A 137,424-nucleotide genomic window follows, 5' to 3' on the forward strand; every position below is an offset into this window, starting at 1 on the left:
CTGTCTCTCTCTGTCTCAAAAATAAATAAAATAAAACATTAAAAAAATTTTTTTTAAATAAAAAATAAAAAAAAAAAAGAGAGATGAATCCAATATGCAACCATAACTCAGGTAGTAAGTGATACATACCTCAAAAGTGATACAAGTTAAGTGCTGTGGAGCCCAGAGGAAGGTGAGACTTGCCACCCCAAATGTCCACACGGCCCTCCCTTCACTCCTCAGAGCCTCTGCCCCCTTGTCAGACAGGGCCTTCCCAGGCCACCGTGCTTGCCACTGGCCTCTCCCTTGCGTCACTGTTTCTATTTGTCAGTCTGTGTCTTGTCCGTCTCCCCACACTGGGGCGTGGGCTCCACGAGAGCAAAGACTGGTGAGGATAGCTGGGCCTCTCCCGAGACCCTGGCTGTGCTTCCTGGGACATGCCCAGACTTAGGAAGGTGATTCGACCACAGAGCTCAAGAGCGAAGAAAAAAAGAAAGAGAACAGCCCATGCACCCTTGGACTCAGCCAGCGCGTCCTGGGAAGGTGTACTAAGGACGCAATCTCTGTGACCCCTGCAGGTGGCAGGAAGGTGCTGTCTTCCTTCCCTCTGGCAGCTTCGCAGCTGGGAGCACTGCGAGAGCAGAGGCCAAACAGCAATTTAGGCGCAACCCCACGAGTCAGAGACTGCTCTACACCCCCAAGGGCATAGGGCCTTTTTACTCATCTAGAAGTCAGAATGTGACCCCAGGTCCTCTGACTGCAGGTGCATGCTCTGAATCCATCCAGAGGCTCTGCCTCTGAGGCACATGGGGCCTGGGACATGGGGGTGGCACATGTGAACTGTACGGATGACATGTGGACAGAAAGCATTTTGTGTCATCTAGAACAGAGGTCTAACTGCCTTCCTGGTCTCCCAGGCCTTTGGTTCAGTTCACAAAAGTGCATCAGTGAACGACCCTGTGCGAGCTTCAAATAATCATTTTCTCTTGGGAGTGGGGGCGTGATGAGGCACCGACGGACATACAGGAGGGGTACAGTACACCTTAGTTATCACAGCTTGACCACTTGTCAGCTCTGTGAGTCTGGGGAAATTACAAAGCCTCTCTGAGCCTCCACTTTCTCATGTGTTACAGTTAGCAGGAACCACATAGTAGCTGCTCAACAAACATTACTTTCCCAAGGATAACCATCATGGCATAATTTCAACTAGTAAAAACTTGTAAACAACTTGATGTCCAACAAGACAGAGATGATGCCCTTGAACCTGGTAGTCTTAGACACTGGAAGAGTCTAAAACCATTAAGTTTTTTTAATTTATGTTTATTTATTTTTGAGGGGGGGGTGGGGAGCAGGGGAGGGGCAGCGAGAGAGGGAGACACAGAATCTGAAGGGGGCTCCAGATTCTGAGCTGTCAGCACAGAGCTCAAGGTGGGGCTTGAATTCACAGACCGCAAGATCATGACCTGAGCTGAAGTCGGATGCCCAACCGACTGAGCCACCCAGGTGCCCTGAGTCTAAAACCATTAAAAAAGTATATTTAAAAATACACTAAAAAATGCAGTAAAAAAAAAAAAATTCTGAGTACAAAAACCATATGTAGACTTGATCTGAAACCTATCCTGAAGGAAATACTCCCAAATGTTAGGTGCTTCTATATGGGTGATAGAAAACCAGGATGACAAGCGTCTTCATTATACTTTTTCATATTTTCTAAATGTTCCAACAAGGAGTTTGCTTTTTTTTTTTTTTTTCACAATTAAGCAACACATTATTTACAAAGTTAGCTTCCTTTCATTTTATACCGTATTGGTTAAAGCTTTAGCACAAACAGCAGGAGCAGAAACCGAGGGATCAGAGGAAAAGGTGCTCACTTTCAGCAGCATTCATTGAGCATCTGCTAGGTTTCAGGCACTGTGTAGAGTGTTGACTGTGCCAACTGAGTTAGGTCTCAAAGAGCTGGTCCCTTCAGGGCAGACAAGTCAAGGGAATGGCATGTGCAAAGGCCCTGGGGGTGTGAAAGAGCAGGCATGTCAAACAGCAAGCAGGGCCTGTGGGGGAGAGGAAAGAATGTGGCCGAGAGATGGGCAGGCTGGAATGCCTCTGGGGTTCCTATCAGTTGGATCAAGGGGTTCAGACTGCATACTGAGGGCCCTGGGGCTCTTTTTTTTTTTTTTTCATTTAAAAAATGTTATTGATTCATGTATAGTTGTAAGGAAGAATACAGAGAGATGCCTGGTACACTTTGCCCAGTTTCCCCCAACAGTGACATTTTGCAAAACCATAGCACAATATCACAACCAGGGTATCGACATTGACCCAATGTTATTCAGATTTTCCCAGTTTTACTTGTACGTGCACGCACCTGCACTTATTAAGTTCCGTGCAATTTTATCACCTGTGTAGGTTCCTGTATCCACCACCACAGTCAAGATCCCCAACAATTCCAGCACCACAGGGACTCCTGCTGCCCTTTGATAACCACACCCAGCTCCCTCCTGCTCCCTCCTCTCCAGCCCAACAGGCCAGGGGACTGATTGGAGGAGGGGGAGGGTTAGGAGGAGGGGCCTGCAGAGACCCCATTTCTTCCAGGCAGAGCTCACAGGGGTTGGCGTGGGCTGTGAGTTAGGGACTAAGTTTGGGGGCCAGCATGCTAAGTTAGCCTGGCCACGGGAAGTGTCTAGAGGGCCAAGGAGGGGATGTCCTGGAGACCAGTGGATTTACAAATCCACAGTGAAGAGAGAGGTCGGAGCTGGAGGGGAATTTGGGAGTCACCACCTGTCACTGCTGGTGCTGTGGGTTTGCTAAGGAGGGAGGAAGGCAAGACGATTGCCACCCTTCATGTGACAGACTGCTGTAGTCTGTCCCTTCTGGGTACTGCCCGCCCAGAGGCCGAGGGACGGGTGCCTTGTTTTACAGCTGGCTGCCTCCTGTCTGGCCAAGCCTTTCTCTTGCTTAAGGAGCCCTGGGAAACCGCACAGAGGGCTCCCCCTACGTGTAGGACGCCCTCACTTTGCCCCCAGTGTGAGCCTCAGAGCCAGGCATGGAATGTCCCTCTGCAAAATATGCACCCCTTAGCTGTGTCCTGTTGGGTTCCCTGAGCGCAGAGCTTGTTAATCCTGGCCCTGCCGTGCGGGGAAGGACCTTAGAGGTCACTGAATCCAAAGCCTTTAATTACAAAGGAGAAAACCAATCCTCAGAGAGGGAGGCTTTGCAAAGGCCATAGATGTGATCTGCAGCAAGAAAGGGGGCCGTTTGTTTTCACGTTCAGAATCTGCTTCCCCATAGAGAAGAAACCCAGGCAAGATGCATGGGTTTCGGAACTCCTTTACCGACCAGTTTTTATTGAACGTCTATTATGTGCCGGGCAGCGCTGAGTTCTCTGGAAACCGTGGACCCTAAAGCTGGTGCATAAGAGCATCGAAGGGTTAAATTCCGGGAGCTGCTGAGGGTGGGGGTGGGTAGAGGAATCTCCCCGAGGAAAGGGCCCCCTCTCGAGCTGCTCAGTCTCCGGAAACCTGGGCGCGAAGAGCCTGGGAAGCGCTGCAACCTCTGGCGCGCGGCCTCCCCCGCACAGCCCGCTCGGGCCCGGGGAGGGGCCGCTCTCGAATTACAACAAAAGGGGCCGGAGGCCGGGCCTGCCGCGGTGGCCACCTCCCGGGAAGGGGGTGGGTTCGGGGAGGGGTTTGCCTTCCGACTCGCGTTAAAAGTACCGGGAAAAGCGTAAAGGAGCGACTCCGGCCCGCGGCTTCCTCAACTTGGATCCCGCTTCCTTCAGCGGCCTGAGAAGTCGGCTCGTCCCCTCTGCTCGGGAAAGGGGCGCAGCGGCGACGCGCGCGGAGAGGGGCCACCGTGGAAAGCTGGCCCCAGCCAAGCCAGCGCGGGCCCCTGTTGCCAAGTAAGAGCGCTCCCTGCTCCTCCCCTCCGCACAGCTGTAGGCAGGGAAGCGGGAGCGTCCCGGTGGGGTCCCCGGGGTCCGCTCCCTGCGGAGCTCCCTCTCGGCCGTGCTGCGGGTTCCCCGGACCTGCGTGGCGGGCACTTGGAGCGAAGGCTGCTTGCTCGGAGTGATGCTAGGACCTGCCGGCTAACGGGTGTCCCTTCCGACTCGGGCGGACCGGCCAGCCCCACCTCTCCCTGAGCCGGGCGAGGCTTTGCAGCTGGCGCGCCCCGGGGATCAGGGCGCTGTGTTCCTGGCTTGCCGGGGGCTCCTGCGACCCGGCAGGACGCAGCCCGTCGAGGCTCTGTGGGCCCTAGGTGCGGCGTGGGGCCAGGGTTACCCGGCGTTCTGGCTTTTGAGGGTATGGGGGGCGCGCGGGAGCGGGGAGTGCCCTGGGGTGTCCCCGGACTTTGGGGATACGGAGCGCACAGGGCTGGGGCAGAGCGGATGGGGGCCACCAGGGGTACGCCTGGGTGCTCTATCTCCCACTGTCTCGGAATTGGGTTTTCTCCCCAGCCTGCTACGGCTGAGCGCAGGAGTGCCCTGAGTCCTCTAGGAGGACAGACGCGGTCCGCTCCCAAGGTATTCCCTCCCACGTCGTGCTGGCTTGTCCGGGGACCGGGGAACCTCTCCCGCCGTTATCACAGAGAGACCCTGGAGTAGGAAAGAACTAGCACAAGCTAACCCGAGGGTCGTACATGCAGGGTCGCCCCAGTGGTAGAGCAAATCCTAGCCCTGTACACATCCCACAGGACTCAGTGCGTACAGTTTTACGCAGGCGCTTTGGCCACTGCGCGCTGCACACCCTCCCCCCCACTCCAAATCTGGGAGTCCTCTAACTGTAGCTGCCTGCTGGAGGTGTCGCTGTAAATCAGCGCCGAGCTAGAAATGATTGGAAGAAACAAGCGAAGACCACCAAAAACCAGCGCGGGTGGGGTGAGGGGACGCGGCGGAACTTGGTGGGGTGGGGGTGGGAAGCACTGAACTGCTCAAAATGTTAGGAAACCTCAGGTCCAGGTGAGAAGAACGATGTTCACGTAAGTCGGAACATGCCCAAAATTAATCTTGCCCCCTAAAATCTTTGAACTCCGGGGTTCTAAAAATGAGCCCGATCATTTCTTTTTGCAGAGGAGGAAAAGCTCTGAAGCCCAAGGCCAGGGAGCTAGTCAGTGGGGGCTCGAACCCCTTTCCTGTACTCCGGCTCCTCCCTTATGCCACCGCCAGCCTGTCTGTCCAGGAACCCCCAAAGCCCATTTGTCACCTTTGCTGGAACTTTTTAGTTATTTATGGTGTATTCTGTACTTAAAATGGTCAGGGATGGGGCTTAGAAGGAAGAGGGAAATGCTCATTTCCCTAGTCAGTACCCAGATGAACGACTGGCTCACTGGACCCTGCCTTAGCTAAATTATTCATCTCCCTCGCCCTCTTGTCCTGTTCCCCTTACTGGTCCCCAGTATCTGCCCCGGAATGACCATTCGCTCCCATGGCAAAGTGCATGCCCCCATTTGGCCCTGGGGTTCTTGGGGCCCCAAACAATTGAGCCTCAGTGGGGGGTGTGGGTATGCAAGCGTCTGTGTGTCCCCCTGTAACTTTGTGTTAACAAGTGACTTGGTCTAAGGTGAATAGGATACTTAGGTCTGAAGACAAAGTGTGCACTTGACTCTATAGGCTGGCTGACGTTTGGATGCATGGCAGACAGAAAATTCTGAAAGAGGCTTCCACCTGGGGTCCTGGCCTGCCTTCTCCTGGCCTTTTGCCATGTCCTTGTTCTCTGACCTCTGGATGACCAGTGTGGAAGGGTCTTGTGAAGGAAACAGATCTTCTGTGCTCTGGGGATGAACTTCAGTGAAGCTTTGTGATCCCCCACCCCCCAATTCTGCAGTGTTTACTTAAAAATTATCTTGTATTTGTGTGGGGGGGGCAGCGCCTAGGTTGCTCAGAGGTTTGAGCCTCTGACTCTTGATTTCAGCTCAGGCCATGATCCCAGGGTCGCAGGATCAAGCTCCATGCCAAGCGTGGAGCCTGCTTAAGATTCTCTCTCTCCTCCTCTGCCCCTCCCCCTCCCACTCAAGCTCTCTCTTGCTAAGATAAAAAATAATAATAATAAATTTAAAAAATTATTTTGTATTCTGAAAAATTTCATATATGCATAGTAGAGAGAAGGCCTCCATATTTTCTCCCCCAGCTTCAACAGTTATCAATATTTTGCCATATTTGCTCCTATCTATCCTTTTGCTCTTTCTTTCTAAAGCAAATTCCAGATTTCACATTTGATAATAATTCTATCCCTATGTATTTCAGTGTGATCTTGAAAAATATTAAATAACCATTATGCCATTGCTATGCCTAAGAAAATTAGCAATAATTCTTTACTATCATCTAATACCCAGCCCATATTAAAAAATTTCCCACTTTTGGGGCACCTGGGTGGCTTAGTTGGTTAAGCATCTGACTTTGGCTCAGGTCGTCATCTCACAGTTCATGAGTTTGAGCCCTACGTCGGGCTGTGTGCCGACAGCTCAGAGCCTGGAGCCCGCTTCAGATTCTGTGTCTCCCTCTCTCTCTGCCTCTCCTCCACTCATGCTCTTTCTCTCTCTGTCTTTCAAAAATAAATAAACATTAAAAAAAATTAAAACAAAACAAAGACAAAAATTTCCCACTTTCCCCCAAAATGCCTTTGTAAAGTTGAGCCGAGTTCTGCTGGTTTTTATAATCTATGTTCATACTGTATGTTATTCCTATCAAACCACTTTTCTATCCACTGTGTCGTTTGGTTATTATAACACTCCACCGAAGAGTTAGATGGGTACTGAATTCATTTTACAGCTGAGCACACTGGCAAACAGATAAGCTGTCCAGATGGCAAGGCAGGGATTGGCGAAGCCAGGACCTGACCCAGCCTCCTCTTTCCTGGGCCACAGTGGCTCTGTTTCTCAGTGCTGCTCATGGGCTGTCGGCTGTTCTCTGAAGTGTTCCTCTTGGCTCTGGCTGCATCCTGAGCTTATCACTTCCCGTACACCTGTGATTAGAAATCCGTGTGTAAATATGTAGTAACTGGCCATTTGGTGCTTGCGGTAAATCAGCTGCAAAGTCAGGAAGCCTGGGTTTATTTCCCAGCTTATTGCAGAACCGTATGAAAGTGACTTCCCTCTTGAGGACTCGGGGTGGGCCTCTGTGAACTAGGAAGCAGCATTTCCCCCTAGTCTCTGGCTCCTAGGTCTGGAAGTAGGATGAGCAAATCCGCTGTCGCTGAAATTCTTGGACAAGACCAAGGCACCAGAAGGAAATCTCACTGAGAACAATTACCCATCATTGATCATTGCCTGAGTAGTTTGGCAGCTAGTGTCTATAGTCGGAGATTCCTAAACTTCATGACAGGGAAGAGACTTCCCTCTGAAGTCCTTCAGTTATGGACAGCTTTGTTTATTCTGCCTTGGTCTGATGAGGATATAGAACACCAGAATTTTTTACTTTCAGCATTTTCATTACTTGTGCTTATTTGCTTGGAAGTGGGGTGATAAATCATTTCTACATCTTATTAGTAAGACTCATGAATTGGAATTCTTCCTTGGCTGGCCGTGTGGGAAAATGGAATCTCTTATTTCTTGACTCCTAGATTTTCTGCTCTTACATTCATTGCCCTGAAATAGACATTGAATGAACACACCTTCCATAAAACAGGCAGTCAGGGACAGAGAAACTGGTTACTCAATCCCATTATTCAAACTGTAGAAACTCAAAGGGGCAAACCATTAACCTTGAATCACCTTGTCTTCCGGCAGCCATAAATTCTCTTCCCCCTTAGCTAATAGGCTGTCTCCGTGGGAGCAGAATTTCTAGGTGATGCCACATCAGCTGTGACAGTTGCTTCTTTCCTTATAGCTTTGGGAGCATTAGGGAGTAGAGTCCCCCACTCCTGGAGCTGCTTGGATTCAGAATAGCTTGTGATTATTGTTCATTCCCCTCTGGAAAATGGTCTTAGTGATCTGTCCCCGTGGCTGTGTCACATAAACCCAGCTGCACCGTGGACCCTGAATGGGCCACGAGGCCTCAGATGAAGTGGCCGCAGGCTGCCCCGCCCCAGACCCCCCCGGAACCAGCAGAACTGGCAACCGTGGGCCAGGACTGGGAGGGCCAAGCAGATTGCACAGACATGCACCTGCAGCCATGCACGGCTTATCTTCTGCTCTCCAGCCATGTCTAGTTTCGAAGCGAGTCTTCAGACCTTCTTATTTTAGTAATTCCAGCTGTGCTCCTGCTGTTGCGCATGGCGCATGCTGGCAGGGAACCCAACCTAGCCAGGTGTGCTGGCCGCTCCTGCCCGCCACGTGTGTCTGAGAATTCTTTTGGCACAGGACCATCCCTTCAGAATAGCCACTTATTCTAGGGTGATAAGAGCGTGATGGTGACAATTTAGATAAGATTTCTGTCCGGAGTTCAAAAAAAATCTTTGGCACTTCTCTTGGCAAAAATGACATACCCAGGTAAGTGATATGTGGCAAGTTCGGGGGTGCAGTGAGAACAGACTCAACAGATAATGAGGATGTAATTAGGACCACAGTTAATCATTTCTTCTTACCCAAGGCTTTTGATGCCTTCGTGTGGAATACCTCCAACTTCATACTGTAATATCGCATGCGAATGATGAGACATTTTTCAAGTTGTTTCATTGTCAGAATCTGTTAGACAAGCAGACCCGTGGAGGTTTTGTGCAAGCTGCCATATGCCCTCCTTGATGCGTCCCCAACACAATGCTTAGAGTATCTTCTGGGAAAATGATGCTGCTTGCCTGAAAAGCATACTCCTAATGAGAACATTATGTGGATGACTTGTGAACAGCTTACTCTGCTCCGTTTCTTGTCACTGCCTTTGAACTTGAATCCATGAACTCCCCCACCCCCAGCCTTGTCCTGGAGCACCAAAGAGTAGCGGGATAAACATAGCACAGCTTTCCAGAGTGACAGTGTGATCCTAAGATCTAGTAAGAAAGATCTTTTCCTATCTTCCTAAATCAAATACAAACATAAAATTGAGTGCATTTTTAAAGTCAACTTCCTCCCCCACCCCCCACCAAGAATAGTACATGTAGGTGAAATGGCACCAATTCTAAGCATACACATGTATACGCTTTTGGTTTTGTTTTTATTGTGATAAAATATCCACAACTTGAAACTCACCATTGTAACCATTTTTAAGTGTGGGGCTCAGTGGCTTTAGGCACATTCACATTGTTGTGTGACGTCACCACCATCCACCTCTGGAACTTTTCCGTCTTCCCAAACTGAAACTCTATCCCTATTAAATACTAACCCCCTATTCCCTACCCCCCGCCCCGCCCCCACCTCCCAGCCTCCTGGAAACCATCATTCTACTTTCTGTCTCTATGAATTTGACAACTCTGGGTTCCTCATGTAAGTGGAATCATATGGTACTTGGTCTTTTGGTGACTGGCTTATTTCACTTAACATCTATGTCGTCAAGTTTCATCCATGTTGCAGCATGTCAGTTTCCTTCCTTTTTAAGGGAATAGTATTCCTTTGTATGGACATACCACATTTTGTTTACCCGTTCGTTCATCAGTGGTCACTTGAATTGCTTCTGCCTTCTGATTGTTGGGAATAGTGCTGCTGTGAGCATGGGTGTACAGCTACCTGTTCTGGATGTATTTTTACAAAATGAACATGTCCGCGTAACTACCGCCTAGACCAAGACTAGAACATTACCTGGAGCACACGGTAAAGCAAGAGGTTTCAGTTACATCTCATGCCTGCATGCGGCTGCTTTAGCTACACCTCGGGGTCTTGGGATCGGACGCTCGTTTTCTCTTCGCGAAGCAGTTTGCAAGAGATGTTTGAAAGACACAAACATCGAGATTCGTTGTGAGATTTAAGCCACTTATTTCCTTAAAATATCTGGTGAAGATAGTACAGCTTAATACAGCTGCAAAATATTGGCGTTTGCAGCTGTATTAACACATGACCACTAAGTATGGTCCCTCCAGGCTCTCCCTGGAAGAAGGGGACTCACATCCACCTGAAGAACGGCCCTTTTGTCAGCTTCTGCTGCAGCATGAGTTTTCAGCCTTGGGGGAAAATTTCGTGGCCATGTACTGCTTTCCTGTCTTATTTTCCTTCGTTCTTCCTTTCCTTCTCTTCCCACCTGGTCCTCTCTCTTCCTTCTTAACTAAAACGACTTATTAGTGGCCTTCTATGTGCCAGACACTCTGCCAGTCATTGTAGGAGACACAAAAATGAGTAAGACATGGTATTTGACACATGTATTTAAAATAAAATCGTCGGTAGGGGCGCCTGGGTGGCTCAGTCGGTTGAGCGTCCGACTTCGGCTCAGGTCATGATCTCACAGTCTGTGGGTTCGAGCCCCATGTCGGGCTCTGTGCTGACAGCTCAGAGCCTGGAGCCTGTTTCAGATTCTGTGTCTCCCTCTTTCTCTGACCCTCCCCTGTTCATGCTGTCTCTCTGTCTCAAAAATAAATAAACGTTAAAAAAAATTTTATAATATAAAATCGTCGGTCAAGAATATTCTGATGGCCAGCCGCCAACCCCTTAGTGCCCACCTAGTGCCAACGGCAGCCTTAGAGCATAGCCAAAGAATTTGTGGACCTTGGGCTTGTTGCAACACGTGAAGAGAGGAAGATTATCCACCGGGTTGCCTAGAATTGCTCTAGCATGCCCATAACCAAGTGGTAAGAATAATTTCTTTAAAACACTTTTCAGCTAGGGGTACCTGGCTGGCCGAGTCAGTAGAGCACTGACTCTTGAGTTTGAGCCCCTTGTTGGGTGTAGAGATTACTTAAAATAAAATGAAATAAAGTAAAATAAAAAACTTTAAGCTGCCTTGAATTCAGGTGCTCTGTTTGAGAGCCTTCTTCTAAAAATGATGTTTAGAAACATTTTAATAATGAGGACAAAAACACTAAAATTTACACATCAGTGAAACCCTGTGGGGTCTCTCATCCTTTCCAGAAAACCAGGCACTCTTGATTTTCTTGACTTGATATTCCCCAGCTGTTTTTCCCTCCCCACAGCTCACAAAGCCAGGCCCATCTCTCCACCCCACAACCATGCCAGTTACACCAACATCGTGACATTACCCAGCAGCGAGAGAGTTGCTCATCTCCTAATTGGCCTCCTTTCCTTTGGTCGTAACCTCCACCAAGCCCTCCTTTATGCAATAGCCACAGTGATCTTTCCAGAGCAGGGGTGGTAAACTTTTCCTCTAAGGACGGATAGCAAACATTTTGGACGTCACAGTCCATATGCCCTGTGTTGTTATTGGTCCACACTCTGTTTTAGTGGGAGAGCAGCCACAGATAGCAAGTAAAGAACTCATTATGGCTGTGTTCCAATAAAGTTTCATTTCCAGAAACGGTATTTATAGATTTGGCCCGTGGGCTGCAGTTTCCTGACTCCTGCTCTAGATCACAAATCTGCCCCCATCACCACCCCCCCCGCCCCGCCCCGCCCCTGCTTTACTGTCCATTGGCTCCTTACCCCAAAAGGAAAACTCAGCATTTCTTAGCATGACGTTCAAGTTCCCTCTCTGCCGGCCCTCTGCTTGTCATCTCTCCCACCTCTCATCATCCCCACCCCCACCCCGCAGTGCCTCTGCTTTTCATCTTGCTATCTGCACCACACACGGCTTCCAAAAGACCCTTTGTTATTTCAGACCAGCCCTACCTGCTGCCTGGGATGATCTCCCCACCCCCAACCTGTCAAATTCAAACTTGCCTCCACAACCTGCTCAGGGTCAATGTCTAAGGCTTTTCCTGTTCCTCATCCTCAGGTGTGATCACCGCCTCCTCCTTTCACTCCTGTATCTCGTTCTGTACTGTTCCTGCTTCTGTAAGTATTGTGTGCACTCCTTGAGCGCAGAACCCACGTCAAAGTCATCTTTGAATTCCCAGTGCCTAATACAGTGTTTATCATGTAGCGGCTACTTCATAAATATATACTCTTAACACAAGTGTCATTTAAGTCCATTTTTTAACAGCTTAGTTGAGATGTAATTTACATACTATATAATTCACCCATTTAAAGTGTTCGAGTCAATGGATATTAGTATATCCACAGATATGTACAACCATCACCACAGTCCATTTTAGAGCATTTCATTACCGGAAAGAGAAACTTGTGTCCCTTACCTGTCACCTCCTTCTCCTCCCCCACCCTACCCTCACTCCCCACGCCCACTCCTGCTAATCTGCTTCCTGCTTAGATGTGCCCAATTCTGGATATTTCGTATAAATGGAATCAAACATAAGGCTTCTTTCACTTTACATGTTTCCAGGCTTATTTATGTTGTGGCACGTAAGCATACTCCATACCTTATTATGGCCAAATAATATACCACTGTATGGATATGCCACATTTTGTTTATATGTTCATTGCTTTTTTTTTTTAAGTTTATTTATTTTGAGAGAGACAGAGACAGCGTGAGTGGGGGAAGGACAGAGAGAGAGGGAGAGAGAGCATCCCAAGCAAGCTCTGCACTGCCAGCTGCACAGCCCAGTGTGGGGCTCAAACCCACAAACAGCGAGATCATGGCTTGAGCCAAAACCCAGAGTCAGAGGCTCAAACGACTGAGCCACCCAGGCGCTATCTGTTCATTGTTGGGGGACATTTGGATTGTTTCCATCTTTTAGCTATTACGAATAGTGCTGCCATAAACATTTGTATACGAACTTTTGTTTGAACATCTGTTTTTAATTCTTAGGTATATAAATAGGAGTGGAATTGCTGGGTTGTATGGTAATTCTATGTTTACCTTTTTGAGGAATTGCCAAACTGTTTTTCACAACGGCTGTACCATTTTACATTACCACCAGCAATGTATGGGGGTTCCAATTTCTCTGCATCTTCACTAACACCTACCTTTTCCCCCTTAAAAGAAATGTATAGGGGCGCCTGGGTGGCTCAGTCGGTTAAGCGTCTGACTTCAGCTTAGGTCCTGACCTCTCAGTCTGTGACTTCAGCTTAGGTCCTGACCTCTCAGTCTGTGAGTTCAAGCCCCACGTCGGGCTCTGTGCTGACAACTCAGAGCCTGGAGCCGGCTTCAGATTCTGCGTCTCCTTCTCTCTCTGACCCTTCCCTCTACTCGCACTCTGTCTCTCTCTCTCTCAAAAGTAAATAAACATTAAAAAAATTTTTTTTCAAACATTGTATAGCCCTCCTAGTGTATGCAAAGTGGTATTTCATTGAGGTTGTGATTTGCTTTTTCCCTGGTGACTAATGATGTTGAGCATCTTTTCAGGTGTTCATTGGGCATTTGCATATCTTCTTTGGGGAAATTCTGTTCAAGTCCGGTGCCCATTTTTAAATTAGGTGGCTTATTCTTATTGAATTGTAGGAGTTTTTTTTAATGTTATTTATTTTCAGACAGAGAAAGTGTGTGTGTGTGTGTGTGTGTGTGTGTGTGTGTGTGAGAGAGAGAGAGAGAGAGAGAGAGAGAGAGAGAGCAGGGGAGGGGGACAGAGAGATAGAGATAAAGAGAGAGAGAGAGTCCCAAGCAGACTCCTCACTGTCAGCACAGAGCCTGATGCAGGGCTTGATTTCACAAACCATGAGATCATGACCTGAGCCAAAATCAAGAGTCAGACACTTAACTGACTGAGCCACCCAGGCACCCCAAATTGTAGGAGTTTTTATGTGTTCTTTTCAGACACTTTCAGACACTTTTCAGATCTATGATTTACAGATATTTTCTCCCATTCTGTGAATTGTCTTTTCACCTTCTTGATAGTGTCTCCTTGTTTCTCAGTTGACATCACATGTACTCAGCATTTATACTATAATGGATTCGGGGGATACAGAGATTATGTGCCCTCAAGGGGATTCACAGGTTTGAAAGGGAGATAGACATGTAAATAGTACAATAAATACTTGATCACTATGCCTTTTTTCCTGCCCATACTACTGCTGCCCTGGTTCATGAAACATCCGATAGTGCCTTTTGATGCACTTTAAATTTTGATGAAGTCCAATATACATATTTTTAATTTGTTGCCTGTGCTTTTGGTGTCATATTTGAGAAACCATTGCCAAATCCAAAGTCAGGAAGATTTACCCCTACGTTTTCTTCTATGAGTTTTGTAGTTTAGCTTTTATATGCAGATGTTTGATCCATTTTGGATTAATTTTTGTAAATAGTGTGGAGGAGGAGTCCAGCGTCTTTCTCTTATGTGTGGCTACCCAGTTATGCCAGCACCATTCTTTTTACAAAGACTGGCCTTTCCCCATTGAATTGTCTGGATACTCGTGTCCAAATCAATTACTGATAAATATATGAGTTTATTACTGGACTCTCAGTTATATTCCACTGATCTGTGTGTCTGTCCTGTGCCAGTACCACACTGTCTTAATAACTGTTGCTTTGTGTTAACCTTTTGCCCTTTTGAAATTGGAAAGTGTGAGTCTTCCCACTGGGTTCTCCTTTCTCAGAATTGTCTTGGCTATTCTGGATCCCTTACAATTCCACATAAATTTGAGAATCAATTTTTCAATTTCCATGAAAAAGTCAGTTGGGATTCTAATAGAGATTTTGATGAATTCATAGATTAATGTGTATTCTCATCTTAATGACATTAAGTCTTCCAATCCATGAACACAGGATGTTTTTCCATGTATGTAGATCTTTAATATCTTTGAAAAATGTGTAGCTTTCTGAAGATAAATTCTGCATGTCGTTTGTTAAATTTGTTTCTAAAATTATATTAAAAATTTTTTTCAACATTTATTTATTTTTGAGAGACAGAAAGAGTGAGAAAGAGAGAGAGAATGAGCAGGGGAGGGGCAGAGAGAGAAGGAGACACAGAATCTGAAGGAGGCTTCAGGCTCTGAGCTGTTAGCATTGAGCCCAATGCAGGGCTTGAACCCATGAACCACGCGATCATGACCTGAGCCAAAGTCAGATACTTAACCGACTAAGCCACCCAGGGGCCCCTAAATATTTTATTCTTTCTGATGCCATTGTAATGGAATTCGTTTTGTCATTTCCTTTTTGGATTGTTCTTTGAAAGTGAATAGCAACAGTTAACTTTTGTATATTGACCTTGTATCCTATAACCTTGCTGAACTCTTATCAGTTCTAATAGTCTTTTAGTAGATTCCTGAAGACTTTCTATATATACATGTGGGTAGATTCCTAAACATAGAGTAACAGGTGTTCAGGAGGTAGATATATGGTATCCTAGAATAAAGAACAGCAAGACCAAAGTCAGGGAAGTGTGGAAGCAGGTATCTTCTGGGGACCACATGCACTCAGGTCAGTGTGGCTAAACCTACAGTTGTGGGTTGAAGCTAGTATGTGTCATGCTAAAGAAAGTGGAGGCATCCTGTAGCCACCAGTGGGAGCCGTGCCATGGCTGGAAATGCAGTGAGAATATTAGAATCATTCTTAGGAAGCCCCGAAAAGACTTGTGATCAGCACCACTGACACTGATCAGGTCCAAAGGTAGCTGAGAAAGTCTGCCTCCCCCAGGAAGAGCAAGAACTTGTAGGTCCGTGTGTATATGCCACTACTCTGCAGATGCCATTATCTCCAGGAATGATCATCAGTGACACAGCACCAGCTGGCATTGTGCAGCTGAGCCCCGCCAGCTTTGGTGATGTGGCGGTCAGTGCCTGCTATTACTCACCGGGCTTCTGGAAGGAAGCCACTGCTTCTAATGGACAGCAGAATCCCAGATCACAGGCTCTTAACAAAGTTGAGAACGGCACTCCTACCCCCTCCTCTGTGTAGCCAGACATTTCCAGACAAGGCAAAGATGTGGCTGCTCCCTCCTTTGCTGGGCCCCCTGGGTCTAGTTCTCGTCTGAGGGGCTCAGGCCTGAAGAACTGACTGTTGACTGAGGTTTCATCACTTGGATGAGGGCTTGGCCTGGAAACTAGTGGGGACACAGAAAGTGTAGATAGCCAAAAGTGAGTCCTGCTAAGACTAGCCCTACCTGAGGCACAAGGAAAGCTAACCAGTACCTCCGTGGCCACTCTTGAGGAGGCATCTCTTTGAAAAACTGGTTTGTATACTCCCTCTAGCCCAGAATTCCCTCCACTTCCCACCCAGTATACTCCTCTTAAGAGCATGGCCAAGCCCCTCCCCACCTGTCTCTGCCTGGACCAATGCTCCATGGATTTGCATGCAGTGGGTCTCATCCCTAACTACACTTCCTGCCCTAAAAACACGACTTGTTGGCAGTGATTGGATTGCACACCCTTCTGGCTCTGGCTTCTGTTTTCCTCCCCCTAAAGTGGTGCAGAAACTCAGACGAGTTTGGCTACTGATTGTAGCTCTGGGAAACAGTGTGTTTGGGGGGTGTGTACAGAGGAAGGGAGGTGGGGGATGGTTAAAACCTGTTACCTAAGTGGTGTGTTAGGAGTGGTCAGTGGGTGAAGTGAAGCCCCTCCTTGGATTTTTCCAGGTTCTTGCTGATTTTATAATTATAATAGTTACCACTCATTGAGCATTGCTATGAGCCAGTCATTCTACTGGGCCCTTGATACTTCTTATTTTTTTTTTTTTTTGGAATTTTTTTTTTTTTTTTTTTTTTTTTACTTTTGAGAGAGATACAGAGCATGAGTGGGGGAAAGGCAAAGAGAGAGGCAGACACAGAATCCGAAACAGGTTCCAGGCTCTGAGCTGTCAGCACAGAGCCCAACGTGGGGCTTGAACCCACAAGCTGTGAGATCATGACCTGAGCCGAAGTCCAAAAGTCCAATGCTTAACCAACTGAGCCACCCAGGCGCCCTGGGCCCTTGATACTTCTTATGTGACTCACTAAGATGGTAAGACCCTTCTCTAGTTGCAGAAGCCAGATCTGAATCTTGACCACTCTCAGATGCCAACACTGTGTTCTTTCAATTATTGTAGGTTATCCTGGAGTCAGACTAGGCCTTCATTTTTTTAGGGCCACGGATTGGTTAATTTGAATCCAATGGGCATCTTTGCATCACTCTGTTCCCACCGCCATTACAATGGTATTGCCTTCAAACAGCAGCACTGATTTTTGGGTTTTCTCTGCCTTTCTTTATGGACTATGTGCTGTAGAGATAAAATGTGTCTCTTATAGACGCTATATGTATTTGGCTTTCCCTTTCTGATCCAGTCTGACAGTCTCCATTAGGCACACTTTTAAGAGTCTGAAATTGTACCTTCAGCCTCCCCAAGAAGCAGCCTGGTTAAAATGAGATTCCATCCAGAGCCAGAGATGGACTGTGGGGAACCCTAGTTGATCACAACAAATTATGCCCGACAAAGGCCTCTTTCTGAAGGCTGAAAAAAAAAAAATTCAGCTTTATATGCTTACCTTCTCACCATTTCCCGGTGCCCTGAACATTCCTGCTCTGTGGCCAGAAATAGACAGGGCTGAGGTGGAATCTTTGGCCAGGGGCCAAATGGACCAGCCCCGGCCAAGCCTGGTGTCAAAGTCTGCATTCTTGTCTGAGGTGGTTCAGAAAGGCCCCATCATCCCCCACCGCTGCCCTCATTCTCTGAGCACACCCCCCTCACCAAAGGCAGCCTTCTTCCACAAAGGAATGTGTTCCATGTGGGGCCAGAAGCAGCACCCGGACCACAGCTGGGGTAGCCTCCCCGCGGTGTGCTCTGGGCCATGAATGAGAACCATTCATCAGTCCTGCTGATCCAGCAGGAATCCCTAGCAGTGAGGGTCTGATGAAGGAGACAGCCCCCACCCCACCCCTTGACCCCATATCTGAATGCCGACATCTGGCAGAGACATTAAGCGGAGCGTTCTGTCTGGGTGAAAGAATCCCACTGGGTTCTGTGCTCCCCTGTTCAGCGAACGCTGAGCAAGTGCCCTTTGCATCGTGGGCCACTGCTCATGGCTGGGGAGTGGTGCCATTGTTTATGCGACGAAGCAGGAAGGCCCGCTACTGGGAGCTCCGGAGCACAAGATGTGGAGCAAGGGCTGCGAGGAATGAATCATTTCCCTACCTCGGAAGGGCCTAGAAATGGCAGGGCCAGTTATGGAAAGCTGGAACCCAAGGGAGGCCTGCTTGAGGAGGGCCTCAGACAGTCGTGTTGGTGGGTGGGAAGAAGGGAAATGGTTAAGAGGATCAGCTTGTAGAAGAGCAGTGCTTTTTGCTAAACGCACGCCGTGCAAACAGCAAATGGTGTTTACAGTGTGTTTTCCCCCCTCGTCTGTGCATGCCTTTGTTACTGACTAGGAATCAGCTGGGTCACGTGGGGCATTTTTTGACTGGGCGCCACGGAGTGAGGTGTCGGTGGTAAGGGGCCGTGGTCTGTCATATTGTTTAAGGCTACCCTAGGCCAGTCAATAGCCACTTTTCCGAAAATGTTTTTAGGCAGGCAGGTTCTCTAGCACAGAATGCCCCTTTCAAGGGAGGTGATGGAGTGATTCAGATGGGACCGCTTCTGGGGGAAGGAAAACGTTTGAAAGCCCCAAGGAAATCTTGAGACTCAGGGTTTCTTTTTAGAGTCGGCCTTTCATACTCTTTGCTAGGCAAAATGATTCAGCTGTTGAATAGTAGCCTAAGAAAAGGACCCTGGAAATTCCACTTTTACATTTCCTCTTTTGCCTTTTGGAGCCCTGTTGGGTTCAAGTTAGGTAAAGGATTTTCAAATATTCATCCATTATGAGAACAATGCCACTGTTGGAGTCATAGCATTGGATGACATAAACCCTATTTAAAAGTCTTATTTGCAGACACTATAGACAGACTCCCTGGAGCCCACCCTCCCATTGAACTTCGCACGATTTAGCACCCCACCTAGCTTATCCAGCACATGTGAAGACACCTATTGATTGAGGTAACTAAGCTTTTCTCCAAATCATATATTCTCTGGAGCAAATGTGTATTTCTAGTTTTCAAATAAGTTGTTCCAAGAGCTGGATCCAGGAGGAACTACCTAAGCTTATCCTTGGGAGTTCCCAGTTCCCCAGATAACACTTGGGGAAACCTGAAGATCAAAATTAAGCACAACCACTTGCATAATACAGCTTAGCATCTTGTGGTTGGCACTTGAATTGCCTGACCCAAGTCTAGCAGGCTCCACCTATTTGAACCAAAATATTTTACCTGACATTTTTGACCACCTACTGTGGATCAGGAACATAAGAAGTACGACATTTGATTTTTTTTTTTAATTTTTTTTTTAACATTTATTTATTTTCGAGACAGAGAAAGAGCAGGAACAGGGGAGGGTCAGAGAAAGAGGGAGACACAGAATCTGAAACAGGCTCCAGGCTCTGAGCTGTCAGCACAGAGCCCGACACAGGGCTCAAACCCACGGACTGCGGGATCATGACCTGAGCCGAAGTCGGACGCCTAACTGACTGAGCCACCCAGGCGCCCCCGACCTTTGATTTTTGTAACAATCCTCAAAAGCAGGTGTTTCTTGCTTTCCCTTTAAAAAGTTGCTTTTAAGTAGATACCGTTTCCATTTGACAGATGAACTACGGAGACTCAGACAATCTAAGTGTGCCTGAGGTCACAGAGCGAGTAGTGGAAATGAGATTTGAACCCAGGTCCGCGTGCCTCTAAACCGCTTCCTGACAGTAGAGAGGTGGCAGCAGGTCCAGCCTGTTCTTCATGGGGTAGGAGTGTGCGGCTGTCTGAATGGCTCACTGCTTATAGAGGGTGCTCACGGCCCTTGAAGAAGGTGAGCTGATGCTGCCTGATGTTTGTCAGGAATGCCTGGGACCTTCAATCCCAGTGATGTGAAGGAATTCTTCCCGTATCTCTCCCATATACTCCCTGGAGTATAATACCTCTTCTTGGCGTAGCTTACCCTACTATCGACCGAGTGAAAGTTGTATCCTCCAGGGGACTGAATTGAATGTGAGAATGTCCTCAACTGCTTAGCCAGGAGCCCAGCGAGGACATATTGGGAGAGATCATTTAGCACGTTCTGATAAGCCACAGTCACAGCCAGCTTTCTTCTGGCACGCACTGCCTCTCATTCATGTTAATCAAACACTGCAGTCCATGGGCATCTTGCCTTGAACCCTCTGACGATGGCCCACTCCTGAGCTAAACTGTGTGAATAATTAAGACCATCTGCTGCAGTAGTTCCCAGACTTCAGTCAGATGAGGTTTTAACAGTACTCTCCAAGGTGAGCTTTCGCCTTGTGAACTTTCCTCAGCATGCCCAGAGAGGGTCACTGAAACCCTCCTGAGCTTGCTTTTTGGTATGTGTGAACGAGCTGCAGATAGGTTCTGCTGACCCAGTTGGCTTGTGTTCAGGGTAGAAGGTGTCCCTGGAATTAAACATGGCCGTGGATGACCTGGGAGGTCTTCAAAGGTGAATGCTGAATAGATCTTCCTGTTGTCTAAAAACTCCCCCAGCTGTGGGATCAGATACTACATTTGGCCAGAGGTCTCCACCATTTTTCTGATGTCTTTAGTAGAATAAAAATCTCTGACCAAGGACTGAGAGAGCGGGTGTGAAGAGGAGGAATGTGTCTTTCATCAGTCCAAATGTCATCAAATGTCCAGAAAGGTAAAGGGAGAATTGACCATATTTTTTTATGATTAGGTGCCAGAGAAGGTAAGAGACATGGTGCTCTGCTATTTGTTTTATTCAAATTAAAATTCAAGCTTTGCTTTTATTTTTCACCATTGGGAGCCTAATACATCTTTTTAAAAAAATTTTTTTAATGTTTATTTTATTTTTGAGAGAGAATGACAGAGCACAAGTAGAGGGGGGAGCAGAGAAAGAGGGAGACACAGAATCTGAAGCAGGCTCCAGGCTCTGAGCTGTCAGCACAGAGCATGATGTGGGGCTCAAACTCGAGATCATGACCTGAGCTGAAGTTGGACACTTAACCAACTGAGCCACCCAGATGCCCAGAGCCTAGTACCTTTCTTAGGGAAGCTCAAATCCTTTAGCCCAAAGCAGTATTCTTAAGCAAATTGGTCACTGGGCAAGGCTGGGTATACCAGAGTGTGCTTTTCTCAGTCACAGGGATACGAATGACTCGTGAATAAACGTCTCAGTTCTGGTATCTGGATGCCTGGATGCAAATCCCAGCTCGATCACCTTTTAGCTATGTGACCTTAGGAAAATCACGTAGCCTTTTGTCCCTCAGTTTTTCCTCAGGGAGATAGGGATGCTTATAATACTCTCAGAGGGCTGCCTGGAGCTGTGCCGTCCAATATGGCGGCCACCATCAAGTGGGGCCACCAAGCACCTGAAATGTACATGTCCGCATTGAGATGTGCTGTGCATGTAAAGTACCCACCAGATCTCAAAGACTTAGTAGAAGAAAGGGATGTAAAGTATCTCATTAATAGTTGTATACATATATATTTTTTAAATGTTTATTTATTTTTGAGAGAGAGAGCACGAGTGGGGAGGGGCAGAGAGAGAGGGAGACACAGAATGCAAAGCAGGCTCCAGGCTCTGAGGTGTCAGCACAGAGCCCAACATGGGGCTTGAACTCATGACTGTGACATCATGACCTGAGCTGAAGTCAGATGCTTAACCGGCTGAGCCACCCAGGCGCCCCTAATAATTGTATATTGATTACATACTGGAACAATAATATTTGGGACATAAGATATAATATCATTAACATTAATTTCATCCATTTCATTTTACTTTTTTAATGTGGCTACTAGAAAAATTTAAATCCCATATGTGGCTCGCATTGTGTTTCTATTGGGAAGCTCTAGTCTAGAGAATTAAATTGGTTCATACCTGTAAAGCACTTTTTATATAGTAATAGATACAGAATGAGTACAAGAAGTAAATAAATACAGGGTTCTTTTTTTTTTAATCCAGCTTTCTCTTTAACAGAGTCTTACCTTAAAAATGCCAGCCCGTGTAGTGTCCAGGTTGCTGAATAAAAGCAGAAGTCATACTTTTGGAAGAAGGGGGGGCGGTGCAAATGAATACATAAAACAGGCAGAGAGCAAGAAAGAGTATATGTCCCCGGGTGGGGGAACTAGTGGGGAATTGCTCACCATCATCTTTGCACAACAAAATGACCCGACCCCGAAGGTAGAGCACATCTGCCTCTCGGCACCTTCCACTATAACGTTACGTTCAAGGGGAAGGCTCTGGAGCTGTCCCATAAGCCTTCACTCTGCCTTCCTTCCTGAAGCTGGCATCTATTTGGAAATGGCCTCAGAGAGGGAATGGAATGTGCGTGGCTTCCATGGCACACTCAAAGCAAGAGATGATGCCCAGCCCCCTCCAGCTTCCTGAGCATAGCTAACGGTGTTGTAGGAGGTAAGCCGAGAAGGCAGAAGTCGCTGGAGCAGGCTTCTCAGAGGAGGTGGGTCTTTTTTTTTTTTAATGTTTTTATTTATTTTTGAGACAGAGAGAGACCGAGCATGAGCAGGGGAGGGGCAGAGAGAGAGGGAGACTCAGAATCCGAAGCAGGCTCCAGGCTCTGAGCTGTCAGCACAGAGCCCGACGCGGGGCTCGAACCCACAGACTGTGAGATCATGACCTAAGCCGAAGTCGGATGCTCAACCAACTGAGCCACCCAGGCACCCCTCAGAGGAAGTGGGTCTTGAGGAGCTGCCATTCCCCATGGGTCTGCCATGGGGCCCCGCGGACACAACCGTTCTCCCCTCTGGGTGTCAGCATTGCTCACTGCCTCAGACATTCACAGGCCCTGAGCGTGTTGAGTCCAGCATGTGGGTAGGGACTCATCCTTTGAGGGCAAACAGGTGTGTACAGGGGGTTGGCACATTTCGCAGGAAATCAGATGTGATGGGTTGGTACTATGCCTTACTCTGCGTCTCTTAGAGCCCATCTTACAGCCCAAGACTTTCGTCTAGATACTAAGCATTGATTATCTGTGGGGGCGAGATTTTATTATCCCAAGGCATCTTCATCCCCCATAAATCACCCCGTCTGCCTACCACCTTCACTACACAGAGTGAACTTCAGAGGTAAGCAGGCACCTACGTCAGCTGATCTGAAAGGCACAGGAAGGTCCACCTACTCATGAAAAACCCGTTGCCCTTACTTCTAACACAGTGCAATACGTAAAATTCGACTACTGGAATTCGTATCTAGGAGTTCTTTGTTACAACGTAAAAGTCCTTAGAGCAATAATTAATTTATTCTTTAATGTGTTAAATTCCTAAATACGATCATTTCATGAGGAATGAATTTATCACCTTGCTTTTCAATGCACCTAGATCAGAAGAAAAAGGCAGTTTGGGTAGGGGTGAAGATGTGAGGAGGAATTTATAATTATTCACTCAATAACTATTTGCTGAGTACTGTAGGTACTCAAATCAAGGGGTACTGAGCTGGCAGGAAGGTAAGAAGAAAACTAATGTGCATGAGTCTATGCTGTATGCTAGGAATTTTTACATGATTTCATTTAATCCACACACACACACACACACACACACACACACACACACACACATCTCATTGCATTTTATAGATAAAAGAAATGAAGACCAAGAGTTTAATGGATTGGCCCATGGTCCATGGTTAGTAGTTGGCAGAGCCTTTTCTTGGCCTTGGGTGTCTTGGCCCATTGGGTGCCTTGGTGTCCAATTCTATCTATCTGACATGCCTTTGTCTGTCCCAGGCTCTAAATTTTGGCTCTAAGAACTTGGTTCTTAGTCAGGCTCTAAGTTCTTGGTTTTTCAGTCAGGCTCTAAGTTCTTGGCTGAGGTCAGCTTGCAGAGGATCTGGAAGCATCCTGCTGGACCCCAGGATGCAGCCAGGGACCATGACAAGACCTCAGGTTCTCAGTCTCTTCTGTAACCTGAGTCCCTGCCACCCCTAGCCTCCAGTCCCTCATCTGTGCCATGAAGAGGGTGGGCTGGGACAGGGAAGGCAAGCAGATGTCGATTTGCATGTCAGATTCAACCAGCTAATGGTGGCTATCTAGGGTGTCTGGGAGCAAGACGTAAGAGTCACGAGTGCTGGCACGGGTTTGTGATGACTGCCACAGGACGGGGCGGGAGAAGGGCGGCACGCCTGCTGGGCATTTGCCATCCTGGGCACTGGATGAATAATCTTAAGAACTTTCTGGTTCTAAGATTGTATGAATCCACTGAGGTCCCAAATGGCCTAGGCGAGAAGACAGTTGGTATGGGTTGAACTGTGTCCCTTACCTTGCTCTGGTCAGTCTTTCTGGGGGCTAATCCCTCCCTCTCTGAACCCGGATCCTGATTCTGCTGCTGAAGTGGTGCTTCCTCCCTGGATCTCTCACTATCACCAACTGATGCTCTGCTACTGAGCCCACCCCAAACACGTGTTCCACGACCCCTCCGTGTGCGCATCTACTCCGTGCCACGGCTGCTCCAGCCACATCCGCTGATCTGATCGGATGGCCATCTGATGCTTGACATGCCTCTCCGCGGTGATTTAAAAACAAGCTTTATGCTAGGATCATAGGTCAAAACGCTATTCAAGTAAAGTGGCTGGGAGGGGACCTTTGACTCCCTCATCTTCCACTGTGTAGGTCCTCTTGCCTCCCGGCAGCCCCTCCTCTCGTATCTATTGGCACCACTGGTTCCCCAGAAGGTCTGGTTGAGTATCTTGGAATCAGAACACAAAGGTCCAAACCCTGCCTTCACCGCCTCCGAGCGCTATTGATTTGGGGACGCTTTACTTTTAGAGCCTGAATTTCCACTTTTGATTATGGAAATAACCTTACTTGCTGACTCTGAATTCCCCTCCTGCTCTGAAGATCTGCCCATCCATCCTTTTCCAGCCCCTTCTAAAAACTGTGTTCGGAAGCCACCTCTTTCTGTCCCCGCACAGATTGCTTATTTCCACACCTATTGCTCTAGTCACATCATATGCTCTAGTCCAGACTACTCCACTTCCTAATTCTTCTTCCCAGCCCTGCTCAAGGCCTTCCTCCTCCCCTAGCCTCTCCTGACCTTTGTACTGAAGTGGGAGGAGTCCTGGATTTGGGAACCAGGAGATATAAATTATCCGCTGCGCTTGCTCCCTTAGCCAGGTGACCCCCGACATGGCCTTCCCCTTTCAAATGGCCCTGCATGCTCCTTTCTGGCAAAAACCTTCTCTGATTTTGTTCGAACTCACACAGACCTCTTGTATCCATACATCCATAACTCTTTTTTTAATGTTTATTTTTGAGAGAGAGAAAGAGCATGAGGCGTAGAGAGAGAAGGAGACACAAAATCCGAAGCAGGCTCCGGGCTCAGAGCTATCAGCACAGGGCCCAGCGCAGGGCTCCAACCCATGAACTGTGAGATCATGAACTCAGCTGAAAGTCGGATGCTTAACCAACTGAGCCACCCAGATGACCCCCTAAACCCATAAGTCTTAATGCTCCCATAGTCTGGGCCCAACTATTTAAAATTTGAGTACATTCTCTTCTTATAATTCTCCCATTCCAGAGAGATGGGACCAGCCCAAGAGACAATGGGAGAAAAATGAGAACAGAATTTACATTCTAGGTGGGGAGATAGGACCAATCCCACAAGAATGTGAGCACCTTCCGTTTCTTAGGTCTCTCCCACAGCAGCTAGCTCCATACTGGGTACAAAATGGGTGCTCAACACTGGGTGTTATATGCAAGCTATGGATCACGGGACTCTACCCCCCAAACCAAGAGCACACTGTATACACTGTATATTAGCCAACTTGACAATAAATTATATTTAAAAAAATAAATAGGTGCTCAGTTAAATACTCAGTAAGAATGATAGTACTTTTCATTTATACAGATTCTATGAACTGAAAGGAGCCGAATAAGGAGGTGGGGCACAGGAACTAGGAGGTCATACAGACTGTCCCTCCATTCTTGCAAGAACAGAAGGGACGGGGTGTTTTTCTGCACTCTAACTTATCGTCACCTCCTCTGAGAGGATAAATCCACAGAGGGAGCTTTACTGTACCAAAGTTCAGTCCCAAACCCTGCAATTGTTCAGTTAAAAAAAATGACATTTTCCCCTGCTCTAATGATCCTTTCTGGAAGGAGCATGTACGCAATACAAGTCATTATTTACGGTAATGGCAGAAAGTTGAGGGAGTCTTTCTTGTTTAAGGTTTGGCCGCTGTCGGTCACCCCTCCCCTCTATTCTCACAGCAGAAAATTCACACAAGGCACCTACAGCAGATGAGAGCAGTCGCTTTGTAAGAGAAAGCCAGGACTGGGGAAGGCAGCTTGGGCCACGATGGGGCTCCCACCTCCCAGGGAAAAGTGAGGATGACCTAATCCAGTTTTCCTCTGCTTTGCCCCTGTTTTCATTGGCTGAATATATTTTCTCACAGGTCCGAACGATGTATATATTTTACAGAGAGAAACACTGAAGAAGGGGAAATGGTTTGCTAGGGGTAATAGAGCACTCCCACTGTGCCAACCCAGCTATAACCTCAGACGTCTGCCCCATGGCAGGTCTGTTGTTTACAAGTAAAACTGCGACACTTACCCACCATCTGCGAGGCCTGCTGTTTGCCTGGCCTCTTCTGCACCGCCCCCCACCCCCACCCCACCTTCCAGGAATGAGGATGGGTCTACCCTGAGCCAGCTGTACCCTGTCCTTATACAAATCTTTTAAAATAAGGGACTAACGTATGCCAGGGACCGCGCTAAGCCTGGGGGCCGGGTCGAGTGCCAGATCACCCACGCGGGCGCGAGCAGAAAGGGGACACCCGCTCCCACGGAGCCTGGCACTGCCCTGCCCAATCCGTCCTCACCCGGCCTGGTTCCTGAAAAGGCCCAAGGGAGGCAACGGGGCCCGGAAGTCCAGGCCGCCGGGTCAGCGCCCGGCCCCGCCCCCCCCCCGACGCTGGACGCTGGTCCCCCGAACGCCCGCGCGCCCCGAACCCCCTGGGGCTTACCCAAGGACTTCCGCGCCCCGGGCCCCGCCCCCGCAGCTGGGTCTGGAACCTCCCCCTTTCTGGCCCTGCAGGGCGGGGCTCGGGTCTCCCTGGGTCATCAGCGTCTATGGACCGCGCAGCCTTTCAGAAACAGTGGGACCACCCTGGACAGATTCCCTGCCGGCCACCTTGCTCCAGGCAGCTGGGGCCTCCGGCCGAGGAGGGGCTGAACCCAAGCTCAAGAGCAAGGCTCTTGGGTAGAGCAGGCGAGGCCTGAACTGGGTGGCAGTGAAGCAGCGGTGAGGAGCGACCACAGGGCATTTTGCTCTCCACCCACCCAAGCTTTGCTTTGGACGTTGGTTTCCACCTGGTAGTTTTTCCCTCCTGAGGGTTGTTTGGATGCCAGGGAGAAAAATGGATTTTACAAAGCAATCATGGAAAGGAACATTCAGGAGAGAAAGCATGAAGAGATAATTTCAGAAAGGAGGGAGGGAGGGAGGGAGGGAGGAAGGGAGGAAGGAAGGAAGGAAGGAAGGAAGGAAGGAAGGAAGGAAGGAAGGAAGGAAGGAAGAAGGGAGGGAGGGAGGAAGGAAGGAAGAAGGGAGGGAGGGAGGGAGGAAGGAAGGAACGAAGAAACGAAGGAAGGAAGAAAGGAAGGAATGCAGGTGGCCAATAGCAAGGAGTGGGGGGCTCAACCTCACTAGTAACAAAAATGTTAGTTAAAACAAAATACCCTTTCCAGCTTCTCAGATACAGAAAAGTTTGAAAACATGGCCTTAGCTAGAATTTTGAATTTGTGGGGAAATCTACATACTACTGGCCGATGTGTAAATTAACAGTCTTGCCGGACGGTCTTCTAGTTTTGCAAAAGTATTGACTTTTTACCAGCTCTTTGACCCAGCGGTTTTACTTTTTGGAATTGATCCCAAGATTGTGCAAAGTTTTTGCTCCAAGGATATTCATGTCAATAATATTTATAGCAGTAAAAAATTCTGTGATAAGATTATCCAATTTTATCATGTTATAATAAAAACAATCTTGTAAAAGAATAGTCAAGGTGGCATAATATTCGCAACATACTGTTAAATGTGAAAAGCAGTTTGCAGATAAGCATGTAGAAAATTATCCCCGTGTTTGGAAAGGATATATGTATGTACAGAAAAAAAGGCTGGAGGGATATATACCCCCATGTTGATAATGTTTACCTCTGACAGTGATATTGTGAATTATTTTCTTCCTTTTACTTGTTTGCGTTACCCAGATTTTTATCATTAGCTTGTATAACATTTATAATAAGGAAGAAAAAAAAGCATAAAAGTTATTTCTAAAAGAAGAGAGAAGCATCTGGGTCTAATTCTTTACAATCCCCCAGAGTAAGAAGCAGAAGGCCCCACAGAAGAAGCAAAAAAATTCAGGAGCACTTTTCTAGGAAAGATTTAGGAGTTGAACGCTGGCCATTCCCACAGATTGGAGAATCCAAGAAGCTGGGTGGAACAGTTTATAGATATACACATCCAGAGAGTAAGATTTCTTTTTGAAAATTTCAGGGCCACATATTCTTTTCATTTCTTTCTGAGACATGAATAGGTGATCTAGGGGCACCTGAAGCTCTCCTGTGAGGGGGAGCCTGGTGGTGGGGGGTAGGGGAGACAGGCAAATCCTGGACTGGGGTGGGCTGCTAGAGGTAGTAAAGCCTGGTTGGGGGGAGGGCATAGCCTGGGTCAGTCTGTTGCCCATATTCAGAGCCTGGCTTGCACATCGTGCCATCAGTGCAACCTTGGGTGACTTGCCAAACTTCTCTGTGCATCATTTTCCTCCTGAGGATAATCATGGGGTTTACCCCATTTGAATCAGGTATGTTAGGACACACAGGTGGTTTGAAGGAAGAAGTTTATACTCATTGATTCCTAGAAACAGGAAACAAGGCACACCACGGGGGACCACATGCAGAAGCACCAGGGTCGGTCAAAGGCAGAGGGAGTGAAGGGAAACTGAGGGCTGTGACTGCCCCAGGAAGGAATGGATGAGGCTAAAGAAGCAGGCTAAGCAACTTGAGGACCAGCCGATTGAATAATATCGGCTCACTCTGGGGCATTAGGAGCTGTTTCTAGTTGTCTGGTACCTGGCACTGGGGTGATTAGGGCAGGGGGATAATGCCCCAGAGGGGATCCTAAGATCGTATGAGATTTGGGTAAGGAGGTTTTTTGGGGGGGGGGGGGGGGGGCGTGGCTCTGGATTGGTTGGTTTGCCTGGGAAAAGTGCACCTGTAAGGAATTAACTAGCCCTGGGAAGGTTAATTGTGTAAAGCACAAGCAAAATACTATTTTAAAGGAAATCAGAAGACACATTCATTCTGATTAGAGGAAGAATTTCCTGCGCCCTTTAGGGCCCTTCTAGCTGGGCACCTGACACATTGGCATCTGACAGATTAACAGGAGAAAATCAAATTTAATTTCATACATATGGGGAATCTACACAGACATGGAAATTCCAAGGACAGGCAAAAGGAGGTACATTTGTCTTCATGAAGTAAAGGAAGAGGGTAGGGGTCTGGGACTTCAAAGGGAAGAATGCAGTTCACGGGAAGATGATAAAGAGTAAATGTTTGATAAACAATGTTTGCAGGGGCGGGGCGGAGGGGGCAGGGGTGGGGGGAGCACTCAGGCCAACTCAGAAACAATGGGACACACAGGACTTTGATCAAACAGGCCTTGCTAGGTTCCTCCCTGTCTACCACACCTGGTTCACATCATAATGTAGTTCTCTATGGTGACAGCTCTCTTCCTGGAGCAGGTTCTCCATCTAAATATTTTTTAGGCAGTTAAAGGGGAGGGAAAGAGCTTTTCCTGAATCTGCTAGGTTTTGATTGCTTTGAACTCAAAAATAATCTTCATGCTAAGGTGGCCCATCTTGGAGTGGCCTGCCCTTGGCCCCCACAGGGGCATCTGGGAAGGTTCCCTTGAAGAATGGAAGGGGCTGTGACACATACTCTTTGGAGGGAAGGGGAGCGAGAGAGGATGGGGACACAGTGATGTGTAAAACTTAAACCAAGTATAGGCTGCTGTGATCGGACAGGTGACATGTGAAAGTCTGGAGCGAGGGCAGGGAGAGAGGGGTAGTTGGAACTGAAGCCAAGAGTGTAGCTATGTGCCGATTGTAGCTGCTATGTGCGGCTTCTACGGGGCAGGCAGAATTTGGGCATTTCTTACATGTGCTGGTGGATCGTTGATGTCTTGGTAGCTTGGGAGTGGCTAGTTCTGGCTTTGCCTGCCCGAAGGGGCAACTCTGATAAAGTCCTCAGTCCTCCCTCGTTCTTGATTTTCTCCCTCGTAATAGAATCATAATCCCTGCCTCCCTCACCACGCCCCACGGTTGTAGCGAGGCTCAGTCGAGCTTGTGGATGCAATTGTGCAACAATGGGAACGAAGCGTGGCCGGGGCACAGGAGGCGAGGATGCTTCCCTTCAGAGCCACGTTGCTGGCAGTGGTCTGAAGGGGGCCACTGCAGGAACCCCTGCGACTTTCCGACCTTGTTTGTGACTCACAGGATGATGGCGAATGGATCTCCAGTGTAACCCGAACTAGCTTGTCTCCCTAACAGTGGCCCCGCACCCGCTACGGGGCACTGGGCACTGCCTGGCCCTCCCGGCAGACGTGGAGCTGCCTCTCCAAGTTAGATCATCCCCCCTGAGCAGCTCTGGGCAGTTATCTGGTCCTTCCTTGATGGTGACGTGCCATGAACTGAACACAATTAGCCTAACCCTCTGTACCTGATTAAAATAGAAAGTATTATACTTCTGGCTTCCACGTACTAGTCCTGGTTTTCCTTCTGGGGCCCCATATTCCAAGACTACTTCCTCTCCTGTGAAACATACCTGCAGTCCTTTTAAGCTAGTGATTCCTTTCTCTGAATTATGGAAGCACTGAGACACATGATCTACGTGGTTATCTCTTGCTATAGCCCTCCCTGTAGGATTCTTAGAGGTAGGCGCCACTGGGCTACGGTGACCACAATTGTGAGAATTTACATTTTTTATTTAGCAAATGCTCCTGCCGCACTTACAGTATGTGCCACTCATTCAATCTCCGTAACATTTCTGTGAGCTACATAGAATTATCACCATTTTATAGGTAGGAAGCACAGAGAGGCACAGAGAAGTTAAGTATTTGCCCGAGGCTGCACAGCTGGTAGGTGTCAGAGTGAGGATTCAAATGCAAATCATCTGGCTCTAGAGTCTGTGCTCCCCGCTCCTCTGCTGTCCAGTCTTCCCTCACCTGATCACGGGCCGCTCAGCCCTCTCCTGTCTGCCTCCCCTCTGTGCTAAGAGCAGACTAGACTCGGCCCCCCAGCACCCCTCAGGGAGAGAAACCATGCAAAAGGACGGACCTGTCACCAGGACGTCACTGGCATCAGGACTGCTGCCTGAGGCTTCTGCTTGCAGAAACCATAGCTCAGCTAAGGACAGGCCCTGCGTGAGGGGTGTTTAAGGAGACTTTGCTCCTGACCCCCTCGCTCAGCAGCCTTGCCGGACTGCGGTCCAGAGTATGAGCTGTAATGAGATGTGAGGTGTGGGTGGGCAGCGTGCCGGTGTCTGAAGGCCCGGAGCCTGAGAGCAGAGCCATAGGAAGGCTCAGATGGATGTGCAGAGAGAACAGCCCATGTTATGCTGGTGTTTCTCCTGGTGTTCTCTGTACCTGGAAGAGGCCATTTCCGTCCAGCTGAGCTAACGTCCCGAAGGAGGGAGGACATCGCACACAGGAACACCCGGAAAACACACCCAGGGCCCCCCCCCCCCCACCCCATGCAGTGCGCTTAAGCGCCATGCCTCACCAGTGGCTCAGTCCCTGGAACCAGATCACCCTCTCATGCAATAAACGTGTCCATGAACCTGTAATGTTTACTCTGGAGGAACCAAAGAAGAACGAGCTACAATTCCTGCCCTCGAGAAGTTTGTAACCTACCTGGGGACATGGAAGTGTCTGGAAAGGTTGAGAAGAATGTCTAGATAATGAGCCCACCTTGGAAGGAGAGAGCCACAGAGACCACTTCAGTAGGGATGTTGCATAAAGGAGGCGGGAACTGGTCTGGGCCCTGGGGAACGAGCTGTACAGAGGTGGGGAGAAAGAGGAAGAGTGTGCTGGGTGCCCTCTGATTGCCCTGTCTACTGCTGTCCTCTCTCCCCACCATCCCCTCTGCCCCAGGAGACCAACCCATACAGACTGCACCCCCCCCCCCCCGGGGCTTGGCCTCATCCTACAGGGTGAGCTTGCCCAATAGGAGACACTGGAAAGAGAGCAGAAGACAGAAGAGAGTGAGGTCAAGGTCAGGCATTTTTTTTTTAATTTTTTTTTTCAACGTTTATTTATTTTTGGGACAGAGAGAGAGACAGAGCATGAACGGGGGAGGGGCAGAGAGAGAGGGAGACACAGAATCGGAAACAGGCTCCAGGCTCTGAGCCATCAGCCCAGAGCCCGATGCGGGGCTCGAACTCACAGACCGCGAGATCGTGACCTGGCTGAAGTCGGACGCTTAACCGACTGCGCCACCCAGGCGCCCCAAGGTCAGGCATTTTTATTCTTCCTGCTCCTGTTGCTGTGCTTTGGCTCTAAGACCCTTCACTGAAGCCACAGCTCCAAACAGGCGACCCGCTCAGCTTGGCCATGCTCTCTGGTCCTGTCACTCCCTTCCCAACCCCTCAAGCTGGAGCCGGAAGGGTCTTGCCTCTATTACCAGCCCAGAGCACTATGTTATCTTTTGTTTGTTCCTCTGAGTTCTGCTCAGAGCTCGTGTCTGAGATGGTCTTTTTTTAAAACTCTGCTCAAATTAAGTTTGAATGTGCTCTGGTTCCTGCCAGGAACCCTACTGAAAACACACACACACACACACACACACACACACACACACACACACACACGCGCACACACACACTCACACACACACATTTCAAAGATATTGGAATGGTAGATGAGCAGAACAGGTGAGAATTCACAGACCTGTCGGCTGAAGTGTAAGGTGGGAGAAGACAGGGGTCGAGGTCCAGAATGTCAAGAGCTTCAAATACTAAGCAAAGGAGTAAGGAACTCGCTGGACGTTCTGTAGATCCCTATAACCTGCATTCCTCCCTGTCTTCCAGGACACTCCTGCCTGCCGCCCCTCACCACCCAGCACCCCCTCGGTCAGGTCCTCCAGCCAGAGGACAGGGATGGAGAGGCGCGGAGTCTGGCGCCTTGCCAGCTGTCTGGCCGTGCTCTCGCTGCTCCTGTCCCTGAGCCTGGCGCAATACGAGAACTGGCCGCACTACCCTGAGTACTTCCAGCAGCCGGCCCCCGAGTACCACCGGCCTCAGGTGCCCTCGGACGTCGCCAAGATCCAGCTACGCCTGGCAGGCCAGAAGAGGAAGCACAGCGAGGGGCGGGTGGAGGTGTACTACAATGGCCAGTGGGGCACCGTGTGTGACGACGACTTCTCCATCCACGCGGCCCATGTCGTCTGCCGGGAGTTGGGATATGTGGAGGCCAAGTCCTGGACCGCCAGCTCCTCCTACGGCAAAGGGGAAGGTAAAGGCTCTATGCTTTGGAACTGAGTGCTGGTGTCCCTGGAAAGCCCAGGAATGGTCCCCTTTTGCACAGTTAACCTGGTAAAGGAGGCTGCAATTGCTGTCAAGTGTGAATTCCTGGTGATACTTCGGCTGGATAGCCTCCTACGTCTGCGCAGGAAGGTGGGAGCAGACAGGTGCTGGGAAAGGGCACAGTGACCAACCAGCCTGCTTTGGACTTTCCTGGTTTTAGCACATGAAGCCTGCCATCCAGGAAATGCCTCCCCTTGGCCAAAGCAGACCAGTTGGTGACCCTAGGTGAGGGCTGATATCAGGCTGTACCCAGGGCTCTGTGTGCCCTGCCCGGGGGCCGCATCAGCCAGGGGAGGTGGCACCTTTCTCCCAGTCGCCCCCTTGCAGGGGTGCTTTTGCTTTTTCTCACAAAGGCCACCTATAGGCTCACGTTCCCTGCCTCTCCCCACCATGCGGCTCACATAGCATTCCCGTTGTTAACACTAATATGCTGTTCTGGGCTTGTCCGTGATAGGAACAGAGTTGCTTTGGGTTTTTCGCTTTGGTTGGCCTACCCTTTCTTCCCTTGTCAAGATCAAATCAAAATATTTTGGGGGGAAAAAAAGACGTTTTGGTAAAAGCTTTGAGGGAGAGCAGGTGTTGGAGTCCAGAACCCTGAGCTGGGTCCACAGAGCTGGGGAGCTAACCCATAATGTTCTCAGTTAAGGTCCGGGCTAGAGTCTAGGACTCTAACTTTTGGAAGCCTCCCAAGTGGTTGTATATATATCCATGTTTGGTAGTCATGGAAATAGATCGTTATGATGATCCCTTTCAACCCTTGCTTTCTGTTACTCTAGCAATGACCGGAAAAAGGAAACCCATCTCATATGTATCTTACCTCCATGCAATTGAGTATGTTCTGTGGAAAGAACCAGACCAAGAGACCACACTTAGAGTAAACCGTTCTTGAAGCTACCTCCGGGTTCCCTAGCGGTGCTGAGATTAAAGTAGCAAAGACGAGCTGGCAAATGCTGTCTTCTTTTCAAACCTTTGGACATGTCTCCATACTTGTACATTGCCATGTATTCTGCTGGCCGAGTAATCCAGAGGTAACGTCAGGTTTGTGTTTTCAATCCCAGGCTCTTAAGCCTAGGTCTTTTATAACAAATACTTTCCAGGGCTGTGGGGTTTTTTCAGTGACAACTTTATTTTATTTCTACCCAGACTTAAGGTTTACCTGTCATCAGATTAGATGGATGTGGTTTTTTTTCTCCATCCCAAGTTCACCTGACCAGAAGTAGGCATGGGGTTGCCAGGAGGTGGGTTAACCTGGCTCAGACTTCGCCATCCAAGGGGGACGAAGGGAAAAGAGTTAAAGAGAGCAGAGGGAATGTGTAAAACCATGGTGCCTGGAATCCGGGCTGGGTGAATAGAACGGTACTACTTGGGGGACTTGTGTGGAAGGCTGTAATGGGTCAGGGTAGAGACTGCAATACAAGAAGGAGGGTGCTAGAAACATCTTTGGGGATGGGTAGGGATGCGGAAGCACAGCAGAAGGATTGAAATGGACATTGGGGAGGGGTGCCATTGTTGGTGATGACAAGGTCTAGGCTGCGGCCGTGGGAGAGTGGCTGATGTAGGGCGGAGGAAAGGCAGTGGGGAGAGAAGCTTTAGTCACAATATGCCAAAGAGTCCTGGAAGAGTCATCTGTGTGGATATTGAAACCAGCAGGGCTCAGGAAAGGAGATATATCAAAAAGAAAGGGAGAAACAAATGTTAAAAAAAAAAAATTGTGATCTGTCATGTCTCCCAGCCTTGGGGATTATGTTGTCTGCGTAAAGTGGCACTTGATTTTTACATCATGAGAGAGAGAGAGAGAGAGAGAGAGAGAGAGAGAGAGAGCGCACAAGCTGGGGAGAGGCAGAAAGAGAGGGAGACACGGAATCCAAAGCAGGCTCCAGGCTCCGAGCTGTCAGCACAGAGCCCGACATGGGGCTCAAACTCACAAACCGTGAGATCATGACCTGAGCCAAAGTCGGACGCTTAACCGACTGAGCCACCCAGGCGCCCCTGAATATAAAGATCTTTGAATATCTTCAGCATCAGTTTTGGATTCTCAGCACTGGGTACATGGTAGGCACTCGGTAAATATTAGCTGATTGATTCATTTTGATTTAGAAGAATACTAAAAAGAGCTGACAAGCAGTCATTGGCATAGAGATCAGAGGATGTGACCAGCGCCCAGGGGTGTGCTCCCATGGAAGGAGTTTAGCCTGCAAGTCAGCTCTGTCGGTGAATTGGGAATCCATGGCTGAGCACTTACGAGGCCGTCCCTGTCACCTGCTCCTGATGTGCAGGCAGTAGTAACAAAGCCCCAGGAGAGCATCCAGGCCCTCCCAGGTTTTCCAGGCTGGACTGTCAACAGGTCTTTTCCCCTAAAGTGTCTTTGAGCTCAGGGAATTCATGGACCCTTTCAGAGGGTTCTAGAGGGGACAGCTGCTCTATTTCCCACCCTCTGGTTGGGTGTCACAGTGACCTTTGCTTCAGTCTCCAAACCTGAGATCAGATCTGATCACTCCACTGCCCCCGCCCCCACCCCGTTGTTCAAATCCGAGTGACAAAGCCAGCAGATGACCACAGCGGGGAGGGGGGTGGGGAGCAGAGGTTCTAACTTGAGCAATTGCCCTGAAAGCAGCAGGGAATACTCTGGCATTCAAAGAGTTTCATTTGTGATCTCTATCTTCCAAATGGTCTGTTAATTGGTTTCTACATCTCCTCTCCTTTCATCAGGAGGAGCATGTCCTAGAGTGAATGAATGGACAGAGTAAAATGAAGTTTTGCTTCCGGAGCAGCTGGCCTTTTGTGCCCAAAGTTAGAGCCCCATCTGTGATCCAAGGGCATCTTTCTAGCAGCTTCGAACTGGGCCCAGAACCACCCTTCATCCCGGCAGGCAGAACCAGGGCTAGCTGCTTGGGGATCAGGACAGTCTAGTTGATAGGAATTAAGCATACTGTTAAGTACTGTTAAGAAAACATACTGTTATCGAACCGGGCCAAATTAGGATATCGTGCCTGGTGACACTATCTTAGGCTACGTAGAAATTTACACTTCTACAATCTACGAAAAAATAACTGGTGAGAACATGTGAAGCGTAGGATTATTGACAGTGAAGGGTAGCTCTTTGGGATGCCTGGGTGGCTCAGTTAGTTGAGCGTCTGACTTTCAGCTCAGGTCATGATCTCACAGTTTGTGAGTTTGAGCCCTACATCGGGCTCGCTGCTGTCAGCACAGAGCCCGCTTCAGATCCTCTGTCCCCTTTTCTCTGCCCCTCCCCTGCTCACTCCCTCTCTCTCTCTCTCTCTCTCTCTCAAAAATGAAAAGAAAAGAAAGCAGCTCTTGGGGTCAGCTCTTTGAGGGAAGTTAGTTCCCTTAGCACCCCAGGGAGCTAATTTCACATGTTCCTTATCAAAAAGTAAAGCAGGTCCTAGAGCACCTGTTCTGCAGTTCCCAATGGTTCTTTTAGCTTTGCGCTGTCCTGCTTCCCATCCCCTTAGCCGGGGTGGTTTCTCTTATCACAGATGGAATAAGGGCCCTGCTCCCTTTCACCATCTCTGTCCCTTCAGCAGCTTTGCCACCGAATTTCCAAAGAAGAGGCCCCACTTCAAACGCGGACGGTCTTTTCCGTTGCTAATACTTAGCAAGACAAACATTGGTTTGTTGCTGAAGCAGCAACTGATTAGGGAGCATATGTTTCCGTGGAGTTCGACGGCTGGGAAGCAAGGCCAAATTGAGAAACCAGTTGGAAAACCTCAGCCCAGATGTTTTCAATAAGCTTGTTGTTTCCCACAATGTGTCTGAGGTGCTCTGGTTCAGGCCCTGACCACCCATCCGTCACAGCGAACACATTTCAGAAGGTCCCCGGAGTCAGGGACTGGCCCCGCATCCTCTCTGACCTTGAAGAGCCTCAGATTCTCCTCAATATTCTTGCCTCTATAATGGGAGTGTTTTTATCTGTGTTTTCCTTTCCTCGTGGAAACAGCGGGATTCCCTGTTTTTCTGACTTACTGGAAGGAGGAAGGCAAGGGGGGCTGGGCACGTACTGGGCACATACATTATCTCATCAAATCTCCATGGTGACCTGTTTGTTGGGGATTCTTGTTTCCACTTTAGAAATGGGAAACAGGTTTGGTTAAGTAGATGGCCAAGTTATGTGGTGCCCAAGCCCGAGGCAGAGAGAGTTTGAGCCCAGGTTATCTGGCTCCTTTATAGTATAGAGCCCTGCCTGAAGCCATGAGGAAAAGGAGACATTTGACTTTGTTTCCTTTCATTTTGTAGGGGTACTTATGAAAATCACTATTTGAAAACCCTTTAGCACTTTAAAAAAAATTATTTTTAATTGTGATAAAATACACATAAAAATGTGCCGTCTTCATCACAATTCAGTGTACAATTCAGTAGTGTTAGTACCTTCATATTGTTGTACGACCAATCTCCTGAACGCTTTTTTAACTTGCAGAACTGAAACTCAGTCCTTACTCAACAACCGCTCCTCCTTCTCCCCTCTCCCAGCCCCTGGCAACCTCCATTCTACTGTCTGTCTTTATGAACTTGACTCCTCTAAGGACCTCATCTAAGTGGAATCATCTAGCTTCTGTCATTTTGTGACTGGCTTATTTCACGTAGCGTAATGTCCTGAAGGTCCATCCACGTTGCAGCCTGTCTTAGAATGTCCTTCCTTTTTAAGGCTGAGTAATAGCCCAGTGTGGATATAGACCACAATTTGTCAATGGACCCTTGAGTTGCTTCCAGCTTTTGACGATTGTGAATAATGCTGTATTGCACGTGGGTGTGCAACTATCTCTTTGACACCCTGCCTTCAGCTCTTTTGGGTGTATACCCAGAAGTGGGGATTGCTGGATCGCATGGCAATCCCATTTTTATTTTTAAAATATTTATTTATTTATTGAAGTGTAGCCGACACACAATGTTCCATTAATTTTGGGGTCTACAACATAGGGACTGGAAAAGTCTCTGCATTACACTATGCTCACCAGGAATGTAGCTGCTATTACAATACCATTGACTATATTCCCTGCTGTCACCATATAGTGCTATTACAATACCATTGACTATATTCCCTGCTGTGCCTTTCATCCCCACGACTTACTCATTCTATAACTGGAAGACGGTACCTCCCATTTTTAATTTCTTGAGGAGCCGCCATACTGTTTTCCATAGTGGCCACACCATTTTACATTTTTGCCAACCACTAGTGCATGAGGGTTCCAGCTTTTCCACCACTTTGCTGACACTTGCTATTTTCTGTCCTTTTGGTAGTAGCCATTCCAGTGGGTATGAGGTGATGTCTCATTGTGACCAACCCTCTAGTACTTTGCATGCTGAATTCTCTACTTAGTGCAGATCAGGTAGAGACACGGAGGTGAGCAGAATTCCACAGGGCCCCCCAGGCAGATTGTTCGCCTGACTTCTGGAACGTGAGGAGGCAGCTCTGTGGGTTGGTCTAGCCCGGCCATCTTGGATTCATTGGCTAGGAAACATCAGGAAGTGAGAAGAGCACTTGCTGGACCAGGTTCTGGGTTCAGGGGGTGAACCTCACTGGGTTCGGTGGGAATACTAATGCCTTGAGGCACCCAAGAGTCAGGGGAGGTGATACGCATGAAAATGCTGGAAAAACCCCAAACCTTCAGTTGCAGGATAGCTTACATTTTCCGCAAGGGGTCAGAGTTCAGCCTCCGCTGCGGATGGAAGGTGAGTCTGGCTTGTGCCGTAGTCAGCATCACTAAAATCACCATCGTCATTATTGTAACCATGCTTGAGTAACTACAGGCCAATGATAAACTAAGCATGCACCATGTATTATCTCTAATCTGTATACACAGCCCTGCAGTTGAGGTGTCTGACAAGAGGGGCTTTGACCAAGGCCATATAGCCAAGTGGCTCTGCCAGCATTAAACCCAGCTTAGTATCCAACATCTCTGCTCTTTCTACCACGCCACATGACTTCTGGGCTCAAATTTGGTTTCTGTTCATATCACATTCAGTCTACCACATCCTCAGATCACATCAGCTGTCCACTCTGGAACGGGAATCCAGATGGTCTAGAACTATACCCAATATATGAAACATACTAAAGATCGATGGATGACCACAATAACTGCCAAAATGAGAGAAAAATTCTCTTCCTGTGTATGGCGTTGGTGCCCCCAAAGACTCAAACCTCCTTTGACGCAGTGCTTGGTCTCTCTCTTCTCTGCTTCCTTCAGGGCCCATCTGGTTGGACAATATCTACTGCACTGGCAAAGAGGCCACCCTCGCAGCTTGCTCCTCCAATGGCTGGGGTGTCACCGACTGCAAGCACACAGAAGACGTGGGTGTGGTGTGCAGTGACAAAAGGATTCCTGGCTTCAAGTTTGACAATTCGTTGGTCAACCACATAGAGGCAAGTCTCGCGCTCTTGATGACCCCCTCACGTGAATACTTTCCTTCTTCCATGAAACTCCGTTCTTGCCTACTGATTCCAAGAGGAGTGTGTGAGCACGAAAGAGGGGACCCAAGCCAGCCTGGTTTGGTGCAGGGAAGTTGAGGAGAGGGTTTCTGGGGAAGGGGATACCATCAGTGGGGAAAGGGCATTCCAGACACATTCCAGAATGGCTTGGGTAAGGGCACAGAGGGGCTGAGGCGTCAACTGGGGATAAATAGGTCAGTACTGCCCAACAGTAGTGGGAAATGAAGCTACAAAGGGTGCACATGAAAGCCCTTCTGTGCTCTTCCCAGGAGCTTGCCCTTTGCACTGAGAAAATGTACTAGTTATCAGTTGCCGTGTAACAAATTACACCCCCCCCCCAAATTTTGCAGATTCAAACAACAGACTCTGTTAGCTCACTTAGTTTCTGAGGGTCGGGAATCCATGAGCAGCTTAGCTGGTTGACTCTGATCAGATTCTCTCATGAGGTCACCAGGGGCTGGAGTGACCTCTCCCAAGCTGACTCAGGCAGCTGTTGGCCAGCTTTCGTTTCTTTCTGGCTGTCAGCTGGAACCCTCTGATCCTCTGCACACAACCTCTCTATAGGCTGCCTAAGTATCCTTAAGACATGGAGGTTGCCCTTCTCCAAAGCGAGTGATTGATTCAAAACGAAAAGAGAGAAAGGGAGAAAACATGGAAGCTACAACCTTTCATAACCTAATCTTGGGAGCAATATACCATCATTTCTGCTATATTCTGTTGGTCACACAGATCAATGTACACAGTGTGGGAGAAGATTATGCAAGAGTGTGAATACAGAAGGTGGAGACTATGGGGGGGCCATCTCGGAGGCTGGCTACCAAAGGACCATTGTTTCCAAATCGAGCTGGGGGTCAGAATCACTTTTAAAATGCAGATACTGGGGCCTCACCCCAGACCTCCTGAATCAGAATCTCCCACTAGGGGAGGAGACTAGTTTTTAAAGCTGTCTCAGATGATTCTGATGTTGCCAGCCTGACCCAAGTCAGCCTTTGGAAATGGCAAAGGACTTGTGACCCTCCTACACTTATGGCTAAATTTCAAAGTTAGCTTTTCAACGAGTTCTCCACCCAAACAACAAAATCAGTAAATGTTTATGGCACTGTCCTTACGTGCAAGGTGTGTGGGGCTGAGGGCAGGAGGAGTGGGCAGCCTCCTCAGGGACGTGGTGGACGTCACCCGCAGGGCACTCTGGGATCTGCCATGAATCCAGGCCAAGGATCCTTCCCTGTGCTTTAGCCTCTAGCTGACCCCAGGACCCACGCTGAAGAAAGGCAACTTGAAATTGCCCTATTTGGGCTCCGGAGGAAGTTCTACCCAGACTGTGGTCTTTACATTTCCCTCTCATGAGTCATCCCGTCCTGCTCTTTTCTCATATGTTCCTAGAACACACTGAGTCCACTGGGAACTCGTCCAAGCCTGCGGTATAGCAAAAGGATTTCCAGCTTTCTCTCAGCTGGCAGGATCAGACCAGAGGAGGATGTGACCCTCTTCACATGCCGCTGTTTTATCTGGGAGAAGTAGAAGCGATTGTTGAGGAGTAGACGTGCTTTAGTGTCCCAGTTACCAATGGCAACTTCGCTTTGCTGTGAAGTCTCTGATTTGGAGGATGGGCTCATCCAGCCTAGTTTCACACTTCCCTCTCCACTCCTTGTAACCTCATACGGAATCGTTGGCACCCACTTATATCTAGCTCATCTTTCTAATGTGTCCTGGGGGGAAGGGATATAGCTAATTCACCGTTGTATCCAGTAGAAATAGTGCCAGGAACCTGATGGGGACAGTGTCTCCAACCCCCCAATTTTCTTCTTCCTAGGAATGCATACCAAAGATTGTGATCCCCCAAAGTGAAGAATCTCCCAGGATAAAACATCAAAGGAAACAGTGATAAGCAGCACATAGAAGCAAATCATCCCTTCATAGCATCTTAATAGATGCTTAATAGATATATGAGCTTATTTATAACATCTTTATTTTATTGATAACATCTTTATTTTAGTTTTATCTTTTTTAACATTTATTCATTTTTGAGAGACAGAGACAGAGCGTGAGCAGGGGAGGGGCAGAGAGAGAGAGGGAGACACAGAATCCGAAGCAGGCTCCGGGCTCTGAGCTGTCAGCACAGAGCCTGACGCAGGGCTCGAACTCACGAGCCGTGAGATCATGACCTGAGCTGAAGTTGGATGCTTAACCAACCGAGCCACCCAGGGGCCCCTACAACATCTTTCATGGGCTCCTGTTTAGCCAAGAACCTCAGGATAATACATTTGGATTGCCAAATGAAGATCCGGGCTTCTGGGCGTAAGAAAGTCATTGATAGCTTGAATAAAAAGAAGGTGAGCCAAAATGTCAGTGGGTTTGGGGTTGGGGAATGAAAAGACTCATCTGCCACTAGAAAAAAACGATTCTGGAAAAGATCTCTACGAGTGGCACTCCAACAGAGAAGTGTCTGTTGAAACTGGCTCACAGAGAAAGCAGAAACTTGACTGGGTAGAATAGGCAGAGAAGTGAACCCCCAAAATATATCAAGGAGTACTTTTTTATTTTGGAAGCGCTAACAGTCCATCACAAAAGCTCAGTACCTACCTTTATTCTGGACATTCGTTGGGTGCCTGGTGCACACACAGCATGGTCTGCCATACATACCCTTAGGGAAAGAAAACATGGCCCTTGTCCTCCTGCCCTTACAGCCTGAGAAGACGAGATGCATGCCTTTAAAAAGCCCCGAGGATCATTCCGAGGCAGGGAACCTAGACCCTAAATAAGTTTATAGTAACCTAGAGAGGACTACCTGGGGAATGACTGGTTTGAAGCGTTCCACACTTTCCATCTTCCTAGAAGTCCTCCCTCTTGCTGTCGTACAATCAGGCTGGTTACCACGAGCCAGACTGGGAGCTTTCTTGTCCAGCCACAGACACTGAGGAAACTTTCAACTGATGAGCAGCCCCCTGTAACCTCTTCCTTCTGATACCGGCTGAATGTAGGTCATGAAAGGGCCCTCATCTCAAGATGTCTGAGGAGAACTTTTGAGGGTTACCACTGCATCTAAGACTTTGTAGCTAAAGCTCATGTTTACTGTCAGAGCTGGCCTGATGGGTAGGGAGCTGCCTGGCCCACCTTACAGGGGGTATTTGTGGGATGCTGAGAAGTTTCTCTGAAGTACCTCGTGTAATAGCCTGTGTCAGTAGCTGAAGTCATGGAATCATTCCTCTTGGCTAAAGAAATGTCCCCTATTAAACATTTGTGGATGAGAGGAAGAAGTGTAGGCTGGTGAATGTGCAGTTAGGTGGGGTCACAATGTGATGACTAATGGTGCCTGGGAGAACTGTGGGATAATCAGCGTGAACACAGTGGTATTTTCTAGGGCCTTGCTCCTGCCTCTCCTACAGCGGAAATTTGCATGGAGATTAAAATGTGCACTGATAAAAGTTATAGGGGACACAAAACTGAGGGGGGGGGAGTTGCTAGAATATGACATGACTGAATGAGATTCAGTAAAACCTCAGTAAGTTGAGATAAAAGGCCCAAACTGGAATATATTCGGGATGAATTTAAGATCCTATAGCAAGGTTCATGGGAAAAAATCAGCCACAGAGTGAAAGCCAGGGAGAGTGACTAGAAAGCCTTGACTATATCTTTAAAATCCCTGAAGGGGACTGGCTGACTGAAGCTTAGTATAAGCCAAGGCTATGATATGGCTGGTAAAAAAGAAAAAAAAAAAAAAAAGTAAACGTACACTGATGCGCTGATGGAATTCTTCCCCTTAAACTCTGTTGTTTTGGATCAAGAACCAAGTACAGGGTTCAGTTCTGGGGGCATCTCTTAGCTAGGTCACCCAGGGGACAGGCCAGCAGGATCTGGAAACCATGTCATACGACGAAGTGAAGATACTGTGTCAAGAAAAGAGAGGAGGGGGGACATGTAGGCTCTCTTTAAATATTTGAAATGTTACCATGGAGAAGATGTTGATTTCTTCTAGCCCAGAACCAAGATGGATAAGAAGGTAATGGATGGGATGTAGATTTCAGCTCAGGGTGAAAACTCTGTAACACTTAAGACTAACCCACAGTGGACGGGGCTACCCTGTTAGTAGCAAGCTCCTGGTCACTAGAGTAATTCAGCAGGAACGGGATGACCTCCTGCCAGGAATGTTGCAGCCAGATTCCTACACTGGGAAGGAAGCAGGATGAGGTGATTGCCAAGTTCTAAGATCCCTTGTTAACTCTGCATTTATGAAAATACACCCAGCCCATGATGGGGGTGCCCACAGCTGACTGCTGGCAATGTACACCATTGTGTGCACTGGTGTCTCTCTCTCTCTTGCTCACTCTCCCCTCTCTCTCTCTCTCTCTCTCTCTCTCTCTCTCTCTCTCTCACACACACACACACACACACACACACACACACACACACACACAAGGGATGCTGGCTGGTATATGTGCTGGGTGCTCTGGCTCTCTCCCTGCCTCTTCTCTGGTCCCCCACAAGCTTGACCTTGAAAGCAAGAGCAGACTTTCTGCTCTCACTCTTCCCTATCAAAGTGTGAGAGCCTAAGGCCCTCCCTTGACTTCCCCAGTTTGGAGTCCATAAATTCAAAAGTGGCCAAGAGTAGAGTGTGGTCAAAGTGAAATGTCTGTTAACGCTCTGTCTGTGTCTTGTGACCCCTGGGGTAAATGACTGACCTAATGAACCTGATGAGGACACCTTCCCCCCCTTCCCACCTCATCTCTTCCCACCCTGCTGTGAAGGGTGTGGTTGGGCTCTACAACATGCATCCTCATTGGCTCCTGGAGGTTGGGACCAGATCACAGACCATTAGAGATGACCCTCACAGGCTCGTGCCATCTCTGGAGTATACTGGAATTCCCCAAGCAGAGAGTGGAAGAAAACTGCGCCTCAGTCTAGACCAAGTTCATCCCACTTTGGGATGCCAGAGGCATGAGTCACTAAGCCCAGGGACCTGGCTGATGAATTTCACTCAATGAGCTAACTGTGTTTCCAGTGGACTCCTACATCTGCTAGGGGCATCCTCAGGGGCTCTTTGATGCTTCATGATTTCCCTTCTAAAGAAGGGGAGAAAGCAAACCTCCTTTATATGACTGACCCCACCAAGAGAGAGTTCACAGGTTTGGACCCTGAGCTACCTATTGGCCAGCAGCCAGAACCCTGGGCAAGTCCATTCTCTTTATTACGATGAGCTGGTTGAAATCAGTCCCTTCCAGCTATGACAGTCTGTGACCCAGAGTGGTGATGGTTTCTCCATCAAAATGACACCACATGCACTCACCATTTACAGGGTAGTTTTAAATACTCCGTAGGGGAAAGAAAAATCAGATGATTTCTGCAAAAATACCTGGCAGACTATGAAGTGCTACAGGAGCTTAGCCCCACCACTGGTTCACCAGCCTTGGTTCATTGCATCCAGAAAGTTCACCAGGCGGGGTCTGGGGTCTCGGTTCTCCGGTTTGCTGACACAGACTATACTGTCACATCTTGCTGTGTAGCCTGTTTTAGACCCCGGAGTTCAAGTCAGGACCCTTGAGTTCTGGTCTGGCGGAGCCTGAGAACTGCAGCTGTGTGTCCAGAGTGACTGACCCTTCCTGGGTCTCTGGACACCTCGCTGTAAAACAGCATTCTCACAGGGCAGGGGAGTCTACGGCCCGAGTCTACGGACAGTCCCCAAAACCTTCTCAGAAAGAGGCAAGCAGGAGCAAATCGTGAAATGCAAAATACTGTTGGTTCCAAGCAAATGGATCTTTTTTCAACCTAGAAAACAGAGCCCCAGCTAAACCTCCCAGGATTTCAGAGGCTCTTAAATTGAGAGGCTTCGTTTCCTGTCTGTGGCAGTGGGCAAGTTGGAAAAAGCATTAGATAAGAAGAGATTACAAATCCAGATGCCCTCCTGAGGAAAGCTCTCTACACTGGCTGTTTTGCACATTGCTAAGTCATGTGCTCATAGAAGGGCTCAAGGCTGAGGCCATGTGTTGTGAGATCAGGGAACATGCAGCTCGTTTCCTTTTCTTCGCCTCCCCACACCACCTTCTTACCTACCCATTTTTTTTTTTTAATTTTTTTTTTCAACGTTTATTTATTTTTGGGACAGAGAGAGACAGAGCATGAACGGGGGAGGGGCAGAGAGAGAGGGAGACACAGAATCGGAAACAGGCTCCAGGCTCTGAGCCATCAGCCCAGAGCCCGACGCGGGGCTCGAACTCACGGACCGCGAGATCGCGACCTGGCTGAAGTCGGACGCTTAACCGACTGCGCCACCCAGGCGCCCCTTACCTACCCATTTTTAAAAGGCTCTTTTGCCAAGGCAGTTAGGTTACCAGAACTGATTGGGAACCCCCAGGCTGTGAGATTTAGGTGTGGCCTGGCCTCCAAGCCTCAGTTTCTCCTTGTGACAGCAGGCAGCCCCGAGGTCTGGAGAGGCCAACAGAGGGACGAAGAGGACGGGGCTGAGAGAATCTGGTACCCTTACCCTCCACGCTCCCACATCCTTCTGGAAGGGCACTGAGACCTGAAAAGGCTCTTTCTTCTCTTAACCACAGGAGCTGAGGCTGCTGTGAATTCTTAAAATTCCAGGAGTCCAGGTTTTTATTAGTCACACTCAGCTGCCAGAATGCTTCAAGGTTTTCCTCTCAGCCGCAGCCTTATCTCAGCCGCATCTGGGGCCTCTAGGAAGGTCTGAGAACTTCCCAGCCGAAAGTTTTCCCCCTACCTCCCCCTCCACCAGAGAGAGGGTACAACAGGTGACTGAGGAAAGAAAGGGGGTCTGTTCCCATCTCTGTGCAGTGTCAAGGCTGGTGGTCTCTCCAAGCCTAAATCTAGTCCTGCTTCCTGATGGCCACAGGAGAGTTGGATGGCCTCCTTCTGTGGCAGGAGGAGAAATGGTGGCCAGACTGTCCAGCAAGGGAGTAAAGAGCCATGGTGAAAGCCCACAGCCTCCGAATCCCTAGCCTCGCTGTGTTGTTGAGCTGAGCATCAGATATTGCTGTCCTGGGTTTGTCTCATTGCTCACAGGGAGGTTAGGCAGAGGATGGATGGATAAGGTCCTGTCCGGGGTTAACATTCCGTGATTCTGTTTATTGAGTCTCTATGCGGTCAGGGCTTGTACCAGCGACCACAAGGAGCACACAAGAAGTCATTCCAGGGTGACCTATTTTCCCAACTAAAAGTAGGTCATAGCATCTGGAAAGCCAAAGGGCATTTATGCAGATAACAGAACAAAATATGTGAAATTGTGCACATCCTGACAAACTGAGAACGGGATGCTTGGCCAGGGTGGTGTTCACACAACTTTTTGAAAAGCACAAATACCTTTATAATCCTTTGCCAGGTGACATACGTGAATAAGCCGCATTACAGTTATCTGTTCGATGAAATAAATAAGTAGCGTTATAATTTATCTTAGGTGAAATAAATGAATAGACAGCATGTACTCAACCTTTGAACAGTGTAAATTGGGTGGAAGATGTGTGGCAGTTTGGAAAGGGAGAGAATATGGAAGGGATACTATATGGGAGTAGTGGGCAGGAGAACGACTCTCTTTGCCCTGGTTGGGGGGATCTATTCTGTACGGGGAGTCCATTGATGTGACTAGAGTGGGGCTGCTGGGGTCCAGCCCGCTTCTGCAATGGACCGGAACCGTTCAGATGAGACTTCAACCATGTCGGAGGGGTCAGTGCCAAGGAATCCCCCCGCTCCGTTCCCAGGAGGCCGTTAAGACAGTTGGATGCGTTATCTGGTCATGCATTCATTTGATATATTTTAATTGAGCACCAGCCACTGGGAATAAAGAGATTGAAGAAGTGGACAGTTTTGACTTCCTGGAGATTACCGTGGAGTAGTGGAGAAAGACAGTTTCACAAATCGTTACTTTGTTACCATGGTGATGATTACTCTGAGGAGCAGTAGGCACCCCAGCTGGGAGTCAGGCCCAGGACTTGGCTGGTCTGCGGCCTCAGTCCCCCTGCTGGGTGGGAGGGGCCGGTTGCTGGAACAGGTGTCCTGCCAGCTTCCTGCAGACAGCAGGGCTTGCATTCTCCAAAGAAGCAGTCTCTGTGACCTACCCCGGTGCTTTCAGGTTGGAAAATGAAACACAGAGCATTCGATTTTCCAGCAGCCTTGCGAGGCTCTTGATTTATAGAAGGAGGGCCCAGACAGACTGCAGGTTTTTTCCTCTGGTGGCTCAGAATGACCTCAACTGTCCACGCCACCCACCCCGACTGGTGTCCATCCCATAGAGCTGAGGAGCAGAAGTCACTGCAATGCTTTCTCTCTTCCCTTTCATCCACCTGACCCGGTTGGAAGTCGCCGGATAGAGAATGCTACTTCTTATATGGCTCCTTACTCAATGAATTCCTGATTTGATCGAAAGGAGGTACAGTGTAGCCAGACTTTACTACTACTCTCTTACTGTTTACAGATGAAAACATCCAGACGCGTGCTGAGGGTCAGATCAGCTTTTCATTCAGCCCAGTAGCTCCCTTAGCATCGGATTTTGAAAGGACAGGGAAGGTGTTAATAGCCCAGATGACAAGGGAGTGCATGGATAAAGCATAGACGTTCTGCTTGTCCATCTGTAAGTCACACAGGTAGGAAGAGAAGCAAGTACTGCCTAGTTGTTTATTTTGCATTAAACAAAGAATAAAGGCGGTCTTTATTAAAATTTTGGCTTGGGAGCTCAGTCTTCAGCTAAGTTGAACTCCTAGCATTTGGATTTTTAAAAATCATAATTGGTGCATTCCAAAAATGTTTGAGGACCCCCTATGTGTCGTGCCTGGCACTAGGAGCCATGGGTAATACAAAAATGAGTAAGGCACAATTCTGCCATTGAGGGACTCACAATTCAAGGAGGTGGCAAAATAGATGCAAAGATGAATACTAATAGTATAAGACAGTTAGCATAAGTCAAGGACTGACTGACTGGCTCAGAAAGCAAATGCCAGGGGAATGAACAGGACATCAAATCTCTATGGACCAGATATTTGGGGAAGGGGGCTTCGTGGAGGAGATGGTGGTGCCTCTTTCCTCCTCTGTCGTGAGTGACAGCAAGAGACTCGCCTGTCCGGTTGGCCTGTGTGTCCCAGGGCCTCACACGGTGCCTGGGGCGGGGGGGGGGGGGGGTGTAGCAGCACTCAACAGTCAGTTTTCAGATGCGTGGATGAGACTGTCCCTGAGGTCAGTAGGACTCTGACAGGAGAGAGAAGGAAGAGAGAATTGCAGGGAGGTTCAGCGCCGGGCTTTAAGGAGTGATATCCCTGGCAGTGCGAGAAGGTCACTGGCTGGGAAAAGGGAAGGGGGAGGGTGGTATGGGTCAGATCAGGGAGCCGATGGCCTGGGGAGCCACGGGAAGGTTTGGAGCAAGACGTGGACACACAGTGTGCAAGGTGGATGAGTGTGCTGGTGGCGTGTGTGAGGTGGCCGGGGGCAGTGATTCCCCCTCATGGCCTATGTGAAATGGCAGAATTACAGTGCCTTTCTTTCACTTCCATGGCTCTCGGTGCCACCTGACTGGCAGATGGAGGTGGGAATGGGGTGGTGATGGATGGCCAGAAGGCATCGCTGGGTGGCTAGAGGTGTAAGGAGGGGAAGGTGCGGAAGACAGGTGAAGCTTGTGCCTTGCAAGCTGCAAGGGCAGGAGCCTGACTGGGGGGGGGGGGGGGGGGGGGTGCGGGCGGGGGGGTGCAGAGAAAAGGTTGAGGGTATCTTGGATGTGTTGGGTGTGAGGTGCTGAGGAAGGTGCCAGGCTGGTAGTTGGGAAAATGGATCTGTATCTTGTTGGGTTTTTTTAAAGATTTATTATCATTGTTGTTGTTGTTATCTATTTTTGAGAGAGAGAGAGCACAAGTTAGCAAGGGGCAGAGAGAGAATCTCACGAGGGGCACAGAAAGAGAGAGAGAGAGAGAGAGAGTATGTGGAGCCCAAAGCAGGGCTGTGCTCACCCAGAATGGGATTCGTGCTCACCGGATGTGGGACTCGAACTCACAAACTGCCAGACCAAGACCTGAGCCAAAGTCAGGTGCTTAACCGACTGAGCCATCCAGGCGCCCCTAGAAGGCCAGTTTTTGAAACAGCTGAAGAAAGCCAGCCGGGGGCTTAGAGAGCAAGATGTAGGAACCCACCAGCAGTGGAGGGACGGGTCTCGCTAAGCGAGCCGAGGTTGTGTGCCATTAACCAGCCGTGCGTCCTAGTTGGGCTGACGGTGTGCTCGTGTATCTTGCCGCCGAGGTCCTCCCTCCTCGACACCACTCCCTGGTTGCTTTCTCAGCTGGGAAGGCCTGGGCTGATATTCAGTGACAACTTCTAGAAGAGGGAGAAGGAGGATAGTTGGGCGAAGATGGGGCCCTTACAAGCACGCCTCCTAGGGAGGGGGGCTTTGCCCCTGGTGCCAAGCTTTCCGATCGTGAAGTGCGTCCTTGTAAGGCTTGCTTGCTTGCCTAGCCTCCCCCAACCCCCCCCCCCATTATCTTTATCTGATGCAATCTTCCACTAGACTTTCAGAATTGGTGATTTTTCCTCATTGGCCATAGCCCCAGACTGTCACATTGTGGAATTTGCATTCACAGATGCTGCAAATGCAAATGTCGTGCAGGCACAATGCTGGGAGTGCTGCCTTGGTGCTCCTTCCCTAGCTTTCTCCCCAGCAGCCCACTGACTGAAGCAGGGCAGGGTCCTGACCTCCCTGCACCTTGATTTTCCCTTTTGGAGGTGGGCGCTGGGGAGGAGAGGAGTTCTGGGTAGGACAAGTCTAGAAGGTTCTGTGCATTCCCTGGAGGAAGGCCTTTTCGGAGATCTGGGTGAACTGTTGTCTCTGGCGAGAGAGACAGCATTCAGACTCGAAGTTTAAAGTGTGCCAGCTGTCTTACCAGCTTCTGGGCTATTGGGCTTAATGTATAACCACCAAGTCTAGAGAGCTCTTTGTTAGAGAAGAAAAACGTGTATATGTTTTAGTGTTTCCAATCTTCTCTTTTGGAGTTGAACTGGGGGGAAAAAAATCCTAACGCTTGTGGTTATGGAAGAGATTCCACAGCAGTGAGGTAAGGAGGGAAGTTATGTGTGTATGTGTGTGTTTTCCTACACAGAGGTCTCTGAGCAGCTTATGTGAGCTCGTTAGCTAGCAATGAGCCCTGAATGGACGCCACGAAGGGCTTCCCTGCCGCCCCCTGGCTGGAGTCCACAAGCAGCTGGGAGGCAGCTCTCCGCTCACGTACACACTCGGGCCTGACTCCCAGTTCCTCCCGCAGAGCCTGGGCGGAGGAAGGATTTCGAATGTGCAGGCCCCAGAGGAGCTGAGCCCCTGGCCTTGCCCCGGGGTGGGGCTGGGGGTGTCAACTCGATACCAGGCAATGGACAGGGTGTGGCTGGGAGGGCAGAGAGGCCACCAGTCCAGAGCACAGGCTTGGAGTCAGAACTCAAATGTTCACCCTCGTTTACCTGCTTATTGGCTGTGTGAACTGGCAGAAGTTGCAAAACCTCGCTGAGTTTTCTCATTTTTTCACCTGGAACGGGGGTGTGCCATCAGCCTTCTCCGAGGGTGTCATGGGGGTTGAGTGGGCACAGAGCCTGAACGCATAATGAATTCGTTGCTATTTGGAAATTGAGGGCCCTCGCAGTTTTCATTATTCAGAGAAGAGACACGGCCCTGCGTTTGGGGCATTGGGAGGAAGCCTGGCAAGGTCCATGGAGGGCAGACACTATACTTTTTTGAATGAATGAATGAAGCGAATTTGCGCCTGATGAAATGAGGGAGAAAAGAAGACATTCCATTTTGAAATTAACAGCCCTGACCCTGACCACTTTTTTAGGCGCTGGAGGGAACAAGTCCCTCTGGACCTTTCCTGCACCGCATAGGTGCACAAACAGATGCACACTCCACACACACACACGCGCGCGCACGTGCACGCACACTCCACACGCGCGTGCACACGTGCACACACACACACATGTACACACACACACACACACACACACTGAGTTGGTGGAAGAATAAGGACAAAGACAAGGACCAGGACACCTCGCTCTAGCACTTTCTCTTCTCCAAGCCTCGTTTCCCACATCCTGAGTCCACCTGCCCCCTCCCTCCCACAGCTGTCATACTTCTGCAGAAGACATGCCAGCCTGCATCAAGACGAGGGCATGTGGGTCTGCTGCGTCCCCTCTCCCACTGTTGGAGCTTGGATGCCTAGGGTCACATTGGACTTCTCCCCTTAGTGAGCTTGCATTGCTGCCCCATGGCAAGGGGTGAGTGGGGAGGGAAGGATCTGTGAATTTAGTGAAGTCAGGCCCAGACTGCCGCCCCGTAGCGTCACAGGGCCGGTGCCACAGTGGTAACTTTCCTTCTGGGCATTACGCATTACACACTGGAATTCAGCCCTGCCTCCAGAAGGGGAAAGGGGCAGGAGGGGGCTGACCCACAGGCTGGTCCAGAGCTCAGGCCCTTTCTTGGCTTGCCCCTGTCCACGTGTCTTGGTGGCACAGGTCCTGTGGCCTGAATGGAGGCTGTAAAGGATCCAGGATCCAAGCTGGCAAACATAATCCTGCCCCTGGCGCTTTCCTTCCTCTCTGCATGGAAAGGAACTAGGGCCAAATGCCATCGCTCCCGGCCCACATACTTTCCACTGCCTTGCCGGACTGCAGAAACAGGGCCTGGCTGTGCACTCTGCAGCCAGGGCGAGGAGACACGAATCCCCGGGCACCCAAATAATGGTTCTGTTCAACCTCATGGTTCATTTGCATCCTGGCTGGACAGGGGCTCGGGCACTCAGGTTGCCAGGATCCTCCCTCCCAGCACCCCTGCCCAGCCCCACCCCTCTCCCCCGCTGGCCCAGCTCAGGGAGCTCCCCACACTTCACTCCCTGCCCCTAGGTGGTTCTTGGGAGATCAGTGGACTCAAACAGTTTTCTTATCAGATAAACAAGATAGTGAGAGTTGTAGAGCACTTCATTCTATTGTTTGAGGATTAAGTAAGAGAATGTACCTAAAACGCTCCTTGTGGGGCTCACACACGAGTCTGTTACTGTTATGTTGCAGTTCGTCATATCTGAGTATGGATTTGGGGCTGGGGACAGGGAGGAGGCTGGAGGCATAGGTGGAATCAGTCGTGACCGGCCGTGGGCACCTCACTAAGTTAATCAGGCATTACTATATAGTTAAGGGACAGGATCGCTGTGTTTTAGAAGGAGCTCTGGTGGCTGCCCTGTGGCAGATAGAAGAGGGAGATGGAGACAGGGACTCAGGGAGCCTTGCAAGAGCCAGTGGTGGTGCCATTGGGCAGGGGCAGAGAGAGGAGGGGCTGGAACTGAGAGATTTAGGGAGGGAGCTCCCCTAGTGTTTGGGGGAAGATTGGGTGAGCACAGGTATCACTAACTCCAGGTAGCCCCCCATTTCTCTCATCCAGTTTGGCCTCTCGAGGCCCTCTGTCCTTCTACCAAATTCCTGGACCTCTGGGGTAGGCTTGGGGCAGGGTCATTGCCACTCAGTGTTAGGGTGTGGGGAGGAGAGCCCGCAGTGCAGTGAGGCAGGAGCCCCCCATGCCCAGCCTTTTTCCACCTCCTCCTGTCGGGGTCCTGCCTCTTTCATCACTTCCACAGAAAGATGGATGGGGGTGGGGGTGGCAATGGAGGCAAGGAGTGGGCTTTCGGAGGGCCTCAACTCATTTGGAATCTTTCCTTCCATAGCCCGGCGGTTGTGTCCGTCCCTGCCTCCCTGTTGGGCAGGCCTGGGGCCCTGCACCTAGCTTCTCCTTCCCCTCTTCTCTCCACGCCATCCCCCTTCTCTCCTGGGATTTTCTCACTGAGGAAGGCCGACCCCCAGGGGACGAGGTAGCGTGCAAGATGGCACCACCAGCCTCAGGATGGCTGAGGCTCATCTGCCTGACACGCTTCAGTTTTACTGAAAGATTAATGGGGAGATACACACACACACAAAACCGACACGCATGTGCGCACAGATATGCCTTGGAGTAAAATACAAAATCCAAATTATTTTTAATATAGAACTGGAAAATTCAAAAACACATTTTCTCTTCACTTATTCTGAGAACCCCCAGGAGAGAGCTGGGGCGCAGTGCTCTCTGGGCTCTTTGTAGCACGTAGGAGAAGCCGCCGGGCTCCTGGGGCTCCTCTCCACCTGCTCCCGAGCACCCCTCCGCCCCCCGATGTGCAGGGCCTGAGGGCAGAGGCAGGCTGGTACAGTCACCTCTCTGGGGCAGACCCGGCAGGTAACACCCCTCCGTCTGTGCCTCCTTCTTCCCAGAACCTGAACATCCAGGTGGAGGACATCCGGATCCGAGCCATCCTGGGCACCTACCGCAGGCGCACCCCCGTGACAGAGGGCTACGTGGAGGTGAAGGACGGCAAGACGTGGAAGCAGATATGTGACAAGCACTGGACAGCCAAGAATTCCCGCGTGGTCTGTGGCATGTTTGGCTTCCCTGGGGAGAAGACGTACAACACCAAAGTGTACAAGTAAGGGGACTGCTCCAGCCTGGGCTTCCCGGGCCCTTGCCCTGCCGGGTTAAGAGTCAGCTCTTACCAAGCACCCCCAGCATAGGAAAAGTCCTCCCGCCCTATGTCATGGCGGGGGCCGCCAGTGTCCCTCCAGCAAGCCTGCCCTTGAGGAACTCCCGCTCCTGTGGGAGACAGACCCCCAAATGAATGATGAAAGTAGGGCGAGGGAAGGGTTAGGGCAGAGGCAAAGGGCAAGATGCTGCAGCCCACAAAAATCCCACCTCTCAGTGCAGACAGCCAGCTCAGTGACCCCAGGGCCTGAGCAAGAACAATAATACCCCGGCCGGATGGGGCAAGGGCAGTGCCAACTTAAGAAATGGTTACTTTTCCTCAGTGAAAGATTATTCTGAGAAATCTGGAACTTTCCGCAACTGTCAGGAAATTGAAAAACGGTTGGATTCGATTCAGTTACACCAATCCCAGTTAAACCTCACCTGTTATGGTTTCCAAAGTTGGCACGTCCCAGGGGGCCAGGGGGTAGATGGGGGATCCGAGGGGAATCCAGTGAAGGGGTTGGGCCCTGTGACAAGCTGGCCACTGGGAGACCTCGGTTGGTAGCAGGACCTTCTTATCTCCTCTTATTAATGATAATGACAGTCTGTTTCTGAGTGCCTACCCCGTGCCAGGCTCTGCCCCTTGTCATCGAGTTCTCACAGCACTAGGAAGTAGGAGTCTGCTTCAGAGTTGAGGCAAAGAAGTCAGAGAGAAATTGTAGAACCAGGATCCAAACACAGGCCTCCAGCTCCAGGGTCTACACTCCTGGAGAGAGTGTAGGCTCACAACACCACGTCTTCCCTTTCAAACCAGGGACAGGGAACTTCGGAGTCAGGAGACTGGGCTCCAAGCCCAGCTCGTCCTCCAGATCCTTGGGTCAGTTCAGGCTGCATCCCTCCTTGGGTTTGGCGTGGCCGCCTTTGGTTAGAGCCCCCAGTCCACCACAGGGGTGAGTGCTGGCGTCAGGGCAGGCTCACAACACCCCTGGGGGTGATCTTAGTGGCCATTCCCTCCCCCAGCCATCCCAGACATGGCCCAGACCTTCCTGGTTGCACAGGGCAGCTGGGAGGTGGCGTGGTCTCAGCCCTCGGAGTCTTTGGACAACTCCCGCCAGCTGGCCGGCTCCTTCCCTGGGGACACCTTCTCAGCTTTTCCGACCCAAGTGAGCCAAGAAAAGCAAACCCCTCCCCTGGCTGGCCCCACCAGAGCCCCCAGCCTAGTGGCAGGTCTGAGCCCAGTCCTAGGAAGGGGAAGGCTGCCACCAGCTCAAGACCAGGCAGAACGTGCCTTGTTCAGATGGCATTTGAAAGCCATCTCCCCAACTGCGGGCAGTCCTGCGTCCTCTTCCTGCTTTCGAGGAGGGGTCTCGGATCTGTTTTGGCAGATGCACCCCGGGTGACCCTCTCATGGGCTGGGTTGGAAACCCTCTCCTTGCTCCTCCCACTCCCGTGTCTGTGGCTGTGCTTTCTTTTCAAACGGGGACAGGAAAAGGCTCCGAGGGCTGGGAGGCATCCAAGGTGTTGGTGGTGGATGGTGTTCTTGGCCAAGTTGGGAGATAATTAAACGATGCTGCTGAAAACCAGCTCCGACTCCTGACCTCTAGCTGGAGATGCTATGGGGGAGCGGGAGGACGGGTGCTAAAACAACCTAGGGTTGTTTTATGTTAGACTCAGCTGATAGTCAGGCCCCAAAAGAGAAGGGCACACTGGGAAGCTTCTGCCTCAGTGGTGCTGTTAGGGGCTGTGATGGCAGCCGGCTGGAGGAAGTGATGAGCTGGGACTCCCAGGGCATGGCTTCAGCCCTTACTTGGTCCAAGCCCTTAGTCTGCATGGAAAGAGACACAGGCCTGAAGGGCGGGGGACTCGGAGGTCACAGAACCCACCTGCGGATCCTGCGGGGGAGTCCAGTTGTGTCCTCCACACTGCTGTTACCTCAGCCCCAGCTCTACTCCGCCTGGCTACAGGGTACAGGCCCCCGCCACGGGCTGGCTGTTGAGTCTGGGAGGTGACGCAGGGCTGGCCTGGGGCCAGGGTGTCTGGGAGCCGTGCTCAGAGGCTACGGACAGCAGGGGCCTGGGGACCAAGTGTCCCCAAATCTGTGACTTCCAGTAGCATCTTTCCCCAACTCCCTTTCGCCCTTCCCACAGCCTGTCGCTGCTGTTGCTCACAGCCCCCCCCCCCCCACTGCCTCCCAGGGAGGGCTTTCACCCTTAGGAAGGAAGCATTTTCAAAGTGATTCTGTCTAGGGTGGGTTTCTCCTGGTATCCACCAGGTCCAAAGGGGCCCTGCAGCCTTAGACGTTCACCAGGGCAATGCCCGAGGCCTCTCCACCCTTAACTCTGCTAACCGGCATATCCGGTGGCTACTCGGAGGCCTCACCCCCACAGGGTCGCCATGAGTGGAGTCAGCTTCCCCACCAGGGGCTGCTTTTCCGTGAGCTGCATTCTGCTGTGCCCTGGGGAGCCATGGATGCTCCTTGATGCTAATGATGCCGAAGCTTCAGGGCCCCTTCCTTGGGGCCAGGGGCATATTGTGGTCATTTTTTTTCTTCAAGCAGGATCCCGAGGTTGACACCGGTTTATTGATGTGAGCTAACTAAGCAGAGATTCTGCGTCTAATATCGCATCTCAGGCGTTAGGAAGAGCTCTCGTGATTTGGTTGGATGGCTGACACGGGGACCAAAATGTGGCCCCACCGGGAGTGACATGCAAATGCCCGATCTCCTTGGCTTCATGTAGAGGACGGGATTCCAAGGCTGAAGACTGGATGTTGGAGTGGATTTGTCATCTGAGACCTCACCCAGCCTGGGAGGGTCTGGAAGATGCACTTTCCCCGTGAATGAGGAATAAATTTATGAGGGAAACCCTGGCGCTCTTAAGAGCTCCCCGGTAGCTCTTCTCTGTAAGCCATCCCTCATTCTAAAAGCAGGAGGTGGTGACTGGATCCCAGGGCAACAGCGCTCAAGCCTCCCAAGGCCAGGTGGGCATGGTTCCCAAAAGACAAGCAGAATCAGAGCAGTAATCGGAACAGTTTGACTCCTGCACAGCCAGGGCATGGCCTGGTTGATCATGAGGTTCCCAGAAGCGAAATGGATAGGAGGTCTACTAAGTTCTTACTCATTCTTTTTTTTTTTTTAAGTTTATTTATTTTGAGAGAGAAAGAGGGAGAGAGAGAGAGCAAGAGAGGGGTGGGGGGCGGGGGGCGGGTAGAGAGAATCCCAAGCAGGCAGCAGACTCTGTTAGCGCAGAGCCTGACGCGTGGCTCAACCTCACCATCTGTGAGATCATGACCTGAGCCACAATCAAGAGCTGGACGCTTAACCGACTGAGCCACCCAGGCGCCCCCCAAATTCTTTATGAACAGAAAATCTAGGTCAAGAGAACAAAAATCTAATCATATAAACAGAGGGTCATGCCCCTCGATCAATTCCCAGACTTGAGCCAGCTTACAGACCCAGAACCCTTTGAGTAAAGGGCAGGCTGGGTCCCCTTGAGGAAGGACCCCACCAAGTACACTGCCAAAAATTTACACCATTAATCAATTTCCCAGGCTTCCCCAAAGGGACTGATGGCCTTTCACCAAGATAGCTGTGCACTGGGGAAGATGAAATAATCAGAACTTTTGGGCACGACTGGACACAGGCTCTGAAATGACACTGATTCTGGGAGACTCAAAGATCACCATGGCCCTCCAGTCAGAGTAGGGCCTTAAGTGGGTCAGGTGATCAATGGGGTTTTAGCCTGGGCCCATCTCACGGTGGACCCAGTGGGTCCCTGAACCCATCCTGTGGTTGTTTCCCTAATTCTGGAATTCATCATTGGAATAGACATACACAGTAGCTGGCAGAAGCCCATCAAAATCTGGCTTCTCCCTTGGCTGGGGAAGAGCCAGTAGAACTTTTCATTTTTAATGTTTTATTTACTTTTGAGAGAGAGCACGAGCAGGGGAGGTATGGAGAGGGGGACAGAGGATCCAAGGCAGGCTCCGCACTGACAGCACAGCGCCCGATGCGGGGCTCGAACTCATGAACCGTGAGATCACGACCTGAGCTGAAGTTGGATGCTCAACCAACTGAGCCACCCAGGCACCCCCCAAATTCTTTATGAATAGAAAATCTAGGTCAAGAGAACAAAAATCTAATCATATAAACAGAGAGTCATGCCCCTCAACCCATTCCCAGACCTGAGCCTTTTCAGGACTTTTCATTTGTAACTGCATCGGCCCAGCTGAGCATTCGTCCCACTACCCTGCCATAGGCTAGACACCTCTTTCTCAAGCAGGCTTCTTCCTTGGCCCAAAGCTGCATCTCATTTCAGTTGCCCTCCAGTCACCGGGCCTGGAGCAGGCTGTCCACCCATCATCCACCAGCGCCTCACATCTGCACCCCCTGGGCCTGGCCCTGGTGAATCATGGTGGGGGGACGCTGTCGGCATCGTGGAGGCCTGTGGAGGGCCACAGTGCATTCCCGTGAGCTGATGTAAGAGGGAAGCAGGGCTGTCTGGGAAAGGCAGGAGCAGTTATGTGTTTGCTATGGTGCTTCAGTCTATATTAAGAACTCAGTACATCTGTTCGTGGGCGAGGGCAGTGTTCACTGAAAGCTGGAAGCAGAAGGAGGTTCCAAGCCAGTGGGGTCTGGCCAGCCCTTGTGCAGCTGATAGCCCCCGAGTGTGTTCTCTCGCCCAGTGTTGGGGGGTGGGTCATGAGGAACAAGCTGTCCACCGCCCCCAAATGTGTTCTCCAGTCCGAGGTGGTGGTGGGGGGAACAAGCTGGAGGTTGTTTCCGAGTGCAGGGCCTTGTATCCAGGAAGTGGGGAGGGGCAGTTTTTCTCGGAATTACTAACAGTCCTCCTGTGTAGTTCTCCACTCTAGGCTATGCAGCGATGTTGAGCACACCTCCTGAATTTTCCAGGATAGTCCTTTTTTCAAAGATTCTGTGTCATGGTGCCCACAGGGACACCAGAGTTGTTACCAGTGAAATTTTTAGTTAGGAAAAGATTCTGGTTTGGGGTGCTTGGGTGACAGCTCAGAGCCTGGAGCCTGCTTCAGTTTCTATGTCTCCCTCTCTCTCTGCCCCTCCCCAGATCGTGCTCTGTCTCTCTCTCAAAAATAAATAAACTTAAAAAAAAATTTTTTTTTAAAGCAAGAAAATATTGGTGGTGTCTGTAGGGTTTTACCTTTCTCTATGTTCATATCCCATTCACTCTGAGACAGAAACTTCTAGGCCTGCTAACGCAGCAGAAACAGGGCCCCATTTCTGCCCCATCCTGGGCCAGCCTGCCCTGGGAGGCCCTTGCATGGGGCAACTGGCAGCGATGCAGTCTGGCTCTCTGGCATCTCGCAGGTTCTGCCAAGCAGGGACAAGCACACAGACCCCAGAGAGCTGGGCCGGCGTGAGAGGACGGTCCTCCCTGCCCTCCTCCTCTGTAAATCCCACCCTTATTCAAAGCCTCGCTCAAACCCTGCTCCTCATTGAAATTGTGTGTCATCATTGCAACCACAGGGAACCCTCCTTTCTGTTTCTCCTTTAGTATAGTTGTTATTTATTTTACAAACGCATATGAAGCCCTTCCTGTGCACTGTTTTAATTGCCTCACCAGCATTCGCTCATTTACCTTTCCTAACAATCATATAAAGTAAATCCCGTTGCTGCTTCTGATTTGGAGATGGGGAAACTGAGGCACGGTAACCTTTCTGCTAACCCATTCATTACCTATTGGTTGGTTATTGTTTTAGAAAACACTGTGACTCGCCTCGATCCTTATGCTGCCTTCCAGAAATACATAAAAAGGAATCCTTTACATGTAATACAGGTTAAGAGTTCCCTGGAATACAGGCTATACTATGGAGATAGCCTCAGCCTCACTGACTCCTGGGTGAACATTTGGTAAGGTCTGTGGCCGAGTTTCATGACCATTATAATTCCCAAGCAAATTTTACTTTGATTCAGCCCACGGGCTGCTTTAAGACTGTTCTCGTTGCTTCTCATTGGATTTGGATTTACCCCTTTAATCTTGCGGATCGTTGGGAGAGAGTTTAACATTCAACTTGTTCTGCTATTGACACAGGCAAGGAGCAACAATGAATCATGTTGAAATTATCTGAAGGGTTTGGGTGAGGGACCATCTGGTTTGCCTGAGACTGTGGGTTTCCTGGGACCAGGGGTCTTATCTATTTTAGATCCCTTTTTGCATTTCCTTTTATAGGCTTTAATGCTGTCTCACTGCTAAGTCCCTTCTCTCCTAGAATATAAGCTGCCTGGGGGAAGGAAGCAATGTCTGTCCTTCCAGGTCCTGCTCCCCAGTGCCCAGCATGGCGCCCCGCATGGCCGAGGTGCTCATTGGGTGGATGCCAACTCAGTGGGGCTGAGCTCTAGATGCAGGGACCATGCACATTCCGTTCCACTACTAGACTCCAAGAAGCTAGCACCGCGGTCGGCCCGGTGCCTGACACCCAATCATAGAAGGAATGAGGGGTGGTGGCCGTGGTGCCTTGGTCACCTGCCCCCTCTCACCCTCTGCAGAATGTTTGCCGCCCGGAAGAAGCAACGCTACTGGCCATTCTCCATGGACTGCACAGGCACGGAGGCCCACATCTCCAGCTGCAAGCTGGGTCCTCAGGTGTTGCTAGACCCCGTGAAGAATGTCACCTGTGAGAATGGGCTGCCAGCTGTGGTGAGTTGTGTGCCTGGCCAGGTCTTCAACCCCGACGGGCCCTCGAGATTCCGGAAAGCCTACAAGCCAGAGGTGAGGATGCGTGCAGCGGGGGGTCTGGCCACTTGACACAATGGATGGGGTGGAGGGTGGCATTTGAGGGAGCAAGCAGGGGCCGTCAGGAGGGAATGAGGAGAGCCAGCCCTGATCCAGACCACTCCCCTACAGGGCAGGAATGTAGTGGGACACCTGTCAGGACTGGCCACACCAACAGATGCCACCTCTAGAGGGTGACAAGCAGCTGGGCCCCAGCCCCCAGTCATCAGCACCCACATCTGGCCCTTCACCATTGCTCCTCCACTCTGAGATCACAGTCCCCTCTGTGGAGGCCACACACCAAGGAGGAGAGAGCACCTCATTACCCACGGTCACAGGCTCTGTGTGCTGTCTGCTGGCCCCACACAAAAGGCGGGGGTGGGGGGTCCTGCTCCGTTCCCAGAGGAGAACAGTGTTCTAGAGTTGTTGGAAAGTCAGTACGATTCTCGAAAGCGCATGGAATCAGCCACAAATGTTTCCAAACGTATTTTGGTTTGTTCTGCAAGAGAAAGGACAAAAATTTTTAAAAGCCTTCACCAAGACAGAAAATGAAAACCTGTCATTCCCATGTCTGTGTCACCTGTACCCATGGGTCATGTTCTATGTTTGTAAGTCAGCAGCACCTCTGTGTGCACGTGCACGTGAGCGCGCTCCGGACATGTTGATGCACGTCTGCTCACATAAATAGCACCCCCGTTTCCACTGTGTGATTTCTTAGGACAAGTGAACCGACCCAACCATGGCGGGTTTGACGCAGCCTCTGAAAAAGAGAAAGTGCGTTATTCTCTCTTCCCTGAAAATCATTAAGAGGAGATGCGTTTTTCTTTTTCCTACCCTTCCTTTTTCCTATATCCAAGGGTCTCTGTGATGTGCATGTTCTGGAAACTGCTCACATGGGGCTGGTGGATGGGAATAGCACACGGAGGAGAAGAGGGACGGGTAGGAATGGTGGCTGATCCTTTATCAGGGAATGGTTCCCTGAGCCAGACAAAACCTCGACACTCACCTGGGCAGAGGTGAGTTCCAAGTCAGCTCTGACCACGTCAGGGGGAAGAGGAGGGAGAGAGGCCATGATGGGGGCAGATGGTGTGGGCACCAGGTGGTGGTGCGAGAGGGACGGCCTCATGCTGTGTCTCCTTCCCTCTCCCTGTCTCTCCCGCCTTTCCCCTCTGCCCTCTGTAGTCTCTCCTCCCCATCAACATCTAAAGACCTGCTTGGAAAGGGGGTGATGGCGCTCATCCTAAGGAAAAGGGAACCCCGGGCAGGAGTGAAATAAACCACGTTGGGTGCCCCCTCCCGGGCTGGGGGTGGTGTGTTTGGACAAAAGAAAAAGCCTTCAAAGAAAGGACTGAAATGAACGCTGTGAGCCCAGCCAAGGGCATGGGAACTATTTGGAGTACCTTCCTGACTCTTCCAGCAGGCGGCCGTCCCTGCCCCCTTGGTCGGCACAGGGGCCTCCAAAGGGGACAGACCTACTGCAGGGCGCATACGTGCAGCCAGGTGACAGAGGTGCACCTGGACGGTGCCGGCCCCCCTGCAGCCCCCACACACCCTCCCTTGCCCCCCTTTCAGCCCACCGCCACGTGATTTGATCGCCACATCCTTCCTACAGCCTCAGCCTGGCCCACGGCACTTTCCTTATGTGTCATCCAGAATACCAGACCCTACTGTTTTGGAATTCCTCTCGCTGTGTGGTTTAAAGCAAAGGAATCAAATTCATACCAAATGAATTAAAAAAAAAAAAAAAGAGAGAGAGAGCAAATGAGCCTTACATCACATTTTCCCTTGGTTGCTTGCTTTCCTCCAGGGCCAGCTGACTGTGTGGCCACTGCCAGCCTGGCACGGGGTTATTTGGCCCTCTGCCTCCATTAAGCTTGGTCTTGGATGGTCTGCTCCCTAATAAATGATCAGCCACCTTTCCTACCCCTCCCTCTCCTCTTCGCATGTTCTATTCCCACCCACCAGCCCCTCTGAGCCATCTCCAGAACGTGGAAATCACAGCTTCCTGTGCTGGACAGCTTGGGCACGGGGTGGGGGGAGGGGAGAGGCCGCGGCTCGACCGCAAAGCAAACGGGCTGCAGCCAGCAGTTGTTTTGAGTTTGTTTTCTAAAGCTAGAACAAAGGTTCCTGAAGCCAGTGGGTGTTTTGCACGCACCCCTGTCCCTCTTTTCTTCTCCCCCTAGTGGCAGGGTCAGAGCCGTCCTATAAATCCGAGTGCTGTCACTGCACGCTGTCCTGCCGTGGCAGCCACGAGGCGCAGTCAGTGGGGGAGAGCAGTGTGGCCGAGTGGGAACCTCGGCTGGAGGATGGTGACACGGGTTCCCTTCTGATGCCTCGGCCCTCAAGGTGGCCGGCGTACGTGAATGCTGACAAACAGCACCTCCAGCCAGGCCGGGCCCTTGGTGGGTGGGTAAAAGTTGTGGTCTGAGGACCACGTAGGCTGGAGGGGAGCAGTGACTCTGGTCTGATCCACCATACATAGAACGGCTGCAGGGCACCCCACCCCCTCTGTGTTGAATCAAATCAGCATCGGCGAGAACTCAGAGCCTCGAAGCCTCTGAGCCCCCACGCCAGCACTCACATGCTCAGGCGTGCGCACACACACACACACACACACAGGCATGCACGCACATGCACACACATCCACACATGGGCACAGAAGTTGATGCAGACCAGCGTGCGTGGGCAGATGGAGTCAGGTGCTCCAGCTCCCATCTGGTAAAATGTGATCCAGTGGGATCAAAACGCTGGTGCAGGGTGGGTCTTACTCTTGTGCAATGAAATAAACCCTGTAAGGTGATTGGGCTTCCAGGCTGTCCCTGAGCACTTGGGGGCATTTAAACCATAGCCACTCATCGTCTCTGAGTACCTGGTGGGGCCGCATCTTCTGAAGAGTTGGGCTGATTTGGAATTGGAGTAGAATCGCGGGGGCGGGGAAGCAGGAGCAGTGGCCGGGCACTAACGTAGCCCCTGGACACGTGGCAGCCTTAGCCAGCACAATGTCTGTCCTCTAAGTCATGGCCTTCTTGGTTAGGCCCATGCTATAGCTCCCTGTCTCCCCCCTCCTGCTTCTCATCTACCTGCAGAGCGGGATTGTTGGAGTGTAACCTGTTCAGTGCCCTGAAGTCCCCCACAGGGCTAGACCGTAGCGCTCTATCAGAAGCAGGGTGGAATTATGAACCATCTGGAATCTGCCAAGTCTGGGGCAGGAGCTCCTCTCCGTAGCTCTAAAGCTTGAGGTTCTGGAGGGAGGGGGTGCAGGGAGGTACTGGTGGTAAGGCCCCTGAGCCAAGCATGGGTTGGGGTGACTAACTGATGAGGGTCCCAGTGGGCTCCTCGACAGTCCAGGACAAAAGCTCCAGGGGAGGACCGCAAAGCAAGTTTGCAGCACAGCCAACGTGCAGAGGGGGCATGTGCACACCTCCCGCCCCGTGCACACGCACACGCACAAATCCAGCCCCGTTTCAGCTCCTCGCGGAGGCACCTGTGTTTGGGGTGGGGGGGCTGGGGAGGGAGGGGAGCGGGCAGTGACGGCCTGCCGAGTGGGCATCAGCTTTTGCACTCAGCAGGACCGTGTGTCCCTTCAGCAACCCCTGGTGCGGTTGAGAGGTGGTGCCAACATCGGAGAGGGCCGAGTGGAGGTGCTCAAGAACGGAGAATGGGGAACCGTCTGTGATGACAAGTGGGACCTGGTGTCTGCCAGCGTGGTCTGCAGAGAGCTGGGCTTTGGGAGTGCCAAAGAGGCCATCGCTGGCTCCCAGCTGGGGCAAGGTAAGGAATGGGGCAGGGGGCGGGGGGGCGTTCTGTGGCCTCTCTTCACCGAGAGCATGGCGCGGGGAGCCCAACCCAGGGGCGCTGGCCTTGGGCCTTTCGGGGTCTTCTTGCTGTGCCCCCTCCCACTCGCCGCTGCCGCTCTGTTAGAGAATCCCTGGCCGCTCCCCCAGCAGTCAGAGCTGGAACGGCCTTAGGGAACACTGAGTCCCCCACTGTATGAATTTGGAAGCTGAGGCCCAGAGAAGGGAGTGAATAACCAAGATGAGACAACAAATTAGCAGCCAGTGAATACTCTAACGGGGGTCTCCCGGCTCCTAACCCGGTGCTTCCCACTGTCCCACCGAGAATGCTGGAATTCTCAAGGCCTTCCTCCAGGACAGGACCTCGGAATTCCTCAGGCTGTGGACCACCCCAGACACAAAAGAGTCCCAAAAGTCATCTTTCTTTCCCACTCTGGTGCAGCCCCACAAACATTCTCTCCCCGCCACCAGAGACTGGGAACAGGATGCCCATCTCCAGATGACACGCGACGCTAATGAGAAGGAGCCTGGTTTTCATTAAGTGTCCTGAACAGATCTTTCATTTAAGCAGAGACCAAAAGTGTAAGAAGCTTTTGAGCTGGTCGTTCCGTTGAGAGCACCAAGGCAAACATGGCATGAGAACGTGACAGATAGCTTCCTTTTCTGGCAAGGAGGGTGGGGCGTCCCGTCCTGTGGGGAGAGGATGTTTCCATACTGCCGGACGTAAGGCCATCACCCCACAGAAAGGAATGTGGTGAGGTCATTGGTCACATTGGAGGAAGTAATAGCCCAGTGGACTGGAGAGAGAGTCCCGGAATCATAGATGGCACTGCTGAAGGGGACCTCAGTGCATCTGGTCCAACAGACGAGGCCTCAGGTGCTGGAGCACAAGCTTGCAGTCATCCCCATAGTTAGTGGTGGAGAAAATCTAAAACCCAAGTCTTTAGCTCGCTCATATTTGGGCTTCTCCCTGTGTGCCCACCTTGGCCCAGTCCTGTTCACGTTCGGAACACCTCTCTACCCCCATTCTGCAATCCCCTGCAGTTTCCTGGGCATGCCCTGAAGGTTAGGGGTCTAGGCTGGACTCTAACCTTGCATCGTGCCATCTGGAAGCCTCAGTTATACCACACGACAGTCCTCCTCCTCCCCTGGTCATGATGAGCTCTTTGGAGTTCCTTTGGATCTCGAATATTCCCACAGTCCGTTTTACTGATTGGCTGATGTGTCAGTGTGTGTTTCCCCAAGGCCTACTGTACAAAGACCACTCACCCTGAGGAATAAATAAGCACTGGATGACATAAGCATTCCATTTATCATGGGCGTGGGCTGTTGACCTAGTTATTTCCCTGCCCAGAGCAGCCAATGGTTTCCAAGGACCTGCAGAACTCTGGAGAGAGAGACAGTTGGCATTTTCGGTGCTGTCCTGGAAAGAACCACTGGATGATTTATTATCTCCTGCCACTCTGGGCAGATCAACTCTGCTAGGCAGAAGGGGGAAAGTCCACATTCAGTGTCAAGTCACAGAGCAGACAGGCTCAGTTCCGTTCTGGCTCTGGCTGGTGGGCCAAGTGACCACACCCAGAGTGAGGGTGTGAAAGGCAAGGACGGGGAGGCAGGCGATCTCAGTCCTCGTCCTGGGCCTGCTACCTACTTTCTCCATGACCTTGAGTAAACTCCAGGTCCTCAGATTCTTCACTGGATTCACATTCGAGGGTTTATCTGGCTCCTGCCTCCTGTGGGTTCCCTGAGACCTGCTCTTCTCACCGGGATGGATGTTAGGTCAGAGTCAGGCACTGTGCTGTGTGTTCTGTGACCCCCTGCACATATCTGGGCTCCAGCTGTCTGTTTCCACAACCACCTCCCTCCATGACCAAGTGCTGCAAGAGAGGAGGGAGGGCCTGTGTTCTTCGTGCTAAGTCTTGCCAGCTTATAGTACCCTGGGATATTCATTTTATGAAGAATGAATGAATCGATGAATGAATCAATGAATGAATGAATGAGTTCCAGTTGCATAAGTAGGGTCAGCTGAATGAACACCTGGTGAAGCAGTTTTAACACTCTAGACCTTAGCTGTCCAATACAAATACAACGTGAGCCACATAAGTAATTTTGAATTTTCTAGTAGCCTTGTAAAAACAAATAAAAAGAAACAGGTGAAATTAATTTCGATAATATATTTTCCTTAATCGAATCTATCCCCCAAATTATGATTTCAACATATAATCAGAATGAATGCTGTTAATGAGATAGTGTACGTTTCGTGTACCAAGTCTTTGAAATCTAGGGTGTGTTTTATACGTGGAGCACATTCCAGTCTGGACTGGCCACATTCCAAGCGCTCAGTGTGGCCAGTGGCAGCCCTAGAGCAGTGGCTTTAAAACCCTTTTGCCTGAAATCCCCGAGCAGAAATGCCATGCATATAAAGCCGAAACAGAAGTTTCCAGAAATGATGCTTACCTCTCTAACATGCAAAACACTACGCTACGTCCTGTTGTATTCTACCGTGCTCTTAGAAGTGTGATTGTCACCGGCAAAGTTGATTCTGGGTCTAGAGTCCGTGACGTTGCTCCAAGACATTGGGCTTCTCCCTAGTACCCTGCTTCTGCCCCCGGCCTGTGGCCACCTGGGACAGAGTTTATTTTTATTTTATTTTATTTTTTTTAAATTTTTTTTTCAACGTTTATTTATTTTTGGGATAGAGAGAGACAGAGCATGAACGGGGGAGGGGCAGAGAGAGAGGGAGACACAGAATGGGAAACAGGCTCCAGGCTCCGAGCCATCAGCCCAGAGCCCGACGCGGGGCTCGAACTCACGGACCGCGAGATCGTGACCTGGCTGAAGTCGGACGCTCAACCGACCGCGCCACCCAGGCGCCCCTGGGACAGAGTTTATACGTGGGGAAGAGCAGGGCTAAGGTGGATGTGGAGAAGCCATCGTGAGGAGGAGCAATTCAGGGGTCAGTCCAGAACCAGGAGTAGGTGAGTGCTGGGAGTCAGGATGCAAGTGAAGCCCAGGTCCACAAAACGAGCCAAGAGCCCACAGGCAGCACTGGGCATGCTCAGCTGTACACTGGGCGAGGGTGTATCTAAGTTCGGCTGGAAGGACACAACCAGTTGTTAGTCGGAGTCTAAAGCATGGTAGGCTCTTGGATAAACCTCTCCTCTCCTGGCCAGTCCACTAGGTCAGTGATTCATAAGCATTCGTTGTTTGGGCTGGGCCCTGGAATGGAGAATTCGTTAATTCCACAAACATTTATGGTAATGGCTTCTGCTCCCCAGGAGCTCCCGTCAAGTGGGGGAAATTAGAAATAACCTCAATCAAAGGTAAACCTGTACTAATAGAGAGGTGATGAGATGTAAGGGAAATACTAAGAACGTTTACCATTTCCTGAGCCCCTGGCCCACCCCGCCAGATAGATTTTATTATTGCCTTTTATGATGAGGGAGGCGAGACTCAGAAAGCTCCCGTCACTTCCCGAGGAGGAGACGCAGCCCGACTGCTGGCCCATCACCTCACCAGCGAGGTGTAAAAGAAAATGCCACGGGCGGGGGCGAGGTCGTGTCCAGCTGAGCCCGGGAGGAGGAAGGATCTGAAGTGTTCCTTGGAGGCAGGCCTCTACCTAGGTCAGCTCTTTAAGAGGAGCAGGGCTTCCAGGAGGCAGAGGGAGCATCCCCACATGAAGAACCAGGTGCTTCTAACCTCTCCGCTCTTTCCCCAGCAGCCCTCCTCTCCCGTCCAGCACATGGGGTTCTCTCTCCTCACATGCCTCGGAAACAGAGCGAGATCCTGCGGTGGGGTCAGGCTGCCTGGTGTGAGTGCTGGCTCCTCCATCAAGTCCCCGGTTTCCTCATTTTACCGAGTTGCCATGATGATTGAGTGCGTTCATATATGCAACGTGTGTAGGACAGAACCCTAGTAAGCGCTCAGTGAACATGTGGTGTCATCATTGCCATTGTCGCCATCCTCCTCCTGACGGTCCTCAGGCAAGCCGGGCATCTGACTGATACTCAGGTCCGAGGTGGCTGCGTCTTTCTGTGTCCATCTCGCTCCCTGAGCTGTGGCCCCTGCCTGCCTCAGGGGCCCTGTTTGGCACCTGTGGTGCATCCCAGCCTCTCCACTCCGAGTCTTTGGATGCTTCCAGCCATAGTCAGCAATGTGTTTTTATCAACTGTATAACATTCCAAGGAATTGAAAGCTTTATTGTTTATGAATTTCCAAGGAAAGGGAAACTTGGCTCTCACTTACTAATATGGGTTGTCCCGGAAGTTCATCTTGGCCTAGATACCGAGTGTCTCCAGAAACCTCCTCAACGGAAATGGGACACAGGCACGGCCTGTGGTCGGGGGGCCTCCGGCCTAGCGGGGAGGCAGACAGGGAACAGAGAGCCACCTGAGTGCTCGATGGGAGGGGGGCCCAGCTTAGACAGGGATCAGAGAGGCTTCTCTAAGAAAGTGGCCAAAGCCGAGCCCTGAAGGATGAGCAAGCTGGTGAGGAGGGAGGAGGATGCGCCAGGCAGAGGGTCCAGGCAGGGGAAGAGGTCAGCTCAATCAAGCAGCCAAAGGAGGTGGCGGTGTGGCCGAGGTGGGAGGAGCAGGTGGAGCCAGACTGCGTAGGATGAACAGGGTGCTCGGGGACTGTGGATTTCACCCTTCGATGCAGTGAGAAGCCATTCTGGGGACTTACAATGGGGAGTGACACGATTCAGTATGCATTAACAACCCTCTTGGGTTGTCTTGTGGCAAATATTTGGCAACGAGCAAGCAGGAGGGAGCCTGGAGGCTGTTGCCTTTGTCCAAATGGACGATGACAGAGCAGGACGAGTGTTGTGCCGGCAGAAATGAAAAGCACCCAGAGTTAGGGAAGTGAGTGGAGTGTGGTGATGGATTCCTTGGCAACCACAGAGGAGGAGGCAGTACCAGAGGTGACCTCTGGGTTTTGGTGAGAACACCAGGCCGGATGGATACCACTTTGAGATGGAGAGGGCTGGTGGAGAAACAGACAGGAGTAGGTCCTTCTACTGGACACGGAAGTAAAGGGGACAAAACAGACAGCTCTTCCAAGAAGTTCACCCTGATGCAGATGAAACTGACAGGCCAGAGGGTGGGCTCAGGGGAGGGTGGTTGTAAGATGGGAAGTTTGAATGAGCGCTGAGGGGCAGGACCCCAGTGAGAGGAGGATGGTGAATGGGGGCAGGAGAGAAAGGTGATCACAGGTGGGCAGGGACCAGTGTGGGAGTCCATGCAGCCCAGAACTCCTAGAAAGAACTAGACTTAGGGGAGCGCCTCGGTGGCTCAGTTGGTTAAGCATCTGACTCAATCTCAGCTCAGGTCATGATCTCACGGTTCATGAGTTCAAGCCCCGGGTCAGGCTCTGTGCTGACAGCATGGAGCCTGCTTAGGATTCTCTCTCGCTCACTGTCTGCCCCTCCTCTGCTTGCTCTCTCTCTCTCTCAAAATAAATAAAAATATTTAAAAAAAAAGAACTGACTTTGATCCATATTGATGGGCTAGGGCTAGACAGAGGGGAGGTAGCCCTGTGAGCTGAGTTGAGCCAGACTGGTCAGTTTGGGAATTCTCTCTCTTCTCTCTCCCCAACAGTAGGGGCCTCCCCTTGGTTATCTGGGTACCTGTGGGAGAAGCTTCTCTGCATGTTCACCATAGGTCATTTACTGGATGGCCCCTTTCTGCCTTGGGGACACTGACATGGCCAGTGCCCAGGGAGCACTGGCAGTAGATGGGCTGGGGAGAGGAGAGAGGACAGGGACTCCCTACAGGCTCCCTGCGGGCCACTGTGTCCCTCCTCAATGAAGGGTAACGGCTCTTAGCAGGTGGCCTCTCCACACGGCTTCTTTGCTCTCCTGGGTCAATACTACCATCTTCCCTTCACTCCTGCTGGCCTCAGGACCTTATCTGTGTCCCACTATGAGGGGGAGGCTTCAGCGGCTTCTGAGTATTGGACTGTCTGCTGTGATTTTGTGATTTCCCCACACTCTGTCCATACCTTTGTTTTCAAAACCCCCTTTTCCAACTCTATTCAAATCATCCAGTTTGAGGGTGCCATCACTTTCCTGAGGGGACTCTGAATCTATAGGGATAGTCACCCCTGTGAGGTTCATAAATGCACAAGGTATTAAAGTTGAAGAGGGAACTTAGCTGTCTTCTCTTCCAGTTTCTTTATTTAAGGATGAAAACCTATTCAGAGAGGCTGAGTGGGTTGGTCAAGGTCACACAGGAAGTTAGTAAGCACATTTGATTTGCTTTTATGGGAGAAGTGAATCCTAAGACAAGAAGCAGGTCTCTCCAGGGAGAGGAGGCCTGGATCCTTGAGCTGATTATGGGATGTAGTTGGAAGTTTTGAGGATGGAGAAACACGTTCTTACTGGCTAAGACTTTCTTGCCCATTCCAGAAACTTTCCTCCGGAAGCTGTCAACAGCACGTGTTTATTTCCTCCCCCAGGGATAGGACCCATCCACCTCAATGAGATCGAGTGCACCGGGAATGAGAAGTCCATTATAGATTGCAAATTCAACGCTGAGTCTCAGGGCTGCAACCACGAGGAAGATGCTGGTGTGAGATGTAACATCCCTGCCATGGGCTTCCAGAAAAAGGTGAGGGGATTATGTTCTGTTTTGGTGACCAAGCCCCAGAGAGTATGAGCCAGGTAGCCTCATTCTGAAGGTTTCCAGCATGCAGTGTTAGAGTGCTCTGATGATGAACTCAGAAAGGGCTTAGGCTCCACTGCTGTCACCATTAAGGACATTGTCACCTAGCATTCGTTAAATGGGCCAAGTGAGAAAACGTATGTATAAACACCTCTGTCCTTAGTGGCCCATGTCGGGCATCCAGCGTGTGCCTCTCCCTGTGCTGGGACTAGACGTGTGGTGTGATCTCAGTGCAGTCCCTTCTGTAAGGTCTGAAGCACCTGGGACACCCTTGGCATGGTCCCTAGCCAAGTACCCAGAGGAACTACATCGACAGCAGGCCTACAAATTACACAAATGTAAGCACAATATAGACAGTATTTGGGGACAGAAGACTGTATTTTGGTAACCAGAGGGAAATAAAGGGGAAACTTAACAGCATTATAGCAGAGACGCACCGTCCTTTCCTGAGATGGAGTCGCTAAAAACCTACGTCGTGTGGCTAGCGTGGGTGATCTTTCCACAGGAGTAGCCAACAAGATGAATTCCTCTCGGGCTATCCAATCCTACAGAAAGGCCCAGTACATCCTGTTTACTGCTCTTCACCATCCTGTTTACTGCTCTTCACTACACCATGAACTTGTCTGGGTCCTGTGCATTATCTGCTATAGGGCCGGCATGTTGGAAGGGTTTCTTTAGTGCTTATTTTATTTTATTTTTGTATTTTTTTATTTTTTCAGAGAGAGAGAGAGAGAGAGAGAGAGAGAGAGAGAGCATGCGAGCCTGAGTGGGGGGGGGGAGCAGAGGGAGAGAGAGAGAGAAAGAAACTTTTTTATTTTTTATTTATTTTTTATCTTTGAGAGAGAATCTCAAGCAGACTCCGTGCTTAGGTTGGAGCTTGATAGGGGGCTCAATCCCATGACCCTGGGATCATAACCTGAGCCAAAATCAGGAGTCAGATGCTCAACCAGAGCTACCCAGGTGCTCCTTAAGCACTTATTTTGAAAACGAGCAAATGCGGGGATGCCTGGGTGGCTCAATGGGTTAAGCCTCCGATTTTTGATCTTGGCTCAGGTCATGATCTCATGGTTCATGGGTTCAGGCCCTGCACTAGGCTCTGTGCTAGCAGCACAGAGCCTGCTTAGGATTCTTTCTCTCTCTCTCTCTCCCTCTCTTTCTGCCCCTCCCCTGCTCATGCTCTCTCTCAAAATAAATAAGTAAACATTACAAAAAATAAAAATAAGTAAAAGTGAGCAAATGCAGACATATCAGGGTGCAGGATGGTTCCCCAGTTGGGTTCTTGCTTTGACAGTGATTCTTGACCTTGGCACCAGCATGCCAAAGACACTACTAAACTGGTCAGCCGCGGCATGTGTTGTGCAATTCACTGCCCAATGGGGCCAAAACCGTGAACCCAACAGCGCTCAGTGAAGCCATGCATTTGCCTGTGGGCGAGCGGGAGCATGGGCCACAAGCCCACAGCCACGGGGAAGGCTCACCACCGCTAATTGTCTGGCAGCATTCCAAGATAGCCATAACAGGGCTATGAGAGGTAACATGCTACATGTCATGGTATGCTGTGGCACCATTCACTTTGGGCTGATTGGAGTTGGGTGGAGTGGGGTTTCCAACACAAATGGAAGACCTGGGCCAGAGAAAGTGATGTTTTCCAGATGCATTTTATGGTTGGTATGGCTGAGCCAGGCCGTGTGCTCGCTGATGCCAAAGGGGCACCACATTCCCGGCACCAACGGCCTTAGTCTTGCACAGGCCCTCCAGGCTCCACCCGGTGCTCCCTGAGCTCAAGCATGCAGCGTGGGGGAGTTTTACACCTGGTGGCAATCCCCCAGAAAGGAGATGGGGACGGTCACCCGTGAAAGAAAGTCGTATGGGCTGTGCTGGTTGTCTCGGCGCAGCAGCGGGCCAGCCTTCCACATGGCGTGGCGTGGGACTCCCATGGCCGCCAGCAACAACACCGGGCAGAGCAATCAGGATTCCCATGTTTTATCGCTGCGTTAGTTCTCTGGGGCTGCCATGACAAAATACCACAGACTGGGTGGCTTAGACGGTAAAAATTTATGTTCTCCCAGTCCTAGGAGCTAGAAATCCAAGATCAAAGTGCTGGCAGAGTTGGTTGCTCCCGAGTCCTCTCTCCTTGGCTTGCAGATGGCCGCCTTCTCTCTGTGTCCTCGTGTGGCCTCTGCGTCTGCATCCCCGGTGCCTCTTCCTCTTCGTATAAGGACACCAGTCATATTGGACGAGGGCCCACCCTGATGACCTCATTTATTCTTCATTACCTCTTGAAACACACTCTCTCCAGATGCAGCCATATTAGGGGTTAGGGCTTTAGCACGTGAGTTTTACAGGGGGACACAGTTCACAACACTCACTCCCTGGCTGATCCCTTATTTAATTTCTTTGACGCTTGAGTTTTCTCCTCTGAAAATAAGGGGGTGAGAGAGAGGATTTCCCTAGCTTCCCTTCCAACCCAGTGCATGAGGAAATTGACTTGTCTATTGAATGGCTAATAAAAAGCCACAAACTTGGAGCCCGGTAGCTTTGGTCATCCAACCACCGCAAAGCCTCATTCCCCTCCCTGCCGGGAGGGAGGAGCCAAGCTGAGGAGGCTGTGGGAGTGGCAGTGAGGTCACCAGGCGACCACCCTTGCTGACCTCCAATTCACCTCTGACCACCCTGTTGGGGGGGGCGGTGCAGGAAGGGGGGTTTGGCTGGCCTAGCCTGGTGGCAGGACCAAACCCATGTATGGAATGTGAGTTGGAAAGTGCCCGCGCTGCCTTTCATGCTAACATCTGGGCCGGGTTACCTGGCCTCCTACCCCCTCACCTCCCCAAATGAGGTGTGGGACTGGTTCACCACAACCTTATCAAAACATGATGCAGCCCTGCCCTACTCCACTGGCTGGAAGTGTTTTGTTTTCCCTATTCATGCTCAGGGAGATGCGGCTCCCTTCTCTCAAACCCCATACTGCTGCCATCAAGAGCCAAGGGAATAGGAAAAGGGAAATGCCTGGGTGACTTTCAGAAACTCTGAGGAGGATTGACCTTCCCTGGTATCCTCACTGGGTGACAAGGTGGAAGGATGAGGGCCAGAGGCCCCTGGCTGACCCGAGGCCTCTTGGGGTTCCACCGGTCCTGGTGATGTCAGAGCACCTCTAGCTAGCGGGCCAGGCCGTTTCCAGAATGTTGGTGCCTAGGAGTGGGGCCCTGGGAATGGAGAGCAATGCCCTGGGCCATGTTAGAGCTTCATGGCTCGCCTCTTGCTCCCTCTGGTCTTCTCTGGAAAATGAGAAAAGGCCCCCAATGCATCTTGAAGTGCTTAGATTCCCTCCTGAGTAGTGGAAACCTGGTCCCTGTCACCGAGGTTGCTCCAGGCCTCATCAGCCCTGGGGAATCACAACAGCAGCTTGGAGAAGGGCTTCAAGGAGAGGCCCCCGCTCACCACTGGTGACCACATGAGTCAACCTGCAGCCACGGTCCTCAGCCAGAGCCTCCAAGATTTCCCTTGGCTTTCAAATGCAGGACAGGGATGCTGGCACACGGCCAGCCACCTTTGGGAGGGCTTCACAGGCAGAGATGGACCAGGAGGAACATCCTCTAGAACTAAAGGGAGCCCTGGACACAGGCCCTTTGCACTGGGGAGCCCCATTGCTCCCTGGGAGCAGGACAAAGTGTGAACAGGGGTCCTTCCAGCTCCTCCGCCCTCACCCTTCACTGCTCTCCAGATGGCAAAATGAAGTCCATCTTCAGGAGGCAGTGGCCTGTGAAGGGGGCAGCCGGAGGCGCCACGTGTCCCCACTGCAGTCAGTAAGGCAGGGCACAGTCCACACGGAATCCAAAACCAGTGGTAAACCCGATTGAAAGTCATTCTGCTCTTTAACTTCACTGCCCACCGACATCCTGAGCCTCAGTGCTAAGCTGGTCCAGCGGAAGTGTGCACCCCCTGCGGGCCTTCACCTCCCCGGGCTTGGGGGTGGGAGCTGGGCACCACACGGGGGGAGGGGAGGGATCTGGATGTCCCAGAGAGAAGGGAAGCTTACCTCCGGCTCCCGAAATCAGAGCCCACGTTGTGGGAGGGCTTGTCCCGAGGCCTAGATGCGGGGCCTGCAGTGCAGGCTCTATTGCCGTCCCCGGGGTCTGTCTGTCCTCACACACAGTGTCCAAAGGCCCACGGCCAGGCCAGGGGGCTGGAGACTCGGGACCAGGGGAGGAGGGAGAGTGGATGTGCGTCAGGGGCTGGCAGACTGCTCCTGGACAAGGCAGCAGTCGCTGAGAGGCGACCCGAGACGGGTTTCACAAGACCCCAAATTAGGTTCCTTTGTGAGTGTTTAAGCCTCAGGGGTCAGTGTGACCTCAGCGGACAGTCAATACCTCAGAACCCTAAAGCCCAGGCCCCAGGGCCCAGATCTCCCAGCCAACGTGCTCCCTCCGCCACCTGACTGCAAAGGCCCAACGCGGTCCTCAGTTCTGGGTCAGTGGTCCTCGCTTTGAAACGAAAGCAGCCCTGCCTGGAGAAGGAGGCCTGGTGCCTATGGTTTGGAGGTAGTCTGGTATGGAAGTTAAGAGGCGCTTCCCTCATCTGAGACTCTGTTTTCTCATCTGTAGAATGGGGATGACCTAACAGGGTAGTCGTGAGAGCAGAATGAACTCATGTCCACAAGAGACTTGCACAGGCCCACGGACACCATACGTGCTCCGAAGTCTGTCTGTAAGCTTCCCCATGCCGAGCGCAGTGCCTGTCACAGCGCAAATGCTCAATGAGCATCAGCTGGATGAATGGATCTGGTGAAATCTGCACAACTGATTTCATCCCTGGGGAGGGGCTGGCATTACCTAAGGCAGAGTTCAGTAAGCACGTAAAGGAAGTATATGGTGAAATAGAGGCCTTTGTTAGGTCTCAGGTAAGCAGAGGGGCTGGCCTGGGGTTACCTAGAGGCGTCCCTGTTGGCTTTTAACACATGCCTGCCCAAGGCGCTGGCCCTTCCTTGGGATGTTGGAACGGAGTCGCCTGCCTCCTGCCATTCTGGAATTTTCTCAGTGGCTCTGCTCATCTTATTTGTTTGTGTTTTTACATAGCCCTAAAGATGCGTTAGTCATGGGTAAAGTACAATCTGTATCTCAGACAGTGGCCAGTGCCCACCTTCACCCTGGTCCTCAGCCCGGAGATACTCAGCAAGACAAACATTGGCCTCCCGAAGGCCAGCCCCCTTCTCATGTGCTCCGAACCCTTCGATTTCTTCTGAAGAGAGTTTTGATTTCTGATGGGACTCCCACCCTAATAAAGATCATCGCTTTGATGATGGCTCATGTTTCTTCAGCACCTACATTGTGCCAGGCCCCGTCTAAGCACTTTTCACAAACTATCGCATTTTTTGTATTCATTTATTTTGAGAGAGAGAGAGAGTGTGAGCAAGCATGCGTGAGCAGGGGAGGAGCAGAGAGAGAGAGAGAGAGAGAGAATCCCAAGCAGGCTCTACGCCATCAGTACAGAGCCCAACATGGGGCTCGAACCCATGAACCATGAGATCATGACCTGAGCCAAAATCAGGATCAGACATTTAACCGACTGAACCACCCAGGCGCCCCTGAATTATCTCATTCTTTCATTCAACAAGCCTAGCATCATGGCCGCCCTTGACTTGTCTGTTTGCCAGCTGACCTCATTGACTTTTGCAACCCCTAAGCCCATAATAAGAACTTAAGAACATACTTCATGCCCTAGAAGTTATGCTTGCTTAGAACTGGTGAGCCAACAGCCCAATGCACTGAGGGTTCCTGGAGGTGTCATGCCTTGTCCCAAAGGAATGAATTGCTAGATGTATAGAGGGAAGGAAGGTAAGGTGTTTGGATTAGGGGTTGCATTTTCAGGACGCTTCCCCAACCTCCAGATCTCTCTGCCTGCCCTCATGTAAATTGGTCCGTGCTTTCCGTCCATAAGACTGGTCACTTATTCATTCATTCCAGAAGTAGCGTTGGAGAACCTAACACTTGTGAGGTGCTCGCTTCGTTACTGCTCACACAGCAAACCACACAAGTACAACTCTGCCCTTCGGAGCTTATGTTCTGGCAGAGGAGACAGGCATTAAACAAATTGTAAGTTAGCTTAGTTCTAACTGTCATAAATGCCAAGAAGGAAGCGTGTGGGGAGCAATGGAATGCGTCTGTGGGCCCTGACCCTGCAGGCGAGAGAGGAGTGTCGTTGGGTATGGAATCGGAAAGACGGACAAGGATCAGCAAGGCAGAAGGGCATCTGTGTGCAGTGGGCTTCAGTGTGAGAGGTGTGACTTACTATGGGACTCGGTCAGGAGAGTTAGGTAGCCACAGAAGCTGAGAGAAGGCCCACATGCCTGGCGGTCGGAGAACAGGATGAGAGAGTGAGCAGTGGAGCATGGGAAGCCGCTGATGTGTTCTGAGCAGGAAAGTGACAAGATTGGGTGGTCTTCAAAGACGACTCTGGCTTCTGACTAGACAATAGGGCGATGAAGTCCAGAGCGGGGCAGGGAGGGGGGGGGGGGCGGAGGTCTGGCAGGGGCAGGAGGTGATGGCGCCAGGGGACAAGGGGGTCTGCACGGAGCTGGAGGGAAGCGATGGATTGGAAGGAGACTTTGGAGATAAAATCCACGGAGGAAGATTTTGACGGGATGTGGGGGAAGAAAGAGAGGGTGGGGTCGAGGATGGCTCCGAGATTTCTGGCGTGTATAACAGAGCAGATTCGGAATCAGCAAACTACAGCTTGCAGGCCAAACCTATCCCTCTGCCTGCTTTTGTAATTACGGTTTTACTGGAACACAGCCATACCCAGCCATTTACACATCTGCCGTGGCTGCTCTTGAGCTACGCGGCAGAGCTGAGCGGTTACGACCCAGAGCATACGGCCCACAAAGCCTAAGATGCCACCTGGCCCTTTATAGAAAGGTTGCTGCCCCTGGAGTAGATGGTAGTGCCTTTTACTGAAATAGGGAGCGAGGGAGAGCTAGAGCACAGGCTTAGGTGGGGTCAGAAAAGATGCCAGGGTCAGATTTGGGCCTTTGCAAGGTGCCAGGCGGAACTGTCAAATAGGCAGTTGGCTACAGTGTCTCGGAAGGGGGGGGTCTGGTGGAGAGGAGAGTGGGGGTGGAGGCCAATGAGATTGGGAGCTGGAACCAGGTGAGCAGAGGGTGTGATGATGACAAAGGGCCCAGGAAGGAGTCTTGCAGAATTCTAATATTTTAAGGCCTCTTGCACCCTCGCTAGTGTCTGATTCTAAGGGCAGCCCCTACAGGTAGTCTCACGGAGGGCAGCAGGGAGTAGAAACAGGTGCTGCTGTGGTGCTCAGTGGGGGATGAGTGCCTCTCCTCCGGCCACACAGGCTTCTAAGGTTCCAGGATGCCTGTGAGCGGGGACCTAATACGCAAGACCATGCTGGGCACGATAAGGGCGCACAGTAGGCTCTCAGTGATGCTGTCGAATCCAACTGTGTCCCAGGCAGGACCCCCTGGCTTGGGGAAATTGAGACTGGTGGCAATATGGTGGGCAGCTCCCCTCTGTCTCCACCTGCTGACCATGCCTTTCTCTCTGTCCGCAGCTGCGCCTGAACGGGGGCCGGAACCCCTACGAGGGCCGGGTGGAGGTACTGGTGGAGAGGAACGGGTCCCTCGTATGGGGGACGGTGTGTGGTGAGAACTGGGGCATTGTGGAGGCCATGGTGGTCTGCCGGCAGCTGGGACTGGGCTTTGCCAGCAACGCCTTCCAGGTGAGAAGCCCCGGCCTCAGACCCTTCCATCCAATCCAGCCCTGCCCCTCTCAGTCAGCCCCTATTTTCCACGAACCTTCCCCAGCTACCCAGAAAGTAGAGAGCAAAGTGCCCTGGACTATGCGGGGGAAGGGGAGGTGGGTAGGAACCTCATCCTGGCCTCAGCTCTGCCCCTCACCGCCCTGAGTCCTTGGGCGAGTCATGCTCCCTTCTGGACTGTTTCCCCACTACAGAGTGAGGGGCTGGACTCTGGTTTCCAGGGTCCACTCAGCTCTGAGTGCTGGGAATCACCCTGGGCTGTGGACTGATTCTGGGGTGTCCTGATGTGCCTATGCAGCAGGAAACAACTCGGTCCTACGGGGCAGTGGCAACCACCCAGCCCAAGGCCCCAGATGCCTTAGCTCACTCCCTTGGAGGCCCCTCTGGCCAGACCATATGTCCCAAGTGGTGTCATACGTTCTCCCCGTGATTGGCAGGTAAACCTCCAAGCCTTGTCCTGCATCTGTGCCCTCTTCCCTACGGTCCCTTCCTTAAAGAGAGAGACTCAGATGAATGTAGCTAAGCCCCTGCCCCTATTGGACGGCAGCAGAGGAAAGGCAGGAAGCTCTTTGGCTTAAAAAATCATTGACTTCTGTTCCCTATAGTGTGAGGGAACGTTGTCAGAAGGAGGCCAGGAGGAGGAGGAGCCAGAGATAGGAGGCTCAAGGTCTATTCCCGACTGTACCCCCACCAGCCTGCTGTATAATGGTCTAGGACAAAGCAGCCACTCTTCTGTGCCTCAGTTTGTCTCCCTGTGACATGGAATGACTAGGCTCAGGTCCTCAGTATCCTGGCTCCAAACACTTTCTCACAGAAGAGGAAAATGGCTAGAGCCCCTGGCTTGCTTGGCCAACCCTGACTCCAGCTCCTGTGCCCAGGTGGCCCTGTCCCCCAGAACGGGATCACCTAGGGAGGGACTCGGGACAACTCTGCAGCCTTGCTGAGCCTGACTGCCTGCTTGCAGGCTGGCCGGGTCCAGGGCAGGAGCTGAGTCCTGAGCAGAGACTGCCCTGTGGCTCCTCTCCCAGCATTCAGAAGGGACAGGCCTCTGATGCCACTGCCCACGCCCTCTGGGGCCCTGGCTTCCCATAGTGCCTCTGCTAATACTGCTTTGACCAGCCAAGGCACTCTCTGGGGCCCCAAAGGGAGCGGAAGAACAGTGTTCTCCAGCTACTTTTGTTCCTGGTCAGCTCGTTCTTTTTTTTTTTTTTTTAACGTTTATTTATTTTTGAGACAGAGAGAGACAGAGAATGAACAGGGGAGGGTCAGAGAGAGAGGGAGACACAGAATCCGAAACAGGCTCCAGGCTCCGAGCTGTCAGCCCAGAGCCCGACGTGGGGCTCGAACTCACGGACTGCGAGATCATGACCTGAGCCAAAGTCAGCCACTCAACCGACTGAGCCACCCAGGCACCCCTGGTCAGCTCATTCTTAAGACACCTGTGTGTCTGCAGGGTCATGCAGTGGGCCAGGATCTGCCACCAATTAACACCCTGTCCCCTAGCTAGGCCCTGGTGTTCTCTCTAGAGGATGAGGGGCGTTCTCTGGGTAAACAGAACCAATTGGATGTATGAATATTGAACTATCATGTGTGAATAGATCGCTTCTCTCCTGCCAATTCTGACCAACTGGCAGTGTCTCCCGGGAGCACTGTGTTGAGGTTCCTGAGAGCACACTGGGTTTAGAGGAGAGAGTGATGTGATTGACTAGTCATGTCTGCCCCGGGCGTGGGGCTGGGGAGCGAGCAGGGAGTTGCAGGTGCCTGCCATTCCTGACGTACAGTATTCAACTGCTGTTTGACCAGAGTCTTAGCTATGCCTTCCTCTTGGGGAGCAGTGGCAGAACCAGAGTGCGAGGGTGTCCCTCACTCTGCCACCAACAAAGTGCGTGACCTGGGTGAGTGACTGTTTGTGCCTCTGCTGTCTCCATCTGAAAAAATGGGGCTCATTTAGCTTTAGCTTGGGGATTTTTGTGAGGCCGAAAGTTGACAGAATATGAGACAGTGACAATCCAAGGTGACCCACATCTCGTTTCTTTTGTTTCATCCAGGAGACCTGGTATTGGCACGGAAATATCTTCGCCAACAAAGTGGTCATGAGTGGAGTGAAGTGCTCGGGAACGGAGCTGTCCCTGGCACACTGCCGTCAAGATGAGGATGTGACCTGCCCCCAGGGTGCAGTGCAGTACGGGGCTGGAGTCGCCTGCTCAGAAAGTGAGAGTCCCTGGGGGTCCTACCCCACCCTCCCCGCCAGGCTCCAAAGAGTCCCGCTGGTTATTCCTTGCATGGTTCTGGGGCCTCTGCCCTGAGCGGTGCCAAAGAGGAAAGCAGAGATTAATTTTAAGTGAAAAGAGTCGGGGTGGGGGCAGGGGGGAGGAACTACCCCCTACCCACAGCCCCACAACTTGCCTGCTGACAGTGGAAAGACAAGCAGGAGGGAGGGACTTGGAGAGTCTGGGAGTCTTGGGTTCAAATGGCAGGGCCAGTGTAGATGAAGTGACTGAGAACTACGCGTTCTTACCAGTTGACGAGGAAGAGCGCACCTTCCTTGGAGGATGTCTCTGAGGGCAGTAAAGCAGACGAAGCATATAGGGGGTGCTCTGTGCCTGTTGGCTTCCTTCCTTTCACCTTGCTCCAAAGGGCATCTCCCATTTCACACCGTGGAGGCAACTTCCCGGTGACTCCCTGGGAATCCCAGAGAGCCTAAATACACAGAAGGAGAAACCCCGCCCACACTCAGAATGGCCCAGCTCATGAAGGCTCCCTTCTGTGCTGAGAGAGAGAGAGAGGCCTAGCCGTGCAGCTTTGCGGGCACACTGCTGTCCTGATGCCCAGACTCTGCCCTCCCCACCCCGGCCTTATAAAACCACACTTAGCCTTCTCCCTCGAGAACCTGGCAGGTGGCAGAGGCCCAGGATCTGGCCAGAGAACTTGAGATCAGACCCCACCCACCATTTATTAGGTGACTTTGGCAAAGTTAGTTAACCACTATGATTTACAGTTGTTTTTTTCTGAGACACTGGAAATTAAATGTGACAATGAATACGTACACGTGCACAATAAACAATGATGCACGTCTTTTACCATCATGGAGAACCTGGGGAAGAGTAAACCTGAATTCAGTGAGCTTCGTCCGCCCATCGACCCCGTTAGACTCACTGACCCAAGCCTTGTAAGGTGGGACTGTCCACCCGGCATGAGCTTCTCTGGGCAGATAGCACAAGTTATCGCGTCCTGTCTGAGGAGATCATCACCCTCGCCAGCCGCCCCCACCCCCGCCCCAGGAAGAACATCCTAGCAGAGAGAAAGCAGTCAGGGGCCTTTCCTTTGCTTCTTAATTTATTTTATGTTGTAATATACCATTATTGCCAAAAGGAAATTAAGATAATATGAACCTCAGTAAAAGGTAGCATAAGATAAAAGCAGATACAAAAGGAGTGCCTGGGTGGCTCAGTTGGTTAAGCGTCCAACTCTTGATTTCATGATCTCAGGGTCATGAGATCGAGCCCCGCGTCAGGCTCCATGCTGACAGCACAGAGTCTGCTTGTGATTCTCTCTCTCCCTCTCTCTCTGCTTTTTCCACCATCCCCTTCTAAAAATAAATACAAACATTTTAAAAAAACAGCAAGAAAGTAGGGGTTGGCAAAAAGGTAGTGGCTCAAAATGGAACCAAGAGAGAGGTTAATAAAAAATTATAGTGTGGAGTCCTATACATTTACTCTTGGGAGGTCATAAAATTCACCATGAGCTTCCTAACAGCCAAAAAAGGAAGGAAACCTGGTCATTAATACCAGTATCCATGAAATAGAAACAAACCCATGAGATAGGAGCAACTCACTGTTCTAGTTTCCAAGATGGAAGGGAATTTCTCATGAAAATGGACAGTTATGAGATCAACGGTACTCTTGACATCCTCATGGCAGATGATAAGTTTCATGGGGTCCTGAGAACCCCTCAAATTAGGCTAAAGGCATCACTCAGAGTGACTACAGGGAGGCAGTGCCATTTGGGCCGGGAACACAGCTCTTGGCTGATCTGGCTTAATGAATGTTATTCAGAGAGAGAAAGTATATTCTCCAGGCAACCCTTTGTAATTATTTTTTCTCATCCAACCTGTTACACCTGTATCTGCAAGCCTTCTCCTCCTCACCCACCCCCCACATACAATCCATTTCATTTTTACCTCTCCATGTTCTCTCGACTCCCTCTACCTCCTTCCACCCGACTGTCTCAGCCTGTGTCCAGATGACATTCTTCCATACCGCAGAGGCCCCTCAGTGCGATCCCCGCAGCGACATGTGCCCCTCCGACCGCTCCCCCTCCCAGAAGCCGGAATCAATATTGGCCTCCCACTCATGCCTCTGTCCTGTCCAGACCCGTCTGAGCTTTCCCACAGCACTTAGGTGAGTGCAGGGACTTGCACAAGGCAGGTGTTGCCCGGCTTCCTTGTGGGCCACCCTCCATTCCCCCACCCCTACTCAGTGTCCCAACTGCCCAGGCTTTGGTCCTCCTTCATGCCCCAGGGGACTGGCACATGCAACTTGACATTGTAGAGATACTTTCTATAGTCCCCACTCATCCTCCAGGGAGCAACGAAAACATAACTGCCTCCGAGGAAATTCTTCCTGACCTCCTTCCCCAGACTGGGCCCCCTGTCATAATTCCCAACACACCCATGTTTCTCCTTCTATCTCTGGACACAACTGTAATTAAGTAATTAGTATGTGCTTCTGTCTTTCCTGCCACAGTGTAAGGTCTGCCCTGTTCAGCACTGTCCAGAGACAGTGCAGTGTTCGCTATAGTACTTGGTGGATGGGCAGATGAATTCATGCTTCAGATGAGTTTCCGGTGGACATTTCGGATGTTAGGGAGGTGAAGGCCCCCTTCTATGGCAGGTGCTAAGAGCGCGGTTCCCAGGCTGCCAGCAAACTGCAGATCATGTTAAGACATCTGAGCTGGGGTTAGGGCTGGCCTCCTCCCAGAAAGAGGAGAGAGCAATGGAGACCCATTTGCTCAGCTCAGAGGTAAGCAAAGGAAGGGGCCGTGGGTTGAGTACCGAGTAGGGTCCAGACAGTGAATAAGAGACTCATAACACCCTCTAATAAAAGCATGCCCAGAACACCCGGTACCGGGCATCCTGGTGTGTGCCCTCCAAGAGGAACTATTTCTCAGCGAATGAGGGCCTCCCGATGTATGTCTTCCACTCCCCAAACCACATCCCATCGGTGCTCCCCCTTCATACCCTTCAGTTCCACATCCAAGCCCTGCAGATGGATTTGTTCTCCAGAGGGTGCTGCCCCGTGCCGGAAATTGTGTCCTGAGAAGCTGCCGTGTTCCACGTGCAGCCGGGAGGCCGTGGGGAATGCTCCAGACTCTGGCAGACTTGAGGGAAGCAAAGCTCACAGGTGCACACCCACTTTAGACATTTACAAGCAACTTGATGGAAAACATAGGATGGGTCTGGTTGTACATCAGATACAATAATTTTGTGACTTGAAATGTACTAGAAATAGTCAATGGAATCCGACTTTTAAAGGGAAACTTACAGTTAACCCTTTTGTAAAGAAGCTAAACCTTCTAATAGAATTGCTTAGTGAGCAAACATGGACTGTATCCATTGGTAATTTTTTTTTAACACCTGCTGTGTGCTGTGTGCTGAGTAAATCGAGCTTTGTTTTACAAGAAATACCTGGGGGCACCTGGGTGACTCAGTCAGTTAAGCTTCCACCTCGGCTCAGGTCATGATCTTGCAGTTCGTGAATTCAATTCCTGCATCGGGCTCTGTGCTGACAGCTCAGAGCCTGGAGCCTGCTTCAGATTCTGTGTCTCCCTCTCTCTCTGCCCTTCCCCTGCTTGCACTTGCTTGCTCGCTTGCTCTCTCAAAAATAAACATTAAAAAAATTTTTTTATATGAATTTAAAAAAAATAAAAGAAGTACCTGGGGGAAACCCTCATGTAGAGCAACAGTGTGAGTGGAAATTGAAAGAAGCCATTAAGAAGGTGATTTGGCAGGGGCACCTAGGTGGCTTGGTCAGTTAAGCATCTGACTTTGGCTTAGGCCATGATTTTGCAATTCGTGGGTTCAAGCCCCACGTCGGGCTCTGTGCTGACAGCTCAGAATGTAGAGCCTGCCTCAGATTCTCCCTGGATTGTGCTCTTTCTAAAAAGTAAATAAACATTTTTTTTTTAAAAAGATAATTTGGCAATATGCATCAGAGCCTTGAAAACATATAGCCCGGGGCGCCTGGGTGGCGCAGTCGGTTGAGCATCCGACTTCAGCCAGGTCACGATCTCGCGGTCCGTGAGTTCGAGCCCCGCATCAGGCTCTGGGCTGATGGCTCAGAGCCTGGAGCCTGTTTCCGATTCTGTGTCTCCCTCTCTCTCTGCCCCTCCCCCGTTCATGCTCTGTCTCTCTCTGTCCCAAAAATAAATAAATGTTGAAAAAAAAAAAAATTAAAAAAAAAAAAAAAAGAAAACATATAGCCCTTCCTCCCAGCAGTTTCAATTATAGAAATATATTCTAAAGAAAAAACTGAAGTTAAATACAGATTTACTACAGGATGTTTAACTGTGCAAAAATGTCAAGGAACCAATGCATCTAAAAATATGAGTTAATAGGGCTATGAATTAAATATTATATAGCCATGAAATGCATGTTGTAATGGATATTTATTAACAAGGAAATACCTCAAGATATATTTTAAGGGAAACAGTATGAGCAGACTGTAAGTCTACATACAATGTCACACATGTTGTAGACTGTATTTATCGACCCCAGAAGAATCAGACCAAGGTATGGATGGTGCTCTCCCTCAGGGAGGCACATGATCATTGCTGTTGTTTGTTGTTTATTATGGAAAATCTCCGGCCACCCAAAAGTAAAGAGAACAATATAATGAACCCTCATGTACCATCACCGAGACTGAACAGTTGCCAGCATTTTGCCCACCATTTTGCACCAATAACCAGAGGCGTCCAAGAGGACTCTCAGAGAAGGGGAAGAGGAATTGGGGGTGGCGTTCCTCAAGGAAAGTGACCTTGCGAGGCCATGAGCCAGTCCCAGATGGTGCTGGGGGCGGGGAGGGGTGTCTTGTCTTGTTTGAACATTGTGTCTGCCCTCCCTAGCTGCCCCTGACCTGGTCCTCAATGCGGAGATTGTCCAGCAGAGCACCTACCTGGAGGACCGTCCCATGTTCATGCTCCAATGCGCCATGGAGGAGAACTGCCTGTCAGCCTCGGCTGCCCAGACCGACCCCACCACAGGCTACCGCCGGCTTCTGCGCTTCTCCTCCCAGATCCACAACAATGGGCAGTCTGACTTCCGACCCAAGAATGGCCGCCATGCGTGGATCTGGCATGACTGCCACAGGTGAGCCCTCCTTGTTCATCGTTAGCATGTTACCCTGGCCCCCCACGCTGCACTGGATGGGATTCAGAGTCACAGGGAGCCCTGGAGAGAGCTGACAGGCCACGCATCCAGGAGGCAGAGTCTTCCTACACTGGAGGGGTCATTACAATGGCCTTCTACATTTATTCAGCAATTCTCCACTCTCAGCTTCCCCGGCCCACCTCCCCTTCCCTAAGCCCAGTCTCTTTCTTGCCTCCAATGCCTCTACTGTTAGGAAACAAACTTTTTTTTTTGAGGACCCGATGCCTCTCCATTGACCCTTTCAAATGCATCTACGGCAAGTTCACGATCTGTGGGGTGCTTGGGGGCTCTGCAGTTTTTAGACTGAGTTCATTCATCAATGTATTTTAAACATCTCGAGAAAGACGGTGGGTGTGGAGACAAGAGTTCTAGGCCCAGTAGTCGTGAGACCTGGTCTCTCAACCCAGCTGTGTCTGTAACCAGCTGCGCGATGTCAGGCCATCTGGGCTACATCACTGGGGACCTCCAGTGTCCCTGCCAGCCCTCAGTCTGACTTGGTCCCAGTGTTGTAAGTCCTGCACAAGAACAGAGTGAAATCCTAGAGCCAACAGAAGCCACCCCATTCATCTCCTTGCCTTTTCTCTTTTTTTTTTCACTTTGCCTTGATTCTTACTCTAATCCAGGACCCACTGCCCCAGCTTGTTTGCATTTTCCTGCTGAGGCCTGAGTTGGGCAGGTAGAGGGAACAGAAGTGAGCACACTTTTGAAAATGAAGGGGCGGAGGCCCCTGCTGTGCACAGGGCAGCAGTGCCCCTCAGGGGTCCACGGCGAGCACCCTCCTGTGCATCAGTGCTCTCTCGGCAGCACAGCTCTCGTCCTCGGTCCCTGCGTCTCACGGTGAGGCCCGTGGGCTTGGGCAGAGCCTGACCACCGCAGACCTTCCCATCAGAATCTGCATTTTGTCAGCGTCACCCGCTGATGTGCGCGTCTCACATCAGAGCCTGAGAAGCCCCAGCCCAGCTGATCAATCGCTAGGCGTCCTTCTAGCTCGAAAAGGAAGCAGGCACTGTGAGGGGCACAAGAACTGACGTTTATTGACCCCCTTCTAACTGCCAGGCACATGGAACCCTCATTTTCAAGGGTAAGGAGACAGAGGCTCAGTGTCTACATGACTTGCCCAGGGTAACACAAGAAGTCGCCTGGCAGGGACCCTCCACTCCCGGCTGTCTGACCCCAGGGAGTGGGCAAATCTTTCCGTTACCTCTGCTGAATCTTCATCAGAAAGCTATCCTTTTCCTGCTTTTTCCTGTCACAACTGATGGTCCGGTCACATTCCAATAAGTCTTGGGATAGAGCTGTTCCATCTGTTTCAAAAGAAAAGACTATGATAGAACTTAGGGTGTTGATTTTCCTTTATAATTATTATAAATTGTGTTTTGAATGTCCCGACTAGCCAAAGAATTTTTGGTCTTTATATAGAAACATGCCAGCCTTCTGCAGGGTGGAAGTCAAAGAGTAAAATTAAAGTCATGACCATATTGGTGCCTGATTTCCTTTGGAGACCACGTGGTGGGAGCCCTGGGTCTGCGGGGGCTGATGTTGCTTATTATAAGTGGAACATAATTGCATCTCTGTCCCACACATGGCGGTCCACCCAGACATTACATGGCAGAAGTCTCCGTGGGACATATGCTTGCTCTCCGAGCAATGGTCTGTCCTCTAAGAATACACATGGCGACACCATGGAAGTGTTTCTTCTGATCTGGAGCCCCAGGCATTCCGATCTCTATGCCACCCCACCCCCTGATTTCCCTGTAGTCTATTTCATTTCTTTGCTTACAGATGTTCCCATCAACGATTTGGGAGGGATGGGTAGAAAAAACATGCTGGCCAAGCATATGTCCCTCCAAGCCACCCCTTCCTGGTCCGTAACTGAGAGCCTATGACCATAAGATCTCAGAGAACATAAGAGGACACCCCTGCACCCTGGCCTCCAGAGCTCCAGGGGGCTTCTCCAGTCTCTGTAGGAGGACCTGTCAATAGGACTCCTGGCCCCATACCTCTGTTGGGTCCCTTTGAGAGTCTGATGACAGCAGGCCCTCCCTCCACTCAAAACAAATTATTTCTGGAAGACTTAATACCCTATCTCAGCAGATTTACAGACCTCGGAGCCAAAGTTGAGAACCCTGGCTCAAATTAGTATGAATGGGGAAAACTATCACTCCCAATTTAATTGATGGTACAATGAGGAACAGAACTGTGTTCCTTGAAAGCCTTAAAATGAAACGTGAAGACTGACCCCCTTAGCACTTGCCTTGCCAATCAGACATAGGAAAAAATGCCCTGAGTTGTTCTCTCTCCTATGCATCATGCCCTTGGTTGATGATCCTGCCCTCCTGCCACTTGCGCCCCAGGGGGTGGAGCCACACCTCTTTAACTGACACATCACATCACAGGTTCCACGGGGTCCGGACGAAGGTGAGCACAGAGCAGCTCTCCTCTGAGGCCTTCACAGCTCAGGAAGCCCCTGGAGAGGCGCCAGGAGCTGGCCGGTGGGGAGGTGGATGTCCAGCATGGGTGCCAGCCCAGCGAGTCAGGGACAGCCCGGCTACAAGGAGAGACTTTCATTCGCTCTGCCCTGCTTCTGCCGCATGCAGAGCAGGCCCCCATGTTGGATCAAAGCCCCACAGGTGCGATGTGGCCCCTGTGAGCCCATGTTAGGCCCTCGTCGCATCCGTAGGGCTTTGGCCTGGCCAGAGGGCTCCTCCTCACACATGGGGAAGCAGGGTGGAAGGGTGGGGGGCCCCCGCCCTTCATGATAGCACCTCCCGAGACTGGAGCACACCCCCAGTTTTCTCTGCAGTGGGGCCAGAGCACTGTCCCAGCCGCAGCTGAGCACCAGCCAGGACTGTCCATTCTATGACATGTGGCTGGTATGGGACAGGATGAAGAGTGACAGCATCTCCTCTACAGTGCGCATGGACTCTCTGATGCAGAGTTTTATTTGGGCCCCCAACAACCTAGGATGACAAGGGATATACCCAAACCCGCCATCTTCCTCTGGACCAGCCTTGTGGGTCGTCCACATACTCATCAGTTCCTTCTTCCCCTGGTACCATGTCTTAGGATACCGAGCTCTGGAGTCTTGTGCTAGAAGGCCATCCTTCCTTTTATCCAGATTACAATGACTTCCACCAAGTGTCAGGTGATGCTCTCTCTTCTTAGGTTCTGGAATTTCTTTCCACGTTAGAGTTTCCCTAGGTCTACCCCATGGATCAGGCGTCCTCTTAAGGCTTGGAAAAGTCAGGACACCTCAGCCTGGAAAGAGGAAGTATACCCTCATCACTAGGACATGTCCGTCCGTCTTCCTGGTAGCCCCATCTAGATCTCCTGGGGTGCGTAGTTGGGGGGTAACCCTGGCCTCCACAGCCAGCCGGCAGGGAGGAGGACGTGGCCCCGGGGTCATGTCCACACCTGTCCCGGAGATAAAGCACCGGAGCTCCAGGACTGCAGCTAGCTGGGATCAAGAGGCTCCGAACCAGCTGTTCCCTCCTAGTGTTCGCAGGGGAAAAACTGAAGAACTCGGGAAGACTTAAATCAAGCGTGCAGGAAGCAGGGGGAGCGGGAGAAGGTCAGCCTTACAACAGTCCATCTGTGGCCTCCGTCTGAATTTTGTTTAGACAACGGAACATAAACCTATTTCTCTTCAGTCTTTCCAGCCGGTAAACATGGCAACATAAACCCCTCTCTGAAAGATGCAGACATGTTTTAGGCAATGAGTCAGACCTCATGTCTCATCCTGCTCCTGCAAGCAGCCAAAATAGACTCGTTCAAAGTCATCACTTCCACTTGCCACAAAATGCGTCCTTGTGAATGTTCTCGGGGGGCCCCTGGCCCAGCATCGCTTTACCCAGAAACATCAGCGACCTGGGAAAAGCCCAGCTTAGGAACTCCTGACATTTTTAGCACAAGCAAACACAGGAGGAAGGGGGAAAGAGCCTTTAATTTCCTCTCAGAAAACCGATCCTTTTCATTCCTCTCTTGCCTCTGTCCTGACTGCAGTACTCCAGCGGAGGGAGCCTGAGGCCGGCCCCGTGAGACCTGGGGGGTGAGGAAGCCTGGGAATGGTAGTGGGAATAGTGGTGGTGGTGACGAAACTACTACTCCTGGCCCTACTGTGGGCCGGAGTAACAAGAGAGAGCCGACAGGTGCTGAGGTTACAAGCCCCGCGTGAGGTTTTTCTGCAGTTTCTCAGATTCAGTCCTTCCAGGAGTCCTGAGAGTGGGTCCTGTTATCATTCCCACTTTCCTGAGGAAGAGGCTCAGGTCGTGCCTAAACACAACCAGGCATTCTGCTCCCCGTGCCTTGGGTGCCTTGAACTTCTGTCTCCCCGTTTGCCCCGTGTCCCTGCAATGGCAGCGACGAATGTGTTCAAGTAGTTGCAGACGCCTGTGATGCTCGCATGGCGGCTTAGGATGGGCCTGGCCAGCAGAGTGCCTCAGGGAGGCCCCCGCCCGCAAGGGGCAGCCATGTTCCCCTTGTTTGGTCTGACCCAAATGCACCACCTTCCAAGAATCTGCATCTGTTCTCAATCCCTCCCAGGCCAAGAGATGGGACACTGTTATGTAAACGGTGCGCGGGGGTAGAGCAGCTGGGTCACACAAGCTCTCCGGTCTCTCTTCTGGGGCCCACGAGGACGCGGCTGCCATGCTCTGCTCCTTCCCAAGGGCCTGAGAAGCCCTCTCTCCCCCTTTTTGTGCCAGGAGCACAGAGTCCTGTCGCTCACTCCCTAGCTGGTGTCAGGGAGGCTGAGGCCTCGCTGCGTCCTAGTCCCACTTCCTGCCTGACACTGGGCTGTGTGAGGGGCTGGTCCAGATACCCCGCTGCTCTTCCTGCCTCTCCCCCTTCCTCCACATGCCCTCCCCTTTCTGTTCTTTCCCTCCCCACCGAATTCCCACTTAAAAAAAGTTTTCAGGGGCACCTGGGTGGCTCAGTCGGTTAAGCGTCCGACTTCGGTTCAGGTCATGATCCCGCGGTTCGTGGGTTCGAGCCCTGCGTCAGGCTCTGTGCTGACAGCTCAGAGCCTGGAGCCTGCTTTGGGTTCTGTGTCTCCCTCTCTCTGCTCCTCCCGTGCTCACGCTCTCTCTCAAATAAATAAATGTAAAAAAAAAAAAAATTAAAAAAAAGTTTTCGAAAGACATCAATCACTTTTATCAGTCTGCGGTAAGCATACCCAATAGGAATGGGCTGGGAGAGCCACGTTCGTGCCCCGGAAGATTCTGAAAAACACCTATTAAAGATATCTTAATTAATTTTTAAAGTTTATTTTGAGGGAGAGAGAGTGTGCGTGCACAAGCAGGGGAGGGGCAGAGAGGAGAGAGAGAGAGAGAGAGAGAGAGAGAGAGAATCCCAAGCAGGGTCCACTGTCGGCGCAGAGCCCAATGTGGGGCTCAAACTCAGAACCGTGAGATCACGACCTGAGCCGAAATCAAGAGTCGGACGCTTAACCCACTGAGCCCCCTAGGAGCCTCTAGATAGCTTAGTTTATTGAGCGTATGGTATCCCAGGCACGGTGCTCACCCCTTCACCTCACTAACCCCCACAGTACCTCCTGCATGACAGCCGGGGCCGGGCCGGAGCGTGACCGCTGGAGCTCCATGGTTAGCGGTTAGCGGCCTCTGCTTCTGCCCTCCCCACCCTCAGGCCCTGTCCCTGCTCGGACCACGCCGCTGGCTCCAGCTGCAGGCGGCAGCTCCTCCAGACACTGACCTGCGGGCCCTCTCTCTCGCTTCAGGCACTACCACAGCATGGAAGTGTTCACCCACTATGACCTCTTGAACCTCAATGGTACCAAGGTGGCAGAGGGCCACAAAGCCAGCTTCTGCCTGGAGGACACAGAATGCGAAGGAGGTATCTTTGTGTGTGGGGGGGGTGGGGGGGGCTTCAGAGGGGCTCAGATGCCCCCACCTGTCCTGAATCCCAGGCCTGACGCTGGACTCTGTCCCACTGGCCACTGCTGACTCTCCCCGTGACCCTTCTCCAGCCAGGGCCTTCCATGGCCCCAGCTCTGTGGGCAAGGCCTGGCTATGAAGGAGCCCCCAGAGTTATGCTGATGGGCACGGGTGGGTCCACACGGTCCCCTGGGTAAGGCCCAAACCTGGCACGTGGTCCCCTCTCCCTCTGGCTGCCGCAGCCTTTCTCCCTGTGTCCCAGCACCGGGTACCCCTGCCCCACAGGCTCATGCTCTCCGAGTCCAAGCCCAAAAGACCCACTCTGAGGTTCCTGGACTCTCTCGACTCCCCCAGACAGAGGCAGCTCTCTGCCCACACCCCTAGCAGGCCATTATGGTTGCACTGTGATCACCTGTGGGCATGCCTGCCGTCCGGACCTGACTGGGCCTCAAGGGAGACACAGTGATTCCTCTCCATATACCCAGTGCTCAGAGTAGTGCCCAGACATGGTAGCCTCTCAATAAATGTGTCAGGGACATGCCATGCCAGGAAATCACACACACAGATGGGTTTTTGAGCACCTACTACGTGCCCGGCAACCAGCTGACCCACTAAGGGTCGGATTCACAAACCAGACCTGGGCCCACATCCAAGTGCTGATTGTCCAGAGGGTGGCAAGATGACCGCCACATTAAGCTAAATAATCAGCACCAGAAAGATCCCAGATAAGCATTCACTCCATTCCCAGGCTAGTGGAAATGCCAGAGTGGCCAGGGGAGGCTTTGTGGAACAGGAGGCGCCAGGCTGGGCCTAAAGGGGCGGGTGGGATGTGGGAATCAAGGCAAGGATTCCAATGAAATGAGAACGGATGAGAAGCCCGCACAGTGGGGAGATGGGATGCCAAGCCCAGAAGCAGCAGAGTTCTGAGGACTTGGGGGATGGGAGAGATTTGCTGAGTGTGGGCTCTGGGAACGTCACCCACCCAGCAGGCCTTCTTGGGGCTCTTTGGGGGAAGGGCAGCTGGGAGGGCAAGTAGTTCAGGCAGTGGGGCCAGGGTGCATGGTGACCGGGCTTCCCTCTGCCCCCACCTGCAGACATCCAGAAGAATTATGAGTGTGCCAACTTCGGCGAGCAGGGCATCACCATGGGCTGCTGGGACATGTATCGCCATGACATCGACTGCCAGTGGGTCGACATCACTGACGTACCCCCTGGAGACTACCTGTTCCAGGTGAGGGGCACAGGAGGGGGTTTCAGCCCCTGCTGAGGGGAGGAGCGGCCTTCTCCCCAGTGACGGGGGAGGCAGCCCCCTTGGTGGCGGTGTCCAAACACAGAACACATGCAGGGAGGCACACAAAGCCCTTGGGGAGCTGCCAGGCCCCTGAGACGTCGCGTTAACACTTGCGAATCAAAGCTCGTGCACATAGCCAGGTTTGGTCTTCAGGCTGAGAATTTGTTCCACAGACCCTAAGGCAACCCTCATCCGTGGTGTCCTCTGACACAGACTGTCACCTCCCCCCCACCCCTCCCGTGCCCTCACCCTCCCCTGTCTGTGCTATCGAGGCTGGAAGTAAGCTCAGGAGGAGCCATTCACCCGCAAGCGTCTGTGACTTGCCTCTCCCAGAAAAGGTGACCTCCCGAAAGGGTCTGCAGAGGGGACAATGCTGCTGCCTTCCTGCAGACACAGTGGCATGCTCCAGCCATGCCCCTGGCATGGGAGCAAGGGCACCACATTCCCGGCATCGCCCTCTCTGGAGCACAGGTGCGCTCCGGCCCGCAGAACTCCCTGGCGCTCTGGCACGTTCCTACACCTCCACCCGTCTAGGTCTCGAGCTCACCCTGCTGGGTGGCAAAGTGGGTGACCAGAAATGTGTCATTCTGCCTTGAAAACTTTCCCAAGGGGCATTCAGCCAGCCCAGAGTCCGGCCCGTGGTCCCCACCCTGGAGACAGCCCTGGGAAGAACCAACACCTGCACAGAAGTGACCACAGAGGGGCTTTGAAAGTTTTCCTGTGCAATTTCAGAGGCTGGAAATCAGACAGCCAAGCACTTTTCCACCCCCAAACCCAAAACCGCAGACTTGGAGAGGCCCAGCCAAAGAGCAGAGTGCTCTTTATTTTAAAAAATGAATATCCATGTCTCTGTGCACGTACACTGTGCCCAGGGTTTTGTGTTTGAGGTTGGCTACCACTTTGCTGGGTGAACGTGTATTCTCGTGTGTCCTGACAAATGCCACCTATTTAATAACTAGGATAACTAGGGCTCGTTGAAGATTGATGCCAGGCCTGGCCGTGCCTAAACCCTGTAAATGAATATAATTCCCCCAATGAAGGCCTTTACTACTACCCTCATTTTACAGCCAGGCAAACCCAGGTCACATCAACTCTGTATCCATGTGTTCCTGACCCCTGACGACACAATTAGCAAGTTAACTTACTGGGAGCGTTTGTGCCTCTGATTAATGGAAAAGAGTGTTTCCCTTGGGACAGACATGGAACTTTAGATGTGTGATAGCCCTGGCCTGGGATTTCACTGGCCCTCTCCATTCCCACATGGACCTAAGAGCAGACCTCAGTAATGCTGCCAAAGGCGGGAGAGAGCCAGGGAAGGAGGACGTGCCTTCCAGGCAGAAGGGCCTGCAGGAAAGGCTCAGAGGCAGGGACGTGTGTGAAGTCACACCTCCAGGAGCACACGGCCTGGTCCTTGTCCCATCCCATCTCAGCACATCCTGCTCCCCAGCTCCCTTCTAGTTCCTATCAACAGCCCGTTCTGTGGCCTCCCTGGGCCCCCATCCCTGCCCCTACTAATCTCAAACCTCCCAGGGCACCCAGGAGAGGGTAACCCCTTTTTGAAGGCCGACTTATGGGAGGGTATATGTGTGTGAATCACAGAGAGGCAGACAGAGGTGCACATTCTCACTCCTCCCAGCCTTGACCCCTCATCTCTGGCTAGTCCTGCCCCGGGGCTGCTCTTGGAGCAGGAGGTCGCCCCGACTCTGGAGGCAGTAGAGCCTGGGCCCGGGGTGAAGGGTGACCAGGGCAGGACTCAGCAGCGCCCTCTGACCTGACTTGCCCCCAGGTTGTCATTAACCCCAACTACGAGGTTGCGGAGTCTGACTACACCAACAACATCATGAAGTGCAGGACCCGCTACGACGGCCACCGCATCTGGATGTACAACTGCCACATAGGTAAGGTCCCTGGGCACTGGTGAGGGAGCACGGCACACCCAGAGCTGCCCCCCCCCCGCCCCCCCAGGAGACAGGCGAGAGCTGCCCTTTGTCGAGGAATCAGAGCAGCTTCCTTATTCGGGTAATGAGCGTGGGGAATGGAGCCAGCCTCCCATTTCCACGCACAGGAAGGAAGCTGTAGACACATAAGGCCTGGACAGAGGCTGGGTTTTTGCAGCCAGCTCTGGCTGGGGAAGGAGGGAGGCACGGCACCGGGCTTGGAGCTGAGGCCATCTCATTACACATGTGACCTCAAACATGTGGGCGTCAGCAATTTGCGGGTTCTGTGTATCATTTTCCTCTGTTGAGAACCAGAGGCTAGTCAAGCACTGTGGCGTCTGGTGGCCAACGAAGAAACTTATCCTCGCACTACACACACTGGGGAACAAGACAGGGAGCAGAGCTTCCTCTTCGGCAGGAAGAGAGACGCCCCCACTCTCGGGATGGCAAAAACTAAACTTGCTATGTCTAGTTGCTCCTTCTCTCGTGTTGCCTGAACACCTGATGTGGGCCTGGCCCTGGGGATGACCAGCACCTAGTTGCTGCCCTGGTGGCGTTGCAGAGGTGGCCCCAGCAGGCCATTTGGTGGAGGGCGGTGGCTCCAGGGCCCCTGAGGCCGGCAGTTCCAATGGGGGAGAAGGCTGAGCATGCGGTTTGCCAAACTCTGTCTCCCCGATGCCTACCCCTCAGGTGGTTCCTTCAGTGAAGAGACGGAAAAAAAGTTTGAACACTTCAGTGGACTCATAAATAACCAGCTCTCCACACGGTAAAGCACCAGGTCACCTCCTGTCTTGAGGCCACAGCGCATCGTCCCCAACAACTGCAGTCTGACTGATGGCCACACTCCCTCCTCGCCAGCCCCACCCCTGCCCCATCTCAACCCCCTGCAGCCATGCCCAAGGCCCAGGAGAAAGGGGTGTGCCTGTCATTTGCTGGGGGCTGCTGCCTGACCCTTGGAGCCTGGGGACGACCTCCAGGGTGGGGCTTGGCCACAGGGCCGTGGGTGCCAAGAGCCATCTTGTCTGGAAACCCAGGAGCACGGTTAGCAGCAGAGCATCCCACCCAAAGCACGGTCCACCTCAAGTAGGAGAGCAACCCCCTCAACTCACGACAGATACATACCATGTTGGTGGTATGAACTATCAACCCAAGGCGGTCAGGTCGGGCTGAATTCCATTTGTCCTTCTCTTAGCTCATGTCCAGCCAACTTGAATATCTAGACCTCTCTTCCAATTAAACAGACTGCCTCTATCATATTCACATACACAGATAATGCTGCCATGTGTTTTTCTAATTAGGTGAGCTCAGAGTTGGTGCTTCCCCCGGTCCCCCTCCCAAATCCTCTTATTTTTCAAGATACCATTATTATATTTTCACAGACTTTCAAATACAAAGCAACTTAGTGGCATTTAATGGGCATCTGGGCCTTGGAAAGTATAGGTCAAAAGAAAAACCCAACCCACCTGTGTAAGTGGCTCATCCTTCTGTTGTTCCAATTCTGTGGGTTAACTGATTCAACGGTGCTATAGCCAGGGTCCTGGGTGATGAGGACACCCACCGAGCGCCATGTGTCATCACAGACACTTACACATACTTGAAACTTTGAATAAAAAGTTTATGGTACGCATCTGTGTTTCATTTGGGCCTCTGTACCTGGCCCTGAGCCGCAGAGCTGCTCCGTACAGTAGGCGGGAGGGAGCCCGGCATGCACTTACAGGTTCACGGCTGCAGAGACCTTCCAGAGCGGCTGCAGGGGGTCTCCCTCAGTTCCCACCACAAAAGACCAACTCCTGCCTTCTGGATCACGAAAACACAAGTCATGACCTTCCTTGAACTTGTTCTGTAGTGTCTTTCAGGGGGCACGGCGGCTGTGTTAGGACCGGATGGGACGTTTAGATTTAAACCATCTCGTGGGACTGGGGGGCGGAGGGGGGAGTTTCTTCCCGCAAGGGCAGTGCCTCGGCCAGGCTCCAAGGGAGGGGCGGTGATACGGAGCATGTGCGCCCACAGAGCAGTGGCTGAGCTCTACCCAGCACTGGCAGGGTGGGTGGTCGAGGCTAGCCACTCTCCCCCAGACACGGGGACTCTCACCCGTATCAAGAGCGTGCTGTGGCCCAGCGGGTCAGAAGGGTCCACAATGACGCCAGAGCACCAGATAGGGCTGCCTTGGCACCAAATCCACCCACACCAGAAAAATGAGTGACTGGAGACCTTGTCCCCATCGATGCCCTTGTCCTGTGAGGGGGGCTCAAATTCATGGGCCATTTCAGATTTTACCTCTTCGCTTTGCTCACAGTTACGGAATTCTGCAAGAAGCCCCTCTGTAACCCACGCCGGCAGGTTAACACGAGGACAAGTTCACAGCGTTGGTGCCCTCAGCACTGCCATCAGCCCACTGCTGCCCTGCAGCCCACGGCAGGTTAGGATGCCTGACTTGTTAGGAGACTGGGCAGGTGTCACACAACAGGTGCAACCTCCTCCCCCCATGAACTGGGCAGGCACTGGGCCAAATGCCTGAGGCCTAGCTGGGATCCTCCAGGCCAATCTGGGGGCCCCTTTTGTTCGGCAGCCCCAGTCTAAACTAGGAGACAGACAGCACCCCCTGGTGTTGCCTGGCAGACCATCGCATTTGGAAACAACTGTCAGGTTTTTATTTTTTCTCAACTTCTGGAACTAGACCAAACTAAAGCCCACCACACCCAACAAGGACACCCTGACAAATAGTGCAGGGCTGTTCCGGTGTCTATAAAGGCTTGTGGTGTTGGCGCACCAGCTTCGTCCTGGGGCCACCGATCCAGGCTTGCTGGGCCTCTCAGGGCCTCAGGGAGGTAGAAGACTCGACCGCAGGCCGCTCTTTCTTCTTGTGTTGGAGCCCCAGGGCCCGGGCCACCAGCCTCCTGGCCACCGCTGTATTTGTCTGTGGTCTCGCCTTCGCCAGACGCAGGAGCTCTAAAAGGAAAGCCCCATGGGATGGGGACTTGAATTCAAGGCTGTGGCCACCACTCCTCCCAATGACAGCAGACTAGAGGCCATCTGAGCCAACCTCTAAGGCCCAGCTGTGCCCACAGCATGATGCCCATGGGGTCCTCACCTAATCCTGCTGCTTCTGCACCTTCCCTGTCTCTCCGTCTGGGGGAAGTGAGGGGAAGGAGGGTGGGCTAATCTTATATACCTCTCTGAACTGCAGAGCCAACTGAGAGGGAAGTCAAGTCAGGTGGGACACCTGGAGCTCTGGGACTGACAGGATATTTACTGTCCCCAAGTCTGGGGCAAAGGCTACAGAGGCCACAAGAGCATTGGCTAGCCTCGGCTGGCCTGTTCTGGGCCACTTTTGCCAGTCACTGCTTTGCAGCCACAGAAAACTGGCCTCTAAAAGCCCCCATCGTGCTTTCTGGAAGGAGAAGAGGAAAAAAGAGGAGGTATCATCTACTTGGCATCTTCTGTGTGCCCCCCACTGCTCTAGACAGGTCTGCCAGGCTCTTTTGCTCACTCCTCCAATACACCCAGTACAATCTGCTTATTTTACAGAGACAGGGACCATCTCACAGACATTAGGTGGCTTGCTCAAGGTCAACTTAAATAGGTGACAGAAGCGGGATCATACCCAGGGCTGACCCCAGAATCCAAGCTCTTTCAACCCCACTGTAAAATATGGCTCCCATGACCCTACAGGAAAAACCAAGCTTTTCCCTGAACAGCACCCAGAAGAGGTACGCATAGGAGGGCAAGCCCAGCACAGAGAAGCTGGCAAACAGCTCTCCCTCCTGGGGCCCTTCTTCCCTAGGCACTCCAGCCCCCAGGGTGGGGAAGGAGCACCCCTTTGGCCACTGTAGCCCAGGGGTCCTAGGGCAGACAGCTGAAGACCAAGGAATGAATCTGGAGGGAAGGCCCCACCCTGCCCAACCAAACACTCATACAGCCTTTCGATCGGGACACAACTGGCTTCCTTACTTGGCCTCTGCAAGGCTTTCAGCTTTGACTGCTTGGTTCCCTGCATAAGGGGCCGGATCTTGAGCACAGAGAAATCCTTGGTCAGGGCTTCAGCGGCTATGAAAAGAAAACAGATCTGAAGCCACTGCTCTTCTTCCTGGTGAGGCCCCCTCAGGGACAAGGGATGCATGTATCACCCCAAGCTGATGGAGCAGCTTTGTGCGCCCATTTAAGGCTTGGGGACAGGGCTGCCCTGACACCACTCTGACTGGGCAAGAGACGACCACCATCTGTTCACCTCACGCCCAGCGCCCCGCAGGACTACACAGGGCACCCGTGCATGGCCAGCTTCCACACGCTACCGTGGGGTGGTCAGGAGCCACACCAACCAGCAAGGCTGCAATTGTGACATCAGGGAAGGCAGGCTCCCACCTTCTAAAGCCCAGGAGCCTCAAATAAACTCTACCCTTTCCCCCACTCACGACTCTCCCGGGCGCATGCCCTCACTACCCCGAGTTCTGCGGGGTCATGGAGTATTTGAGCATGTCAGACTCAGCATGTCAGAGCTTGCAGGGGCTTCGGGTCCAAGCCACCCTTTTATGCATGAGGAAACTGAGGCCAGGACGTGACGTACTCATCGCACACAGCTTGGCAGAGCCCAGAAGGCAGCCGTGGCTGAGCCTCACCCAGCACCCATTCTTTGCACCACACCCTGTGGCCATCCTCCCTGCCTCCCCTTCAGTCAGGTCCTTCTGTGGGGCTGCCCCAGTCCTTCTGCTCTCTAAACACCTCAGGCTCTCCTGAGAACTGGGCCCACACCAACTATGGCCTCTCCCAGCTCTGGTGTTCAGAAGCTCGTGGTTATGAAAAGCCCAGCCAAGGAGGTCAAGGGTCTTGATAAATACACCCATAGTGAGCAGTGGTGTGGCAGTGGCAGCTTTGGAAAGTGGCCGAGAGGGAGCAGGAGCCCAGAGTTACAGCCAGGAGGTTGGCTGACACCCCCAGATTTGACATCCCAGACCACTGGCATTCTGGGCACCTCAGTCTCCCCATCTGTAAAATAGAAGTAATCTGACCTACATCTTGAGGCTGCAATGAAAACCAAGTAAAAATGCATCTGTCTGAACCAGACGAAATTATCAGTATTTAAATGCTTTTTACCTATGAAAAGAGCACTTTCTTATGATTTAATATGTGGAAGCCCCATGAGCTTGGCCTGAGACATGTACTCAGTAAATGTCACCAGAATCTGAAACAGGCACCACCGTGAACAGGGGAGGGTGTGAGCAGCCTGGCCCGGAGCCCACTCTGCTGCCTCTGAACTTCTGGATGAGGCAGGCTGGGAGTAGGCCCTGGCAGTCCACTCACTCAGGTTAGCCTGCACCCTGGACCCTTGTCAATGGCAGTCAGAGAAGAGCCAAGCCCACCGTGAAGCCACATTACCTGAGGCCAGGCAGGGAAAGACACCGAGCGCGTGCGTGTCATCTACCCACTGAATCTTGAGCCCCTTCTCTCTGTGCCAGGGAAGAGGAGACAGAGTGAGTACAAAAGCAAGGGGCAAAACCCTTTCTGAGAAAGGAGTCCCCTCCCGCCTCCAATCCTCCAACACTATGAGCTCAACACAAGTTCCGATCTCCCCTGGGAAGGAGACCACCCTTTGCAGCAAACTTTCTCTGAAGACCATATGGTTGGCTTGAGAAAGATAAGTATCACCCGTGTTGATCAGATACGTCCCAGATTCCTAGACTGCAGAAAGCCAGGATTCAAAGAGCCTAGCGCCAACGGTAAAGATGGCTCCACACAGGCACCATCACAGCAAGGCCAAGGGCATAGGGTCCAAGGCTGGAGACAAAAGGGTTTATGTCCTAGGAACACAGGACAGGACCTAAAATAAGCAGTCAGTGTTACTGCCCCTAATCAACTTTCTTCCTACTGCCCAAGAAAGCCACAGACTATGGGGCTGATGAGAGGCCAAAAGCAGTTCAGGCCCCCAGTTTCTCTGTGGGCACTGCCCACGTGGGCTGAGGAAGTCACAGGTGGCCCCGGTTTGGCCACGCTTTTAGGGAACAAGAGCAGATGTGCCCCTTTGCCCCACGAAGCTGCCCCCTCAGCCTTCCTCAGGCTCAGGGAGGCAAGGCAGGGCAGTTTCGGAAGCAGTCAGAAAAGGGGGCCATGAAGAAAGGGATTTTTAAAAGACTAAGCAGGAAGGCACCTGACCAGCTCAGTCAGTGGAGATGCAACTCGGTATCGGGGTTGTGAGTTCGAACCCTGTGTTGGGTGTAGAGATTACTGAAAAATAAACTCTTTTACAAAAATTTTTAAAAAAGGACTAAGCAGGAAAAGAGAAGGGAGACTGGAGGAAAGAGAGATAGAGAAAAAGCGAAAAGACTGGAGTTGGATCCAAGAAATTTGGGAAAACAGAAGTCTTCCCTTGCAATATATCCTCTTGGTGCCGGTCTCCACCCTGACTCTGCCCGAGCACATTCAAGCCCAGCTCACCCCACAAACAGTTCTTACACAGAAATGGCCCTCGGCCCACTGACTGAGTGGGTGGCTGGGACGTGGAGCAGAGGAGGCAGTGGGCTGCCTGTGTCATGCCTGTGTCATGCATCCTGATGAGGGGCTGGCTCCTGGCAGACGTGTGGGGGTGCAGGGGGGCAGGATGGAGGTCTGCTGCCGCGGACCAGCAGGACCAGATCTAGGGCCACTGAATGTGTCCCTCACCAGAAAATCAGCTCTCCGCTTCTGTACAGTCATAGGCCAGAAGGAATATGAAGCCTAGGGCAGCCACACCCACTTTCTGCCTTTCTTTCCAGATAGCTAGACACTGGGGAAGGGCAGGCAAGTGTCCCCAACAGCAAAGCGATGGTCTAGCTCCTCTCCAGAGGCCAGCACCCACCTCCCCTGCCTCCCTGAAGCTTCGGGAGCACTCACTGGAACTCGGAAAATGCTGCCAGCAGGTCCTCAGTCTTGAGTGTCGGCTCAAAGTCGTAGATCTCCACCACGTGGGCAAAATCCTTTTCTCCAGGCAGCTCCTCCATGAAGGAGGACGTGTCCACACGGATCTTCTCTACCTGAATCTCCTTCTCAGTCAGGTTGTCTGTTATCTGGGAGATCGCACCCTTTAGCAAGGGGAGCTCTGACACACAGGGCTCCAAACACCTGCTTTCAAAACCACACACAGTCCTGCGGGCTCCTGGACCGGCAGGGAGGTGAGCACCAAAAGTGGCCTCCCACAGAAGCCATACCCAGCAAGTCTGGGAAAGGCAGCATGATGGCAGAATGGGCTAGAAGGTGGAGAGGCGGGAGTTTTAGGGAAGGTAACTTTTATGGAGTCTCCATTGGGTTAACTGGCATTTACACACAATATGTTTCATAGAACCCTGAAAACTGTATCCTATATATACCCTCTTTATAGATGGAAATGCTATAAATCAAAGAGTTAAGCAATCCTGCCCAAAGATATACAGTCAGGAAGAGACAGAACTGGGCAAGTTCAGGATCTTTCTTCCCCTTAACAATGTGATATTAAGCAAGTCTTTCTGGTCTCTACCCTTCATCTATAATATAGTAATAAAAGATGGCTACCCTCCCAACTGAACACGATAGCCAGTCTCAGGGGCAGACACACAGTTCCAAGGAAATGAAATTTGTAAAACAAAGCTTCAGGCGAAAGATCATTCTTATGACCAAGGTCTGTAGTCCTTTAGGAAGCAATTCCACACATATCCTATCTGCTACCTTGTGAAGCATGTATCATTACTCGTTTCTCAGATGAGGGCACTGAGATTTAGAAAAACAAAATGACTTGCTGGTAGAAGAGCTTGTCAGACAGCTCCTACGTGGTTACATACCCGACCCCATATCCTGAGCCTCGATCCTCCCACCGTGTCAGTCCCAACTCCTTCGTGCAAGGCCCAGTGCTCCCCACTACGTCTCCTAAGGGACACCTAAAACCCAGCACCCAGCCCTGCTCAGGCAGCACAAACCCCACCCTCTCCTCACCAGGACCCTTGGTGCCCATCCACCCTCGACCACACCCACCTCACTTCCGCCCTCCCTTTTCTGGGTTTAAGAGCCTCATCACCTCCTGTAGCAGCTCACTGTAATCATCCTCGGAGCAGCTGCCAAGCCCCAACTCTTCCAACTCTGCTTCTTCCTCCTCTGCCAGGCTCTTCTCCACCTCACTCCCATTCGCCTCTTCTGAGTCCAGCCTCAGACCGGACCCAAGTTGTGTGGCCATCTCCAACCCATGTCCTGTCCCTGAGTGGCTCTCGGGCTGTGGGGACTCAATGCCAACTAGGTCCAGTAGCTGTTCATTGTCACAGCGTTGGTCTGGGCCCTCTAGGTCCTCAGGTGCCTGAGTGGTCAACACAGGGAGGTCCTGATCAGAGTTGAGATCCTCAGCACCAACATTTCCAGGCTCTTCCAGGAGCCCACCAGCTGGAGCATCTCCCTTGAGCCCTTGGGTAGAGGGTGGTACCCATTCTTCTTGCCTGCGCAGTACTCGGGGCACATACAAAGCCTGGTCTGGTTTGCGTCCACGATGCCACCGGCCAGCCCGCGCCCCCCGAGGACCAGCAGGTGCTCCTTGGTTCGAGGTGGGCCGAGGTCCTCGGTGCTTGCTAGGCTGGGAGGCAGGAGGGTGGCAGGGGCCAGAGAGTCCATCTGAACTGGGTAACCTGGAGCAGGAGCAGGAGGGGATCAGAGCCGTGGTTAGGCCCCAAGGAAAATGGTTTACTGCAGCTACCTACCATTCAGGCATGAGGCTCTCAGGTCAGCATTAGGCCAAAACCCAAGCCAAAATGACCCCTGAAAATGCCATAGGAAGGCAATGTAGTGGAGGTTGAATGCCAACTTTGAAGAAGCCCAAAGCAACCAGCTCTCCCTCTAGTATTATAAACTATTAGAGACAGCTGAATCTTCGGTTATACACTAGATGAGATAAGTACTTACATTTAGGAACTTTGTCACTAGAAAAATATGTAACTTTAAACACCAGGATCACAGTCACTGTGATAAGACCCTGAGAGACGCACATGGTAACAGAGACGTGTGAGGCTCGAATGTGCTTCCCTCGTGCCACGGCCTCTCGAGGCAAACACTCTCACCGCTTAAACTGTTCTATTTTTCTCTCTTTCGGCCCAAGTGGATAGCTGATTTTGCCAAATGAATTCCACAAACAATGCACACTTAGTGCACTGCTGAGGCAAAAGGCAGCACTGTCTTTAAGCAGCTGAGGTGGGGCCAGAGGCAGCAGCCTGGGGGCCTGCTGGCTCTGGCTCCTGTCCACCTCACCCACCCACCCACAAGGAACTCTGAGGGCCCTCCACAGCGCTATGATACACACCTGATATCCAAGTGACAGATGACTGTCCTTCTCCTCCAGCCCTCCCCAACAGAGAAGCTGCTCAGAAGATCAAAATTCTCTGCTGTCCTGTGGATCAGGTACCGGAGGCGACTGGAGAGTGGGGGGAAAAGAAGTACCCTGGGAAGGGAAGGGAATGAGTGCTGAGCAGGGGCTCTGGGTGCTGGCCTCCCCCTAAGGCCTGACCCCCACTCCCCAGCCCAGGTCCATGCCCAGTTTACGGTAGGCTAGACCCTCGGCTCCCTCTGCCCCCTTGCGTCCCTGGCCGCCTGCAAAGGACATGGGCATAGAGGTTATCACGGGAACTTAGTGGTCCTATTCCATTCCTGTGCTGGAGCCCTTCAAATCTCTGGGTGAGGCTCAGAATTACACAGGAAAAATGTGGCTGGGAGAAGCTAGCGAGCAGGTTATTAAACCCAAAGGCGAAAATCAGAGGCAGGTAGGAACCAACTACCTGGGAAGGGGGCCCAGGTGGCTCTGGACGAACCTGCCCTCCCTGCACTGGCAGCCCGCACCCCCCACCACCCACTCCGGCTTACTTTGACAGCTGCTTCTGCAGCAGAAAGCGGTCCAGCTCCTCCTGGATGCGGTGCACAAAGTCATTCTCGGCGGAGGAGAGGAAGACGCCGTCCAAGCAAAGAAGGGCCAGGGTGACAGGTGGGAGAGCCTGGGGAGGCAGACGGACGCGGCAGGATCAGATCACAGACCCCGGGCCCACCCACAACCCCGCAGCGTCGCTGCCGCCGAAAAGGTCGTAGAGGCCACCGCGACCAAGGTCTCTCTTCCAAGTGAGGAGGAGCCAGGCTCCGAGGCGGGGAAGGACGTGCCCAGGGAGGAGTCTCCTGGCCCTGCGGGGACGCGCACCCCTGCACAAGGAGCCCCACGCCGCGCTCCCTCTGCCTGGGGCGGGCCCGCCGCTCTCACGCCCGCTGACATGCGCGGCGCCGCTCGGGCCTGCTCGGCGGGCGCGGCCGGCCCTCCCCAGGCCACGAGCGAGAGGCCCTAAAGGCGCGGTGCCAGCCCGGGGTGACTGCCCGCCCCTAAGCCCGCAAGCCGCGCTCACCACCCCGCGGGTCACCGCCGTTCTGAGGGCCCCCGGAAGCCCGAGCCCCCGGAGCGCCCAAGCACCACCGGGCCTCCGAGGAGTCACAGCGCCACCGCGCGGCCCGGGGGAGGCATCGCAGAAATGGCAGAGGGGCGTGTCGTGGAGTTTTTTTTTGCCCATGAGAGCACACTGTCTCCTAGGATTAATTAAGTTCAGCAAAGACTTTTGAGTGGTTCCTATGTGCCAGTTTCCTATGAGCTAGATTGTCCGGCTCCTTGCTCCCCTCCCTAGGGACCTAACAAGGAATAACTCCAATTAGTAACCTTAATTGGGGCTTGAAATTCTTGCCATCAGACTGCTCCTGGGTCTATAATCTAAGAGAACAGAATCAAAATCCTCCTGTTTCCTGAAAGTGCTGAAATGGAAGCCCCTGATCATCCTGAATCCAGAAGCTCAGAGCAAAGCAGAGCCCTGAGCTAACAACAGGTAAGACCCAGTTTTTAATACAGAGAAGGGACAGTCTGAATGTACCCTGCGGTAGGATATGGGCAAGGTCATGGGGACAGTATACCTCAAAAGGTGGGCTGGTTGTTTAAAAAAAAAATGTTTTTTTAAATAAGATGGGCTTGGAGAAGGGGCCTGGGAACTGAAAAATGGGGGAAATTAAGATGCATTTTGCTTTCTCACTTTTCTCAGAGTATTGCTTTAAAAGATGGTGCTATTATATCACATTTACAAAAACTATCTTTCTAAATAGTTTGAAGAATAAAAAAGACCTAGGAGAAAGACAAAACCCAGTACAGGGAGAACTCAAGGGAGCCAAGTCTTGAGTCCCCTTTCTGGGCATGGTAGCGAGGAGCCTCTGAAGGCCAGGCACGTCGCCTACCTCCAGCCTGAAGGGACGTCCAGCCTCTGAGGAAGCAGAGGATAGGAGGGTGGCAGGAAGAACAAGAGACATCCATTTGGTTTCTGACCCTACAGGCCCCACCCACACCCCACACAGGCTTAAATGAAGTGGGAGCAGGCCTGCAGAGAATGCTGAGTGGCCACAAGATGGCACTGTTTCTCCGACCAGGCTTCTTTGGCCCTTGGAAGGCTGGAAGGCAAGCCCACTCAGCCACAGCCGCAGACCAGATCTGACCTGGGAGAAATATTCCTGGGGACTCAGGAAACAAAGACCCAACTTTCTCAACAAAGTGGCTGTCTCTCCCCCCAAATAGAGGGACAAATCAAAACCCAGGAAACAAGCCATGCCTCCACCTCTTTAGAGGGTCCACAGTACAGATGTTCAACACATTCAGAGACCGTAAAAACAAAGCTTGTAGAAGAAGGACTGACCCTGAACCCTTTCTACCATACCTTCTTCGGACAGCTCAGAGGGTGAACAGAAAAAAAGGTGTCAGCATGCGGGCCTCCACCATGGGTGGAGGTTTTGAAGGGATGCCCAGATAAATGTGGAGGAGAATCAAAATGCATCCACCGACGCTATTTTGGGACAATATCAGATAAGGATAAAATGGTCTCTATTACTCAGAAGGGAGTAAACAGAACAAAAAGCAGCACAAAAGATACACAGAATTTCTACAGGAAAAAAAAAAAAGAAAAGAACATAGTAGGAAAAAGAGCGTGGAGGGTAAGAGTACATTGGAAGATCATCTTGAGAAAAGAGAATAAAATTGCAGTTAATAACTGCTTCACATTCCCAAGGAATTCAAAGAAAGCCTGATTTCCCTGTCACAATGGATAAACCAACAGGCTGAGATGAAAGAGAACTGTCAGAGCCACGGAAAGATGTGAAAGAGGCAATCATGTTCATTACAGGAGCGGCAAAAACTAGAGCCAACTAAGCAGTGATGTTGAGTAAATGCTTGTGGAAAAGAAGATTACTATTTACTGTTTAATGAGTGCATAAAAACTGCGCTCGTTAAATCCTTACAGCAGCCCTTTCAGATGGAGATTGTTACCCTATTGTAGAAAAATAAGCCGAGGTTTAGCCAAGGACACCCAACTACTAAGTGCAGAGTTGGAACTCACTCAAACCTAGATCTAGCCTGACTGCCACACGCATGCTCCTAAACACCACAGGATTAAGATTCTCCATCTCTAGAATGTCATTAAAATTGTCCCGATGGCCAGTGGCCAGATGCAAAAATCAGGAAGTAAATAAATTAGATGAATCTGATCAGCTGGAGAAACATGCTAATACGTGCTAGAGAATTTTACCCCAACAAGAGGTATGACTGACAGATTATGAAAGAATTGAATGCAGGGGGACACGGGTTACAAACAGTCCCCCCTGAAAAGATGGACCTGGAGTCCCTTGCTGCCATAGTGTTCTCTTTGTGCTTAAGTTTAAATGTAAGAATATCAAGTTTATGGGGCACCTGGGCGGCTTAGTCGGTTAAGCATCGACTCTTGGTTTCGGCACAGGCCATGTTCTCATGGTTTGTGGGTTCGAGCCCCACATCAGGCTCTTTGCTGGAAGAATGGAGCCTGCTTGAGATTCTCCCTCTCTCTCTGCCCCTCCCCTGCTTACTCTCTCTCTCTCTCTCTCTCTCTCTCTCAAAATAAATAAATAAACTTTAAAAAAGAATATCAAGTTTATTATTGTTATCAAAAGTCCTTGTAATGTTTGCATCGTTTGGCATATTAGAGAATCTAACACATTAGGTGGTGATTCCAATTTAAAAAGTGAAATGGATCTCAGACTTACCATTTTATTTTTTTAAATATAATTTATTGTCAAATTGGTTTCCATACAACACCGAGTGCTCATCCCAACAAGTGCCCTCCTCCCTGCCCACCACCTGCTTTCCCGTCTCCCCCACCTCCCCCCCCATCTATCCTTAGTTTGTTCTCAGTCCTTAAGAGTCTCATGGTTTACCTCCCTCCCTCTCTGAAAAATTTTTTCCCCTTCCCCTCCCCTATGGTCTTCTGTTAAGTTTCTCAAGATCCACATATGAGTGAAAACATATGGTGTCGGTCAGACTTACAATTTTAAATGGGTAGATGTAAAGATGAGGAGAACAAAGGCAAAAGAAATGTAGATAAAATTAAACTTCCCTAAAACATGCAGCCCATTGATAAATACTTGAGACTGGCAGAGAGGACTTCCTCAAAGAACTCACAACTGCCTTAATGTTAATGCTTTGCTAGACGCAAAAAGCAACTTTAGCTGGACAATAGCTGGGCCTCCAGGATCCTGTAAGCCTTCTTTGGCATGTGAAAATCCTTTTGGAAACTTCATTTGTCTTTATCCCCACTACCATGAACTTAAAAATTTATAATCAATAGCTCCTTACAATCCCAGTACAGCTCTTCCTGCCCACAGGTCCTGACGCCATGCTTTAATAAAAACATCTTTTTACACTGAAAACGTCTCAAGAATTCTTTCTTGACAGTTCCCTCCTGGCCCACATCACATCAGTAAGAGTATTTGACTACGTTGGTAAACAGTATCATAATATTAAAGACAGCTGGATTTGCAATACTTTAAGATCAAGAGTTGTTTACAACACAGAGAAACATTTTGCTTTATACCCCACAAGGTCATTCATTTGATATGCTTAAAAAAAAGTTGGGACTTATGGAGGGGCATCTAGGTGACTCAGTTGGTTAAGCATCTGACTTTTGATTTTGGCTCAGATCATGATCTCATGGTTTAAGAGTTAGAGCCCCTGTGGGGCTCTGTGCTGACAGCCTGGAGCCTGCTTAGGATTCTCTCTCTCCTTCTCTCTCTGTCCCTCCCCCACTTTCTCTCTCTCTCTCTCAAAACAAATATACTTTTTTTTTTAAGTTAGGAATTATGGAATATAGAGTAAACATACTTTTCCCTATTCCTTCCACTAAATACAACTAAAAACCCTGAACACTGTATATAAAACAAGTATAAGGTGGGGCGCCTGGGTGGCGCAGTCGGTTAAGCGTCCGACTTCAGCCAGGTCACGATCTCGCGGTCCGTGAGTTCGAGCCCCGAGTCGGGCTCTGGGCTGATGGCTCAGAGCCTGGAGCCTGTTTCCGATTCTGTGTCTCCCTCTCTCTCTGCCCCTCCCCCGTTCATGCTCTGTCTCTCTCTGTCCCAAAAATAAATAAACGTTGAAAAAAAAAAAATTAAAAAAAAAAAAAAAAACAAGTATAAGGAGACTAAAAGGTAGAGAGAAGAAAGCAGACCAGCGAGGGACTTCAGGATTCAAGGAAAAACAAAGTGGTAAATTTCCTGGTTTTTGTTTTTGTTTTTGTTTTATTTTATGCCTCACATTCCCAGACCCGGAGCTTAAAGAAGCCAGCAACCCAGGAACATCAAAAGACACAAACAAAACAATACAAAACAAAAACCGGACAAAAGCCTTTTTTTTCCTATCTACTTAAAGGGGCAAGCTAGCAAGAAAGAATACTTTGAGACAATAACTGTTCTACCCCAGCGAAACACTCTCCTCACTCAAACCAGCAAAAGCCAAATAGTAACTTAAATTGTCACTTGCACTGTCTTGTAATAAAGTGCCACAACCTTCCCACCAAGATAATGTCAGAGAAGGCTCAGTAGAGAATTGGGACTTTCGTGCCTTCCAGGTGGTGATGAGCCCTGACAGCTTCCTGCCGTATCAGTAGAGACCACTAGAGAGCCTAACTTCCACCCCTACCCAGCAGTAAAAAGTCACCTTCCTCCTCACCCTCCTCACTGGCGTGCTATCATAGGAGGCCTCACGGACAGTAGGACTTTCATCAGGATGCAGAAATCAAGAGGCCACTCCCCCCCCCCCCCCCCCCCCCCGTGTCAGTGGAAGCCATGTAGGGAGCAGCAAGGCACTTCTGATGAGGGAGCTTGAGGCAGACTGAGGGCAAAATACAAGCTAGCACAAACCCCCACAGGTTGGATTCGTGTGATATTCCTCAGGCACTCCTGGCTGCCCAAGGACAAAGGAAAAGTAAGAAAACAAATGGCCTACTGATAGAGATCACAATCATATAGGACATGGGTCTCTATCAGTTTATAAATATCTTAGTAAATTACAAGAAAAAGGCAATCCTATCAATAGCCTAATCTCCAGAAACCTATAGACTTAGTTCCCTGGAGCCCCAGCATCACCCTTCCATAGTGATATGGGGAAAAAAGACAAGAAGGAAATGGCAGGTAAAAGTAAATCTCCTTATAACCTGCAGACCATTGACAGACACTTGAGGCAGGCAGAGTGAAAAATTTCTCCAGGAACTCCCTACTATCTTAATGTTAATGCCTTATAGAGGGGAAAACAACCTTAGCTTGACAATAGCAAGGCCTCAGTTATCTTTGGAGTCTTTAGCATATCAAAGTCACTCTGGAGGCCTTTCTTTTGCCTTTACCTCCTCAACTTCATAGTATAGATATAACCAGTCACTCTTCACAACCCCAGTGCAGCTCTTGCTACCCGAGGATCCTGTCCCCATGCTTTAATAAAATCACCTTTTTGCACCAAAGACGTCTTCAAGAATTCTTTCTTGGCCATTGGCTCTGGAACCTGTGAATACCCAATCACCTCAAAACTTCATCACTTCTACCTCTCCCAGACAGGAAAGTATCCCTGGAGGCTTCCTGGGAATCCAGAACTCCCACCCCCCACCCAGCAATAATGAGGGGCCCCCACCTCAGGTGTGAAGGAGGGTGAGTGGGGAACCTGGATTTTAACCCCCACCTGGCAGTAAGAGGCAGTGCCCCCCATCCCCCTGCTGGAGTAGTGTCAGGAAAAGACAGCTAAAACAGAGATATAATTAAGACCCAGAATCTTACAACATAACACCCAAGATGTCCAGAATTCAATCAGAAATACTTATACCAAATACTAGGAAGATCTCATACTCAATGAGAAAAGGCAGTCAATTGATACAAACACTGAGATGCCAGAAATGTCACATTATCTGACAAAGATTTTAAAGTAGCCATGATAGAAATGCTTCAACAAGCAATTATGAACACACTTGAAATAAATGGGGAAAAAAAATAGTCTCAGCTAAGGCACAGAACATGTAAAGAAGAACCAAAAGGAAATTTTAGAATTGAAAAATGCAATAACCAAAATAAAATGCTCAGTAGCAGAATGGAATAAGAAAAGGAAAGAACCTATGAACTACAAAATAAAACTAGAAACTACCCAATCTGAACAATAGAGAGTAAACAGACTGAAAACAAAAATGAATAGAGACAAAGTGATCTGTGAGACTTTAACAAAACAATTTTATATTCATTTTATTAGAGTCCTAGAAAGAGAAGAGAAATAAGGTGAGGTGGGAAAAGTGGTTAAAACAATGGCTGAAAACTTCTGAAACTTGGGAAGAAATCCACTGGGAAATGTGGGAAGGGTCAATTTACCAAGAAGATATAGCAAATTTGAAGAAGAAATCAAGACAATCTCAGATAAAGAGTAAGATAACTTGTTGCCAGGAGACCTAGCCTAAAAGAACAGCTTAAAAAAAGTTCTCTAAATAAAAAGGAAACAATAAAAGAAAGAATCTTAGAACATTAGAAGGAAAAAAGAATAGAGTAAGCAAAAATAAAAGTAATACAACAGACTTGCCTTCTCTTCTTGAATCTTCTAAATTGTGCTTGACGGTTAAAACAAAAATTATAACCAACTAGTGGATCTAAATGTACATAGAGGAAATATTTAAAACAATTTATTATAAATGGAGGAGGTTAAAAGAAGAAAAACGGAGGTAAGGTGTCTATACTTTACTCAAATTGGTAAACTGAGAACACCAGAAGACTATAGTAAGTTATGTGATACCAAAGCAACCATTAAAAAAGCTATAGAGAGACATTTAAAAATACTATAGGTTAAAAACATACTATAGATAAATCAAAATGGAATTCTAAAATATGTTCAAGTAACCTACAGAAATACAGGAAAAAGAAAACAGAAGTATAAAACAAAGAAAACAAACAGAAAACAAACAATAAAATAGCAGACCTAGACCCTAAAATATCACTAATTATACTAAATGTAAATGTTCTAAATACACCGATTAAAAGACAGATTGTCAAAGTCAATTTAAAACCATGATTCAACTATATGCCGTCTGCAAGAAGCTTACTTCAAATATAAAAATATAGGCAGGTTGAAAGTAAAAGGATGGAAAAAGATCTATAATGCAAACATTAATCAAAGAAAAGCAGCTGTGGCTATATTAATTTCAGATAAGATAGAGTTCAGGGCAAAGAAAATTACTTGAGACAGAGAGGGACATTATATAACGATAAAAGGGTCAATTTACCAAGAAGACAGCAATCTTGTATGTGTAAGTTCAAAACAAAAAATCTGCAAAATATGTAAAGCAAAAACTCATAGAACTGAAAGGAGAAATGACAAAGCCCACAATCAGAGATTTTGACATCTCTCCTTTAACAACTGATAGAATAACTAGACAGAAAAACAGCAAAAATGTAGAATAACTCAACAATACCATTAATCAACATGATCTAATCAACATGTGGGGTGCCTGTCTGGCTCAGTTGGTAGATCATGTGACTCTTGATTCCAGGGTTGTGAGTTCAAACCCCATGTTAGGCACAGAGCCTACTTAAAAAAATAAATAAATGAAAGAAAAGAAAACAAATAAAACATGATCTAATCAACATGTGTAGAACACTCTACCCAACAACAGCAGAATACACCTCTGTTTTAAGTATCCATGGAAAATTGTCCAAAATAGACCATATCCTAGACCATAAAACAAACCTCAACAACAAACCTTAAATTATTTAAAATAATTTACATCATATGTTCTCTGACCACAATGAAATCAAAGTAGAAATAAATAACAAAAACATAGCAGGAAAATCTCAAACTATTTGGAAACTAAACAACATGCTTCTAAATAATCCAAGGATCAAAAAGGAAATCCTAGGGGAATTTAAAAATACAGTGAATGGAATAAAAATGAAAAGAATATATCAAAATTTGTAGAACACAGGTAAGCAGTGCTATGAAGGAAATTGATAGTACTACATGCATACCTTAAGAAAAAAGGAACACTCTCAAGTTAAAAGATAAAGAAGAGCAAAATAAACCCAAAGAAAGTAGAAAAGTGGGGCACCTGGCTGGCTCAATTGGTAGAGCATGTTACTCTTGGTCTCAGGGTTGTAAATTCGAGCCCATGCTGGGTGTAGAGATTACTTAAAAATAAAATCTTAAGGGCACCAGGGTGGCTCTGTCATTTGAGCATCCAACTTCGGCCCAGGTCATGATCTCACAGTTCGTGAGTTTGAGCCCCACATTGAGTTCACTCCTGCTTTGGATCCTCTGTCTCCCTCTCTCTCTGCTCCTCCCCACTGGCACTCTCTCTCTCTCTCTCAAAAATAAACAAACGTAAAAAAAAAAAGTAAAGAAGAAAATCTTAAAAAAAGAAAAAGTAGAAAGGAAGAAAATATAAAACAAGAGTAGAAATTAATGAAATTGAAAACAGGAAAACAATAGAGAAAATCAATAACCCAAAGAGCTGGTTCTTTGAAAAGGTCAATAAAATGACATGAAAAACAGAACACACAATTTACCAACATCAGGAATGAAACAGGAAATATCACTACAGACCCTATAGACATCAAAAGTATAAAGAAATATACCAAACAACTTTACACACATACATGTAACAATTTAGTGAAAAAACCCAATCCTAAAAAGTTATTCAGTGTATTCTATTTATATAACCATTTTGGAAAGACAAATTTTTTTAGATGGAGAATAGATTAGTGGTTGAAAGGGTTAGAAACAGGAGGTATGGTGGGGGGAGATTGATGGAGGGGAGAGGAAGTGGGTATAACCAAAAAAGCTACAGGAAGAATCCTTGTGTTCTGTATCTTGAGTGTGGTGGTGGATACAGGAACCTACACGTGTAATAAGGTTATGTAAAATGAAATAGACATGCACACAAATGCAAATGAGTATAAGCAGAACTGAGAAGATCTGAGTAAGATTGGAGGATTGTATGAATGTCTACTTCTGGTTTTGATATTGTGCTATAGCTTGCAAGATGTTACCACTGGGGGAAACTGGGTAAAGAGTACACGAGATTTCTTTTTATTATGTCTTACAAATGCATGAAACTCTACCACTTGCACAATAAAAATTTGCAATTAATAAAAAAGAAAAGCCATATATATCAAATTTATACATGCTGATTAAATATAATAACTTCATAAATATGAGTAAAACCAGGACCAAATGTTTAAGGGAAATTTGTCAGTCATTTCAACTTTACCAAAGTTGCTCTCATTTTCTGTAAAATATAGTACATATATAAATAAAATTATAATATTTATAAATTGAAATTTAAAACAATAAAAACTAGGTATTCACATGTGTTACTTTTATAAACTAATATAACTTAAAAGCTAAATAGCTATAATAAATATTTTGTGAATAAAAAGCCACTCTCAAGAAAAACTACATAAAACTACATGAAATTCAAAGCAAAAACAGAAAAGATTAAAGCAGTTAGGGAAAATATGAATACAGAAGCTTACATACATTGTATGTAGATCCAACATATAGATAATTAGGACACCTGAGGAAGAAAACAAAATTATGGGAACAAAAATTTAAATTGCAACAATATTTTGTTTAAACAAAGGAAAACATGAAACTGTAGATTAAAGTGACTTACTGTGTTCCAGAAATAAATAGGTGATGGGTAGATAGATAGATAGATAGATAGGAAGACAGACAAATGGCTAATACAGATCATGATAAAATCATTTTCTCTGGACATAAAAAAAAGACAAATATCATGATTTAGGTAGAACACAAAGGAAAAAAATCAGGTAGCTGCAGATCTCCCTAGCAACTCATATGCCAGAAGAAAATGGAATAATATCTGTGAAAGTTTAAAGGACAAATGTTAAGACCAGAAAATTCTAAAAACCATGATGGCAACCTGAGATGTTTTCAAACTTGCAATGACTTTGTAGGTCTATCTCTCCCAGAAATTCTGCTGAGGGAAATGGAGTGGTCCTGGCCTGTCTAAGGTGGAGACATAGGCAGACAGTGTTTATAGACAGTCTGTCATGTGTCCTGTAGAGATTAAGTCTCAAGACTTTCGGAAAATCCACAAATAACTAAAATTGTTTTCTCTGAAGACCTAGTCAATTTATTCCAGAATAGATTGCCCTACTGGTCTCTTGGATAGCTGCCAGCTAATCACCTTAATTAGAAAAACAAAATTCTTTCTAGACTAGCACCCTTTTTCCCCCTTCCCCTCTTCCCTTTTTCTTATATAAATCCTTTTTGTTGTTGTCTTTTCTTTCTTTCTTTTTCTTTTTTGTCTTTGTTCACTGATAAGAATCTCATTACTGTCCATGGTGTACTTGTGAGTTAGTTTTACAACTTACAACTTACTAGATGGTTGTAAGTTCTGCTTTTCCCTTCCTGGGAAGCTACTAAAAGACGTAATCCAGACAACCAAGAGATGAACAAAAATAAGTGACTCACAAACTGCGATGTCATGAGAGAAAAGGCTTCATGATTGAACATTTAATTTGCTTAAACACTCAATTGAATGAAATAATCACAGCAAGAAAATGGTATGCAAATATTATAATTCTTGAAAGGAGGGCTACAGAATGTAAAAAAAAAAAAAAAAAAAAGGCATTTTTAATCACCACAGATTAAGACAGGATTCCCAAAATGCATTTTAAAGTGTGGAGGAAGGAGGAAGGGTGTATAACTGACAAAGTCAATAAGTACAATTTTTTTCCAACTGGCAGAGGCTGAGGACATTAGTTAATAAAGAAAACTCTGTATAGCAAAATATAATACAAGGGGGGGGGACTTTAAAAATAGAGAAAGAAAGAGGTGATGGAAATAACATGAAACAAAGCTTTTGTAGCAAAACCACAAATGGGATAGATTCAATTATATTATAAACATTGAAACTGATTCAAAGAGCAAAATATCATTCTATACGCTTTACCAAACTCACACCAAGGACAACTCTATACAAATTCACTCAGGGACCTCAGTGAAATAGTCAAAATACCACATGGAACTTAATGGGGAAACACTAGAGATACCACATTCATTTCAGAGCATGCCAGTGATATTCACCAGTGTCTTTTTTGACCATTTCTTCCAGAGGTACTAGCAAAAGCAATTCAAGGAAAGAAAGAAAAAAAAGTGGAAAGGCTGGAAATTTGGTGGGATCCAATTATCATTGTTTGCAGAATATGTATTTATTTACCGAAAAATCCAGGATCCATGAAGAAACTCTTAATAAGCGAGAACTGTCCCCAGAAATGAAACCCGTCTGGAGCAGAGGCAGGGGGAATTCTAGCAGAGGGACAATGAAAGGTGGGGGGAGGGGGGGAAGCTGGGGAAAAGAGGCCAGAGGAAGAAAGGAATGAGAAATCCACCCCCTAGTCCCTGTGCTACCTGATTGGCCTCCATGTGTGCCATCCCTGGTGTGGAGGGTCCCCACCCCAGCCCCAATCTCTCTGAAGTTATTTGTTGTCCCTCAGTTCCCAGGAGACCACCTCAGGCTTGCCAGAATTCCAGCTCCCTTCTTAAAGGGCCAGAGTAACAGGAGCCCAGATGGGGAATGGGGGGTGGGAGGCAGGTCTCACTGGTGGGCTGTGGGGCTAAGGCCTGGCCTCATCTCAGCCTCTAGGCTCCTGCCAGGGACTCCTTACCACGGTTTGACTGCATGTGTTTGCACACTCACCCAAACCCAAATCTGTTTTCCCTAGTTCAAGTGCCACCTCACATCAGATCCTTTTGCACTGCAGGACCTAGAGGACAGGAGGGAGACATAATATTAAGACTTTGTAAAGGCTGGGAGTGGGGGGTGGGTGGCTGGGTGGCTCAGTCAGTTAAGCATCCGATTCCTGATTTCAGCTCAGGTCATGATCTTGCAGTTTGTGGGTTTGAGACCCATGTCCAGCTCTGTGCTGACTGTGGAGCCTGCTTGGGATTCTCTCTTTTTCCCTCTCTCTGCCCCTCCCCTCCTCTGTGTATGCACACTCTTGCTCATAAAATAAGTAAATAAATAAACTTAAAAAAAAATGACTTTGTAACAGGGGCGCCTGGGGGGCTCAGTCGTTTGAGCATCCGAATTTTGGTTTCGGCTCAGGTCACGATATCATGGTTCATGAGTTCGAGCCCCATGTAGGGCTTTGTACTAATGGTGCGGAGTCTGCTAGGGATTCTTTCTCCCCTTCTCCTTCTGCCCCTACCCTGTTCATGCTCTCTCAAAATAAATAAATAAACATTTAAGAAAAAAAAAAAAAAAAAAGACTTCGTAACAGCATAGGAAGTGCCCGTGTTCAAAAGTTCAGTGAAAAAACATGGCACAAAATTGATGTTCTTGATTTAAAAAAGACAACAGAAAAAAATATTGAAAGAAAACATGCTAAAATGTGGGCAGTGATTGTCCCTGACTGGTTTTATTATAAGTTGTTTTCTTCTTTAGACTCCTGCATCTTGAAAGACGCAAATTTTCTTAAAATATATCTATAGACATGTGTATTTCATATGTAGAAACATATGCTATTTTTATAAGCAGAGAAGAGACACTTATTTTTTTTAATCTTCCCAAATCATTCAAAGTAACACTACATGCAAATTTAGCAAAAGTTTTAAAACTTTACTCAACATATATTTTTAAAACCACCCTCCCTTGGGGCGCCTGGGTGGCGCAGTCGGTTAAGCGTCCGACTTCAGCCAGGTCACGATCTCGCGGTCCGTGAGTTCGAGCCCCGCGTCAGGCTCTGGGCTGATGGCTCAGAGCCTGGAGCCTGTTTCCGATTCTGTGTCTCCCTCTCTCTCTGCCCCTCCTCCGTTCATGCTCTGTCTCTCTCTGTCCCAAAAATAAATAAACGTTGAAAAAAAAAATTTAAAAAAAAAAAAAACCACCCTCCCTTAGTTGTAAAATTCACAGACTTCCAGCCGTCCCCAGTGTAGTCCCCTTGGACAGGATCTAATTAATATGAGCTAAGGCAGTGGAGAATGCTTTGGCTCAGCATCCTCATTTATTAGGCTCCTGCTGTTGGCCTGGCACTTTCCATACATTACCCCACGTCATCTCCATTGAAATCCTGAGTAGTGGTTTCCACCCCCACTTTACAGACATGAAATTGGGCCCCCAGCAGTCAGTAAATGGCCCACCAATGATCTGCTACTGAACAGCAAAGCCGGGACTCAAATCCAGAAGAATGGTCTCAAAGTTTGTGATCTGTCCCTTATTCTAGTAATTTCCCAAGACTAACCTTCTGTGGAATCCTCAGTCCAAACAAATGCCACCTAATAATATTAGTTTGCTCAGCCTGCCATCAGAAAATACTTCAGACTGGGTGGCTTCGGCAAAGAACGTTTTGTTCTCCACAGTTCCAGAGGCTGGAAATCCAAGATCAAGTTGCTGATTGGGCGGGTTTCCTCTGAGATCCCTGCTTCTTCACATGGTTGTCCCTCTGTACATGTGGGCCCCCTGGTGTTTCTTTGTATGTCCAGATTTTCTCATTTTATAAGGACATCAGCCATATTGGATTAGGGTCCACCCTAACAGCCTTAAATCACTTAAATCACTTCTTTAAAGGTCCTATCTCCAAATACAGTCACATTCTGAGGTACTGATGATTAGGCCTTCAACATATGAATTTTGAGTGAACACAATTTAGCCCATAACATCTGGACTCTAATGTGTAAATGTGTCCTGTTGGGGCCTGGGAGGCCCGGAACCCAACCCTGCATTCACTCCCTAATACCCCTTTATAGGCTCAAGGAAGAGTAATTGGGAAATCACTACTTTTTACAGCTTTGAGAAAGGAAAAAAAAATATTCAAAGAAACTCAGTAAAATAAAATCCACTTGAGCCATTTCTGTGAAAATACAGATGGAGCCATCAGCTAATTTAATATGAAGACTGCCACATTTCATGTGATATTTTCCTCATTGTCCCTTCACACTGGCCAGAAAAAAAGGATTGTATTTTTCCTCACCCACTTCTCCAACTGCAAGCATAGAAAGCATCCCAGGAGGTAGTAAAAGCTTTGTCCTTATATATGTATATTCAGAGATGAAATATTAAATATTTTGGTCTCATAACTAGCATATTGGATATCTGGGGAGTGGATTATTTTTAAACTTCTTCCTCCTCTAAACAACAAAACTAGTTTTGCTAACAATCACATAGTAATCTGTAATAATCACTATTGTCTTGATTCATTCTTTAGCAACAATTAACATTAAAAAAAATAAATTATAACTTAAAGATACTCAAATTCAGCAAAATATTTCATGCATGAACTAAAATTTGCTAACTTACCAAACAAAAATATACCAAATGCTTTGTATTCTTTCACTGTTTTAAATTTTAAACACAAGTAAAACATAATTAAAATGACACAATTACTATAACTCATGCTGTTTCTTTTGTATTTTTTAAAGTTTATTTATTTTGAGGGGGGAGGGGCAGAGAGAGAGGGAAAGAGAGAATCCCAAGCAGGCTCCACCCTATCAATGAAGAGCTTGACGCAGGGCTCTATCCCAAGAACTGCAAGATCAGGACCTCAGCTGAAATCAAGAGTTGGACGCTTAACCAAACTGAGCCACCCAGGCGCTCCACCTTTTGTATTTACAATTGCTCTACTATCGTCGTAGATTTTGAATCTACTGTTTAAACACAGGAGTATGGGGCGCCTGGATGGCTCAGTCAGTTGAACGTCCGACTTTGGCTCAGGTCATGATCTCATCACAGTTGTCGAGTTCAAGCCCCACATCGTCTTCTGTGCTGGCAGCTCAGAGCCTGGAACCTGCTTCGGGTTCTGTGTTTCCCTCTCTCTCTGCCCCTCCTCCACTTGCATTCTGTCTCTCTCTCTCAAAAATAAACATTAAAAAAATTTTTTTTAAACATAGGAGTATGGGGGGCGCCTGGGGGGCGCAGTCGGTTAAGCGTCCGACTTCAGCCAGGTCACGATCTCGCGGTCAGTGAGTTCGAGCCCCGCGTCAGGCTCTGGGCTGATGGCTCGGAGCCTGGAGCCTGTTTCGGATTCTGTGTCTCCCTCTCTCTCTGCCCCTCCCCCGTTCATGCTCTGTCTCTCTCTGTCCCAAAAATAAATAAAAAACGTTGAAAAAAAAATTTAAACATAGGAGTATGTATTATTATAATGGTTGAAGACACGAACTGCATCTAAAATGAGCTTTAAATCCAAACTATTAAGAACTTACTTTTGGCACCTGGGTGGCTCAGTCTGTTAAGCTTCTGACCTGGGCTCAGGTCATGATCAACAGCTCAGAGCCTGGAGCCTGCTTCGGATTCTGTGTCTCCCTCTCTCTCTCTGCCCCTCCCTTGCTTGCTCTCTCTTTCTCTCTCGAAAATAAACATTAAAAAAAAATAACAAAAAAATAAATAAAGAACTTACTTTCAAAACGAATGTGACAGCCCACTGTATCATTGTGAATTCCCTAAATTAGCTTCCCAGGTTTGCTAAAAGATAGTAATAAAAATGTTCCATTTGAAGCTTACATAACCACAGGCATTATTTTGAACTTAGACCAATAAATCATTTTTTCAGAAAAGCATTTTATTACCCACATGGTTTAGAATTGCCAGCACATGGTGATAATAAAAAACAGACTGGGTTTTATTGTTTTGATATTATCTGTAGAATTGCATCCCCCTAAGCCTGCACCTGGAACAGAGTGCTCCCTCTGCTGGTCCTCACTAGAGTGGAATCAGGGTGCAGGTCAGGTTGAGAGGAGAAATCAGCAAGAGTTTGAGAGACATGAAATGGTAGAATCAACAGAACTTGCTGGCTCTTCTCTTTCAGTTTCCAAGCTACTACAGGTTTCCTATTTCCTCCTTCCCACTAGCTGCCACTCAGTTTTCTTCTGGGCTCCATTTCTTCTAGTCAATCTCTAAAGGTTAGAATGCCTCAGGGCTCTCCACTGGCTCATGCTCAAGTTTATTCCTCTCCTGGTTTCACCATCTCAGTAAATGGAGCAGTATCAACCCTATTGTTCCAAGCCAGTCATCCTTTATCCTTCCCTTTCCGTTCTACCTTACCCCAAGCCTTCGGGAATCTGCGGGTTGCCTTCCTGCAGCAACATCTGGAAACTGGTCTCTCCTGACACCCACCTCCTATCTCTCCAAATTCCATGTTGAAGTCCTAATCCTTAAAACCTTTAATATGTGACAGCATTTGGAGATAGGGCTTCTAAAAAGATGATTATGTTAAAATCAGTAGGGTGGGCCCTAATCTGGTATGCTGGTGTCCTTAGAAGAGAAAATATGGAAACAGACACACATTTTACTAGGTTGAGAAAATTCCCTTCTGGTCCTAGTTCATTCCTTTTATTAAATCATAAATGGTAGTTGAATTTTATCACATGCCTCCTCTGCATCTACTGAAGACTTTGTGAGACGTACTTTAATTTGTTAATGTGGGCAGGGCTGTCAACAGCCCATATGGTACCTTTGTGTGACGAAAAGGTGCTCCTTCCTCCAGGTGGACATAAATCCATGCCAGGGCCCACAGCTTGGCAGGAAATCTTGACCCGAATTTTAGCCCCATTCAACCCTTCAGCAAGATGCCCACATATATGTTACACCCTCTGAGGAGTCTGGCTCCAAGCCAATTGTATGTGTGATCAGGCCTGACTACAGGCAACTATAAAGGCTTTGCTGGGCAGCCCTCATGGGGTAGGGGTGGGAGTGGGGAAGCTGCCTTCCCAACAGACTCAATGCACAGCTTGTGCATTGCAGTGTGGAGGGAGTTACAGTCAAGGACTCAGCTCCCTAGCCTCCTCCACTGGCCATGCTCTTACATATACCTGCAATATCTACATTCCTAGCCTATGATCCTCCACTGCAGGAGGCTGGGGGTCAGCTGAGACTACTCAGATGCCTCTGCATCTGGCCCTTCTCGCTACCCTCCCCCTGGTTTCCAGCTCCATAAAAAAGCAAGAGTGATTTGTTCTGGGCTCCCTGGACAGTGAGACAATTCCCTTCCCCACTAATTCAGCTAACCTTTATTCACTGCTGTTTCATGGAGGGAAAATAGACCTTTAGGGAGCCAGCATCCTTTTTTGTGTAGACTCTTACTTGTACTAAATAAAGACTTGCCTGTTACTTCTGGTTTGGCTTCCAGTCTTAATTTGTAATCTACTTGTCAGACTTTTGTAACTACCTCATGCTGACCTCATGAGTTGGGAAGTATTCCCTATTTTTCTATTCCTCAGGAAGAGTTTGTGCGAAACTGTTATTTCTTCTTTAAATGGTTGGAAAAATTTACCAGTGAAGCTTTTTGGCCTGGGGTTTTCTTTGTGAGATTTAATCTCTTCAATAGATGTCAAACTATTCAGCTTTTCTATTTCTTGTTCTGTCAGTTTGGTAAGCTGTGTTTTAAAAATTGTAAAGTTAGGGGCGCCTGGGTGGGGCAGTCGGTTAAGCGTCCGACTTCAGCCAGGTCACGATCTCGCGGTCCGTGAGTTCGAGCCCCGCGTCAGGCTCTGGGCTGATGGCTCAGAGCCTGGAGCCTGTTTCCGATTCTGTGTCTCCCTCTCTCTGACCCTCCCCCGTTCATGCTCTGTCTCTCTCTGTCCCAAAAATAAATAAACGTTGAAAAAAAAAATTTGTAAAGTTATTCCAGGGGCACCTGGGTAGCTTAGTCGGTTAAGTGTTTAACTTTGGCTCAAGTCATGATCTCACAGTTTGTGAGTTCAACCCCCCACTGTCAGTGCAGAGCCTGCTTAGGATTCTCTTTCCCTCTCTCTCTGTCCCTCCCCCTCTCCTGCTTTCTCTCTCTCTCTCTCTCTCAAAATAAACACCTTCCTAACACCTGTAGTATAACTGTATGATCTGTAGTGATGTTCTTATAATACCACTTCAACCGGCCTTAAGGGTTGACTTTATTGAAGTTAACACACTCCTTACTTGCTGACCTAAGGCCTTTGATCTATAGCAGAACGAATTTACTTTCTTTTGAGATCTGCAGACCACTAGCTTTGAGGAGCAAAGGACCAAACTTTCCCAGGCCACAGAGGCCAGCAAATCTGAAGCTGCCTCAGTTTTCTGATTAGCCCAGTAATTTTTTATTTTTTATTTTTTTTATTTTTATTTTTTTTTTTAATTTTTTTTTTCAACGTTTATTTATTTTTGGGACAGAGAGAGACAGAGCATGAACGGGGGAGGGGCAGAGAGAGAGGGAGACACAGAATCGGAAACAGGCTCCAGGCTCTGAGCCATCAGCCCAGAGCCTGACGCGGGGCTCGAACTCACGGAGTGCGAGATCGTGACCTGGCTGAAGTCGGACGCTTAACCGACTGCGCCACCCAGGCGCCCCTAGCCCAGTAATTTTTTAGCAAAAAAAAAAAAAAAATTTTTTTTTTTAGGTCACACAAATGATTTTATTGACCTCCCTTTGTGCATCTGTAGACCTTGCCCTCCTCTGCAGAAAGATCAGAACACTCCTGCATATCATAAAAAAAGAACTGGACCCCCTGGCACAATCCTGAAATCCTGCAATAACATTTGTAGCTGGCATCATTGAGTCTACAGGAAACCAAGAAACATTGCAGGCCACTGCACTCCCTTTGCTGATTAACTACCTAAACCCCTTTAAAAACCCCTAGGCCACACAGAAACCTCAGAGTGGGCTTTTAGACAACAGTCTACCTTCTCTCTGGGTTGCCAGCCTCCTGAATAAAGCTCAAATTCCTCTCCAGTCAAATCTCATCTCTTGAGTAATGGCCTTTCAAGTGACGGGGCGGTGGAGCTTGAGCTCAGTAACATTCTCTTTCATTTTCTTTTTTCTTGATCGGTCTTGCTAGAGATTTCTCAACATTATTCATCTTGTCAAAGAACCAGATTTTGGGTTTGATAAATTTCTTTGCTGTATATTAGTTTTCTATTTCATTAATATCTGCTATGTTTACTTCCTCCTTCTAGTTGTTTAGGTTTGATTTGCTATTTTTCCTAGATTCTTGAGATGGAAGCTTAGATTTCCGATTTTCCGGCTTTCCTTTATTTCCAGTACACAGGTAAGGCTAAGCACTGCTGTGATGGCACCCCACAACTTTTAACACATCGTATTGTTCATGATGTACTTGTACTAACTTTTTGATGTCTACGGGATTTAGATCTAGGTATGAATCATTTTACCTGTTTGGAATCTGATCCTGAATTTGAGAATTCATATCTCTCATTGGTTCTGGAAAACACTCACTGATTTTTCTTTGAATATTGTCTCTCTTCCATTTTTAAACTCTCCTTCTGGATATCAAGTTAGATGTATGATAGACTTTTTCATTGCATTCTCTCTCTTCCTTCTCCTCTTCCTTCCTCCACCTGTCACCCAGTCTTTCTCTCATCTTTTCATCCCATATCTTGCATTTCGGTAATTTCCTCAGTGCCATTTACAGTTCAGTTATTCTTTTCTAAGATGTATCAAATTTTCTGTTTAATCTATTCATTGAGATTTGATGAATAAATGAATGAATATACTTTTATTTTTAGAAGTTCTATTTCCTGGGGCGCCTGGGTGGCGCAGTCGGTTGAGCGTCCGACTTCAGCCAGGTCACGATCTTGCGGTCCGTGAGTTCGAGCCCCACGTCAGGCTCTGGGCTGATGGCTCAGAGCCTGGAGCCTGTTTCGGATTCTGTGTCTCCCTCTCTCTCTGCCCCTCCCCCGTTCATGCTCTGTCTCTCTCTGTCCCAAAAATAAATAAATGTTGAAAAAAAAAATTAAAAAAAAAAAAAAGAAGTTCTATTTCCTTGTTAAAAAATCTGCCTAGTCATTTTCACAATGTATTATTTCATTTTAATTCCTTTTTATGCTTTTAAATTATTTGGTACATTTTCATTTTCATAATTGTAAGCTGTGAGTCGTTTTAGCTGAAGTTCTGGGGTCTAATCCTGCTTTTTCTGTGTTAGTTCTCAGTCGTGGTTGATGGTTTCCTTGTAAATTTTGTAATTTGGGGCCATGAGCCTATCTTCAATAGTTTTTTTTTTTTTTTAATTTTTTGTAACGTTTATTTATTTTTGAGACAGAGAGAGACAGAGCATGAACGGGGGAGGGTCAGAGAGAGGGAGACACAGAATCTGAAACAGGCTCCAGGCTCTGAGCTGTCAGCACAGAGCCTGACGCAGGGCTCGAACCCACGGACCGCGAGATCGTGACCTGAGCCGAAGTCGGCCGCTTAACCGACTGAGCCACCCAGGCGCCCCCTATCTTCAATAGTTTAACTGTGCAGATTCTGTAAGGCCTTAAAAGTTGTCTTGTTTTGGGGCACCTGGGTGGCTCAGTTGGTTAAGCATCTGACTTTGGCTCAGGTCATGATCTCATAGTATGTGGGTTTGAGCCCCACACCATGCTCTGTACTGGCAGCTCAGAGCCTGGAGCCTGCTTCAGTTTCTGTGTTGCCCTCTCTCTCACCTCCCCACAACTTGCACTCTGTCTCTCTCTCTTTCAAAAATAAACATTAAAAAAAATTAAAAACAAAAAAGTTTTCTTGCCTTTGCCTCTTCTAGGTGTTCATGGTATCAATAGCCTGGGACCATATTTTACTTGGGGTAAAATATACATACAGGACCACTTTTTATTTCTCATCTTGGTAGTTCCAACATCACATAAAAAATGAAAAAATTAAAGCCCAAACAGGTGTGAGCAGCCCTGTGGGGCTAATTTCTCAGGTGGTACTTTTTTCCCATCTACGCCCAGGCTGAGAGAGACAAACTCCCTTGTCATCTCCCTGTCCCAGAGGACAGCTTTTTTTTCCTACCTCACCCTTTTGGGGACGGTGTTGTACTTTGAGGGTCACAGTTTTTAATAGGGAGTCTTGTTTCCAGCTCCCTGCTTACACTGACTTTTGGACTCACCTTTATCTCTGAGTGATTGTGAAACGCTGTGCCCTATGTTTCGACACACCACATTTGGAGGCAGCCACAGTATCAGCTTACCTAGTTTTAAGTTCTCTTTTTGTTCTTGGCCCTTAAGGATTTCTCTTCTTTCTTGGGATCTCAGTTATGCATTATTTTCCCCCAACTTTTTCTTTTGAAATATTTCAAACCCATAGAAAAATTTCACACAGAACAAATTGGACACACACATATTTACTTTTTAAATTTTTGGTAACCATTTGAGAATTAGTCAGGACATCATTACACTTTACCTCTAAATATTTATGCATACATCTATATAATCATGATACAATTACAATACTCAGAAAATTTAACAGTGTAGTACTTTAATATACAGTCTAATTTCCCTATTTGTCCCAATAATGTTTTTTACAACCGTCTTTTTTTTGTGATGTCATTTACATGTCTTGTCTCTTTTGTGTCTTTCAATCTAGAATAGTGTACCTGTTTTTTGTCTTTCATGACATTGACATTTTAAAAGTCTAGAGGAGCTGTTTTGTAGAATAACTCTGAATGTGGACTTGTCTGATTATTTTCCTAATTATTAGTTTCAGAGTAAACATTTTTTTTGCCAAGAATTGTACGTCGTAAATATTGTGTCCTTCTCAGTCCATCATATCGGGAGGAATATGATGCCATTTTCTGCATTTGTGGTAACGCTGTTTATTTGATTAATACCTACCTGGTTTATCCATTAAAAAGGCACTTTCCCTCATTCACCATTAATAAGCTAAGGGGTGATACTTTCAGACTGTGTGAATATCCTGGTTCTCAAAAACTTCCACTCAGTAGTGTCTAAATTAGCTGTTATTGCCTGCACTAGTTTTGGTGTGATGGTTACAAAATGGTAATGGTTCCAATTCTATTATTCCTTCGATGTTTATTGGTTCTTCTCTAAAGACAGCTTTCCTTTCTCCATACCCCAGCCACTCCCCTCCCAGACTCAGTCACTGTCATCATTGTAGTTAATATCAAAATAAACTCACAATTTTCAAATACAGTGTGTTAAAAACCATTCCTCTCACTATTCATTTTGATTCTCACATTATTCTTGCGTTCCTTCAAGTTGACTTCTGTGTCCTTTTGACATGTTCCCATTGGTCTGTGAACACTTGCTTTCTGGAATAACAAGATATTCTAGGCTCACCTTAAACTTTCTCTGACCCAGCCCTCAGACTCATTTACCCAAGGATCCCCAATTCCTTTCACTGGGAAATGATATATATATATTTTTAAGTTTACTTATTTATTTTGAAAGAGAGAGAGAGAGAGAATGCACATGTGAGAGGGGAGGAGGGACAGAGAGAGAGTGGCAAGAGAATTCCAAGCAGGTCCTGCATGTTGTCAGTGCAAAGCCTGATGTGGGGCTCAAACTCACAAACCATGAGATCATGACGTGAGCCAAAATCAAGAGTCAGATGCTTAACTGACTGAGCCACCCAGATGCTCCTGGGAGATGATATTTTATTTTATTTTTTAAATTTTTTCAATGTTCATATATTTTTGAGATAGAGACAGCACGAGCAGGGAGGGGCAGAAAGAGAGGGAGACACAGAATCTGAAGCAGGCTCCAGTCTTCGAGCTATCAGCACAGAGTCCGACGTGGAGCTCAAACTCATAAATCACGAGATCATGACCTGAGCTGAAGTCAGACGCTCAACCGACTGAGCCACCCAGGTGCCCCACCTCCAATTTTGTATTAATTAAAACACACACACACACACACACACACACACACACACACACTCCTCCACAAATATTAGTAACCATGAAGTCCTTTTCTTTGTGTGTTTGTGTGTATGTTCATATATACATGCTGTAAATGTGAGACATTTTTCTACCTCCAGATGGTATTGCTAAAATTAATTTGTAAAAGAACCCTGTTTAGCTGGTTTGAAGGCAAGCACTTGTAAGGATTGGGCATTCTAAACTCTCAGGAAGATAGACATTAAGCCAAATGGTTTTCAAGTTCATACCATCTGGGGAAATGTTCAATATAAAACCCAGTTTAAGGTTGATGGCTTAATTAGAACAGACAGGTCTTTAGAATTATCAACATCAAGTATAAGACTTTTATCTTATCTGAGTTTACCAGTCAAATAAGCTCACATTATCTCTTATAAGATCTATGAACAAAAAAAATAATAGCTTCGGACAATGGCTGACTGTGGCTAATGTTTAATGAAGTTTGTGTAGGTAATCTAAACACAGTTATTAAGGGCGCCTGGATGGCTCAGTCGGTTAAGCGTATGACTTCAGCTCAGGTCATGATCTCATGGTTGGTGGGTTTGGGCCCCGCATCAGGCTCTGTACTGACAGCTCAAAGCCTGGAACCTGCTTTGGATTCTGTCTCTCACTCTCTCTCTCTTTCTCTGCCCCTTCCCAGCTTGTCTTCTCTCTCTCAAAAATAAATAAACTTTAAAAAAAGTATTTAAACATAGTTATTAAGAAAAAGTAAATTAAATAGATGTAAACAAGATGAAAGTTTGTAAATAAACTCTTCTGCAATATTTAAAATCTACTTAAATTGTTTTCCCAAATCTTTTTGGTAACATAAAACCTTAAAGTTTTGCTAAGTTAGGTTAAATTAAGAGTTAAGTTAAATTCATTAAATATTTAGATCATTTCCAAATGAGAAAAAATACTAAAGCATTAAATACTGAATAGAGGTTTATCTACTTTTGGCTTCTCATTATGAGAAACTAAAAGATATATGAATGTGTTACTGCTATATAGGAAAATTTTAAATGGCATATCCTTCCAGAAATTATAGAATATACTTATAAGCTAAAAAAAGAATATATTCATAAATTTAAAAATCTAAAAAACGCTGGTGTAACAGTTCACAGTTAGTTACTAAATATTCACTAAAAATTAAGATTTCTAAGAGTTAAGAATTCCAGTAAGTGTAGTTAAGACTACTGGAAATAATAAGAGAAATAACTCTGTATGCAAGGAAAGTAAGATGTATGTTTCTGGTAAGAGAAAATATAAGAAATAAAAACACATTCTTGTTAAGGGAAAAGAAAGGAATTTGGTCCCGAAATGAGGCTGGATATTTAAAGAGGGAAAACTTAGGGCAAAATCTAAATGTTAAAAAAAAAAAAAAGTTGTAGAAGGTTTGTGGAAAATGAGTCTTCGGAAAGAAATTTCAGTATGTCACTGGATTTTATGCAAAGGGAGTAGCAGGATGATGAAGACTGTGGCACGTGCAGTAAAGCCCATTCTGCTTCCATAAAAATGGCCGCCCACAGCCAGAGCCTTACCATCCTGATGTCCTTGTCCCATGGGAACAGTCTACTCCTGGATCAGAGAGATTAAGGTGGGCAAACACCAGCTATAAATTACGTGGACAGTCAGGGCCATGAGAACCCAAGATGGCCATTTGATTCTTCCCAGCTCCCTGACAATCTCCATTTATTGGTTTTTCCATCCCTTCACCCACTATAGGGCACTTAAGATGAGTAGAGTGGGGAGACTTCTATAAAATTGCAAACACTGTCTACCAGCAATGTCTAACTTGTCAGGTCCGTAATCCTTTAAAAAAGCTGTTCTTATTCCCAAAAGCCTCCAACGCCCTCCCTCTGGACCCTTTAAACACCTGCAGCTGGACTTCAACTTCCAGTTGGTATAGATTATTGAAAGAGGAGCCCTACTACCTCCATATTGACTTCAAACTTTCTAATTGATTAAGTTCTTCTTTCCAGTTTATCTCTTAACTCAGGCAAAATACCCTGCAGGCAAATGGTCCCCTGAAGGGAACCAAAATTGCCCCCTCAAGCAATAAGGACTGCCCTGAGCCAAAAAGACTTTTCCCATGATTGACCCCAAGACAACAATCCACCTGACCCTCACTGCCCACCAGCAGGAACCCACTGATCCTTGTGCCACATTTTCCTTACATAAACCTGGAAGTGTTTTCAGCACGTGAAAGACCTTCTTTGAAACACTAGTCCACTGTCTTCCCAGTGTTGACCTCACTGAAATAAATTCCTTTCTTGTTTCACCAGCGCTCGTTCCTCTGCCCTTGGGTTTTGTCAGCAGCGAGTGGCAGAACCTGGCCTGTTTGGGCCCCCAGATTCAGGTGCCCTTGCACCCCTGCGCCCAGCTATGTCACCAGTATGTTCTCATGACTGTGTTTTCTAGATCATGTGTTCCCTTGCAATAAGGCTGATGCCCCCACAATAGCAAAAACGTTAAAAAGTGTTCCCCATTTAGGGTATACCTCCTTGATCTCCAGTGACTGAGGCACCCACTCTACTAGACAAACCGTATAAGCCTCAATGAAAAACTGCAGACTTCTTGGAATTCTATCAAAATACAACCTTCCGCCAATCTCCTGTTGACTCATGCTAGTATGACTTGTTGCTAAAAGCCTCTAACGTCTTATGTTCAAGCCCATCATCAAGTTCCAAGGATCTTTCTGGTCACAGTTTAGAGCCTAATGACTGAGTATTCTGAAAATGTCATCATAGGAAAACTGCCCTTGAGCCCCATTGGAAAGGACTTTACCAAGTACTCCTGGCCGCTAACACTGCTGATATGGGGCCGAGAGTGAAGGGTCAAGAAAGAATTCGTGAGATACTTTTGGTGCAAACAGACGCTTTTATTATAGTAACAGGTCAGGATCTGTAGGCAGAAAGAGCTGCCCTGGGATTGTGAGGAGTGACACATTATACACTTTTTAGTTAATGGGAGCTAAGGATGGCGTAAGTCTCTAGGGAATTTGGAAGCAAGGCTTCCAGGACCTTGAGGGGCTAGCTGCTGTTAAGATCAGGTCATTTACTACTGTCGAATAAAACATCAGTCATGAGACCCTTCAGATAGATGTCAGTGGGCCATAGGCTTGAAAGATGATTGCTAACATATGCCTTGGGGAGGGTTGTTTATGGTTATCAGAGGGCAGTAACACTAACCAGAGCAGAGCTATAGTGGTAAAACATGAAAGGAAGTCCTGGAGGGAGCTGTAGGAGTGTTACAATCTGTATGTCTCAGGGATTTATCAGTGGGCTGTAAGTTGTAAGCAGATTTAATTTTAGCTGCCATTTCTCTCGCCTTTGTTCTCCTCATCACTGCTCGAAAGCTAACAGGTACTGAGCCTTGGGCACACATCACACAGCTTAGAAAGGTCCCACCTGACACCTAGTCCTGCACAGATGCTGGGAGACCTCTAAATCAAATTGATGGAGCTGACGTCAAGGAAAACTGCCTCCACCCAAGATGATGGCTCATGCTTCATACTTTAAACATGAAGCCCTTTCACGTCATTTTCCCTTTTCTTTTCTCTGGCATTGGCCTAGAAAGAGGACACCTTCATCTCTAGCTCCCAGGCCACTGCTGTGGGTGGTAACCTCTGGGATGTAAAATAATCTTTTATTTCAGGCTAAAGAAAATCTAACTATGTCTCTAACTTCTCACAAGCAAAGTAAGGCATCTCATTGGTCAACACCTCTGAATTTACAGGGTCAAGTTAAAAAGGACCTAGCAGGAGGCTTTCATGATTCAAGACTCACTCCTTTTTGGCAGGTCCTACTTCCCTGGTTAGGGATAAATGTAAATAAGGCTAACTTCTTTTTTTTTTTTTTTTTTTAATGTTTATTCATTTTTGAGAAAGACAGAGAGCGGAAGGGGCAGAGAGAAAGGGAGACACAGACCCCAAAGCAGGTTCCAGGCTCTGAGCTGTCAGCACAGAGCCTAACACAGAGCTCAAACCCTTGAACCGCTAGATCATGATCTGAGCTAAAGTCTGACACTCAACCGACTGGGCCACCCAGGCGCCCTTAACTTCCTAATTCTTAAAATTATTGTAGAGCAATAGCTGCCTAGCAAAGATCCTTAGATTGTCTGCCCTAAGTTGTTTTTTTTTTTTTTTTAAAGAGAGAGAGAGCGTGTGGGCAAGACAGAAAGTGGGCGAGAGGTAGAGGAAGGGGGAGGGAGAGAAGAGAGAGAGAGAAAATCTGAAGAAGGCTTTATGCTTAGAATGGAGCATGGAGCTTGGTGTCCGATGTGGGGCTCAATCCCATGACCCTGGGATCCTGACCTGAGCCGAAATCAAGAATTGGTTGCTCTACCGACTGAGCCACCCAGGTACCCCAAAATTATTCTTGATGATAGGATAAGCCCTTAGTTACCTTTTAGCTGAGCAGGGACACCTGTATTGGTAGCCAATACCACCTGCTGGACCTGAATTAACACTTCTGGAGAAACTGAAACTCAATTACATAAGATCACAAAACAAGCCACTTGGCTTAAAAAGATGACTCCTTCCTTGGAGTCTTTGACTTATTTGATTTTGATTGCTTCTGGGTGTTGGGGACCATGGCTTTAATGTGCCCTCCAAACATGGGAATTATCCTGCTCATAATAATCACAATAATCTCCCTAGTGTGTTGTATTTTCTGAAAAGCTTTAAATGCATGTTCACAGCCACTAACCACCATGCAAATGATCTCCCTAAGAACAGAATGGCAGGAAAGGAACAAAGCAATGGCTGACTTAACGGAATGGAAACCTAAAGTCACAACCTGTAAATATCACAGAAATAAAACAAAACAACATGACCCGTGGGTACCACACAAAGGAACAATAAAAGCTGTGAGAACTCTAAAGCAGTAGCTGAGAGTGGTGCTAATGCCTTCGATTTTTATCACATCTCTGTTAGCTGAGAGTCTGATCAAAAGGGAGGAATTGTTAAAAAGAAAAACATACAGGGGCGCCTGAGTGGCTCAGTCAGTTGAGTGTCCAACTCTTGATGTCGGCTCAGGTCATGATCCCATCGGACTCTGTGCTGACAGTCCAGAGCCTGGAGCCTGCTTCGGATTCTGTGTCTCCTCTCTCTGCCCCTCCCCCGCTCGCAGTCTGTCTCTCTCTCTCTCTAAAATGTTAATCATTATTGAAACTGGGTGACAGATACATTGTTTTCCCAAATATTATAGTTGCAACGTTCCACAATAAAAAGTTGATTTCTTCAAGCCACATGAAAGTTCTTGAAAATAATAAAAAAGATGGCCAAGGGCGGTATTCTCTTTGTAGCTAGAACATCTTTAACATTCTTGAATGGGAAAAGACAGAGATAAGGAAGAATTTTAGAATTTGTTAGAAAAAAGGGTATATAGCTAAATCAATATGCTAAAAATTTGAGAGTAACCATTGAAAGAGCAGAAATATAATCTATAGCTTCCAAATCATCACGGAAAAAATAATAATTATATAAAAACTTCATCCAACATGAAGCACAAGTGAAGAAAAATTGGTAAAGGATGGCAAATGGAAAATTGTACCTCTTTTGCTTTATTGAGGATATGAAGCAAAACAAAAGAAAACAAGACAGGAAGAATGTATAATACAAACACAAGATGATCACATGACCCAGCCCAGCCCACCCTTGGAAGGGAAGCTGCAACACGTTACAGATGTTTGTGTAAGAACCAGTTGAAAATTACAAATTGTTCATAAAGATCTAGGCTCTCATTTGCATAATTCTTTAAAACGTCTTTACATTCTTGATGAGTCAATATTTGACTATGTAGTTCTTTATTTTTAATCTGAAGTCTATCAGCACAAACCAGAGGGACACAAAGAGGTAAAGGAGAGCAAGCGACCGTTCATCCCCATAAGCAGTTTTAAGCACTGCTTAAAACAAACCAAAATGCAACATCGGCTTTGCCTGTTAGGGCGTCCAACCCCCATCACCCACCAGCAAGAAAGGAGAATTCAACAAATGAACAAAGGGAACACAAGGTCCTAGGATGGATCTCCTGGAGGCAACAAGGCTTTATTTAACAAAGGTCTGGGAGTGTAGGCATGTTGACATGGCATACTCTTTTACCAGGCCCCCTTTATGCCTGTCACATAATTTAACTCATCTAATTCACGTAACAATGTTAGGACGATTTTATAGATGTAAACATCAAAATACAGAGAAGCTATGTGATTTGCCCAAGGTCACACAGCCAATAAATGGCAGAGCCAGCACTCAAACCCCACGGTCTCCTCCTCTAGAAGCCCCAGTTTAACTCCCTGGAAAGGAGAGGAGGCAAGAAAGTGGGCACAGAAGATACTTGGGGTTCCTCTGAGAGCTCAGTGGCTCCTGGAACTCTGTTGGCTCTGTGCTGACCACTCTACAGCCGTCTTTCCAGTTTCCAGTGCCTAGCTTGGCCCCCACCATGCTTTCTAATCAATCTTTCTGGTGCTTTCTGAATAGAAACATCAAGGTGAGGATAAGAGAAGGATAAAGCATGTTGCCTGCTTCAAGGGCCTTTTTGTCCAGGCAAAGACAAGGCACTAAATAGTTTCCAGAGTCAGTTAACAAACTAGGTCCTGAGCCCAAGCAAGGAGACAGAAAGCAGGGGAATCAGGGCAGGGTGTGGAGGGTGAGGACTGGGTGAGGATAGCTAGCTTCACAGAGGTGCAGCCAGAGTCAGAGTTCAAGCCCTTGGAGGACTTGAACTCAAAGCCCCCAGCAGCCCTCAGTTCCACTTGGACTCCTCCTCACCGCTCAGTTTGTTTCTGGGTTACTGTGTCCGCTGCGAGGAGAAGCAGATGGCCTGGGATACAGGGAAGGCCCTCCCAAAGCCACCAAGCCTTCTGGAGTCTGGGGCCAGCTCTTTGCAATCTCTGTCCCCCAGGAAAGAGTTAAAATCCCAGGCTTTTTCAACACCATCCCCATCGCTTCAGTGCCCGCCAGCCTGGACTGACGGCTGCTACACCAAGCCAGGCTCTTTTTGCTCAAGAAGCCCCAGACCCTCAAGGGGCTGGAATATTCCCAAGAGCTCCCTTTTCCCCTTCTCCTGGCAGCCTTCCCCCAGGCCCTGGGTCAACCTGTCCCCACCCCCGAAAGGGCCCAGCCCACGGACCCAAACAATGGCCCAGCCACTTGGGGAAAAGAGCTCTGATTCCAGAGGGGACAGTTGGAAGACCTCTACCTTCATGATAGCTTTCATCGTGTAGCACTTGATACTTTCAAAAAGCCCTAACACAGCTCCCATTTCTTTGCTGGTCATCAGTGCTTCCCTTTTTAGGTAGGCTATAAACAGAAAGAATTATTCCCTTGGGTCATTTCTTCACAAAGAAAAAGATTCTGCAAAGGTACATGCCTTGCCTTACATCACACCTTCAGGTAATGATGGAGCCAGAACTCAGATGCCTGGTATCCTAACCACACTGGGTCATGCTGGCACATCCCTGTACACATGGGAAGCCAGTGCACAGTTGTCCCTGAGTGAAAATGAGGGTAGCTGCCAACACCCACCCACCCACCCCAGTGACAACAGACACGCATCTCTGCCCACGGAACAACAGAAGAGCCAGGCTGGGGCCACATGTCTGTATTGTGTACAGAAAGAGGAAATCCCTACATAAACATAAGAAGGAAGCAGGTCCCCAGTAGTTTATTAAATAGCTGAAAACAAAATAGGTATTCCATCCCCAAACTCCTTTTTATCCCACTGTCCCACGATAGTGGTTACAAGGGCGTGTGTTAGGGTCACACTATATTGGTGTGGCTACTTGTTAACTGTGAGCTTGGGTAAATGGCTTAACCATTTCCCTCTATTTTAGTTTCTGTATCTGTGAAATGTGGTAATACTACTTCTGGACTCACTGAGTAGCCAACACTGAATGAGATAACCCATATAATGCATCTAGCACAGTGTGTGGCACATAAAGACTGGTAGAGACGGGACGGGGACCCCCCCCCCTCACATCACGTAGCCCTCTTATGTGCAGGTGAAGCATTCTGGGAGCTCCAGAATGAAAGAGCCAGATCAAAGCCTTTTCTGACCACCTCTGGCTATGGACCCAGGGCCCAAGGCCACAACATCACAGGTCTGGCTGCTGTCACTAGGTCATGCCATCCAAAACAATTTCTGGACAAAAGCAGAAGAGGCCACTCCATCCTGCCTACCCTACCTCTACCCTATGTTGGAGGGGAAGGATGTCATAATGTTAACTTAGTGACCATGGGTCCTGGCTGAGCACGGACCCAAGCTGTCCACCCAGAACCTGGCTCTGGGGGCCCTCAGCCTGCTCCCCGCCCGGCACTGGGAAAAGTTACTCCACACACAGTGTTTGCCTCAGAAATGTGACCTCCAGCCATCTTTCAGGTCCTCTTAGCCTACCAGCACTGCCAGCATGCCTCCTGCTATGGCATCCCCATATTCCACGGTCCTCTTCTCTTATCTGCTTATTGACTCATTCCCATAAGTACCCCCAGGGACTAGTTGGCCAACTAAACTGTATGCTACTGAGCAAATCAAGAATTACAGCTTAGCCAAGTATGCTTCAAGACTAACTTCTGCAGCTCCGTGCATGTTGGGGGAGGATACCAGCAGCTGCAAAGGAACCATGCCCCCTGGCCAGGAAGAGACCTTGGGACACTGGGGCTGCCTTTAGACCAGCTGGCCCCAAACAGACTATGAGTCATGGCACCAGG

The 137,424-nt window shown here is 49.2% G+C and overlaps 2 protein-coding genes across 7 annotated transcripts; one reads left to right on the plus strand and one right to left on the minus strand.

The window, feature by feature from the left end:
* Positions 1-3,667: 3,667 nt before the first annotated feature.
* Positions 3,668-97,396, plus strand: LOXL2 (lysyl oxidase like 2). The gene is made up of 14 exons (XM_025933022.2): positions 3,668-3,874; positions 32,817-33,240; positions 39,515-39,690; positions 54,013-54,224; positions 60,780-61,002; positions 64,593-64,776; positions 71,256-71,407; positions 79,022-79,189; positions 81,277-81,439; positions 86,351-86,594; positions 92,389-92,504; positions 93,640-93,776; positions 95,623-95,734; positions 96,464-97,396. The coding sequence occupies exons 2-14, from the start codon at positions 32,886-32,888 to the stop codon at positions 96,541-96,543; spliced, it is 2,322 nt and encodes a 773-aa protein (XP_025788807.1). The 5' UTR covers positions 3,668-3,874; positions 32,817-32,885; the 3' UTR covers positions 96,544-97,396.
* R3HCC1 (R3H domain and coiled-coil containing 1) lies at positions 87,664-117,542 on the minus strand. Of its 6 annotated transcripts, none has more exons than XM_086703450.1 (8): positions 117,513-117,542; positions 105,611-105,738; positions 105,054-105,191; positions 103,791-104,385; positions 102,638-102,810; positions 101,147-101,217; positions 99,725-99,820; positions 98,402-98,722 (listed from the first exon to the last, which is right to left on the minus strand). In XM_086703450.1, the coding sequence occupies exons 1-8, from the start codon at positions 117,534-117,536 to the stop codon at positions 98,586-98,588; spliced, it is 1,362 nt and encodes a 453-aa protein (XP_086559576.1). In that variant the 5' UTR covers positions 117,537-117,542; the 3' UTR covers positions 98,402-98,585. The 6 variants fall into 6 exon arrangements, with proteins under 6 accessions (XP_086559578.1, XP_086559576.1, XP_086559575.1 ...); XM_086703449.1 differs by lacking the exon at positions 117,513-117,542 and adding an exon at positions 115,610-115,630; XM_086703447.1 differs by lacking the exon at positions 117,513-117,542 and adding an exon at positions 106,135-106,311.
* Positions 117,543-137,424: the final 19,882 nt, after the last annotated feature.

The sequence above is a fragment of the Puma concolor genome, chromosome B1 (genome assembly GCF_028749965.1).
Source record: "Puma concolor isolate L17-30 chromosome B1, mPumCon1.1.hap2, whole genome shotgun sequence".
NCBI classification, from domain to species: domain Eukaryota; kingdom Metazoa; phylum Chordata; class Mammalia; order Carnivora; family Felidae; genus Puma; species Puma concolor.

Excerpts from the sequence above, each read along its gene's own strand:
- LOXL2 (XM_025933022.2), top strand. The coding sequence starts at position 32,886 with ATGGAGAGGCGCGGAGTCTGGCGCCTTGCCAGCTGTCTGGCCGTGCTC. Across the intron at positions 39,691-54,012 it reads CGTTGGTCAACCACATAGAG|AACCTGAACATCCAGGTGGA; the intron begins GCAAGTCTCGCG and ends CCTTCTTCCCAG. Across the intron at positions 95,735-96,463 it reads GATGTACAACTGCCACATAG|GTGGTTCCTTCAGTGAAGAG; the intron begins GTAAGGTCCCTG and ends CCTACCCCTCAG.
- R3HCC1 (XM_086703447.1), bottom strand. The coding sequence starts at position 106,296 with ATGGGCAAAAAAAAACTCCACGACACGCCCCTCTGCCATTTCTGCGAT. Across the intron at positions 105,739-106,134 it reads CGGCGGTGACCCGCGGGGTG|GCTCTCCCACCTGTCACCCT; the intron begins GTGAGCGCGGCT and ends CTGCCTCCCCAG. Across the intron at positions 102,811-103,790 it reads ACAGTGAGCTGCTACAGGAG|ATAACAGACAACCTGACTGA; the intron begins GTGATGAGGCTC and ends GCGATCTCCCAG.